A 121,896-nucleotide genomic window follows, 5' to 3' on the forward strand; every position below is an offset into this window, starting at 1 on the left:
AAGCCAAGAGTCCTGTAAGTAACTTTTTTTTTTTCTTTCGTTGAATCATTGTTGCCATGTGCAAAAGATGCCATGTTCAGTGTATTGTTCTTCATGACTGAAGTTGCTACAGACCCACAGGGGTTTTCATTAGAGAAGGGCTGTCAGCTTTGTTAGGATACTCACTTGAATAATTACTTTCTGTTTAGCTGAAATTCCATTCACAATTTCTCTACCTTTTCTTTCCTCTTCAGGCTCTTACTTAACATTAAGGAAGAAAAATGTTTCAGTAGTTAATCTAGTAAACCCGTTTCTGGAAATACCTCTCTCAGTCAAATGTTATAGAATGAAATGCACGAATACAATCTGAGATCTCTGTCATGGTATTTTGATGCTTCTGCATGGGAGTCATTGTTGGATTGTATTTTTCTCTCCCAGATCAAATTTTAGGAGGGCCTGTAGGAACTCAGCAGCAGGTAGTTCCTAGACAGGCAGTAACTCCCAGCTCCTGCTGAATTCAAATTAAAATTCAGTGGGTATCAAGAGTGTGCTGCTGCTGTCTCCTGCAGTATGCAGTGGCTCATTACATGCTAGTCAAAGTCTCTGGCACTCAGGCCATAACTGCGTGAGTGCAGATGCCTGTAGTACTTTTCAGCAAGGAGGATTCTTGCTCCTCGGCAAGGAGCTTCTCTACAAGGAGGATTTATATAACTTGGATGGTAAAGCTAGCAAGCCAGAGGTTTCTGTCCCAAGAACAGAAAGGAGAAGGTGAACTCCAATGGGGTTCTAAAGTTCTCCTCCTCCCACCTGCTCCTGTCCCCCAGCTGACCGCAGTGCCCAGCAGCCTGGTTCGCATAAGGAGTCTGTTCTCCCTGGTGCAAGCAGGGAAGGGGAAGCAGAGGCTCCAGAGCTCTGAAGTTCTCTGTCGGTCCTGCTACTAGCCAAACCCAAGGCTAGGGGGCAAAGTGGCGCATGCAAGGCAGTGAATGTACAAATACAGTCACTTAAAAACTCACCTTGTAGTAAACAAATACTGACTATTACTATCTGTATATTTAGATACAGAGTCCTCAGAGTGATAGCAAGGACTCATATTCTGCTGCAGCTTGGTGTTTGCTAGCCCAGGAATTGCTAGCTGCCTGTAACTGCCTGCACGTCATTCCTCAGGAGCAGGAGGGAGAACTGGCCATAGATAAAGGCAGCAGTTTTCACCTCCTCAATTGGAAAGTTTTGTTTACAAAGTCTGAGAACCGTTATACTGAAATACACACTTTACTAGAGAGCCATACAAGCTGAAAAAAGAACCGCTTCCAGTCACCCGCGCAAGTTCAAGTCAGTAATAAAGGACATGGAAAGTTGCATTTTTAAAGAACAGCAACTAGAGGAACATAACAGAAATCAATGTCCTTCTTTTCAAAAAGGTGGGGAGCTGGGATTTGCCAAAGGGATATTTGATACCATATGACATCATGCTAAGTGTATAAAGTGGGCATAGAGCAGGCTGGGCATTGGGTTCCAGGCCGTGAGCAAACGTGCTGTGAATGACGTGCTTAGTGTATGCTACTATTGTTATTATTTTGGTTTTTTTTCGTGTTTTCTCTTCCTTTGATGTCTTCTGTTTTTTTTTATCCCAAACCACAAGTTTTGCCTTTCTTTTTCCCTATTCTTCTCCCCACTGTGGTAGGGGAGGAGTGAGCGAGTGGCCGCGTGTTGTTTAGTTGCTGGCTGGAGCAACTAAATCTGTGAGATTAGCATACTGCTGACTGTCTTCTGTCAAAAATGAGTCAATGTGTTCCTCATCCTAAAAATATATATATAAATTAAAATACTGAAAGAACATAAAAATCCACAGTAGGATAGCTTGCTTTTGTTTATTTTCAAAGAGAAGAGCTTCCTCTGTTTTGGTTTACTTTATGGCCTCAGCAAGAATTAGGCCAAATCCACATGGTGATGTACTCCATCACTGTTCCTGTCCACTGCCCAAAGGCGACAAGAAAGAGGTTGTTCAGTAGGGCCTGTTGTGATAGGATGAGGGGTAATGGTTTTAAAATAGAGGGAGGTAGATTTAGATTGGATATTAGGAAAAAAATGTTTTACAATGCGAATTGTAGAACACTGGAACAGGTTGCCCAGAGAGGTGGTGGATGCCCCATCTGTGGAAACGTTCAAGGCCAGGCTGGGAGGCTCTGAGCAACCTGATCTAGTCGGGGATGTCACTGCTCCTTGCAGGGGGGTTGGACTAGATGACCTTTGAAGGTCCCTTCCAACCCTAGCCATTCTATGATTCTATGATTCTATGACATGCTTCCACTTGTCCTCTTTTTTTTTCCCCAGTGCCTCTCCTGTGCAGCATTAGTATTCTTACCGCTGTGTGAAAAGCTAGAGCAGAAAACTGCTACAAGAAAAAAATGTTTGGTTTTCAGCTGCATTAATTAGCCCTCTGATCCCACTCATCAAACAAGCCTACTGACGTAAGAGCAGGAGAGGCAATGAAAACCAGTTGCTAGGACAGCCCTTCTGGTGGCAGCCCAGATATATGCCACAATTATCCCAAAGCAATAATGACTAGGACAGGGAGGTGAGGAATTTGATACTGGGGAACTAAGGTATAATACCCGGCAAAAATTTTAAAAAGCATGACTCTGCAGCCAAAGTGCACGTGGGCCACGAAAAGCAGCCAACTACCTTGGGTTAAATTTCGAGCACATTGGCAAGGTAGCACAGAGACAACAGAGCTTGTCACCTTCACTGTGCTTAACATAGAACATTTATTTCCTGGATTTTCAATCTAATCCCCTTTCGTTAACATCATATTCAATTACAACGAACATCATATTAAATTAAAACCTGAATTTCCTTCATGAAATATGAATAAATGTTGATAACATCAATTGCATTTCACAGCTGGTAAAAATAATCTTTATCTAAAAATAAGCTTTATCTACTGCTCCTATTTAAATTTGCCACATTTGCAAACATAATACAAGGCTTCTAAAAACCTGCTAGTCCAGTAGCTGATCGGAAGCTTTGTTTTTACAGGTCAAGAACTGAAAACAGTTCACAGACTAAAGCATCTATAAAATCATTATATAGAGGAGGTAGGAGATTTTACTTCACTCACTAACAAAGAGCCGTACTGCTCTCAATAATGTGGACAGGGCTAGGGATGACCTCTCAGGACGTGTGATATTTGGCATGGTCCCAAAATTCAGTTTATGGACAAACGTGTTCTGTGATGCATTGTGGGTGCCCATAGAAATTATTTGTTACTGGGGCTGCTTACAGATTTTCTTATGCGAACAAGAAGCAGTTTCTTCTAATGAATAACAGCTGAGCTCCTCCTCATCTGGGACCACTTCAGATGGGGAGCAGGCACCGAGAGGACTTGCTGAGCAGCCTTTCTCCCTGACAGTGACCTCTCCCCACACCGTCCCTCTGCCTGGGTAATGGGAAAGGGCATCCCGAAGCAGCAGCACCACCATGATCACAGCCTCTGGGGGGCTGCTGCCAACATCTGCTGCACCCGAGAGGGGAATCCCCAGGCTGCCACGCAACCGCCCCCACTCCCACGCTCTACTCTGGCGAGAATTTGGTGTGGGCCTCACCCGCTGCTGTTGGGGCAGTTGAGTGTGGGCTGGGCAGTGGGGCCTGTTGGGGCAGTTGAGCAGGGATGTGGGTGGTGGGGCACACCCTGTGTCATCACGGCCCAAGGCCACAGCAACCAGGATGTGAGTTGGGAGCGATCCCCGCGGACCCGCTTTCACTCCTGTTGCTGGCCAGCTGGGCAGCACGGGCCAAGTCACAGGTTTGTGGCTCAGTGTCCCTGCCGAGCAAGCGCTGGGAGGGGTATGGCCGTCCTGAAGAGGTGAGGTGCAGCAGTGCAGAAGCCATGCAGTGGCTTCCCTGCACCTGCTCGTGCTTCTGCCGGCTTGGGCTATGCAGGGGAAACAGAAGTTTTCCTTCTGTTACATGCAAACCCTCATCCTGTAAGTCAGGGAATGCAAGCAGCATAAAACATTACAATAAAGTAAATGCAGTGTTTACAAATCCTACACATTTACATCAACAAGGCAACACCTTCTTTCCTAATTCCTATTAACTGCAGTGCCTACAACCTGTTCTTGTAAAAGAGTAGCCACTTCTGGTTAATGCTCATCCTCCTGTACAGTTGAGGCAGGGTGCAGAGCACAAGCACGTGCCCCCAGTGTACCCCAACACTTGCTCTTCACAGTCCATGCTGCGGTAAGATGGCAATCAGCCAGTTGCTCGGCTGGCTTAGACCTCCCAAGTGTCCTTAAGTGTCAGACGGGACCAAAGGCACCCGTGTTTTGACTTCAGAAGCTGCAAATGTGTGGCAGGTTGGTCAGGCTGCTGCATGCCTGTGTAGGGCTTGATGAGTGTGCACGCTGAGCTGATACTGCAAGTGGGCTTCCCCTGTGTGTGTGCCACGTATTTGTTTGTGCTTGCACCGTGTCTTATGCTTCCCAGTCATCCCGTGCAGTAAATCCAGCCTCTCTGGAAAACTCATAGGCATGTGTCTCTCTGTCTGGGAAACTTGTCTGGGCAGGAATTGGGAAACCAGCGCCTGCTGAATTGCTATGACCTACTTGCAGAACTCAAACAACAACCTGTGATTTGATTGAATTTGACCCTTGCCCACAGCTCCTTCAAAATTTCCAAGTACAGTTTGAGGAGGCATAAGCAGGTAGCTCTGATGGGCCATGACCTAGCAGACACACGATGGGGTGCATCTACTCTGTGTGCTCTGTGCCTGAGAGACAGAAGGAGACATTTCCCAGTCTTTCCATTCTTATTGTCGTGTAACATAGGTGCCTTCTGTAGAGTTCTACTAGGCCTTTCATGGACAGAAATTATTCTCAGTAATGTGTTTTCTAGGTGCTTGTTACATTCTGGCAATTACCCAATCACTTCAGTCTGATGGCTACAATAATTAGATTTCCTGTTTTTTCACAGCATTCGTCTTGTCTAAAATAAGTAGAAGGGGATGCAGGAGGTTGCCTGAGCTTTAGGTATCATTGCCAGCACCGTATTGGGACTGCAAACACCACAATTCACATATAGTGTGAATCCTTCTTCCTTGGCGTCATCTCTAAGAGGAAGCTGCCCCCTTAATTTCTAGCTTCTTTGCCATAGTTTTCTCCCCTTTGCAGTGCCTGGATGGCTGACTACCAAATGAGCTAGCTTCCAGTGGCATGCCTCTGCACAAGGCCCAGAGAAGTGCCCAGAGTCCAGAGCCTGGGCAGAGACCACCTAGAGCCCAGGGAAGGGAGGGTTAATCCCTTTGCTAATCAGTGCCAAATTTATTTTGGAGCCCTGCAGTTTGATTACTGGTGCCAGTTGCAGCTCCTGATGACCAGCCCGGTTTTGGCACCAATGGTTCACCATCCCTGGCTGATGGGATCAGAGAGCGAAGGAGGGAGAGTGAAGAAGAGCAGACCTATGCATTACTTTCCTAGAACAAATATCAATGTCTGAAGACAGGAACGAAGGCCCAGCAGAAACAGGAATTTAGACAGGAGCTCAGGAATAACTGTGATATTAGAGGTTGCATTTGCCTAAGCAAACTAGCTGGACTTCCTCAGCTTCCTCTGTTGCCCATGAAGGCAAATTCTTCCAAAGAACCATCCAGAACAGTAAATTTTGGATTTACTTATGTTTGCTCTCTGTAAGATCTGCATTTCCTCCATCAGTTATAGAGGGTCCAGTGCAGAGTTCCTTGGCTAAAATAGGACTCCAAGCTGGTTGAGTGTGAATATCCATCCCCAGGATTTCTGTGACTTACGGGCTGGTGTGACTGCCCAGCGATCACAGAAGGGACTGTAGGTAGTAAGCACACTCTTTTACTGAGCAGAAGAGAGAGAATGCCTCTTAGAGTAGTGACATGTTAGTATGCACTGTTGAGCTGTAAATCATGGAACACCTAATAGAATCATAGAATCATAGAATGGGACCTTCAAAGGTCATCTAGTCCAACACCCCTGCAAGGAGCAGGGACATCCCCAACTAGATCAGGTTGCTCAGAGCCCCATCCAACCTGGCCTTGAACGTTTCCATGGATGGGGCATCCACCACCTCTCTGGGCAACCTGTTCCAGTGTTCTACAACTTGCATTGTAAAAAAAATTTTTCTTAATATCTAATCTAAATCTACCTCCCTCTATTTTAAAACCATTACTCCTCATCCTGTCACAACAGGCCCTACTGAACAGTCTCTCCCCATCTTTCTTGTAGGCCCCCTTGAAGTACTGGAAGACCGCTATAAGGTCTCTGTGGAGCCTTCTCTTCTCCAGGCTGAACAGCCCCGACTCTTTCAGCCTGTCCTCATAGGAAAGGTGCTCCAGCCCTCTGATCATCTTTTTGGCCCTCCTCTGGACCCCCTGAAACTGGTCCATGTCGTTCCCATGTTGGGGGCTCCACTAATAGTCTCCAGGACTAAAGACTCATAGGAGTTTTTCTGTTTGATGCCCCAAGGCAAATGCTGTGACCTCTATATCAGCAGTATGTGCTTCAGTTGTACCAATTTGTATATGAAATGGGCTGTCACTGCTTAACATAAGTAGCAAAGTTACCTCCTCCCTGCAAAAATCACATTCTACATATGATTACACAACCCCCTCTAGAGGCAGACCCTGCATCTTCAGCACTGGAAAACGGTGCATGTATTTCTCTCTGTAGTGAAGATGGTACTGAGATGCATGCAAGTGTGGAATATCTGTCCCATGCTATTAAAATGTTTGAAAGAAATTAAGTCTCTGAAAAAAGAGATTTGAACCATAGTGTTTCCCTACTTATGATAAGTGAAAATTGCGCATTTAATGTAATCATATTTACGGTACAACTGTGTGCCGCAAGAAAAATCTTCGTAATATGAGCAAATAGTGAGAAAACTCCTGAAACAGGCCTTAAAAATTATTATGTTTCTTAGGCTGAAAGCAAGTATTAACTGATCGATATCTTGATATTTCCAGAATTGCTTTTTTGGTTTCCCAAAATGCCAGTTGAATGATCAGATTTGCTTCGCTTTCATAAACAATAGTCTCTGTAATCTAATCACAAAACAAATAAAATCAATCATCTGCTTTTATTTCAATTATTCACTTTTATTTCTGTCATCACAGTACTTAAAAATCATCGTCTCAATCAGAATCATGTTGCATTAGGTGCTGGGTTTTGCTAAGCATCCACTCCTCCTTTAGAGAGGTGAACAGGAGAGGCAGGGGGAGGGCAGGGATAGGAGGCAGGCGTGACTTTGCCTGGAGAATGGAGTGGCCGAACTGAGGATGGAAACCGCGTCATAAATCTGTCCTGCCCACTGGGCAGCTTTGTCCCTTACAGGAGCTCAAAAGTGAGTGGCTGAGCTGGCAGAGGGGAATCTCACAGCCTAAAGTTTAGTTTGGGGTGTCCAGGAACCTTCGGGTACCTCTGGTGGGAAGTTATATATTGCTGTATTCTTTCTTGGGAAAAAAAACTTTTGTGTTGGTATTAGCTTGATTTAAAATGTTTTCTTTAAACTTTATATTACAAACTGTTTCTCTGCTTCAGTCTTAATTTGTTCCTGAATGAATCAAGGATGACAGGATTTCAGGATGAGTTCACTAAAAGTTTGTTTGATTTTAGAGAAAACATTCTTCACACACTATTCATTTGTTTTTAAAGTATCTGTGCTATCTTTCCTTAAAATACTTTTATTTGCATTTGCAAAATGCAGTGATAGGTGCTATTTTGAGATCCTTGTGTAAAGTTTACAAAAAAAAAAGGTTTTTGACATGTTTTTCTTTAATGTTACTTTTTCTACAGTGACACAGTTGTCCCCCCATAGTGCTTTGAGTTTGCCACTTCTTTCCCTGGAAACCATTTCTCTCCAGTGGAACAGCTAAGAGAATAGGGGAAATAAGAATTAACTTTTAAAGGTTTCTGCTGCTGTTGTCAATCCAGGGAAAAGGATGGCCACGAGGTGGTAGCAGTCTGTAAGGGAGGAGCAGGAGGTGGCTCTGAGCTTTTCCTATTGATCCAAGGAGGCAAATACTGCCTGTGCCCCTTATGCCATACAATGGAGCATTTGCAGTGTTCAAGCAGAGTTATTTTAGGTCTATTTTCTGTTAACTTGAGTAATTTCACTTTGAAGTAATCTTGTGTGAAGCAGCACAATGGGGGATAACAACATAGCATCTGTCAGCTGTAAGGCCCCGTGGGCTGGCACGTGACTTGGCCAAGGATGCCCAATGCAAATGCGTTTTAAAACTGCCAGTGTAACCTAGCATCTGGGTTTGTGCACTGCCATACCTGAGGCTCTGGCTGGCTGGTACAGTCCATCTGCTTTTCGGGCTCTTCTAACAGCATCCAGAATGGCATGGCCCCGGGTTGCAAAGCACTGACCTCCTGCTTACCCCTTCTGCCAGCTTGGGTTGGCTCAGAGTAGGGTAAGGGGTTAACTTCATACTGCCTGGCTTTGTGAGAGATCAGATGTCATCCACCCTCCCCGGGCTGAGTTTGTGTTAATAGAAAAAGACAGTGAAAACTCCATCATGTGCTCTGTCTGATTTGACAGAAATACAGTCATATGCCCACATGTGATCAAGATTAAATTTGTGCTGCTGAGTGATCTGGCAGTGCACAAACCCCTATAAAACCATAGTTTTGGGCAAAAATATGTTTTTACTTCTGCTGCTCCTGCTATTGGAGAAAAGAAGAGAAAGGGGAGCCTCTGACAGATAACTGGGGCAGACAGCTGGAGGGATCATTTTCCTCTAGGTTACAATTACAGAAAATATATTGGAGATTGTACTGTAAACTGTTTCACTGTGAATTCTGGGAGAATTTAATCCTTTCTTGATACATGGGAATTATGGGAAGTTGTGTGAGGACTGGCAGCACTAACCTTACGTCTGCTCTGCATCATGCTGAGTGAAGTTTTTGTCTTAATATAAAGATAACACTCAATTTACAACATTATAAGGTTAATTTAATTCTGCAATCAGGATAAGCCCTGCATTTCTTGCTGCATTTCTATGTATAAATGCTAGTTGTGCCGTGAATAGCAACAGTTTCATTTACATGTGATGCTCAGGTGTGAATGCTCAGACCCTTAGCAGCACGCAGTTTAAATCTCTTAAAGCAAAAAAAAAAGGGTGTCAGTGCTAGTATGGACACAACATTCATTGTCATTTGCTTACTGAGAGCCATAGCCAAAAATCTAAACTGTTATTTCCTCCACGGAGTCCACCTTTACTCTTGTGCAAGTTTTTCTCCTCTGTGCTAATGATTTAAACACCTATTTATTGCTCAGTAAGACTCTGTCCCTGGAGGGACAAAATGAAGTCATTATTTGTATTATGTCCCTCTCACCCAGTGCTGCAAACATGTACTCATGTTTGTACATGTACACACATTTCTCTCGATTTCTATGGGACTGTTCTTAGTGGTATTGTGAATTGTGCTTATGTTAAACATGCTACAGAGGAGTTTCAAAATAAATTAGGTCCTGAATTGACCTTATTCCCTTCATTGTTGTTTTCCTTTGGCTGTAATATAGTTTATAGAGTGATAAAATGAAGCACTGAAGCTAACGGTCTAGGTTGTGTCTCTCTGATACAATTGTTGATACATTTTTCTGTTTCTAATTTATTTTCTTAGAATCACAGAATCATAGAACAGTATGGGTTGGAAGGGTCTTTAAAGAACACCTAGTTCTAGCCCCCCTGCCATGGGCAGGGACACGTTCCACTACATCAAGTCACTCAAAGGCCCATCCAACCTGGCCTTGAACACTTTCAAGGATGGGGCATCCACAACTTCCCTGAGCAACCTGTTCCTGTACCTCACCAGCAACCTCACCACCCTCACAGTAAATAATTTCTTCCTTATGTCTAATCTAAATCTACTGTCTTCCAGTTTAAAGCCATTACCCCTTGTCCTATCATCACATGCCCTTGTCAAAAGTCCCTCTCAACCTTTCTTGTAGACCCCCTTTAGGTACTGGAAGGCTTCTATAAGGTGTCCCCAGAGCCTTCTCTTTGCCAGGCTGAACAACCCCAACTCTCTCAGCCTGACCTTATTAGGTGAGGTGTTCCAGGCCTCTGATAATCTTCGTAGCCCTCCTCTGGATTCACTCCAACTGGTCCATGTCCTTCTTATGTTGGGGGCTCCAGAGCTGGACCCAGTACTCCAGGTGGGGTCTCAGGAGAGCAGAGTAGAGGGGCAGAATCGCCTCCCTCGACCTGCTGGCCCCACTTCTTTTGATGCAGACCAGGATGTGGTTGGCTTTCTGGCCTGCAAGCGTGCATTGCTGGCTCATGTTGAGCTTCTCATCAACCAATACCTCCAAGTCCTTCTCCTCAGGATTGCTCTCAATCCATTGTTCACTCAGCCTGTATTTGTGCTTGGGACTGACCTGACCCATGTGCAATGTGCAGGACCTTGCCGTTTTCAGTGTCTTCCTTTGATTCCACAGTTCTCAAAGCTGCATCCTCAATTTTACAGAAAGTAAACTGTTTAAGAATGTATATTCCAGCTACTTTTAGCTAAGTAAAAATAATATACTGTCTGGATACTTTTGCAACTGGATCAGTTATGGGATTTAGTAAATCTCTGAATTTTTACAGGTATTTGAGAAGTTCTTAGTCAAGCAAGCTCCTTTAAAGCCAGTTATTTCTACTTTGTTCTTTTCTGTTCTTTCCAGATAATTTTATTCTCTCAGGCCATCTCATGAGAGTCACATTTCTAGCTGCCAATACTGATTTTTGTGTCCATGTCTGGGTTTCTTTTTTTTTTTTTTCCTTTTCCAGACTCCAACTTTAATAATCCTCCTCGGCTTTCTTTGAAGATTTCTTCTGCAACTGCAAATAAACCCTTGTGTATCTCTGTTCCATCTATTTGGATTAAAAAGCCAAGTGACCTTGTTTTAAAAACTGAATGAAGAGCTCTTGAAGATACATGGAGACAGGTGCTCGACAAATACCTGAACTCAAACTTGGAGTACAAGAAAAGTAAACACATTTTAAATTTTTTTTCTACCTTCATTAACAAATTGCTCTGAGCCTGTTGTAATGTTTAAGTTCCTTCCTGTGTTTGTTTGGTAAAAAAGGAGTTATGTAATTTTTTTAATTACAGGGAGTATGTTTCTTTCCCATTTCTCCACATGCTTGAGTTCCTGTATACAAAAAAAAAGAATTTTCCCACATAGTTGGGGAATGTTTCTAACATTTTTCTTTATTATTCCATTCTGTTTTAAAGCCTTGGCTGAAGTTCTTGAAACATGTTGAAACAATCTGAGATCACCCAAAAGGAAACCTGAAATGTCATGGTACAAGCTTGGCCTTGCAATATCATAAAGTTTGCAAGCAACAATATATGCCCTGTCCTGAGGTAAACTTGCTTTAAAACAAGTGCTTGCCAAAATCATGATACTGCCTTCCAGCACAAGCCCTTCAGAGAAATGGGGGATGGTGAGACACTCCTGGAAATGGCTGAAGAAAAAAAAAGTCAGAGAAAACAGGTGGTGACCAGGCACAGATCTTATAGCTCCTGCACGTGTTCTCCAGGGATAGGGAGTGTCTTTTTATTGTATAGTTGTACAGTGTTTAGCACAGCAAAATTTCAAACCCTGCTAAGGGCTTTTGGATATTTTTGGGAGTGCCAGTCAAAATTGTGCTATTTAACCAATGGTTATTGTAGTGCTCTGAGAATTTGGTTTGTTCCCACAGGTTTTACTTTTATTCACATTCACCAGCTACATATTGGTGGGAGTATCACTCTCACTGTCATGCCATGATTGGTCCTCACTGCATTCTGGACTACTTTATTTTTAAATTCCAAATATGACACTGACCTCTTATCACATGCAAATGTCTACATCTGAGCTAGGCACCTTAGGTGTTCTCCCTTGTCCATAGATGTTTTAGTCAATGTAGCTGAGTCCAGGGTATGACTCATCTCATACCAAAGCAGATACCAGTGTTTGGTTAGATGAATATCTCCTTCAACTCCAATGGTTTTATTGAGTAGATGACCCTTGGCAACCGTGCTATTGATACATAAAGTTAAGAGAGATGAATCCCATCCTTAGAGACCTCTACTCTGCGGCTGATATATCTAAGCATAGAAAGCTGATGTGTAGATGGTGCCTAACGCGATCCCAGTCAGAGGGCTGGGAACTGCAGGGGCTGTGTCCCTGGCCCAGCAAAGGGGTTTTCCCTATTCTGTGAATCTGTCATAAGCAAGTTGCAGAGTCGGCCACATCTGGGGCAGAGCATGAACTCCAGATAATATTTTTTCTCTCTTTTCCCCTCAGCCGTATCTTAGCTGGTCTCTTCTCCCAAGTAACCAGTGATAGGATGAAAGGAAATGGCCTCAAGTTGAGTCAGGGGAGATTTAGATGGGATGTCAGGAAAAAAATATACACTGAAAGAGTGGTCAAGAATTGGAACAGGCTGCCCAGGGAAGTGGAGGAGTCACCATCTTTGGAGGTGTTCAGAAATCTTGTAAACGTGGCACTTCGGGATGTGGTTTTGTAGGCATGGTAGTGTTGCACTGACGGTTGGACTTGAGGATCTTAGAGGTCTTTTCCAACTGTGATGATTCTATGATTTCCTCCCTGTCTGCCCTGTCCTGCCCTTCCCTTAGGCTAATCTCTGCTGCTATTCCTAGGACTTACACTGCCTTCTACCCAATCTGCCAGTTTTTCACAGATTTCATTGTTTTTACACTGGGTATTTTTCACTAGTGTCTTTCTAATTACAGGGACAGCAGAAGTAAGAGAAATTTCTTCCTCAGCTTTTGAAATAGCTTGAGATGTAAGACAAGATGTGCTGGGCCGGTCCCAGGGTTCACACATCCGCTGTCGTGTTTCTGATGGCTGCCAGTAATGAACGCTGGGGGAAATGCAGGGCAAGCTCATAATGGTACTTCCAGCCTGCAGAGATCTGGCTTAAAGGTTTTTTAGATCAGAGACTTTATCTTTGAATGAACTTGCATAAACAAGGTAGCAAAGTGGCAGTAGGTCTAAGGTTGATATGTCTAACCTCTCCTCTCCCCTCCTCACTCTCAACTACGCATTGCTGGCTCAGGCATGTGTGGCTGTTTTGTAAACATGAAGTTTACTTACATGAACCAACTCAATTATTTTTTCTCATTTTTTAAAATGAAATAATAATTACTTTTTCCTTAGCTATAAACTCCATAAAACTTGGCTATAGTCAGACAGCACAGAAACAGTTAATGAAAGCACTGCCGTCTGGGATGATAAGGGCTAGCGGTAACAGGGCTGATGCATCTCAATGCCAGTATAGTCAGTGACTTTGAGGCTTGCAGAAGATTGTCTCTGATTTAAAACTTAGTCATCCAGGACATCGACCTGCTGGGATAACCAGTCTCTGAAGAGCCTTGTGACTTAGGAAGACCTCTGTAAGGAGCAGTCCATCCAGAAGTCTTCTTTAGATCAGAGGGTCCACCAAACACCTCCAAACTGTAAAAATAAAAGCTGATCATAAGCAACATTGTGATACCAGTGCTGGGAGGAATAGTGACCAGCTTTCCAAAATGGCACAGAAATAGGGGAGGCAATGGAAAAGGCTGATGGAGGAAGATGCTCTGAGGAGGGAAAAGTTGAGACCTGTTTTATGAAAGGGAAGATAAGCAGACAGTATATGCTTACTGATGGCATGATCTGATCCTACAGCACTGCATCAATAAACCAGAGCATTTAAAGAATAGCTATCCAAAACGAGTACACTGTTAAGGAGCATGAGCTTGAATTTACATTTCCACAGCATGCACTGATAGCCTAAAGCCAAACCGACCTGAAGCTAACCCAGTGGTTTGCAGTCTGCTTTCCCGCTTAGCTCAATCTGGGAATGACACCAAACGATGCCCTGGTGGAATCACAAATAGATTATTTTGCTATGGCTTCTTATACCTGCTACATTTCTAAAGTACTACCCTTAACATGGGCTGGTTTATGCTGCTGCACAAGAGCATGGAAAGTATTTTTTTTTTTTATTTGCTCATTTATTTCTTTATGCAAACTTGTGATCTGGGTAAAATACTCAACATCCCTCCAGTGATTTCTGGACTAGCATATAGGTGGCATGCCTGTACTTCATAGCTCTGACGTCCTGGAGCCAGCTCCGGTTACAGCTGGAATATCTGAGCAGTGCTGTGCTGAGATAGCAGTTTGGAGCTAGAGAACAGCACAGCAGTTTCACTAGTGACTCAGTTTCTCTGCAAGGAAAATTAGCTGGCCAGGCTGCTGTGCTGAGGTGTTAGGCTGTTTCCCAATCCAGAGCTATTTTGGTGGACATTAATTCTGCGACCTTTTCACCAGACTCTGTCTCACAATGCAGGTATGCTCTGTTGCCTGTTTCTGTACCAAACGGATCCATGGTATAGCAGACAACATGACAAATATTAACCCAGCAGAGGTTATTTTTGTCTGTCTGTTGCAAGATAGCTGTACCCAGATTAGGAAAATATGGAATAGATTTGGTGATGCTTAATGAGTCAAGAAGATTCAGAGTGTCTGGGTAAGTCAACAAAGCAGACCTATAATGCAGAAAACACGCAGTTCATAATGTTCCTACTTTTAAGATGGAAGCAAAGCCTCTTGACTCAGTGTGATAACAACAGCTCAGATAAAGTAGCACTAGAAAGGTGATGAAACCACTGCACTAGCTTTAAGCTATCTGACATGGATGCTGCTGAGGAAGTTGGTGCAGCAGCAAGAATTCTTCATGAGCTGCAAAATGCTGCAGAGAAGCTCTATAAAAACACCATCATTTCATGCTTCAGCCAGTGGAAACATTTATAATCCAGAAAGTGGTATGTATTAAGCAGGTTTTTGCTCTTTAGGTGGGTTCTTGGACTTTCCTAGACCACCTCCAACCTTGGATGATGTCTTTTATCTTTTTCCAGTATGTTTCCAAACATTTTCTAATGGAGTATAAACTCTTACCCATCAAATTAAAGTGTAGTGACAAGCATGTTGCTTGCCTTGGTTGTTTTTCCTGGACCCTTTAGAAATAGTTCATAAAGTCCCTAGGGACTGTAGAACACAGACTGAAAATCACTTAAAAATGCGCTTTCCTGGTGCCTTGCAGATTCCTGGGACACAGCATCTCTTTTAGCAGAAAGACCAGGGTGATGCATCCACAAATGCAGTAATAACTTATTTGAGACAGAAAGTGTGGGGGTTTTTTTTGGCTCAGGACAGTGGGGTATGCATGGCAAAAAGAACACAATAGAGAACAAAAGGGCTAAATGATATTTAGTGTATGACATGAATTATTTTCTTCATTTCTTTTTGCACTTGAAACTTTTCTTTGGGAGGTGAGAGGTAAGTGAGTTTATAGGGTAGAAAACATTGGTTAGACTTACCCTGCTGTAGCTAGGTTTTTTGTTTCTTTTTTTTTTTTTTCATTTTCCCTTGGGGTTAGGAACAGTCTGTGGCTGTTTCTTTCTTCTTCAATTGTATTTTTAACTTTTGGCAAAGTCACAGAGTCTTGAAGATGCTTATTTTTATAGATTTCAGAAAACAAAATAAATAAAAACAAGCTATTTGTATCTCTGTGCTTGTGTCATTCAAAGTCGTAACTATGGCTTTCACTGGTCAAAACAGGACTCAGCAGCTGTTTTTCTACAGCTGTGGAGATATTGAATAATACTTGATAGCCCTAAAAGTACAATAGATTTTCCCAAAAGCCCCCTATTTTTGCTTTTGGTAAGAGAAAATTCTTATTTACGGGACAGTTGCCAAAAGATGAAACTCATGTATAAGATTGCTTTTTTTTCCAAGTAAGTCTGTACCAGCAACTGTCATTTCCTAGCGTAGAAATCACTGCTCCCATGTAGGGGGAATTTATCCTGACATACACACACATCATTGTGGATAAGTATCCTGCCCCCTCTGTGCTGCTTCTGGCCCCAGACACTATGGTATTGCTCCCCTCCCACATGACAGGGTCCATCATAGGAGGTGGAGGGCTCCCTATAATTATAGAATCGTAGAATCATAGAATGGTTTGGGTTGGAAAGGACCTTTAAAGGTCATCTAGTCCAATCTCCCTGCAAGGAACAGGGACATCTTCATTCCTAATTACTGATCCCATGGTTCCTCTTCTGTCAGCTTCTGAAAACTGTCTAAATGTTTCTATGGATGAGGAACTTCCCTGTGTTCCAGTGCCAGTAGTGGGAAGCTCTGTTTGAGGATGAAGCATGCTGCCACGTGTCAGCCATAGTTTTGCAAGCCAACTGTCGTGCTGTTGGGCACGATGCTGGCAGTGCATTTTGGAAGGCAAAAGCTACTGCAGCTCTCCTTTTCCCACTTTCAGCTGGACAACAAGAAAGTAGATAAATGCTGAAAGATGGCAAAGGGCAGCGGAATGGGACAGTGATGCTGTGTCAAGATGATTTTGTAGAATGATTTTGCAGCAAGGCCTGACAAGCATAGGCTGGTAGGGCAGAGATTTTAGGGGTCTGTTTTTACAGTCTTTTTAAAGAATGCAATTATCATAAAAGGAGCTTTCTGGTATTTTTGGATCCAAAAAGTCCAATAAAAGTTTAAGTGGGAAAACATACCAAAGGCACCCTTATTTTTTATATTTAGAGCTCCAGTTCTCACAAAACACCATAGACATTACTGTCTAACCATACAAGGCTGTGTCCTCAATAAGAACATCTCTGTATTAAGGAAAATCCCCTTGAATTTGGCATGACCAGGAGCTGAGTGCCCAGCACTATGTGCGGAGGGGGAGCGGAGCACAGTAACCCTTGAATGAACAGCAGGCAGAACCAATGCAGGCACGTGGGAGCCCCAGGAGAACAGGACACGTTTACCAGCCACGGTCATCATCCTCCAAAAGGAGCTTAAAGGATGCAGTTGCATACAGGAGGTGGGGAGCAAGAACTGGAGAGGGTGCCCGCTCACACGCCTGCAGCCTAGGCACCTCCAGTCCTAGAACAAAAGCAATGCCAGGTCAGTCCCAACCTGTGCTTACTGGTACTAAAAGCAAATCCAAGGGGTGGTCTTGCTTCCACAGCTGCACTTTGTTCTGAGGGAATATGGATGTTCTAGATGCCTTCTTGTTAATTAAACTTTTTTTTTTCCCTACAAATAAATTATTAGCATCTCTCTGTTTTGATCTCCACAGGGATCTGCAGTTCTCCCTCTGATTCAGCTATGCCAGATGTGGACCCTGCCTGCTGGACACACCCAATCTGAACATTAAGCAACCAGTTTCTGTCCTAAGTGTGTCTTGCCAGCAGTTCTAAGGCAGTAATTCTCCACCATAGCCTTGGTTTTCATAACCCGTAAAATGTAATATCCTAGGTTAAGATATTAGTGAGCATGAGGTCTTCTGGTTTACCGTAGCTGGCTAAAGTATTAAACCAACAAACTACTTGTTGTCTCTAAAATGATCCTACTTGCTAGTTACCTCATGAAGGCTAGGAACTTTGCATCTCCTTTCATAGTAAAGCCCTCAGCCCAATTGTTTCAATGAACTTAGCTGGATTTTAGAGCTTAGCTGCCAACCATTGGAGGAGTCCAAGGTTGACATTGTGAATGGTGGTGCCTCAAAAAACAAATGTGGAAGAAGACTGCTTGCTGGCAGAAGACACAGTTTCTTTAAACAGAGCACACAAGAACACTCTGAGCTTCTCCTAAGGACCTGGAAAACTCATCTTGTGAGCACTTGCAGTAAGCATATGGTGACTTATGGGAGCAAGGTCAATTTCCAGCGTCAGAGGTTCTGACCCTGTGCGTAGGGGAAGGCCATGAAGTGTATTTTTTATCTGGTGATGCTTAAACTACTGGGAGAATGCAGTAATTGTAAAGATTATTTTATCTGCCCACAGGAACTTTACTAACCCAACTTCCAGTAATTTCTAATCTCCACTAAGTCCTATCTAAATTCTCAAAATGCTGCTCTTAAGTAACACTGACTTAAAAGAAAAATCAGCCTCCCATGATCACTTATTACAGTGTATTGTACCTATACTTAAAGGCATCTCAACACTCTAGATGAGGAAGAATTTAGAGCTTTTAACAATGGTCAGGAAATGATGTTCTAACCTGGAACCCATCATTTGCTGTTGATTACAGCTGGCCAGACATTGAATGACCACGGCATTCTCTGCTTTGGAGCACCAAGAGAAGTAGGAAAGCTTTATTTTTGTCAGTATAATATTACTGTTTCTTCCAAGGCAAGTATTGGGGAAACTTGCAGATGACATCAAGCAACGAGAAGTGTTTTTCTCTGTGTTCTGAGATAAGCAAAAGGTGACACTTCTATTTATTTCTCTATTAGGTATGAATGGGTTTATTGTGTGAACTGCTTGCCTAAGGGTAGCATGGATAGCAAAATGTTCAGAAAGTGTCTGGATTGAGTAATGAAGGAAAAAATTCAAAAAGGTGTGAAATACAAAGACATCAGCTCTGCCTCAGGATGTCCTCAAGTGAAAATTTCTGGGAACTACTAGGTTACATACCATTACATATTGCCACCTTCTTGTGTCTTCTTTGCATCCATTATGGCCACAGCTGGTGACAGAGTACTGAGTTTGAGGGACCTTTTGTCTGATTGGTAGAGACACTTCTACCTCCTTTGGTTTGGTTTTTTTTGAGTGTTTCTGATTTAAACTAGACATGCAGAAGACAGAAGTGAAGCCCTATTTTCTCTGTCTCATAGCAACAGGCTAGAAATTTTGCAGTGTCTGTTCAACTCAGTGGCATTGGTATAATGTACATGTAAATCTCAATTTTTTCGAAGACTTATGTACGAGTATAAAGGCTATCATATTTAAATACAGCTCTTGCTCATGGGTTCCTACCTGTGCACCAGTGGGTAAGGATGGGTGACAGACTGTCAGAACCAGCTGTGACCATCCTAGTGACATCCTGTGTATCTCTGACTTGAAAATTTCTCCAGCAGTCCTGCATGAGAGTTCTGGACTGCCTGAGCCACAGATGCTGGCCACAGCATATCTGTCCTCCATCCTGTCTCACAGTCTTGGTTTGAAGACCTACAGGGCCCAGATCACGTGGAAAGATCACATTTCTGAGGTTCATTATTTCCTCTGTCAGAAATGAGTGATGTGGTTCTTATCTGAATACGTCAAACACTAGTTTCCAGCCACCAAATCTGATTTTACTTTTGTTACTTGGAAGAAAGACTCATCTCCTATCATAAATCCATTCCCATGAAGACATTGCTAGGTCTGGTCAAATAGCCTTTTGACCATCTTTTTAGTAAACCAAACAGGGGTTATGGATCCCCGATGGAAAGTAATGAAGCTATTTTGGGTTACTGAGCTGAAGCAATGGGTTGTGCTTGCCCTCTGAGCTTGCTGCAAGCAGAAAGGATACATGTAAGCATACGCAACTGTGAACTGCATTTTATTTGGCAATTAGAGTAGCCAAAGAGGTAATCTTCTCTAACTCAGTCAATGAGCAGTAACTTTTAAAGCTGTGGCAACACTCTTGCTTTGAACGTGTGTCTAAGTCCTGAGCTAATTTACCCCCTCTGTGCACATTCAGTATCTCATCACAAAGCTCAAGGGACTGAAGGGGCCGTGGAGACAGATTTTTCTTCTTGTTCTTAAGTAGTGTCAAAGTGAAGACACATGAAGGGCAGTGAATGGTTTGCACACTGTTGTGCAGCTCCTGGCCACAATTCCAGTTTGAAAGCAAGCCAGAAGAGTTGTACTATTGGGACCACTTGGGACCTTTATTTGGGGCTTAGAAAGAAATTGCAGACAATCCCCACAGTATGACTTTCCTCAGTCCTTCAAAAGAGGTGATTTAAAATTTGCTCTGTAATTAATGTTTTATAACTAGCAGCAATTTCCTCCTGCTTACAATTTAGTTCATATTAATATTCCTTCCTGTGGAGTTTATCAAGAGCATCTTGGGATCAGGGTTGCTAGTTATTCAGTCTAAACACTGCTTGAAGTTCTCGTGAATGCAGATTTTATATACATAGAAAAGCTACATGTTAGAAGGATATAAAACTATCATTTTTACAGTCAGGTAGTTCACTGTTTTGCAATGGGTTGGGTTTTTTTGGTTTTGTTTTGTTTTGTTTTTTTTTTATCTGACCTGATCCAAAGCTTGTGGAAGTCAGTGGAAAAACTCCAAAGAGACTCCTGGCTTTAAGTCAAGGAATTAAGTTGTATGTCTCAAGTGCCATAGGATATTATTGCACTAAAGAGCTTATTAAGATTAAAAATGGGATTAGGCATTACCATCAATGCATGCAAAGAGGTTACATGGTTGGGATAAAGCTGCAAAGATTTATTCTGCCTTTCAAGGAAACAGACTCAGACTGGAGCCAAGAAAAGAATGACTTATCGTAGCATTACATGGCATGAGGGGCATCTTGTATCTTCCAAAGTGGATGTGCTGGTTTTGGCTGGGACAGAGTTAATTTTCTTCATAATAGCTAGTATGAGGCTATGTTTTGGATTTGTGCTAGAAACAGTGTTGATAATACAGGGATGTTGTAGTCGCTGCTTAGCGGTGCTTACACAGAGTTAAGGCCTTTTCTGCTTCTCACACCACCCCATCAGTGAGTAGGCTGAGGGTGCACAAGAAGCCTGGAGGGGATATAGCTGGGGCACCTGACCCCAGCTGACCAAAAAGATATTCCATATCATATGACATCATGCTCAACACATAAAGCTGGGAGAATAAGAAGAAAGTGGGGGGACATTTGGCGTGGTAGCATTTTCTCCTCCCAAGTAGCTGTTACGTGTGATGGAGCCCTGCTTTCCTGGAGATGGTTGAATACCTGCCTGCCGATGGGAGGTGGTGAAAGAATTCCTTGTTTTACTTTGCTTGCATGGATGGCTTTTGCTTTACCTATTAAACTGTTTTTATCTCAACACAAAACTTTTCTCACTTTTACTCTCCCATTTCTCTCCTCCATCCCACTGGGGGCTGTGAGTGAGTGGCTGTGTGGTGCTTAGTTGCTGGCTGGAGTTAAACCACAACAGTGGAGAAAACTGGCACTAGAGGTAGGATGTGGAACTAACATCTTACTGGTTTTTTTTCCAAGAAGCAATTCTTGCTGATGGGTGAAACAAAGATGTCTCATGTACTTCCATGCTGTTTCTTTTGAGCCTTAGATTTTTGCATTTTGTTAGTATTTATTTTTCCCAATGAGCTTTTGGTTGCAGTTCCTCCCTTAGCCTCTAGCATATCAGCAAAAGACCCCCAGTGCTGCAGGGAAGAAGGCTGCAGAGGAGAGGGAATGTGAGGAGAACCGGGCCGGCTGCTGTCAGTGGGAGCAGATGGAGACAGTAAAAGGCTTTCCTAAAGTGCATTGTCTGGCAGAAAATAAAGGCAAAGCACATGGGAGGGAGGAGGCAGAAATGGGAGGAAAAAGGGGCAGGGAGGATGACGGAGAGGGGGAGCAGACAGTGTAGTGCCAGAGACCATGATGGGAGTAGATGATGTCTGGGGATCAGCTCCCCATGCCTCAGCTTGACAAAGGGTTGCTGAGGACTGCCATTTACTACATACATATCCTCAGTGAGCTTTCGTAGTGCACAGCGAGTGAGAGGCTGTTGCTACTGACTTTACTCTTTGATAGTGAAGCAGTCCTGTGGCAGCAGGAGGTTGCTTGGCCTGCCTGACACTTGCTGACAGTGAAGGACAGGTACAGATGCCTTTCCCAGAGGGCTTACTGGGTCCTAATGGGGATGTGGGTCTGAGCCAGTGGTCCCTACTCTTCATCGTTTTTTTCTTTTTCCTTCAATTTCCACAAAGAAATAATAATTCCTGACAGGTAACAGGGAGCAGGAGTCAACTTAGACTTTTTTCTTCCGTTATATGAATGTATTTCTATTTCTTCACTGGTTTGTTTATGTCTTGTTATCAGAAACTTACAGATGGCTGCCAAACAGAGCTACTTGTGTATTTAACTTTGATATTGTAATGATTGAGCATAAATTTCATATGAAAAGCAAGCTTACTTTCTATGCATCACTACTGTATAGCTTGAGAGAAAACAGTGATGGCGATGGCCTAGTGTGACTGCCCTGCCTCCTGCATAACTATGCCTAATCCATACCAGATGTTCTCTGCAGGGGATTCTTGGATGCTTTGTACACTCCAGTCACAAATGTCCTAAGTAACAGAGCCTTCCCACTTCCCATGGGACAAGAAGCCAGCTTTCCCAAGGAAGGCATTTTTTAGGATTTCTCGATAAGAGCCACTTAAAATTTCGCTGTCTTGTTTTGTTCAGATAAATTTTCCTTGTGTCAACCTAGCTAGTGTTTGTCCTCCTTTGTTATCTATACCCTTACATCTACCTCCAGATGGGAATCACAACTCCACTTGGCTGTCTGAGTGGGCTGTGCATGCTGGAGCACACTCCCTGCTGCCTGTGGAGTCTTTACTCCTCCTTTCTTCATCTTTCTACCTGTATGTTTGTTTCCTCTCCCCTCTGCTCCTACATTAGCTCAAAATGCTTAACAGTTTATCAGCCTCTGTCCTCAAAATGCCTAGAACTGAATGTGGCTTTCTGGATGGGAATGTAACAGTGTTAAGTTCCACTCAGGTTTCTTATAATATAGTTCCTTGTGGTACTATTTCTGTACAGGTAGCTTTAGTCCAGAATGGCTTCATTTGCTCACCATATTTAATTCCAATTTCATTGCTGATTTGCTTTCCCCTTGCTCTTGTCCCAGACTGGTGCTTGCCAGATCTTCTCCTACCTTAAGATTTGTGTTTGAGAGGATCATTCCCTGATGCTTCCATCTACGTGTTCCTCATCCTAATTGTCTCTATGTGACCCGGCCACGTACTGACATTTTCAAGGCTGTTTGTACTGCATCTCCACTGTCCCTGCCCCCCTCCTTGTTATTGAAGTTCAATATCCACAGGCTGGAATAACACACTGGAGATCAGGATTATTACTAATTCATTAGTTCCCAGTGATGTATTCACAAAGTGCCTAGCATGGAAAGATCTCAATCTCAGTGAGGGTTTCTGGTAACACTGCAGTTGTTAAAGCCAGATCTAACACTACTTGTTGTTTCCCATGTGGTTGGCCTTCTGTTATTTCTTTTCCTTTACTTTCTGACTTGCAGCCAGCTCCCCCAGTGCAGGCAGATGCAAGCTTGCTACGATTGTGACAGCAGCTGCCTGGATGGTAAGGTGGGTGGCTGGCTGTTGTACGGGTTGAAGCTGACTCGTATCCAGCTAACTTGTGAGATGAGTAGATGAGCTTGCTTTCTCCTTGTGCCTAGAGAAACCAATGTGGGGTTTTGATAAAGCAGTGTGAGTTTCTGCCTCAGGTCATTTGTGGGGCAGAAACCTCTGTATGGCTGAGGAACTGCCCTGCCTTCCATTTGTTTATAACTTGCTGTGTCTCTCTTCACCCTCTGTAAGCCTGCTTAGATCACACTTCCAAGGGATGTGTACTAACAGCCTACTTTGGAGGAGGTATTAACAGTCCTGGGATTTCCATCTTTTACTCCCTTTGATGTCCTAACCAGATGTGAGGGAAAACAAACCACAGGTTATTGAGTTGTTCTTATAGGTCTTCTCCTACTGACACAAGCTACAGATTCTCCCACTGACTTTGTTCCTGGTTACTCACTCTGTCACCTGTGGTTACATAGTCATTGTGGCGGTAGCCTGGAGCAACGCTCCAGACATTTTTGTCTATTTCTTTACAAGCTCACTTTCCTCCTGGATGGTTGTGCTCTTTCAGCCTCTGTCTCCCACATGGAGCAAGGCCTCTTGTAAGGGAAAAAGTTCAGCTTGCTCAGTGGATGCCCCTTGCAGATGGTTTGTGTCTTATGTGGATGCTTTTCTTCAGTACCGTGACAGCTTGCAGCTCCTGCAAGTACTTGGCCATCTGTCATACCCTGCCTGGCATGGTCAGCAGGGCAGAGCCAGGTGTACTGCTTTGAAGAACCCAATTTACACTGAAGATTTTTGTTTTTAAATTGGGATTCCTGAGATGATTTAGATATACTGGGGGAGGAAAGGCAAGACAACTGCTTCTCACTTTTCTCAAGGTTCATTCTTTTTTTTTTTCTTGCAGAGATTTAGGTTTATTTCCCTTTCTCACTACAGCCAGAAACTGAGGTCAGTGAGGATGAGACTTATCTTTGAGGGCACCATGGGCATGATATAGAATTTTCCAGGCATCAGCTAAACCCAGCTTTAAAGTTGGTGCTGTTCAATAGCAGTAACAATGCGAAAGGATGTTTCTCTGGCTTTCAAAGTGCTGTTAGAAAAGGATTTGTAAAAAACTCCCCAAAATGACTCCCATCTAACTCATATTTGTGTCTCTCAGGATAGAGACCGTTCAAAGACAAAAGACTTACAACTAGACACTCAGTGATGAGGTGCAAGAGAAAACCTCTGAAGATGGCACAAAAGAAAACACTTTCTCAGGCTGAGACCTGGCAGCATACCCCAGTGGGCAATTGAACCTGACCAACTTGAAACCCATATGAGTGTTTAGGAAGTTCAGCAACAGGAGGCAAAAGGACATGAGCATTTGCAGCTCTATCTTGCAGTCATAGCAATGAAAATGAACTAAGTGGCATTCACATCTCAGTCATTTATCGCTAGGCAGTAGAAACATGCTGGCAGTCAGTTGTATAAAAAGTCCCAAAAGACAAAACTCACCAAAAGATTTCATAGAATCATAGAATCATAGAATGGTTAGGGTTGGAAGGGACCTTCAAAGGTCATCTAGTCCAACCCCCCTGCAAGGAGCAGGGACATCCCTGACTAGGTCAGGTTGCTCAGAGCCTCATCCAGCCTGGCCTTGAACGTTTCCAGAGATGGGGCCACCACCACCTTTCTGGGCAACCTGTTCCAGTGTTCTACAACTCGCATCGTAAAAAATTTTTTCCTAATATCTAATCTAAATCTACCCCCCTCTATTTTAAAACCATTACCTCTCGTCCTATCGCCATAAGGAAATCATGTGCACCAGGCGTGGGAGAATACACCAGTCATCACTCAGGGAAAAAGTCCTTCTCAGATGATATAACCGTTAGTCTTTATTGCTTGGTTTTTTTTTGGAGATAAGTACCTAGTTTTCTCTCATGAGGAGAGGGACTTTCAGAGCTTTCCTAAGGAACGGATTTTAGAATTAAAAGATAAGTCATCTGCCTTTCTTTGGATATATTTTGTAAGCCAGTCAGACTACATTCTTAGAATTTTTAAAACAATTTTTATTAATTTTTATTGTTTTTGACTTGTTTTTATAGTAAAAGAACAAACATTAACATATTACAATGTGTATAGACTGAAGTCCTTCAACAAGCTACTTTAACACATTTGCTTTCTTGCACCACAATCAACTCTTACTGTTTGAAAAATTGTAGTTTCGGGGTTATAGCTCATTAGAAAAAACTCAGAACCTTGGACAAAGCGACTGTGAGGATGTTTTAAGACGCCTCTTCTAATTCTCAAAACTCGTTACAAGTAAAGGGATGAATATAATCCCTATTAATTCATAGAAATTGTTTTAAAAATAACTGACAAACTGTGTTGACTCAAAACATCTTCTGACACAGCTCATCAGCCAGGCATGAGAGCTGGGGTATGTGTGCATTCCTGTTGGACTCCTCTAGAAAGGAGAATGGAGTAGCTCTCCAATGGGAGCTGGGGTTATGGCAGCCAGGTGTGAAACTACACCAGGACCCTCCCATTTTCTGAAATGCTTCAGTCCCTGGACTAAGGAGAACTTTGCTTTTACCTCAGTATTTTCTGTCAGAGGATCTCACTATCTTTGGACTCCTTTCCCAAGGCCTGGGATGAAAAGGAAGCAAAAGAAGTAATTCAAAGATTCTTCTCTTGTTGTTCTCCTGATTAAAATAGGGAAAACTCAATGATAATAGAGGCAGCCAGCTTGCAGGATCCAAAATTTTTCTCAGATAGAAAAGGACAAACTGAGAAGGTGGAATAAGAATCACATGCTACAGGACAGTGTAATGTGAGGGAAAGCACAAGAGCATTGACATAGGAACATTCACATTTAGCCACAGAAGGCGAGAGCTAGCTCATGAGCTTGAAAAAAAAAAATGAAATCAGTCCCCTACAGTAAAAGCTAAATAAACCAGCATTTCCATAAAGAACACTTAGGGAAAGAAGCAAAGCCTTAAAAGGTGAGAAAGGCAGGAGAAATTAGGAGTAAGTGGGAGGGATAGACTGCCTCTGCCCAAGGAAATAGCTGTGTGCTGCAATTAGCTAAATGGTACATGACTCCTGCGCTGTGATTGTGTGGCAGTTCTGAACTGCGTGTTGGTTTACTGCTGTTTCTAATGGCAGGAGTGCTGAATAATAAAAGCTGTACTCTGGTCTGCCAACAGGAATTGCTTTTAGCTTTCGGTGCTGAAGCTATATTTAAAATGAAAACTGCTAGCTTTTGTTTCTGAAATAACAGTAGCGGGTAACTATAGCACAGCCATGGATTTATAGCAACGCTTTATGCATGGGGATCGATCTTTTAGGCAAGATTTGCTCTCCTCCCTACAACCACTCCTTGCTCCCATGAATGTGTTCAGTATAGGAAAGACAAGCTGGCGGGAGGCAGCTCTTATGCAATGAGGCTCATCAAGCTGAAGGCAATGATTAAAAATGGCCTCTTCTCTTATGAATATTATACAGCTACAACAAAGCTTGCTCCTTGCCTCCAAACAAAACAAAAGCCTTTCCTTAATGCAAGGGCAGCAGTGAAGCTCAGAGTCTTCCCTGAGCGTTTGAGTGGCTATGAGTGCCTTACCACTCACCGGCATGCAGGCTGCCAGAGACCAGGAGACACAAATCGATAGGGTTAAGTGGATTTGCTCCGTGCTTGCCTGCATATACATATCCTAACCTCCCCCTGCCTCCCCACCATTTGCCTGCTTGCCCATACAAGCTCCAGAGCTTGAAGGTGCTGGAGGGGGGGGAAGAGAAAAGCCTTTCTGCTGATGGCAGGGGGCTGTGAAGGGAGACTTGCCTCATGCTAAATACGGGGAAGAGGGAGCGACTAATGCAACACCATCTTCTGCTAGCTGAGGCGGGACTACCAGCATTGTCTGATGACAGATCGTAATGATTCTCTGTCTTCTTAATCAGCAGCGGACATGTCCTGGGGAGCTAGTGCCTCGTGTAAATATGCATGGGCCTGGAGACAGTGCAAGTATCACACAGGTCCTCCCATTGGAGAAGAGGAAACAAAATGTCATTTGGAGTGCTGCTTCTTAGGAATTACAACCACTCAGGGCCATAAAAGGGATGAATAGTAGGATTAATTCACTTAACTATTGATCTCAGACACACACATTTTCATTTAACATTATTAGAACAGCCGGAGTCTCATGGCTCATAGCTGGTGGGCAGCACAGCAGATACAACATTTGCAAGTATTTTTCCCCTCTTGCTAATGAGGTAAACCTTAGCAGCAGATTCCTTATGGTGAACCCCTGGGGAAGGGTCTCCTCCTACATTAAAATAGCCTAATGTCTGGGCTGGTGACTCTGATCCTGTTCTCTACAGATACAGTCTCAGCAACTAATTGGTGGCCCAGATAACATGCGGACATACCCACAGAAATCCTATATAGAAAGATATCAGAGAGGGAAGGAAGAAAAAAGAATGGGCTTAATGGAATTATGTCTGGACATACATGCACAGACATGCACACAGTATCTCAGCTAACCAGGGAAAAGTTCAAATACAGCCTTAGCTGCATACACACGAAGATCTACAACAGTGGGAGAAGACAGCATATGGTGCAGGGAGGCATTAAGACATTTTTCAGTAGTTTCATCATATAGAGCATGAGGTCTATTCAGGGTCCTGAATAACTTCTTTGCCAAATTAATCTGCAAAAGACTTTCTCATAACTAGCTCTTACAAAACGGTCCTGCCAATGAGCAGGTGGATGTAAGGGCCAAAAATAAGTGTCAAAGGTGATGAAAACCGTGCTGGGATCTGTGGAGTCATCAAGTGACACCAAAGAGATGCTGGCACCTTAGATGATCCCAAACTGGGCCAGCTCATGTAGTTCCAGATGGCTGAAAGCTTCCCATGGGCAAATCACTGTGATATCTGCAAAAGAGAGAGAATGAGAAATAGATTGTCATCACTGCACTTCTTGTATTTCTTTTGTATTGACAGAAAGGTTGATTTACTCAGGAGACATTAGAGATGGGAAGACCAAGAAGAATGAGACTTCACTTGAAGGTTAAATGAGCAGATGAGCTCTTCAAATCTGGTACTACCTACCAGACCGAACAAGATTGGTGTATATTCTCCTGGGCCATCTTTCCATGTGAGCAAAAGCAAACCAACATTTCCTATAGCCTCTTCAGTGACTGAGACTGTGACTGCTGTGAAAATTCATTCTAGTTATGTGGTTTCTCCTGTTCTTATAAACTGCCTGTAGCCAAATTGTGATCTCCTTGAAGACATGTGCAATCTTAAATCAGATGCTGCATAATTTGGTCTACAACATTCAGGATCTGTAAATCATCAATAGGTGCAGTTGTTATTGACACCGAAGAAGTCCTGATTGGCTACAGCTCATTCAGTGCTTGTTTCTCGATTCCAGATGGGTGCCTAAAATTCTTAAAATTAGGATTCTGGTGACAACACAAATACTTAACCGGCTGGGATTTAGTTCTTGTGATTTTTGGTATTACTAGCTTAGCATTTGGCATTTCTTTGGAAAACAAAGACAAATAAGCACATTTGCAGCCAAATGAAAGTATTCAGAAATTGAAGCATGCCGAAATAGCCTTTCTGTCTTGTAGTGTATGAAAGCATAAGCATGACTGTGGTAGCTCATGGAGGGAATACTAGCCTTCTCTCGGCAACCCCGAGAGCTGCAGAGAGGCCAGGGAGACAGAGAGGCCACCCCAGACAATCCTCTCCCATGCTGAAGCATGACTGCACTTGTGTTAAAGCGGGGCATGACAACAACATCCTGCACTGCTTACCTGTGCCCAGTCCCTCCATGCCCGGGATGTCATCTCCAAACCTAAGAGAGAAAAGAACAAGTGAGGGATGAGTTTGGGCCAACAGCACCCAGGAAAGGGGAAATGCCCTGCACCTCCAGCCAGGGAAGGAGAAGTGTGAGCAGCCAGCAGATGAGGAGCAGCTCCAGGAAGGAGAGCTGGTGGCACCAGGGAGCAGGGGGAAGCCTCCTGGCTCCTTGCCCGAGAGGAGATGGTACCGCAGGAGCGCAGCTTAGCAGTGGGAAGCCACCCAACTAGCACGGTTTTCTTTTCAAAATTCCCTTACCCTTTTACTCCTTTTTTAGGAGGCTTGCTCTTGAACTGCCTTGTCTGTCGCTGCTTGAACTTGGGAGGCCCCTTGCGTGGTGTAGTGGGACCAGTTGGAGCATCTCCAGTGCTGAGGTTGGTAGCTGGGTTCTCACTCATCGCTGTGCTGCTGTGTGTGGCAGGTGCACACCTCTCTCAGATCCCTCTGTCTGCAAGATAATGGCAAGGACTGATGCAACACTCTGCTTATAATTTCTAGGTATCAGTAGTCAGGTGACAGAATTACAGAAAATATAGTTGTGACAGGATTAAAGATAAAGATATTAAACATAAAGAATTATAGTAATGCATACAAAGTAAGCAGGATAACACAGGCTTTTGTCTGGTATGCTTGAATTAAGATGCCAAAAATAGGACACTGGAGCTAAAGACTACTAGGAGCCACAAAGACAGACTCAGGGCTTAGAGAAATGTCCTGTCCTTGGGAATCATCATGATGTACTTCACCTATTCTTACACTTGTGTGTAAGCAGTACCTTTTGGACACTGGTGGAGATGGGATGCTGAGCTAGATGGGCCCTTAGTCTGGGTGTAGCTGCAATTAGGGCCTCATGTTTGTCAATATCAGCCTTAAAGGAAATAGTACAGGATCTTTAACAGATTGTAAAGAAGGCTAAGGCAAAGCATTAGAGACTGTCTTTCAGACAGACGTTAATTTTTCAGGATTTAGGAGAGCAAAGCCCTTAACTTTCCCTGGGGTATGTCCATTTTGGGATTTTTGAGCATTATATTACATGCACTGACTTCTGCACCAGACTGCACATGAGCCAAGCTCCACTTCACAGGGGCTATGTAGTTATCAGGGAGCAATTCTTGTGTGGGAGACATCTCTCCTGCTTTGGAGAAGAACGGCTTTGCAGAATGGCTGCACTCAGAGCCCTTTGCTTCCTCCACAGAGAAGACAGCAATGAATCTCACCAGTGCCTGTGGGGGAGCTTCCAGCTCTTCATCAAATTTTGTGCTAATTAATAGGCTAGAATGGTCTGACCAAGTGCACTTATGGAACCTAAATAATTGCCAACTTTTTCTCCCCTCCTTGAAGTCACATTCATCCCCATGACCATTACATAACTCCTATCTCCAGGTGTTCCTCCTGGTGCAGCCAGGCTGATGGAATCACTGATGGAATTAACTTCAGGATTTAGTACTAAAGGCTAATCCCATTATGTCACCATAGTGCTCTGGCCTAATCCCCAACATCACCTACAGTGACACTCTGGACTTTCAATCTCAGAACTATAAATGACATCAAAGATTTTTTTCTTCTTAGTCTAAAGACAATTCATGTCTTTGACAGTCCTGAAACAGCCAGAGTGCCAGAAAGCAAAGCCTGAGATGCAAGGAGAAATACCGTCCAAGCAATCCTCCCGTGTCACTTCCATATCAGTGTAAGGAGAAAAACTATGTTTCTGTATCTGTGGCAGCCTGGGAATACTTCACCCCTGACATCTTTCCATCTGTGCTGGAAGTAGGATGGATCCTAATGATAGCACCTAGAGCCATGCTAGTTCTTCTGTTGCTTGCGGTCGGGCTCCTGTCTCAGCTGTAATAAACTGAGCAGGAGACTGGATGGGTTCCAGCAACCCCAAATGGAGCAGCAGATGGTTGTGTCTGCAGCTGAAGTATGCACAGATGCTATTCCCCCGCCTGTACCACAACGCTTCCTAAGCACACACTGTGCCCACAAACACAGGGATCAGCTCAAACCTTAGAAGTTACTTATTTGTCTGCCTTCGCTGCAGCATCTGGACAATCACCCAGTATTTACCTGGACAATCAATTTATCCTCACAGCATGGTGGCAAGACAGGCAAACACTGCCACCTTAATCTTTTACAGAATGGGAGTGGACGTGCAGTGATCAGTATGATCTGGACTGCACAGCTGTGAGGAGTGGCAAAATCTTTTGACTCACAGTTTTTTAGGGCCAAACTGAGAGGTGAAGGCAATTTGGCTCCAAACCAAAAAGAGAATTCAGTGCCTCACTGTTACTCAGGACCGGTGAGGAATTCAGATGGCACTGTCCCACAACAAAATGTTTTGCATGGCAAAACTGCTTCATGGCATGTCTGCTAATGCCCCAAAGTATAGTATTATACCTCTGCCTCAGGTGCAGTTGTCATCAGCAGGGTGTCTATCTCAGTGCTAGATACACCTCCTGAACTACAAGAGACACACATTCACTTATAAGCACCACGTTAATCTGACATGCCAAGCTACTTGGCATCCCTTTCAAGGGCTGCTCCCAAAAGTACAACAAAAGAAACAAACCAGATAACAGATTTCCAACGTTTTGGACTGACATCCAAAACTTGTAAGATACATTTGAGGTCCATCTCCAAGTGAGTTCCTGCCCTGCTTCACCAGCCCCTGCTGTCTATCAGCATGGTACCTTAGCCACAAAAATGTCTTTGAGAGTCAACTCCTCTTAGTTCCTTGAGTCCATGCCATGCCCTTGGCCTTCACTCAATAGAGAAATACCTAATAGGAATATTCAGTCCTTGCAGTTTCCTTTTTCCCCAATCTGAAGAAGTTGTATCCACCTACCAGCTAGTCAATAACTCAGGATTTGGCAGGAAAAAAGAATCTGCCCAAATTGCACTCCATCCTCTCACTTGCATGAATTCAAGAAAGAGCACTCAATGAAACTAAAAGGAACAATTCTAACTTCTTCCTTACCAGCCTCTCTCTACCTATTCTCTCCATGCATCACCAGAAGAAATGGCAGAGGATGAAAAGCAACCTTAATGCCATATAACAACCTCCATTTTGCAGCAGTGATCAAGCTACCCTACCACTATTGAGCCAGTGGGACTCACTTGCCATCACACGCAGGCAAAGACTTCTCCATTCATGCTGCAGAGGGCCTTGCCCCAAAGCACAGGAGCTGCCTGAGTTCCCACACCTCAAGAACCAGCTGCTCCCAGACACAGCTAGACATGGGTGGGCAGGCACGTCAGGATAACAGATGCGAAAGAAACACCCCCAGCAACTTCCCAGGGGAATTTCCCAGCCTTTCGCCTCCCCGTACCTGGGTATTGGATAGTCCTCGATCCCACACCAAACAGATGGCTTGACAAACGTTTGACGAGACTGAGTCTCCTTCTCTAGATCTTCGCAAGTGCTATGCTGCCTCCTCGCAGTGCTTTCTGGGCTGCCAGAGCTCTTCAGCTGCTGCCGGCACTGAGATGCCGCTCCTGGGAGAGAGCTGATGGCTGGGGATGCAAAGGCTGTTCAGGAGCAAGATGTTCTTCCACGCACTTCCTCTGCCTCCTCCTCTGACAAGGCATTACCTAATCACCCCTGACAGCATTTCTGCTCAGTCCAGGGTTTAATCCAATGGGTAAGAGCTTTGCTTGCGTCCGAATGCTAATTATACCTAATACATGGTAATGGGCTTATCTCAATTGCGTCAGATATCCCACCTCTGGGTTGCTGGCCAGGTTAATCATCCTTCTTTTAGTTTTCTTTGAACTTAAAGAGGCTTGAATACTACTGATAAATGCTGAATCTTTAATCTGCCTTCTCCTTAATCTCTGATTCTCTATGGAAAATTGCCCTGACAGATAATGCAGATGCCTCACTTGACCTTCTTCAGACAAATTCAGTGTAAGATCTTATCTTCCCCTGTCTGAATCTTTCAAAAATAGACATCTCCATGTGCACTTGCCTTCATGGTGCTTCAGACACAGACACAGAACCCCCATGGGCTGTGGCTGTGGCCCTCCATGCCACAATATACTGGGGGAAGATGGCATCCAGGAGGAAATATCCTCATTTTTACATTCCTTTTGATGGAGTTCTTGCATGCTCAGCTCTTGACCTCACTAGCATCATCCTTGCAGCCAGGATTCCCTTTCATCAGGGAATAGTGTATCCAGTGTAAGATGTCTGTGAGGAGTTAGGAGTCTCACAGCTCCTGTCTTGAGCTGGCTAATCATACCAATGGAAAAAGTTCATGAAGTTCAGCCCTTTGTGATCCTGTATTTTACACAAGATCTCAGACCCTTTGTTCTAGCCACAGTTTTAAGACCAAGAACAAATGAAAGAGGATGCACTCTAAAAGACAGAAACTCATTTCAAGTACAGCTGTATTCCCACAACTGCTTCCCAGATGGACATCGTTGAAAGACTATCCCAGTTGAAAGAAGGGATTCAGTAACACCAGAGGTACAGCATCGCACGGTATAAACTCCCCACTGATGGCCTCTGTACGTATGGATAGGCACTGGGGCAGGAAACACCAACTGACTGTCCTGACCGCTCCTCAGGAGCCACCCCGGCACTGCTCACATGCAGGCTCAGCCAGCTGAGGACACAAGCGAAGGGGATGCCAGGGAGTCCCAGTCGAGGGGTGTCTGGCTTAAGAAACCGAGTGGCCCTGCAAAGGGCAGAGCTGCTCACATAGCCGGGGAGCTTTGAGACAAACCACTGCTGCAGCACTTGATCTGATGTTAGAGGAAACAGAAAACGACCATTCAAGAACCACAACTCCCTCTCTTAGCTACTGGATCTGTTCACGCGCTCCGAGTACAAACATTCAAATTTTTCCCCAGTGAGGTTTTATCAGAACTTTTCTCTCCTCTGAGTTTTGCAGACAGTTCCCCTGTCATCCCCCTGCCACCCTCCTTATTGCTTTGAGCTCCTGGGAATTACTTACAGTGCTAAGGGCTCCTCTTGCAAATCATTCAACTCTCGTCCTCCAGCCTGCGTAGAAAGGGTCTCGAGGTGCCCTTTCTCCTCCAGATATACCCTGCCAGCAGGTGACTTCAAGGCGTCAATCATGGGCGGGCCCCTGCGCAGGGGTGAGGGAGGAGGGCGGGACGTGTGGGGAGCGCCGTGACCTGGGTGCTCTGAGGGCAGAGCTCCAGAGAGGTCAGGAGGAGCAGCAGAGCCTCCACACGCTCCTGAGGGGAGACGTGCCCCTTTCTGCAAGAAGAGGTTGTGGCTTCTCTGGAGCTCCTGTGGGGAGATCTGTGGAAAAGCAAAGAGAAAGAAAGAAATTACCTGTCGTTTGAGTGATGTTGCTGCTTGTGAACACACACACATGCCTGCACATGCAGGGAAGGAAGGAATTGGTCCTAATCAACCCAGGTCCCTCCCCTGCGCTGATGAATACATGGAGAGGCTTCCAGCAACCTTCAGCAAGTATCTGACAGGGCAGTACATGCGGTCAGCCCATTGCTGAGAGGGCTAAGTCCACTCAAAGGAGCCGTAAGTAATGCTGCTAAGATGCTGCACAGGGCCTTGGTGAATTTTTAGCTGCGTCCAGCAAACAGGACAGCAAGGGAAGAAGGGGAAATCTTTGTGTTGCATGTGAGTGGCCAGCCAGTGGGGTGGCCTGTCACCTTTGAGACCCAAGGCTGAGGGTCACAGCTAGGTCACATCTGGGTACCGGTAGCATCGCTACTGCGAGGGGCTGAGAAAAGAACAAGCTTTCCTTTCTGATAAAGGAAAGACCTGATACCTCAGCCCAATCTCCAACGCAACAGAACTCCATGGATGGTAATGCACACTGTTTTACCAGGCGCTTTCTATCTCCAATGCATTTTAATAGCCCATTGTGACTGCCTGGGAGATTGGTGTCAGAGATGTGGAAAAAGTGAGAGGAGTCTGGGAACAAAAAGAGAAGGTCCAGGGCCCTGGTAGAAGGTGCTGGAAGATCATCCTCATCCTCAGCTGCAGTAGCATCTCGGTCATGGACTGTAGCAGTCTGGCTTGAGGCATAACCACAGGGTTAACTGTCCTCTGGGGTCCGTTGGCTCTGGTGGAGCACCACTCACTTATCCTTGGTGAGCATCCAGCTCATAACAGAAGATCAGGCCTGGCAGGGCCAAAAATGCTCCCAGAGGAAGGAGCTGCACTAGGAGCACCAGAGCAGCACAGGGGCAGAAGGAAACCAAGGTGTGGGTTTGTTTAGTGATGGATGGCTTCATCTTTGGGTGAGGCCGGAGGAAGGGACTTTGGAGCAGTCATGCCAACCAAGGGTGTGACTGTGTGTGACTGAGAAAGGACAGGCTCTCTCTGACATGACAGATCCTGGCAGCGGGGACCAGTCCAGTACTGCTCTAGTGCTGAGCAAGAGCTCCACAGTCAAGGCCTCTGGTGTTTCAGATGGCTGAAGTTAGATGAGATAAATCCCTCAGCGAGGCTCTTAGCTTACATTTAAAAAGTCAATAAGGTTCTAGCCCTTCGGTGGGCACAGAGAATCTGGGAAGTAAATTCTAGATGCTGCCAAGGGGCTTTCAATCTGGCAGAGAAACAGCAAACACACTTAGTGTTCCCTTAGCTGTGTGAGGACGATCACGCAGCTTTCAGAGGCTTGTGCGATACCAATCACGCAGCTTTCAGAGGCTTGTGCGATAATTTCTGGGCACAGGAAAGAGGATGGGGGCAGCATCGTATTGACATTGTCTTTTCCCTGTGACGGTACACAAATGCGCAGAGATTGATTGCGCTCAGCAGCTCCTGACAGCAGAAGTGATTACTGTGGGCAGAGACCTGCTTGTGTGGATATAAAGAGGTGCAGTCTGCTGGCAGCAGACTCGGCTCCCATCCCCGCTGCTCATTCCCATGCCTCCATCTGCTGCAGACAGGTTTCTGGGGGCTCCTCCTCCTCTTCTGCTTTCTCCTATGTAGGTAGAGTCGCTGGGGAAATCAGCTGTACAGCCACCTACTCCTCTTTTCTGAACCTTAAAAATTTACTTTTTTTTTCAGCCTGTTTGTTTTCAAAACACCTCTTCTGTTTTCCTGTTTTTCCAATGAAATCTTCTCTTTAACAACAGTGCACATGTGGGAGAAAAAATTCCATGGTGTCACATGAAGCTATTTTTTGGTCACTGACAAAATGTGGCAGAAACTCCCTAAATGGCCCTGTTTATTGTTTTCTTTCTTATCTCCCATGATTATCAGGCCATTTCCTCCTCTCTCTCCATCTATCCTCTCTCTCTTCCTTCCCCTTACAAAGCAGGGGGCATTTGCTTAGCTGGGTTGTGGGTGTGCAGCTCCTTTGTGGAGCAACAGGTGCCAACTTTGTGTCGGTGCCTGGCTGCTGCCCTGGATGGATGATGAGTTCTGCCCAGTGAACGAGTATCTGATCCCTGTCCCTCCCTGCTTCAGGTCAGACTCTTCCTCTGGTGGTGCCAGGAAAGCCAGAGCCAGCCTTTTGGGCTGCATCAGTTTCCACCCGATCCAGACCACAGCTTCACCAGAAGCCATGGGGACCAAGCGGTAGCAGAAGCGCAGTCCTGGTGGCCCCAAAGGAGCACCCATGAGTTTCATTACCTCTGGTCAGATTATTCCCTATTCCAAGGAATCACTTAAAAACATCTCCAAGGTTTCTGACCCTATTTATGAGCTGGTGTAGCCATGGTAACTGCAGTTATACCAGAAATAGCAGCTCACTTGAATGACAAAGAAAGCACAAGTTTACAAGACAGTGACTTTTCCAAGGGGCTGGCTGAGCTCATGGGACTGTGGGACGAAATCCCAGCACAGGCGCAGACTCTGGGATGCAGCAGATGAGGGCTGTGGCTGATATGGGCCACAGTAACTCTTTTGAAACATATCTTTGCAAGGTTGTGCCAGGTGCTTGGGACAGTTTGTGCCTTATTGATAAAGCTTAATCACTTGCCACACAGACATACCTGACTGGAAATGAGCAGGGAATTTGCCAGGCATCTGCAGTTAAACCTCCATTTCCCTCCTGCAGACAGGCAGCCTAGCAAGTGCCTCTGAATTCCTGGTGAGAGGAGGAGAGTGGTAGGACCTGGATTTGTAATGAGATTTTCTGTTTGTCTCATAGAAGATCAGTGAGGTTGTCATGTCAACAGTATTTTGGTGAGAAACTCGGTGTACCAAGGTGCCTGCAAAAGAAGATTCATTTGCTGTAGCCCTCCTTCCCCAATGCCCTTCATGTTTCCAAGCAGTCTGTCGTTTGTGCTAGTGAAAAAAGGGAAATGAATATGGAGGATTGGGCTTTGCCTGGGGCAGATATTTAGTGGTGAATACACGCAAATCCGTCCATCAAAGATGCAGAGAAGGCGGCATCCTCATGGAGTTTTATTGCTTTTCTTCAAGAAATCATTCACCACTACTGTGGTGTCAGGGTTAGGCATCTATAACAACCTGCAACAAACTGAGTGTGCTGACTTTGGGAATCTGTGCCTGCTGCTGGATACAACAGTTATGTTGTATCAGAGCTCAGCTTACAAAAGAGCCTGGTCTTGATTCTCATTTCCACTCATGCCCTGGAGGCTGCTCTGCCAATGGGGCAGAAATTAAAGAGGCTGAGGTCTGTTTTTTCACTGCCAGAGGTCTGGAGAGAGATGTCCAGGTCAGCGTGGTGAAAAGGGTCTTTTGAGGAAACATAAATCAAGCCATAAGGTTTAGCTGAACTATTAGCAATGGCCCTGCCTATGTTAGAAACTAGGCGGCACTGAGGATGTGACTAAGTCTGCAAGCCAAATGGCCATTGCCAAGGCTTCTTCGGGGAAAAATGAAGTCCCTGCTTTTCTCATTCGGTCAATGGTGCTCAATTTGTGCATGTCAGAACATCATTACAGGCCCCAGGCTTTCAGGTACCAATGCTTTAGGACATGCTGGGGCTTTTTATAGCGGATAATATAAAACTTGTGTAGCCTGTCATACACTTCATTAGTTACCAGAGAGTTACATTTGCTTCTGAGCAGTGAGTCTGGCTTTTCTTGGAACCATCTAAACAAATCTTATCATCTAATACTCCCGAGACTGCTACATTGGTACGATTTTATTTACTTACACAAACTTTTCCCTGATTCGCATAAATAAAAGGAAAACCAGAGAGAGCCCTCTCTTTTTTAGATAGCACTTTTCACCCACAGATCTCAAAGTACAGAGCTAAATTTTCATCATCCCTATTTGTAAATATGGAAACTGATGTACAGAAAGTCCATAGAGCTGCAGATGAGACCCAGCCACCAGAAACCTGCTGTGGGGACTGATGTGCTTGGCCATACAGCACAAAAAACTCAGTACTTTGTAACTGCTTTGTGATTCATTGTTAAAGAGCACCCCCCTGCTCACTGCAGAGTTGTCCCATGAGAAAGCAGTAACATTAATGAGTGTCCTTTTCCTGCTAAGCTAACTTTGCTTAATGTCTGCATCCAGGCTGCTAGTAGTGTTGCAATGGGATTGAGCTTGTTCGATCATTTTAAAAAGCTTCCTCTCTTTCCCATTTTCATACTGCCCACAGTTAAAATATCTGTTTTTTCTTTTATAATATTATTTTTCTCCTGAATGCCATTTACAGAACATGCCTAACATTAATACAGTGAACCACGACCTAACATTTTTTTTTCACGTTTTTGGATCAAATTCAAGCAGTTAATCTTGTTATCTATATAACTGCCAGAAAGCAGACCAGGTGATTGCTCTTTAAAATGTACCTGAATATCACAGTTTTCACAATATTGTCTCAAGGGTCTTCCTTAGATTTGTCTTTTTCCATAATTGATTCCTTCTCTATGAATTACATGCCAGATACCTGTGAGCAGTTGTTAAGTGATACACTAGTACTCACTAAAATGATCACAAACAGAGCAGTAATACTTTTTTTTTAAAAAGAAAAAAAAAAGAGAGACTGCAAGACAGTGTTTTTATTTAAATGGAAATCAGATAATTCCAGAGCTTTATTCAGTTTAAAACAGTGAAGCAAATGATTCAGTGTCACTGGGCTAAGAAGAAGAAACTGCACACAAGTCAGATCCAGATGTCTTCTTTCCTAACATCTCCTTTTCTCATCTTTTTTTTTCTGAACGATCAATTCTTTCTCCTTGGCAACCAGCAGCTCAATAAAGAAAGGCTCTTCTAAAACATTTTGGAAAAATGTTTCTTTCTTCTTCTTAAGGGGACACATGTCTTCCTATGGCTTTCACACCATGCTACAGACAAACTCATCTTTCCTCCTCCTACCAGATAAAACCACCACTGTGCAATATCTCATTCATTTCAGCTCTTTGCCACCATTATCATGATTTTTTTTTTTTCATGTAACAGCTGAGGCTTTCAAACAGAAATGATTGCTACTGGGGAGCATCTTGCACTCTCCTTGGGAACATTCAACTAATGGGCAGAGGAGGCAGCTCTTCCTGCTCCATTATCTTGTCTCTTGGGTGGCTGTTCACCTCCCAGACACATGGATGCTAAATACTCTTGCTGCCATGCAACAGCAGATACCTGGGGGAAATAACTGTGGCAGGGGAAAAGCCAGGGGATGAAAATGTGATTTTTTTTTTAATTTTATTTTCTCTTTTTATTGATCAGGTGTATTTCCAGGTACTAAGTCTTCTGTTCTTTCCTCAAATTCATGCAAATGTGTGGGTTTTAATGTTCTAATCTTTTTTGGTTGGTTGGTTGGTTGGTTTTTTTGGGGTTTTTTTTTTTTGTTTTGTTTTTTTTTTTTTTTATGGTATTTCACTGGCAGATTCCAAGCTTTCTTTGAATTTATAGACTCTATACTCTTGCTTGCCAGTGGAGGCACACATCTCTATAAAGTGAATTAAAGCCTCTTACTGGGAGGCCCCTAAGGATATTTCCATGCCAAGAACCTGGAAGTGCAGCCCACTTCTGGGGTCCAGTCAAGCATCATAAATACATCATAGACTAAGCGAACTCTTTAGTAGTCATCATTGCATGCTGGGCAAACACATGTTGCACAAAGGATGTTCTGACAGCTTCATATACACAAAGATTTATTTGTGGGGTCCATAGCTGGTGGTATACTTTGACTGTAATGGTGTAAGTTATTTCTAGAGAAAAAATGAAAATAAAGGAAGAGGAGTGAGAGAAAAAAAGTGAAAACTTTCCCCAGTAGCCAGCTAGGAAGGGCAATGATGGGGTCCCATAGGAGCATTCTCCTCTGAGGGCTCTCTCCAGTGCAGCAGGTGATGACAACAAAAATGATGAGGATGATGATTTCTTGCCGTGCTTTCCTTTAGAATTATATACATCAGGAATTATATGCATCACTTAAACTCCATATTGGTTATTTCTGGTTGTGATTCTATCAGGTCCAGGAGGAGAATGCTCATTGTGTGCAAATGTTGCACATTCATTGCTTGTTAAGCTTATGTGAATATACATTACTGGATAATATTACTGAGAATTTAAATAGCTGTTACATGCTTTGTTGAACACCACATTTGTTTTTCTCTTTTACATACTAAAGTCTACAAAACAAGAGATAAATAAGAAGAGGGAGGAGGGGCAACTCTCACAGTGGTGCTTTCTATGAGAATCCACCACAGTAATGCTGTGGGGGTTTGCAGAGGCAGGGCTGTGAGAGCAATTATATGCGAAGAGCACAAGTGCAATAAAGGAAAAATGTTGCCACAGAGACTGATAATTACTGCCTCATGGCTTCAGGAAGAGGTTATGTAGCTGCAAGCAGTAGGGCTACAGTATCAAGGCACATACGGCACCTAAGAGCTATTGGGAGCTGACACTGAGCCATGAATTCCAGTATAAAATCAAGGCTTCTGTCAAGAGGAGTGTTTAGCACAGGCAAGGCAGGGTGTAGCTGGCGAGGGAGATTTTCTAAGGCCGGCAGAGGAGGAGAGGATGGCACAGCTCTCCTCCTAATTTAGTCTCAGCTTCAGCTCTGGCTGTTTTGGAGGAAAGTCACAACCCAAGGAGGAGTGCTTGAATAAATACTTCCTAACACCCTGCCTGATGATCAGCTTAGGACTGAGATTTGATTACACTTGCTGAGATTTCACCTTACATAACCACCTGTTTTCGGAAAGGTCCTAAAATAATCCAGTCCTCTTTCAAGTCCAGCTCCAGTGGGTGACTTCTCTAGGACACAACCCCCTGCAAGACGCCATAACAGCCAGAGGGATGGAGGGCAGAAGTTGCTTTCCTCCATGCTGGTCTCCAGAGCACAGGGGATACAAAGAAGACACTCCTCCTTCATGATGTCAGGGACCTTCTTCCCCACACCTAGTCTTGTCCTTTCACTGTTGGCCTTCCGCCCACTTAGCTTTCCCTCTCCTTTACTGGGCTGCTCTGTTCATCCTCAGCCTTTCTCAGGCTACCCTCTGGAAGAAACTGGCTCCGTTTGGCCCCTACTCTCTCATCGCCAACCAAGTCCTTTTCCTTTCTCCTTCTCGCTGCTCCCCTCACTCCCTAAGGGAAGTTGAGTCATCCAGAAGTGACATGTGAAGTCTTTGCGCACCTTCAGGCTGGAGATGAGAGTTATAGGATTAGCATGTTAACCAGCCTGAAAGCTGCTTAGACAAGCATTAAATCTTCAATCTTCTCTCCATCTTTCAAGGAAATCTCTTCTGGAAGCGCTGGAGAGATGGAGCACCCAGTCACGTTTTCTGGGGTCAGCTTCTTGCCCAGCTGAGAGCCCCCAAGTTCTTTGGCTCAGCAGTTTGAAGGGATTACCATGGGATCAGAAGGTGGGAAATCCAGCTAAATGCTTACTGGGGACTGTGTGGCTGCACCTCAAAGTGCCTTCTTCCTCCTTTATCTCCATGCTGAATATTGACTCCCTTGCCCAGCACAGTGTCTAGCCCCTATCCCTTTCCTCCCTTCCCACATCCCTTGAAGCACTTTAGGAGGAGTGAGTGGCACCGAGTAGGAAGAAGATGGGTACCACCTGTGCAAGGCACAGCAAGACAAACCTTAGGATGCTGCCTTTTAAAGCAAAATCCTGGGACTCCTTGTGCTTGTGTTTTATTCACGTGCAATCTATTCATGCTTCACATGCTGCGTCCCCCTGTTTATCCTGCTTAATTGGGAGGCGGAGGAGGCAGTGCTGGGTTTACCGAGGAGTTGGGTGGTGCCTCGTGATGCAGTGAGTGCTCCTTCATACGGTAGAGAAAGGCATCATGTCTGAGCTCCCTGACCTGTCACCTTCCCCTATGCACATCACCTCGTGACTGCCCTCAGGCCTGGATTACCTCCTCTCATCTCCGGAGCAGAAAGGATCTCTGCACGTAGTGAGGGACACCACCTGGGGACATCCACCTGGGGGACACCCACGGCAAAAACTGACACTTAGTTGTTGACACGAATTTGCTGCATCACGAGGGTGTCTTCCCAGTGTATCACTTGTAGTCTTCCCAGGAGCTGCAAAAAGCTTGAGGGGGAGGCAAAACTCATGACAGTGACAGGACTCGGCAACATTATTTATTAGAGAGTAATGTGAGCTATTAACAGTATGTATGGAGTTCAGCGCAAGTCAAACAAGTAGCTCCAAAACAAAGCACTTTACAAGAGCAGTAGAAAAAAATATTACACTATTGGGCCTCTTACAATTACAAAAGTGGATTCCTAGTATAGACTAAAATCTCTCTTTGTTTTCCCCTCCCAGAGCTTCAAGTCTGGAAAATTTGAGCTCCAAATTGGAAAGTTTTGGAATTAAAGACTAGGTGAACATAAAGGATCCTAATAGGTGATGCTTTCCTGAATTAGTGGCTTCTAAAGGCCATAAAATAGTTATTTTCCTCAAATGCCACCTCTTCTGCAGAACATGGAGATGACATTCTGCAACATTCAGCAGCGATGTACCACCAATCTAGAAAGTTCAAACCCAGAAATGCTAGACACCTTATGGCAGCAATCCAAAAAAATAAATACCATGTTTATTTTTTTCTCAATCTTACAATTTTTAAGACATCTCAAGATTTGTTGGGTCCAATAAAGTGCTACAGAAGACATGCAACTGTTGAGAGTAAAGGTTGTGTGGTTGAAGAATATGCATTTAAAAATTTGCATGAGCTTTTGGCTATTTACTTGAAATAAGTTTAGACACTAGTCATTGAGTACATGTATTAATCTAGTCAACTAATTGTACAACTAATTGTGATCAGTGGGGACAAAGTGTATAAAATCTAATAATAATTATATTTTAAGTAGAATTTGAAGTACAAAAAGCTGTTTTCCAACTACGGATACCTTTCAAATATTACCATTTCCTTTACAATAAAGGAGGTACACTCTAGCTGCTGCTCTTGCCTCCTTCTGCCATAGATATAAAAATTGGCTGGGGTTGGACAACGTCTGCCAAGAGATGGTCTTCATTGCATGGGTCTGTTTATCAGAGATTAAATACTCATCGGTAGGGATTTGCCTTCAGTGATGTTCTGCTCCAACACAGTTCAAAACCTGCCTTTCTTCCAGCAGATCAGTGACGTAGTTCCCCAGCAGGATGTTGGATATGCTGACCCGAAGGATGATGCCTGGTTTCTAAGCTCCCATCTGCTCATCATGGTGCATATCCAACTTCTGTAGCTCCTTCTCATCTCTTATGAACAGGAAGATGAACCTTAGAGCAATGACACGATTTGCCCATGATTACATACTGGGTAATGTCTAATCTAGGAGTAAAATCTGTTTCTCCTGTGTGCTAGGCAGACGTGCCAATAGCGGCTGCGTGTACATACCCATGGTGGCGCACAGCTATACACCCCTATACCTCTATGCACATTTGTGGATATACTGGTCTTGATGTATGATCACATACATTTAGAAATAGCTACACAAAGAGACAGACAGTCTGGTGTTTATCTCCAACTTTAAAAAAAAAAAAAAAAAAAAAAAGGAGAGAAAGCTAAACCCTACTATCCTCCAGCCAAAATGATCATAATAATGCTAGAGTTATGATTGCACTGGTGTCTCTGTACACAGCCGCTAAAACCAGGGAAATCTCAAGCCAAGTCGTGAGCAAACGGTAACCTCAAACGACACACTCTCAGCCAAAAGGGTGTTATGGTCTCCCAGTACAAATTATGAAGTCTACTGAAATCAGAGAGTTAGAACAAGAAGTTGATGTACACAAGATGCAGGGGCTACTTAACAAGACCATTTCCTCAAAGCTCCACATAATTAACACATCCAAACTCTTCACACCTTTCCCAGGCCAGGACTGTTCTCATCAACAGTTTGAGCCACCATAACGTGGCACCGGCACCGACGGGATTTGCTCTGTCCTTTCCCCATCTTTATCTCACACAGCTCCTTTCCTTGTGCTGACACAAGGGTTTAGCGACATTTTGCCATCGTGAAACCTATCTAGGTTTAAAACTCACTGGTATATATACTTATGCATTTGCTTATGTATTTTTGCCAGACGTGTTTTAAACTCAGCTCAGTGCTGTATTCAGCTCAATTCTCTTGTGCTGGCCCACGAGAAGGGTTAGCGTAGGAGCATAAAAGAGCAGCAGAGAATAAAGTAATTTATTTTGGTGGTGAGGCTAATTCATGGAGGCTTAAAATGTTCTGGAGGCTACAGCCTCCCAGCTAAATGGAAATCCGCTGCCAACCAGACGTATGCTCTGTCTGTCTCTTGAAATGCATGCGATCGGAATCAAAGTGCCACCCGTAGCCTAAAAGGTAGGCTGGGAAAATCAGTCCCCCTTGTCTGTGCTCTGTCCATCCCTGAAGAAGAGGCTTCTTACTCAGTTGTTTGCAGCCTTTAAAAATCTGTGTATGATAAATGTTTTCTAATGGACAGGTGGATCCGAGGCAGTGAATTAAACCCCGTTGACAACAGATTTGCTTTGCTTATTTTGCTTCTGCAGATGTATTAAGAGCAGTTTATCAGTCATTGCAGATCCAGGTTTGCTGGTTGCAAACCGATGATCTAATTTGTTCTTAAATTCTGCACTGAGGATTGTGTTTGTGAAGGATTTACGTGACTGAAGAACTAAGTGTGCACTCCGTGAGTGGAAAAGAAAGAAAATCTGCTGATATTTCAGAGAGGAAGTGGTGTAAAATCTTTCTTACCATTTAAGCATTCCTGGGAAATGAGAGTTTTTTGTTCCTGAGAGAGGTGATCTTTGAAACTGCTGGTATGCAAATGGCTGGGAGTTGGGAATAATTAGCTGGTTAAGAGCAGCAGGTAGCATATGTTAACTAGGAAAAACGACGTTTATCGCTAATGACCCCCATTTGTACACCTCCATATCACCCCACCTTCCACGTGTGCAAGAAGACACTCAACTCGGTTCTCCATTTATTTTAATCGGTATAAATCAGGGCTAGCTTTTGAAATCCACCTTAGTTACATCAGGAAAATAAACAGCATAAAAGCCAGGGCTGAAAAACAAAGATCCCCCCCCTCCGCCACCCCGCTCCCAGGGGCAGCAGCACGAACCGAGAGCCCGGAGCCGCGCACGGGGAGCACTCCCGCGCCGCAGACAAAGCCCCGCGCACCTCTGCGCAGAAAAAAAAAAAAAAAAAAAAAAAAAAAAGAGCGCAGCGTCGAGCGAGCGGGCGCGCAGACAAAGCGGCGGAGCGCTGCGGCATGCGGGCCGCGCAGGGCTTCCTCTGCCAGCAGGCTGCTGGTGGCGGCGGCTGGTTGTGTTTTTTTTTTTTTAGCGTGTGAGTGTTTTTTTTTTTTTTTTTTTTTCCTCTCTCTCTCTCTCTTCACCAACTTCCTTCCTGCTCCAACTGCCAAAGCTCAAAGCTGAGCGCTGAGAGCGCAGGAGGACCCCCGGCCGCAGGAGCCGCTCAGCCGGTGAGTACCATCCCCGGCGAGGGGAGGACGGGGGCGGGGGGAGCCGGGCAGGGGAAGAGGAGCGGGCTCATCCCCGGCTCGCTCTCCCTCGGCGCTGCGCAACTTTGCGCCTTTGTTCCCGGGGGCTTGCTCCGTTGCTCAGCCTTGCCCGGGGGAGACAGGCAGGGCCCTGCCCGTATCCGAGGGGGAAGTCGGGCTCCCCGCTGTGATGGGGCGGAGGGGCAGAGGAAGGGGAGACAGCCCCCGCACCCCCGGGGTGGCGGGGGAGGGGGTGACAGCGGGTGTGGCTGACTGCGGGGTGGCACCCGGCGGTCCCCGGGGGTGGATGGGAGATGGACTTGCTTTTTGCCTTCGCACCCCAGAGGGGTGGGATGAGGAGGTCAGGGCCGGGGGCGCCGATGGGGCCAGTGTGCTACTCCTGCATCGCGGAAAATTGCTTCCTCCCTGCCAAACCCGCTTCCTGGAGATAAGCCCTCGATCCCCCGGTGGTTTGGGGGTATGATGCACAGAGGGAGGTCAAGTAAAATGCTGCCCCTGTGACACCCTTCTTTGTGCCCCGTGGTGGCATGGGATGGGGAAGCGCGAGGAGATTCTTACCATCCACCCTGTCTGCTGCCCCCCTGCCCCCTCCTGCTGCAGGTGCGAGGGCAGCCACCCACCCGCGGCACAGGCAGAGCCCAGCTGAAAGATGCTTGCACCCCTTTCCAGGGCATGATGGCTCCTTTGCCTCCTGCAGCCATCTCTCCTCTGGTATGGGGTCCCTGGTGCTGTCCCTGCCCCTTTCTTTGCTGCTTTGTGGGTGCTGCCAGGCCTCAGAGGTGCAGGTTGGGGCTGCAGGAAAGCAAGGAAAATGTGGCAGGGCACAAATCAGCCAGATTTCTCCTTGCATAAAGCGTTTATAGGGTTAATTTCCTCATTTTTAATGAGGCTCTGTCCGTAGGGTGTCTCCATCTTAGTCCAGCCCTTGGCCTAGGCAGTGACACAGGAGCACAGGGACCTGGACAGTTGGACAATGACATGCTCACTCGCCTGAGCCCAGTAACACATCTCAGCCTGCAGAGCGGACCAGTCCCAGGGTTGGAATGAGTAGAGGCAGGGGCAGCTGAGATGTGAGCTTTCCTCTTGGTCATCTGCCTGGGATTGTGACAGGAAGGCAGGGTTAGGTCCACAGCTTGCGGAGAAATGGCAGAATTGGATCTGATCGGTGCCATGCTGAGATGTGTGTGAACCAGGGATTGTACAGCCCAGACAGCCTGGCTGGTCCTGCTCCCCTCAGGCTCTTGCTGTTGGCATGGCAAGCTGCCTGTCCACCTCTCTGGGAGGTTTTCAGAGCCTAAAAGCATCCCCCCCCACCCCCTACCTCAAGTGAGCCATCCCCATAGGCTGGCAGGGAAAATCTCTGTGGCATGTCTGATGCAAAGGGAGGGTCTGAGGGATGGGAAACGACCTGCTGGTCCAGCCCTGACTCTCTGCCTTTTCTCTGCCTGTGGCCAGAGATCTCTTTCTCCATCACCCAGGTCTCTCCCCCTCCTATGATAAACCATAAAACCCCCTGTGGAGGACAGGGACACACTGGCAGCTCTGCTCAGTGGTTATAGCGGTGGCAGATGCAACCTAGTATCACGAGACAGAGCTTCGGAGAGTGGAAAGGAGTCAGATCTGCAGCTGGAGCCCAAGTGGAAGGCAAGACCTGGTGGTGGCTGCCACAGCTCACCATGTCCTCTGCCTGTGCTGAGTGTGGTGTGGCACTGAGGGAATGGCGACTCTTTGTAAGGTGACTGGGCTGGGACTGCAGAGCAGTGGGGCATGAGCAATCATTGCTTTCATGAGGGAGCTTCTCATTTCCTTCCTCATGGGGACAAGCTCAAGGGCCTTTCCTGTGATACTTAGGTCCTTCACACTTCTGGGGCTGGGCATGAACTCAGCCAAGGTTATTCAGCTGCTGGGATGTGCTTTCTTTCCTGTCCATTTGAGTTGAGATTCCCTTTTATTTCCCAGTCGCCTGCTCTGTACTAGTTTCTGACTCACCACAAAATTGAAAAGTAGTCTTGCATCAGGGCCATTGCCCATTAGCATGCCTGACCGAGTCGTCTTGTTCCTGTACTGCTGAGTCCTTCTCTGTCCCTTTGTAACACGCCAATATAGCCCTCCTTGATTTTTTTTTCCCCACTGGAATTGCACTGGGAGGTCTGCATATTACTCATTGCTGCCTGATTCCACTTGGTGATTCACCCTGAACTGTTGCATATATATATATTTTTTTTGTATTTCCTTTCTGTTTTAATGAATGAGAAAACTATTCCGCTAGCTCCCAATTTAACTTTTGGGAGCAGGAGCAAATGTTAAGGCCACAGCTGCAGAGAGGGATAAAGGGCTTGCTGGGGAAGTTGCAAATAAGCAGGCAAAAGGGGAATTTTTAGTAAAGACAGCCTTGAAGAAGGAGTTAATATAAGGATAAGTGGAAGTGAACTGAACTATCTGTGTAGCTCGACTAGATCCTTTTGCTGCCAAACAGTGAGGAATGGCTTGGCCATTTGCGACAACCGCCGCTGCACAAGGGCACTGCTCTATTTTTCAGCCTTTCTCTGAAGAGTAGGAAGGTGGGTAGGACCACGCGGCTGGCTCGGCAAGGCAGGCAGCTGCCTAAGGGGGACCTGGCCTGGCACTGCTCACCTCGTCCTGCCGCTCTCCTGTTCCCCCATCCCATGCCCTGTCTGCCCATCAGTTCATCTCTCCCTGCTCTGGCTCCCATTTGGGATACCACCCAAGCAGCTTTGCTGCCCTCCTGCATTCATCGGCGTTGTCTCCCAGCCATGCTGGCTGCGTGGCGGCGGGCTCCAGCCACCCTGCCTCTCCTTTCTGAGAAGCCTCGCTGATGCAGCGCAGGTACGCATGGCTGCTCTGCAGCCAGGCTGGATGCGGTCACCATCACGCTTCCTTCCTCAGCGGGAAGGAGACCTGGTCAGTGCCTGAAGTGAGCTGTTTCTGGGAGCAAGCACCGGGAACGCCAGCAGATAGACTGTGGCTGGTGAGTTTCCTTGAGGGCTTCAGCTAACTTGCTAATATAAGGGAGTTGCTGTCAGGTATTTGGGCTTTGTATGAAATGCTGCCTGTGGCTTTTAACTCGTTATGAGAGGATGAATGAAACCTCTGGCCTTGGCTTTATTCGTGTCTGTGTGTGGCAGTGGCTCTTTGTGCAAGATAGCTGGTGAGTGCTGAAACCTCGTACAGTAGCTTATAATTGCAGGGTTGCCGGCCAGCAACCGTGCTGCAGAGTGGCTGTAAATCACTCTGGTTTCAGCCTCCGCTCCCGCACCTCCTCCCTGGGAGGGAAGAATGGTGTAGGTCTGCGTGTGCGCGTGGTGCCTGCAGGGAGAGGAGCGGGGGCAGAGGGGGATTGTGTTCGAGCCAGAATATCAGCACGGCAGCGTTGGGATTGCAGCTGATCACTGTCGCCATTTGCCTGTAACAATCCTGCTGCGTTCAGCACTGGGCAGGTGCCTGCCTGCCCAGGGGACTGAGCCACATCCAGAGCCAGCACCCCTGGGGACACTACCCCTCTCCAGAGCAATCCCATTGACTGTTCCCTCCTCTGTTACCCAGACCAAGCGACCATGACTGAGAAGACCCAAGAACCTCATGTGGAGGAAGATGATGATGAACTGGATGGGAAACTCAACTACAAACCTCCTCCCCAGAAAACACTTCAGGAGCTGCAAGAGTTGGACAAGGATGATGAAAGCCTCGCTAAGTACAAGAAGTCCCTGCTGGGAGATGGACCGGTGGTAGTAGGTAGGCTGGGGCATGCTGATAGGAAGGAACTGGGGGGATGTATTGCAACAGTGTGCTGTGGGAATGGGACAAGGTGGCCCCATTACGTGCACTGCATCTGCTGGGGGACTGGGGATGGACAGGGGGAGAGATGCATGTAAAGGAAGCAGGGAAGATGCTCTGAACATCTCTTTGATGATCAGAGGGCTGGAGCACCTCTTCTATGAGGACAGGCTGAGAGAGTTGGGACTGTTCAGCCTGGGGAAGAGGAGGCTCTGGGGAGACCTTTTAGCAGCCTTCCAGTACCTAAAGGGGGCTTGTAGGAAAGACGAGGAGAAACTCTTTAGCAGGGCCTGTTGTGATAGGACTAGGGGTAATGGTTTTAAAATAGAAGGAAGCAGATTCAGATTGGACATAAGGAAAAAAAAAATACTGTGAAGGCAGTGGAACACTGGAACAGGTTGCCCAGAGAGGTGGTAGATGCCCCATCCCTGGAAACATTCAAGGCCAGGTTGGACGGGGCTCTGAGTAACTTGGAAGATGTCCCTGCTCCCTGCAGGGCGGTTGGACTAAATGACCTTTAAAGGTTCCTTCCAACCCAAACTATTCTATGATTATATGATTAGGTGTAAGGTTACTGGGGAGTGCTGGCATTGGAAAGGGACTTGTGGTGGGAGGTATGTGGGTCTTGGAGGACTCCTGAGGGGTTAGAAACATGAGGGGATTGGCCTACGCTGAAAGGCGGTCTTGCTCAGAATGATCTTAAGAGGGGAGTCTCCTGTAGTGGAAAGACCTCCTAGGTATTGGGATGGAGGCTGAAGAGATCCATGTTGAAGGACTGGGGTAAATGCGTGGTTCTATTGTGCTAAGAGAAGCCTGGCGTTACTGGGTGTTTCATGAAGTGCAGCTTCTGTGTGGGAAAGCAACCCCATTTCTTCAGTATCATTCCTTTCCCCCTGTATTTAATTTTGCAAGCTGATAGCTTCCCCCTGACTTTCCTACCTGCAGACCCAACAGCTCCCAATGTGGTGGTCACCCGACTCACCCTGGTATGTGACTCTGCTCCAGGACCGATCACTATGGACCTTACAGGTAGGCACAGAGTCTGTCCTTGGGCATGAAGAGAAACAAGCAAAGGCTCTGGCATGCTTCAAGTTGAAAGGGAGTTTGTCCCTGGGGTGCTGCAGTGAGTTCCGTTCCAGCCCAAACTATTTGATGATTCTATAACTCTGAGGGCATCTTAGCTTTGTTTCTTGTTTTAAGGTATACATGTATGAAAATGAAAAGGAGATGTAACAGAGAAAAATGTCGAGAGTATTTTTCTTCATCTAAACTGTTCTAGGAGCTTCTAGGTTTCTTCTGCCTTCTCTTCTTACTTCCTTTCAATGAGACCTCACAAGCAGAAGGGATGTGCATGTGTTCGGGTAATGGGCTGTTTTGAAACTTCAGAATCAAGCAATACTGCAGTTCCGGCTCCTGGGGACATGGGGAGAGAACCAGGCTTCACCTTATATGGGCTTTTCTGCAGAGAGAGGAAGCTGGGCCCAGAGGAGGGAAGAGGCTTCCTGTTCAACCGAAACCACGCAGAGCCCTGCAGAGCCTGGGCAGCCTCGCAAGCCAGGCAGAAGCTGCGAAACGTGCTCCGGTCACCCAAGCCAGGGCTGAGCGTGGATGAAGCATGCACACACTCCTGCAAATGCCCAACGAGTCTGTGCATAAATGTCTTTATATAAATGTGCCCAGACCTGTGTTTGCTTAGGAATTGTCTTCATAGATGTGGACACAGACACATACATACACCAGGCATTTCTGTGTATGTGCTCTCTCAGTGCAAGTGGTTGTACAGACCTCTGCATGCTCATTTTGCGGGCGTGCTGGTCTTTGAAGGGATGCTCACCTCCGACACCAGTCCCAGCCCTATCCCCCTGTGCGTGGTCTCTTCTCGCTGTGACAGATCTAGCTAACGGCTTGATCCTCTCCTTGCAGGTGACCTTGAAGCACTGAAGAAAGAGACCTTCGTATTAAAGGAAGGAGTGGAATACAGAGTTAAGATCCACTTCAAAGTGAGTTGTTTTCCCTCCTGTTGCTTCTCATTAGTTGCTGAGGCCAGTCAGTGGTAGTCTATCAGATAACTAGAGCTAGGCAGCACGCCTGCCCAAAAGCTGGGCCCTTCTAAAGCTCCCCTAGTTTCAGGTGTTGTTCTACCCATCAAGGGACTGGGCATTTCCACAGAATTGCTTCTGCTTACTTGCCCCTAGAAGTTTCTTTCTGTCCACTCACAATGGTGAATAACAGGTGGCTGGGAAGCCAGGTGGGAAGTTTTGGCTGAGTTTGGCTTGGCTTTTTAGCCACCAGAAAATCTTTACTTCACACAAAGTGGGAATAGACAGGGAGAAGAAGATAAGAGATAATGGCTTTCCATGAAGTACTGGTTCAGTCGGCATTGCTGGGCTTCATGTATGCGTAAAAAAAGATTTAGTACTGTAACATTTGGCTGAAGATACCCAAGTTCCTCTGTGTCACAGTTTACCCAAACGGGCTCATTTCTCCCCCTCTCCCATTAACCAGTGTGTCAGCCATTTCTTCTGCTTCCAGCTGAAAGTGAAACTTGGCCACTCTGCAGTGTGGCATCCAGCGCTGAAGTGGTCATTTCCATAAACATTTGCTGCAGACAAAGCTGGGCTTGGCAAAGAAGGTGAAAAGGGAAGGAGGATAGTTCTCCTGAAACAGACGAGGGAAAGTGTTAACGTTGTAGGTTCTATGGGAAAGATTTCCCTTCTACTCAGAGGCTTGCTCTCTCAGAGATGACTTTGTCCCCAGAGATACCCCCAGCTCTCCTTTGTGCTATGAAATATTTCCATCTGTATCTGAGTCCTGTTGGCAAGAGATGCCTGGAGCCAGACAAGTCATTCTAACTCCCTCCCTCAGTCCCAAGGCTGGTAAGAGCTGGCACCATGTGAATTCACACCTGTGATGTAAAAGGATCTGCCCGTCTTGTTTCCAGATTGAGTAGTGCTGAAGGGAGGCAGTGTGTGCCGGTGAGGGACAGCAGGGATACATCCAAGCTATCCATGGGAGATCTGAGGAGAGATTATGAACAAAACTGTGTCCCTCTGTCTCTTGAGGAGAAACTTGCCAGCTCCCCACAAAGCTTAGAGAGCATCTGGGAGTGCTGAGCTAATCTTGCCCACCCTTTTGTGCTGGAGGAGTGACTCTAGTCACCCATCTCTGTTTTTCAGTATGGAAACTATTAACTGACAACTCCCTGCTTAACTTTTCTTTGTCTTTATCAGCCTGTCCTGGGAAGCTGATTGATGTGCTCCAGTCAGTCTCAAAGTTAGGAAAGGATGGGGAAGGGCAGGAGATGCACAGAGGATGATGTAAGTCTCCAGGTGCCTATGGAGAAGTCATGTTAGGACTCACCGCAATGTGTCCTGTGCTGAGCCCTTGAGAGCAGTGGTGTAGGGAGCCAAAATGGATATGTCTCTAAGGAGAGAAAAACAGCAGATACAGAACAAAAAGTGTTCCTGTGACACTTACTTCTGGTCACTTCTTGCAGGTAAACAGGGACATTGTGTCGGGACTGAAATACGTGCAGCACACCTACCGGACAGGGGTGAAGGGTGAGTAAGAGACCTTTATGCCCTGCACCTACTCCTGCTCCTACCACTCTGTTCCCTTTGCTCAAAGAAGCCTTCCTGCAGCTCTGGGCTAGGACAGAGCCTCCCTTGGCCCTGAGGACCCCCCCTACGCCACCACACAGGAGGCATGGCTTCTCAGTAGAGTGCATTAGCTTGCAGTCTGCATCACCCAGGCCAACTGTTTCCTGTGCCTGTGTGAACTCAATATGAGCCAGCTCTGGTATCTGTATGCTACAAAACTGTCTGCAAGAGCAAAGTCCCCAGAGACACTGCTTAGACAGGGCTTGCCACAGATTTCCTCTCTGTACAAGCTCTTCACTTCCCCCCTCACCCTCTGTAGAGTGGCTCAACCCATGTGGAGCTTCTCGTTCTCTGAAAGCCCTTCCAGATGCACTAGGTAAAATTCAGAGCTTCTCTACAAAGCTTCCTGCTGTCTGTGAAGACCTGTGTTTGCCTGTGGCCTCTCCTCTTTGTGCAGTACTGCCTTGCCTGGACAAGGCAGAGGAAAGTCTGATTTTGCACAAACGCATCCCACGTGTGCAAATTTGCATGCAACCACCTCTAAGTCTCCAGCATCCCATTCAGCACATCTAAGTAGCATCTTCTCACCAAAAAAGAGAAGTAGCAGGGGATTGAGAGAGGTCTTTAGACATATATTGGGTGAACCCACTCTCTTCCAGCAGCACATACATATGAGAGGGTACAGACTGAGTTGCCTGTCCATCTGCTCGTCCATCCGTTTATCCTTCCAGCTGTCCTTGTGCTTCATGAACCTGCTTTTTCCACTGATTCTCTTCCCCTTGCTAACATGGGCCATCTCTCTCTTCCTGCTGCTTTCTTTCTGTCTGTGATCTGTGCTTGGTTTTTTCTCTCCTTTATCATTCCCCACCTGAGGGGCTCATCCCTTGTGGATTGTTTTCTCCTAGTGGACAAAGCCACATTCATGGTTGGCAGCTATGGGCCACGGCCAGAAGAATACGAGTTCCTGACACCTGTTGAGGAGGCTCCTAAGGGTATGCTTGCTCGAGGCACCTATCACAACAAGTCCTTCTTCACGGATGATGACAAGCACGACCATCTCACCTGGGAGTGGAACCTGTCCATCAAGAAGGAATGGACAGAATGAGTTCACCCAGTTTGCCTTCCCCCTTCCCATCCCCTTGCCTCCTGCACCAGTCTCCAGGTGGGCCATGCCCACCACGCTGCTCCTTCCCGCCACCGCAGCTGGCCACAGCCCAGGCAGCCCTTTCTGTGGGCGCTGGGGCTCTGTGCCAGCCTTGGCTGATGCACAGGCCTGCAGGTGGCCTTTGCTGCTTCTTCTGATACACTGATAATAACCTGCCGTGCCCGTTTTCACCACCGCTCCATCATGGCACATAATGGCTTCAATTGGGAAGCATCTTCCTCTCTCTCTCCTAGTACTTCCTCCATGTCGCCTGTACCAACTCCGGTCCCGGAAGTGCCTTTTCTAGGAAAGAAGATCACCTGGCAGGGCGGACTGGTCCCTGGAAAATCCCTATCTGAGTTAAACTTGCCATGGGCTCTGACTCATTGTAAATGGTTTCTTACCTCCCGTGATGGTCTCCTGGTCTGTATCTGGTGCCCTACCCCGTTAAAATCCATCCTTGTGCAGGCAAAACCAGTCAGGGGGAATGCAGCTAGATGCTGTAACAAGACTTCAGTGTCCCAAGAATAAAATCAGTTTCTTTCTTCTTTTTTGCATGAGTGTCATTTCCTTTTCTAGAGTTTATTTTTCAGTGATGCGTATGTCGAAAATGCGTTATAGGATGGCTTGAGAGCATGTTTCAGCAGGGAAATATCTCTCCTCCTTCAAAACATCAGCCTAGCTCTATAGGCAAACTATTCCAGAGCTATTTCCTTCAGGGATTTCATGAATCCTTTGAAGCCCAAAGTCTGACCCGTGATGGGGGCAGGCTCCATGAGTAGACAGCCCCCACCTCTCATCCCAGGTGGCAACTGAATCAGCCAGGAAGCTGTAACATGGCCTTCTCATGTTAAACCCTTACCACGGCAGCTGTTCCCCATAGCTAGAGACAATGCAAAAGCTGCGTGTTCCGGTGGCTGTCCTGCTGGCCAAGCACAATGCAAAATTAGCCTGTCTGGGACCCAGCACTTGGAGCAGTGCAGTGGCTCCTTCTGCATGGAAGGGTGTTCTTACTGAGCTGGGGTGCACCCTGTGGGGATGGGGTAGCTGAAACGTCCAGTGCTGTGGGTGAGGATGCACTGGTGGCAGTGGTGGTGAGGCTCTCCAAGGCTGGTGCCTGCATAGGGAGGAAGGGCTCTCCCCCAGCCAGGCTGTTATCTCAGGAGGTGAAGGCTTCGCCCCAGGCCAGCTGCTCCCTTCCCACCACCTCGGGAATGACTGCAGGCCCCTGCAGTGGCTGACGTGTCTCTTGTCGAGGAGAGGACCGGAGCAGGGTGGCATGGCAAGGAAAGCGCAAGGTGGCACCATGGGCATCTCTGTCTTCCCATGCATCTTCGTTATCCTGCTCACCAGGGGCTCCCCAGCAGTGAGTGCTGGAGACAGTGGCTCTGCATTCCACAGTAAGTGAGATTTCCTCCTGGCTCGGGGAAAGGCTGGGTCTCCTGTGGGGAGTCCTCCTTGCGCAGGGTGTGCTGCATAAGCACATCAAGCTTGCAGGAGATGTGTGTGGGTGAGCTTGTAATGGGTAGGGCACTTGCATGCATGTTGGGGGAAGCCTCTTTGAGGTGCTCTTTGTGTACCCTCTGTCCAACCCTGACGTCTCCTTTCCAGGCACAGGCAGCACTGCAGAGAAAATGGTCCTGTTGAACGACATTGCAGATGCTGAAGCCTTCATCAGCAATGCGGAGGTGGCGGTCATTGGATTCTTCCAGGTGTGTTCACAGCACCTCCCCTTCACTAGCTGTGAGCCCCATCCCACCCTGACAGGACCGTGCAGCTCCTGTCCCGAAAGGTGCTGGGGCTGTGTGAGGCACGTGGAGGGATTAGATGACAGGCCTCAATGAGAATGCAGGGAATTCGGTCTGTATGTGGAAAGGGAGATGGAGAAGGGAAGGAAGCTGAAGGAGGTCATAGGAGCTCTGGAGCAGGAGAGGGAAATGCCACAGGGAAAGCAAAATAGGAACGAGGGTGGCAGAAAAATAGTGCTGCTAAGGGGTGAGTGGGAACGTCAGTGATTTGCTTTAGTCAGTGAAGACAGAGCAAGGCACTGCCTGCATGACGGGGCCAAAGAAGCCAGGTCTCAGGGAGGCCTCTTTGACAGGTTCCTCATTACTTTTAAGGTGCCCAGGTTCCACCTTTTCCCCCTTTTTCTTTGAGCTATGCCCTGGGTTTCTGCTGCCCAGGGCTTCTGTCAGAGGAGACTTCATCTTTTCAAAACCAACTCCTTCCCGCAAGCTCCTTCCTCCTGCCCTGTGCCTGGGGTTGGATGGCAGCCTAGGGAAGGCATCATGCCCTTTCTGTAGGACAATGGTACCTCCCAGCCACCACAGAGCGAGGACCAGTGGTGCTGCCTGTGTGAGGGCTGGAGGCTTACGCCCCAGGGCCCTTGCTGAGCACTGGTCACAGAGCATCAGCCTTCAGCGCCTGCAGGCATTTGGAACTCCTCCGGGATTGCTCTTGCAGGGCTACGGTTCTGCAAACCAGCGAGGCAATCTGCTCACGCAAGAATGAAAGTGCACAGCTGCTTCCTTCCCCCGGGGCAGCCAGCTGGGGTTGCGGCAGGCCTGCATCCGGGGTGTACAGCCTCCCATCAAGCTGCCGCAGGGACCGCGGCTTCTTGCTGGGTGAAGCAGCGCGGGGGCATAACCACTGGTGTCTTGTACCACTTGAGGCCTCCCTCCTGCTGCAGGATTTCATTCATTGGAGCTGACAGGAGGCTGCTTCCATGCAGCACGCAGGGTCCCCAGAGCAGGGACGGACGGTTGTGCTGTCCTGTGGCGTGGGGAGAGCCTCGGCTGCCAGGCGCGCGGGGCAGCAGCCAGCGACGTGTCATGCATTCGATTCCTGAAGCACAACAGGGCTGCATTTAAACGGTAGATAAAGACGTATGTGTGCCACGAGGGCTTGTCTTGGCCCTCTGCCTGAGAGTATATTCATCCAAATAATGCCCATGGTCTCTGTTCACCATAAATTATTTCTCTGCTGCAGCCGCTCCATTCACTGCAGTACGCAGCTCAGCAAGCTCCATGCATAATGAGCAGGGCCTCCCTGACTGGGAACAGCATGCCATGAGAGAAAAACAGCACGCTGCTCCAGAAACCCTGCGTGTCTGCGAGGAAGGGCCATGCTTGGGCTGATTAAACCCCAGCTTTCCCAGGAATGCTCCAAAACTCCGTGAGGTTATTCCCACCCCAGGCTTTAGCGCTCTCACCGGAGCCATGTTGATGTGCTGGCATTTCCAAAACAAGCCACGAGAGTTGCTTTTCTTTGAATAAAGAAAGAATTTTGTTTTCCATTCTCTCTGGGCTCACAAACAGCTGAGCTGATGGTTCAAACCAAAAGAAAAACAAACCAATTTCCAAGCAGGGACTGTGTCTTCAGAATTTAAATCCAATAAGTAGAAATATCAAAAATACATCACTCAAAAGAAAAGTTGGGAATGGGAATAGCAGGGGAGGCTTTAGTGCAGGCTAAGGCTGTGGCTAATGCTCTCTCTTTAAGAAAGAGAATGGACCTCAAATTACTGAGAAATCGCACATTTCTGTCCGTCGATGTTACTTTTAAAGGGTATATTTAAGACACCGTTGGATATTGCTAAAACAAGGTATTCCAAAATTGTAAACCCCTGACTCTAGAATCAAGGTTATGTTAAAAATTGTATTTTTATATTTTTATTTTATATATGTGTGTGCACACACACATATATATACATACAGATACATAGATACACACACACATTTATATACACATACATAGGTGTGTGCGTATATGTACACATATTTAAGTGTGCTGCCTTCAGATTCTGGCTTTCTCCCCTCCGTTTTATGAGCCCTATGGCTTCGCATCATCGCCACGTTACCTGTGAGCGTGGGGGGTAAGAAGTGAGGTTTCAGAGAAACGGGAGGCGAGACTGGGGCACTGCAGCAGGTACCTGCCGGCTGCGGCTCTCAGACCGACGGCGCGCTTGGCATCGCTGCCTGGTGACTTCCCCGATTTTGGGATGGGAGGTGGTCGGCGGGGCCAGTAGCGGGGTGGGGGTCTCTGCAGCATCCTGGGCAGGCAAGCAAGGCGACCAGGGGAGAGAACGATGCTTACTCAGTCTGGCTGCACCCACCTCCCGGCCCTCTCCTCCCCCCCCCACCCCCGCGGCCCCCGCTGGGGCGGAGGCAGCGGGCGGGGGGGCCGCGGGGGCGGGGGGGCTCTGCCGGGCGGCCGGTAGGTGTCGCTCTCGCACCACCTCCGCGCGCCGGCGTGGGGCGGGGGGGGTGTCACCCCGGGGGAGGCTCCGCTCCTCACCAGCTCCCTCCATTGCCCCCCCCCCCCCCCCCCCTCTCCGCAGGAACCGGAGAGTCCCGACGCGTCCCAGTTTCGCCTGGCGGCCAGCCGGATCCCGGAGGTGCCCTTCGGCCTCAGCACCAGCGCCACGCTCCTGTCCCACTACGGCGTCGCGGCCAACACTGTCACGCTCTTCCGCAGAGTGCGTGGGCCCGCGGCGCGGCGTGGGGCGGGGGTGCGAGGGGTGGGCACGGATGGCTCCGGCGGTGCCATGGCCGGAGGAGGCGGGGAGCTACGCGGGGCGAGCAGGGGCTGCTCCCCAACAGCTCCCTCCCGGGGAAACACGATGCCGTGCCAGAGGCTGCACCTGCAAAATGAACGCTCTGGTCCAGGAGTTCCCCTGCCCGCTGGTTTTGGTGAGAGGGGCTCCTAGGGCGAGGCCTTAAAAAATGCCCACCTAAAAGCACATCTGTAGAGCTTCCAGCCCCAAAGAGGTCTTTCACTTTTCACTTGCAGAGTGCTCATCACTGAGACATGCAACATTTGTAAAACCTGATTAGATTCTCCATTTTAACATTTCCTGTGGATCTGGTCCAGCACCCAGTTCTTTGCAAAGAATGATGTCTGTGCTTCTGAGTGACTTGCCTGGAGCTCAGTGTTACTTGGACAGGGTTTCCACGGTTTTGGATGGACTCCTGAGACACACAAAAAGCATCTAGGGGCCATGTTACAATGGATCGACACAGCAGGCTTGACATCAAATCTTGCCAAGTGTCGCTTCAGGCAGGCAAAGCTGTCTCCCTGGGTGCACAACTTTTCTATTATGACTGAAACCAGATACAGACTGAGTCTCTGCAGTCACAGATGCTCTGCCACCAAAAGAAATCCCAAACACTTTTCTGTCTCCTACACTGTGGTTTGCAGAGTTATTCCCTAAATACGCTTTGGGCATGGGCCCACTAAAAATGTTACTTTGCAGTTTCTTAGGGGTGGATGCTGTGCAAGTTCAAATATTTGTTGACTCCAGCAGTAAGTGCTGGTGCCTTACTGAATTTGAAGCTATGTTTGCTGAAATTTAAGCAGGTGATATTGTGAAGGACCATGTACCTTCAAGAGTACCGACAAAAGCTAAGAGCAAGTATTCTACTTGTTATACCGATTTCCTCGTGTTGCCCCTTCTCACACAAGTGTGGCTGTTGAAAACTGGAGAGAGAGGTATATCTGAGGAAGGGAGGGGCCCTAGGTGGCAAAAGATGTCCTAAAAAACCCGTGAAGTGTTATGTCACCAGAGCTCTGGGCATACAGGGTGGGAGGGGGCAGACAGGGACCCACTATGTGTGCTAGGGAAACTACATGTGGCAGCTTGGCCCGGTTCTAGATCCAGGTGGCATGAAGATTGAACAAAGCCAGTTTGTTCCCCTTTCTTTCTCATAATTTCCTGCACCATGTTTACCACTGGCATTATCCAAATAATTCAAAGAGAATGATCTAAGAGTGAGCAATAGGTAGGTGGGTCTTTTTATTTAACCTTTTATTTGCTATGGGCAGATGTTGCAATTGGAAGCAACACCCATCTCAGTTTTGGTTCTTAGTCATGGTGGTTTTCTTCCAAAAATATTGAAAAGATCATTTGTTTTTGCAATGTGGCAGATAGTGAGGATGACTGCATTAGGAGGGCGTATGATAAAAGAAACTGTGTGGATTTTTGGAATTTGGATTATATTGAGTACTCTTTGTTCACAGTCCATTTTTTTTTTTTGGCAGATGAGCTCTTGTTTAACAGGAAAGAAAAAAATAACCAAGAAACGAATACAATAGTCAGGTTCAAATGTGGTTGACAATTCACTTGTCTAATTGTTAGTTTTTCTTAAATTAAGTTATTCAGACACATTATTTTTCCTCTTATTCTGTGCTGAATACTGTGTAGGAGTACGGGTCAGAGATAAGAAAGGAAAAGAAAAAAGAACAGAGATAGGAACTTGGAATCAATTGCCCATTTGAAGAATACAAAGATGCATAACCAGGATAGCGGTGAATCAGAAGCATACACTCATTTTTCCTTTGCTTTTGCAGAGTATGAAACACTTATAATGCTGAGAAGTTTAAATTATAACTACAGTAGTAGGAGGGACTGCTGTCAACTGGTGAGACTTCTTTGTATATAGTGGAGGGAAACTGATTTATTCTAGTGAGGAATCTGGCCTCATAGACCTAAAAAGAACATAAGTAACAGATGCTAACAAACTAATTATATGAAGTTATAAAGATATTTTGACTAGAGCTTCAACTATTAGATGCAGGCTATTTTCCATCCTTATTTTCTTAAAATAATAAATGTTGAGTGCAGATTTAATATGTTATTATCCGAAAATGGAAATCAGGTGTTTCCAGAAGCCCATGAAAGTCAACAGAAGACTTTCTGTGGAGTCTGGGCTGCTTTAGATTGGTTCCCAAGGCCTGTCTGATCTCTCTTACCCAGGTGTTGCACTGGCCTGATCACATTTGCTTGAGTAGAGCAGCCCTTTCATTTCATGCAGGAGGAAAATCTGAGAGGAATCAGGCCGCACAGTCTGAAAAGCACCAGTTTGGGTTGCCAGACAGGGCGCTGTGGCCCCCTACCAGATCAAAGACCTTGCCAATGACCACAGAACAGTGAAAAGGACTTCAGGTGTCTGCACACCACTGGAAAAATTAACATAAGCACTTTCAGAGGTTGTACAGATGCAGAGAATAAAATCTGGTGTGTGCGTGTGGAACTTTTCTCAGCCCCATGAACCTCATTCAATATGTGTATCAAAGGCCTTCAGTTTCCAGACTTTAATCCTATTGCGTGTCAGAGCCCAGCATCCCCCTGTCTCAATTCAGTCACGTCCTGTGGTGTTGACATGGACAACATGCACAGCAGCTCTGCCCCTTTGGGTGGTTTAGCTATCATTCAATGGTTGCCTGCTTTTTTTTTTTTCTGTTTATCAGGTCACAAAAGCCACAATAAAATCGCATTGTTTGAGTGGGGGGCTGGAATGTGGGGAGATGTGTCGGGATGGATTTTCTTCTAAAGCTAAAATGTGCTGTGCTTGATTTTTTTTCCTTTTTTTTTTTTCTGCTGCACTGGAAAAAAATCCTCTTTTTATTGGAGAGATTTCCTGCTTGCACAATGTTTCCAGGAAATCCATACAGGCCCATGCCAATGTTTATTACTTGTAGAAGAAATAGAATAAGCAGATGAAGATTTTAAAATGGGATGTGAAGCCAAAATCGATGCAAGGAGTTAGGCTATTTAATGATCTCTCCCCACAATGCCTAGAATAGTTTATCAGCTAATCCTCCCTGTCTCCAGTGCATCAGAAGCTGACGCTGTAGGGATGTCTGGAGTCCTCAGTGATTTCTGTTATGTTATGAGTTTACCTTGTCCTTGGGAGGCTGAAGGAGAGTGGAAGATCCTTATCACGAAGCTCAGGCTGGTCACTGTAGGTTCCAGACCTCCAGAAGTGGGGATTACGTGGTGGGGGGAGAGGATGGCGGTGTTCCAGGGGTGGGTATCTCTGTGAGTGAGTGCCATCAGTGCCTCTGGAGGGGCTGCTGAGAGGAGAGGACAGGTGTGACTGTAGGTGTCTTTGCATGTCTTCAGGTAGACAATGACCGGAGGGATCTGGATATGAACAGCAAAGATGTTGATGCTGAGAAGATAACTCGTTTCATTCGGATGAATGAGCTCCGCCTGGTGACAGAGTACAACCCTGTGGTAATTACCAGCTCCCTGCAGCCCTCACCCTGGCACTTGACCTCCTTCTCACGGGCGTCCTCTGGCCCAAGAGTTTGCATGCCCAGATGCATACAAGGGTTGTGACAATGGTGTTGATGGGGTTGGGGAAGCCACACAAGATATTTACTGCTACTCCATATAGGGAATGGAAGCAGATGCTGCACTGAAGCATGCAAGTTGAGTGGGGAGAGGAACAGAGGCATGGTGCTTCCTTTACACTTCCAGTAAATTTGGGGTGTTGGTAGGCAGAGCGCTCTATTTCTTAACACTCCTGCTGGCAGTGCTGCTTCCTCCCATGGGCATTTGCCATGTTCTGCTATGCTTGCAGACCCTGCTCGGCCATTATCCCCTCTCTTTGGCTGAGAAGCCTTGAGATACATGGAAACTTGAGTGACCTACTCCCAGAAGACAGGCCTTTCTTCATCACCCAGCACACAGGGCTTGACAGTAAGCTGGCTATTTGAAAGCATATCCAAGAGCCAGCTGGAAACTTCCCAAGCAAAAATTTTCGTATCTCCTCCATCCCTTACTCCAGAATACATCAGTTCCACAAAAAAAAAAAAAAAAACCAAACAAAACAAACCAACCCAAAAACCAACAGCAAAAAATCAGACATGAGATGCTTCCATGTTGACCGTCTTCATTAGCTCACCTATCTGACTGGCAGTCACTGGGTCCCAATGACTCTCCTCTGTAGAGGATAACCAAGGATTTAGACTCCTCTGAAATCTCAGCAGTTCGCTGGGCTCATTGCTGTGGAGCCAATAGGTCTTAGAAGCTCAGATGGCTGCAAGGCTGAAACTTTATCATTGCTGATGGTATCTTTTGTGGAATTCTGAATAGCTGCAGCGGTGCTGACCAGGCTCAATTTAATCAGGAGAATGGCCCAGCCTGTTTCAAAGCTATACCTTTTCAAACCAATGCCAAGGATCAGCTAGGAGGGCTGACACATTCCCCAGCTCAGGTACAGCCTACCAGTAGAGAGATCATCTTGTTTTGGAAGCACAACATTTTGCTTCTAGAATGAAATACTGTAGAAGTTCTGTTTATTTTCTTTAAAATAAAAACAAACCAAACCCAACTGGATTTTTTTTTTTTTAATCTTGATAAAGGATGTGGAGAAAACATTTCAAAATCATGGACTATCTCCAGGGACAGAAAAGCTATATCCTGCCCTGCTGTCTTTATAGCCCTTTGAGAACACCCAAGTCACGTCAGTGGGGATGTCCTTGTTATCTTCATAAATGCACAGTGCTTTTGAACCGTTGGAGCCTCCACTGCATCTTTTGGCAATTTACTAGATCGTGGCTCTTTCTTCATGTGTTTCTGCTGATGCTTTGGGCTCTCACCCCATGGTGTCCTGTTCAGCACCCAGGCTGCCTCCCTGAATGAGAAAGTCCTGAGCCGTTCAGCTGGTCCTCTCCACCCTGAGTGGCAGTAGACATGTTGTTCCAGTTGTTTTCCCTGATGCTGTGCAATTAACAGTGGCTCCTGCACTCCTCGGCCCAAAGCCCTCCCAGTTCCTCAAATATAGCTTGTTTTTGAATAAATATTTTTTCTTAGTGCATATGCTGTTTACATCTAGGAATACTGCAGATGCTAGGGTCACACAGATGACACAGACCGCTGCCAAGTTTCTCTCCCCATCCTGGGACCATTACTCTTTTCGCTTACATACTTCAGGCATTTTTAGGCAATGCTTACCCTGTATGCTTTCCAGGAGAGTCAGATGTGGCCCGACCATATTGCTGAGCTCTGCTGATTGCTCTTGCACCAGGTTGTGTGGAGCAGCACCTTTGTGTTGAGCTGCTCCAGGAACTGCAGCTCCAGTCCTGACCACCCTCACCCCTGTAGTGGCCCTTGGTGCTGGCTGGCTTCACCCGCACCGGCTTCACCCTCACCTTCAGCCCCATCCTCTCCCATGAGGTCTTCTAATGCTTTCCAGCCTTGGTCAACACCCCCTCTACTCTCCCCTGCCCTGTCTGCACGCCACCGGAGACAGGAAGGGATACAAAATGTCTGATAAACATTAGGTTAATGGGAGAGTCGGGGCTGCCAAAAACAGGATGCTTTGCAATGCACGGCCCTTGCCAGCATGCACTCCCTGACCCCTTCCTTATTACTCCTGGAACGTGTGGAAATTTTCTTCTCCTTGCTGGCAGGGAGCTGCAGACTCTGGGCCTCTGTGGTTTCAGTGGCACGGGGGAGGCAGCAGGTCTGGCCCGGCTGCTGTTTAGTTTGAGGGAGAGGCTGCAGGGCTGCGGGAAACAGGGGGATGGAGAATCGAGATGACGCGTGAATGAGTGAGTGCCTGGAGATGGTGTGGTGGCTTCTTGGGCAGTGCCAGCCCTGTCTCCTCACAGAGGGCCAGTGTGTGCTGCCCACCTGGCCCTTGCTCAGGGGACGAGGGACAGTTGGCTTCAGGTCTTCTCCCACTACGGGACTCGGAGACAATTTTAACCCTCAGCACTCTGGGCTTCGCGGGCCATGGAGCTGCTGAAATGGGGCTCTGGACTTTTCTCCATCCTACACACAGCTAATGCTAAAGGAAGGAAATAAGGAGAGATACCAAGCCCGACACCACAAATCCTTCCCGCTTTTTTGCTCCCATTTTGGCTGGGTGCTGGACCTCAGCGACTCAGGGGACCCTTATGTTCAGTATTTGTTGGCCTTTCCTCTCCATTTCCTTGTCCCTCTAGACTTCAGCTTGCTGTCCTGCCTAGTCACGGACTCTCCTGAGGCAAGTGATGAACCCTTGTAGTCTTCAGACTCTCGTCTCAGGAATAAGCAAAGCCAGGAGATTAAGTGCTTCCACAAAGAACCTTGGTTGGATCCCTCCAGCTTTAAAGAAAGCTGTCCTGCTTGTGAGGCTGATTTGCAAAGAAATCTCAGATGAGACATGAGGACTGATGTCCTTCTGGCACTGCATCCAATGCGAATTGCATGTTCTCAATCTCCTAATCTGTGTGTGTTTATCTCTCTGTCTGTGGTGGCTGTGCTTTTGGCAGACATCAATAGGTGTGATGCAGAGTTCGCTCCAGCTTCATCTCCTCCTGATCACAGACAAAATGTCCCCGAAGCACCCGGAGCGAATGCGCAGATACCGGGCGGCAGCAGAGCTCTTCAAGGGGAAGGTAAGTCCAAACAGAGAGGAAATGGGGCCATTAGGGAGAAAAAAAAAGAGAACAGTGATTTCTTCTGTGGATGGTGAGGGCATAATCTCCTTCTCTGTGCATTAGGGGAGCAAAGGCCAAGTGGCAGGAAAAGAGGATTAACTAGATAATTAAGTGAAGGGGTTGGATCTGTTCACCTTTTGCCCATTTGCCTCCTTGTGGGAAAAATATCCTCTATATCCTGCTCCTCTGCTCCCTCAGTGGGACATTGTGTACTTCCTTGCTTCTGGTCCAGTTTTGTTCTCTTGTACTGGGAGATGACAAACAGCTGCTACGCTTCAGTCTGGCAATGGTTGCGTTCCATTGGCGTGAGAGGTGATTTTGTATATACAGCCTGTAAGATGCCAAGGAGCATTATATAAGTGACCAGATAGCAATTAATGTTGCGGTGCTTCTTAACCCTTAGCCTTCTGCTTGGATCCTGGGGAAACGGCTATTTAAAAGGAGTTGCAGATGGGTTTGTCAGATTTCCCACATTAAGGTGATGGAATGGATGGGGTCTTTCAGAGAAATTTCTCCTGGTTCCCACCCCTCTGTGGGCAGAGCTTCCCAAGTAATAAAACATCTCATGGCTGATTCTCTGCCAGCAACTGGTTTACAGGGGAATTTGTGACCAGGGAACAGAAGGAACTAGCAAGGGAAGGAGGACTGGGAGCAACAGGAAGGCATTTGAGGCAAGCGAGAACAGCAGATGGGAGGGGGGAGAAGACCACAGCAGTGGGGAAAGCTGATCTGAGAGGTGGTGGAAAAGATCTTCCTGGGAGAAGGGCGGAGCTGGAACGAGTTTAGGTTTGAGAACAAGAACATCTGCATGCATCTGTTTGTGATACTGAAGGGGCAGATTAAAAATCAAGTATGTCCTCATCTTCAAATGGATCAGCCATCTCAGAACCATGCACCCTCAAAAGTCTTGAGACTTGTTTATGGCAAGACTACTTTGGGCCTTGCCGTCTGTCCCACCCATTGGCAAGAGACCAGGCAGAAACCATGCATCAAAGTCAAAAGGTCTCTTCAAAAGTGTTTTGCTTTGATGTGTACATAGTGATAAATGAAAACTCATTTATCTGAAAAATTCCAGCCATCTCATGTGAGGTGTGTGTTATAGTGACATCATTATCCCTGTCCTCCATAAGAAGCAGAGACTGATACAGATCTCCTCCAGGCATCTAATTCCTGTAACACAGTGCGTTACTATTTAGCATCACTGTCCTTTGCTGATGTGAGTGCAGCCAGTTTTCTTGTCGTGTGACATAGCCAGCTCTGAGCAAATGTGAATAATTTTCCTAGAAATACTTCACAAAATATTGGATAAAATGTTGTACTAAAGTCCAGAAAATTTATGAATTGCCACCAAGCCAAATCTAATTTTTTTTTTTTTATTCATGCAGGCAAGTTTCCCACCAAATCAATCTTGAAGAAGTTTACCAGAGTAAAATATAGAAATTAAAGATGTGGGGATTGGACTGATTATTTCTACTTTATTGCAGTGGCACTGCAGGACACATAGATGAAGGGACTTAGAGTCTAATAAGTTATTTTTCTCAAAGGAGTAGCACTCTAAGGAGTAAATTGCCATTTGGACTGCCCTCTTACAAAACAGTAGGAGAGAGCTAGAATCCTGCTGCTTGGGTCTTAGATCTGGATGCTAAGGAGTAAGCAGAGTGATATGCCCACTTAGGTTTATCTCCATTGCTCTATCATGTAGAAAGACATTAATTAGTTTGAGTATGAGAAGCAGTCACTGCACAATATCATAGAAATCTCTGCTGGTTGATTTTCCTAAGTGGAGTTTTCTGTTGTCAGGACTACCAAGTTAACTCAGGTTTACTTCAAAATAAGTAAAGTATTAAGTAGATTTTGCCTTTCTGCTGCTCGTAGATTGTCTGTGAATAAATGCAAGATTCTTGAGTTGTATTTTATTCAGGATTACCAGTGGATAATTCATAGCCTGTGGGCTGGTGGTGAAAGGCTTGTTTATCCTGTGGGGTTGGTGCTGTCAGCGGTTCGAGCAAGGAATCATGGCTGTGCAGTGCAGAGGTGTTCAGGCTCCCTGTGAGCATGGACCACTGCATGCAGCAGTGCTTTACGGTGATTGCAGAGTGCCAGAACAGACTGAGGAGACTCAGTGTGTGTTGCAACTTCTCTACAATCCAGTGCAGAACACAAACAGAGCCTTGAGAGGGTTCCCAAGCAGAAGAAGGCGTACCAATCCTTTCACAAATCTCTGCTGTGCTTTGAGGGAAGAGGAGTCCTTGTCATCGTCATCACCAGCTGGAGGGAGAAGAGAAACTTGTTGCTTGCATTGATGGAGAGATGAAGAGGAACTACTGCTGCTGAGTGTCTGGCTCCAAAGAGTGAAAAAAAATCATAGAATCATTTAGGCTGGAAAAGACCCTTAAGATCATTGAGTCCAACTATTAATGGACCATGAGGAAGTGATTCACCTACCAGTTCCTGAATTATGGTCCCTTAATCTCTGATTTATGATGTTTTCATTTTTGTCTGAGAGGAAGCTGAGCTTTTTAGCTGGAAGATCCATAAGGCTATATGGTGAGGAGTGTTATTTGAAAACAGCCTGAACTGCACCCTGAGCAGCAGTGAGTGTCTGAAGGCAGTCTAGATTCCTCTAGATTTTATTCTGGAACCTGGGGGCTATAAAATGCTGGAGAGGAAAGTGCAAATGCCAAGCCAGCAAAAGCAGACAAGAATAAGAAGAAACATGGTACTTTTCTAGCAGACTTTGCGAAACAATTGTGGGTGGGTAACAGTGAACAGACAGAGCTCAGAGCGCTGCAGCTGCAGGATTGAATCCACCAGCCTTCTTGGAAGGATCCCACTGCAATCAAATATGTGCTTATTTGAGAAAGCACTGCCAAGAGGCCAGGCTTTCTGCTGGAAGGGAGATGTCAGGGTTTGCATTGCTGAGCCAAGCTAATATAAGCATCTTCAGTTTTCTTCCTGCAGTATTAGAGTATAACATGATAATCACAGCTGGTGTACCTCATGGGTGTTGGCAGAAATTTCAATAAGGTGATGCTGGGAATAACAAAAGAAGCTTTTGCTGTAACTGGCTTACAATGTTAAAATGATTTGGGTAGAAATGCTTGCAAAGTCCCTTTTAATTTGTAAGGAGGTCCATTTAGAAATGGGTTCTGAGAAATTCATGGGACTCCTCCAGTTCTTCCATGTAAATGAAAGGATGGTGCCCTTTCTGTTGCAGCCATTCATACACTTTTTATTTTTCTTGTCAAATGTTAATGGCTTCAGAACTGAAAGAGATATTGAGAGATGTCTCTTTTAGCTATTAACAAGGAAACCTGTAAATATGGATTGTCTATGTCACTTAACAGATAGCTGCAGTAAAGTTGGTTTTATAGCTTGCTTTTAAAAAAAAAAAATAATGACTGATGTTTTCATTTTACTTTGATGTACTGTGTAAGCTATGTAAGAAATTACTCAGACTTCAGAATTTGATCCTTTTGCTCATGCAGTCTGCTCAAAGAATGAAGATTGCAGCTCCATGAATGTCAAAGTCAAACATTGGCTATGAAGCTTGATCATCCTTCCTGTTTGTCTTTGTTAGAGGAAAAACTAGGCAACATCAAATTGGTTTCTACCATTGCAGTGCTATTTTTAATTAACTTTAATTCCTTGGGCAATAACATCATTCCATGTCTTGGTGTTCAGCAGGAACTCAGTGTTCTAAAAGCACTGGGCTAGGAATCATATTGTCAAGACACCAAGACAGCACTAGTGTCCGAAATTTTCTGAAAGAGAGCTTATTGCAGAGGTCAGTGCATAGGTAGTATCATGTGCAGAGGGGAGAATTTGTGTCAGGAGTTCCTCATCCATGCAGGAGATTCTTCAGTGGTCTAGCAGCAATCCTCTGAACTCAGGCAAGAAGATTGCTACAAAATGAAACAATTTCATGAAAATAATTTCAGAACAAAAAAAAAGACAGTTCTTGTACAAGACGGTATGAAATAGAACATGTACTTTCTGTCTGGGATGGAACTACTCGATTTCTAGCAGTGATTTGAGAGTTGGCATCATAAATGGGATTTGTTTTGGTGAATTATAGCTTTGGTAAGTTGTCTTAGCAAAGGATTTAGCCTCTTTTCAGCACTGGTAGAGAAGGACAAGTATATCCTTCCTTCCCTTCTAAAATAGGTGGAATAAAGTGCCTGTCACCGTTTCTTGCAGAGGTTACCTAGATGACTGGCTGAGACAAGACTAAGATCTAGATGGCAGAAGTTAGGCAGGGTAAATCTTATCTCATGGTCAGTATGATTTTCCATGGTGACTGCATTCATTCTTTATGATTAGAGCTGGCTGGGAGTCTCTGGAAAAAATAAATTCCTCATGAGAAATTGCCAGTTCCACCAGGTGGCATCTATTGTGGAAATGTCCCCACTGAGAAACCTGCCTGGTTTCCAGCTGCTGAGGAGACCAGGCTTCCAGGGCTTGTGGCCTCAGTACCAGTGCACCTTGCAGACTGCCTCTCGTGTGACTTTGAGGCCACACAGGCCTTGGTAGGACCCCTGGTGCACATCCAGCATAGGATGCATGGCCTGATCTTTTTCTGAAGGAGGATCCATGCTCCGTCACAGCACCTATGGGGAATACGTCATTCTAAAATGCATGTGATAGGCACTAAGGTGTCTTCTAAAATGCATGTGATAGGCATTAAGGTGTCTTCTTTTGAGCAACAGTGGACAAATGCAATTGCTGTCTCTCCTCTATTTTTGGAATATAAGAGGGGAAGTAAACTTTTGCTGTACTTTGGCACCCTGTAACTCTGTGAGCCAAATGTCAGTCATTAGAGAGATCCAAGTCAAGAGCTATGAATGGTGATATCTGGCCTTTCTAGATGAGGGGCCAGTTGTTTGTGTGTTTTTGTTTTCTTCTGTAAGGAAGAAGGTGTTTGGAGCTCTAAACCCCAGTCTTTTATTATTTTATTCTTACTCTGTTATTTTTATTAATGAATAAAATATGTACAGCTTTTTCACTTTGGGATTTTTAACAAAGAGCAGAAGCTTGGTAAAGTGAAGAATGTTGACTAACATTTATTTATATTACCATTTTCAATTGCTATTCATCTGTTTAAAAGGTGGAGGAGATTTTGTATGGAAAGTGACAACATTTAACAACCTAGATATTCTAAATGCTTTTTTTTTATTAACTTCTTGTTTAACATTTAATTAAATAAACATTGTTATCTAGTGAATCTTTTATAGAGTAAACCAAAAGCTGGTAAATGAACTGGTGAAAATGTGATAGCACATTCTGTAACAACCCTCTGAAAGTTCTTCGTTCCAACCGCAGCCTCTGTTTCCAACTTCATAGCTGGAAGGAAAGCCCTAAACCAAAAGTATTGCTGCTCCAGCTGAAAGTCTCTTAGATCAGGTCCTTAGACCTGTGACTCTTAGATTTCTAACCCTTCTTTATCTTGATGTTTTATCCTGCAAAAGGATTAATTTAGCACTCTGGGAGAAGTTCCCCACAACCTATCTGCCTACTAGCTTGTTGCCCTTGGGGCACAGTTGACTTTTGAAGGAGAAATTGCAAGTGGTAAATATCACATACCCAGTGAAAATGTTGTGCCTGTTTCTGCATTGCAGTGATGAACTGCAGTTAAACTTCACAACAGCCTAACTATCCCTGCTTCCCATAGATTGTTGCTTAGGAAAGTTTCCAAACATATTTGGTTTTTTATAGAACAAAAATTTAATGAAGTAAAGAATTTGAGATTTACTAAGTTTATTTTCAGAGAAGAAAAAAAGTTTTGAACTAACTTGAGTGTTCTTGGTTGAAAAGAAAGAAAAACATGAGTCACAGCCTGGGAACTGAGCACACCATCATCACGTTGCATTACTTTTCTCTTTTGAAATTCTTCTGTTTTTCTTATGTAAGTTAAGTCATATCCATGTCAATAGCTACATTGAACATGCTAGGCCCACTAGACTGCACAGGATAAAGAGAAGATAAAATGACATGTGTTAGCTGGATGTTTGTTTCATTGGCTTGGATGTCACCTGCCAAGGGATCCTATTTATTAAGTCACTGATTAAATTGTTCAATTGCTGTATTTATTTTCTTTTATAAAATTTAGACATTATGTTTGTAACTAGTATTAACAGATAATTTAACAAATATTTTTGAGATAGCTGTATATTTTATTGGTAATCTTTCAGATTCCAAATTTTAAAATTTGTACCAATTCCTATTGCACTTGTAAGATCTCAGTTGAAATTTACTCTTAAAATAATATCATGGAGATGATCACAAATTCTGATTACACTATTGAATCATCCCAGTAGAATCCTAATCCTTGGATTGATCTTGCTCTGTAAGGCATTTTGTTTTGTAGTGTAAGCCTGGACTTGATGAAATACAGAAAAATGCACTACATGGAGCACTTAGTGTCAGAGGAAAGTATTGTCCTAACAGAGCATGGTAGGTTTTCTGTAGTTCTTTATAAAAATATCACTGTTAATCTTCATGTGATCACTGCCTAGGGATCTTTTCTCTCCCTCAGTCTCTATTTTGCTCACGTTTCCTCTCCTATTTCCATCACAGATTCTTTTTATCCTGGTAGACAGCAATTTGAAGAGCAATGAACAAACAGTGTCATTCTTCAAACTGAAGAAGTCCCAGCTGCCAGCTCTGGCTATATTCCACACACCAGATGAGGAGTGGGATGTGTTAACTCTGGATGAAGTCTCTGTTGAGCGTGTACAGGACTTCTGTAATCGTTTCTTACAAAGAATGCAGAAGGTAAAGGGGGACTCCTGTACAGTCTACAGGAAGCTGGGATCTTGTAGGACAATGCTCTGTCTCGCAAGGCTCTTGAAGAAGATTACTTCAGTTCCTTGAACTCCTCCTCACCTCTGCCACTTCGTCTTTCATTTTCATTTGCACCCTAATACCAGAAAAGCATTAGATCTAGAGCAGAGGAGAGATGGATGTCTTTGCAGAGCCTGTTTCTTCATTGACCTTTACCTTCTAGTCTACAGCAAGATGTCACTGACCTCTGCAACTGTATGAAGGTGTCAGTGAAGTATCTATTTTCTGGGAACAGCAGCTAGCGAGACAGAGTGAAGGGTGCTTTTGGATGCTGAGAATGGCAGTGGTGGCTGGCAGCCCATAGGAGAGGATCAGACAGTGGCATGGATAGGAAGGAAATCTATCAGGAAGGCCACAGAACAGAGTATACAGACAAGGGCTCAGAACTCTGCCAGACATCTCTGCTGGGAGAGGGACGATTTAACCTCTATGTTCATTCAGTGTTAAGAGTTAGCTCTTTGTCAAAGCTCATCTTCCTATATCACAGAGGCTTTGTATGTCAGGACCTTGTGTTATGCAGTTGACATGGGATAGGCAGGGCAGTGGCACAGACAGCAGAGAGAGGCATTCAAGTTGGTTTGTTTCCTTTTATCACTATGCTGAGAAACCGAACAACATCAAAACTGATTTAATGCCTCTAATGTGTTTTAGAAAGAAGATGAAACTGAAGAGAAGGCCCTCAATGAGGAACTCTGATTCTTTCTCAGCCAACAAGATGACTGCCCAGAGGCACCTGTTCCTGGTGTATGAAGAGTTTACTAAGCTCTGCAGCTCATGAATTCCTGGAATAGTACGATTAAGGGGCCAAGTTAGTCATGGATTGCCATCTCCATGCAATGTACATATATGCTGTCTGTCTTCTCTAGGAGTCTCTTCTCCCTTCTTATTAGTCAGCCCCAGCTCTCTTTTCTCAGCACTCAAGGAGCTCTGGTATTGCCCTATGCTGTGTCTTTCCATGCCACCTCTGTTGGAGCAAAGGGTAATATGACAATATGGCAATATCAGAGATAAAGCTTGTAGTTCCCAGAGATATCTGTTTCCCTCATTCTCTTTGCCTTTGTTGCTGTACTGGGATCCACTGTCAGCCTGTTGGACACTAGGAACAGATTGATTGCTTGATATCACATGAACATTTGCATTTATTTTACTAAATAAAGCAGAAAATTAGTAGCTTGAATTTTTATGCAAATATGTGATTTCCTACTCACCGTATCTTTCACTTAAGGACAAAACCTGTGTATTTCTGAGTGACTAAGCTCAAAAATCTCCTTTCTCTGAATTTAACCAGGCTTGCAATGCCTAACCCGTCAGGTTGGTTGCTAAGAATCATTCCCTATGGAATTGGACCGATCAGCAGCAGATATTTCCACAAGGATAAGAAATTTCTGTGAAGGTTTGGGATCAGAACAGCACTGGGTACAGCAGGTCTGAACTGGTGCGGCATAAATGAATGAGCCTAAGATGCAGATTGAGACTAAGAGGAATGGGAGCTGCGGCAGAAGGGCAGTAGAAAGTTGCATTGCAAGATGGACAGTATCTCCACACTGTGTCAGAGGGAAAGGCTAATATCTGTGTGTTGACCTTGAATATCCCTCAGAGGTCCCAGTGCTGGCATACAGGGGATGGGGACTTTTTAGGTGGGGTGCATTAGCCATCCCTGGTCTGCTGTACTAGATGCATGCAGTAGACTTGCCTCATACTTGGCTCAGCATCGTTTGGCATGGATTACGGATGCTCCTATCAAACAGTGATTGCATTGTCTCTCAGGGTTTAAGAGACTTGGCTTGGGACAGGGAGCCTAAGAGGCGTAGAGCTGAGAAACCTCAGCCCTTTCTCAGAGGTTAGTTAAAGGCAAAGAACCGGGAACAGAAAGAAGTTGTTCTTGCAGATGAGGCAAATAGCTTCTCACCACAGAGGGAGAAGTCTGGAGCTGGAAGGGATGCAAAGCAACTGCCAGTCATGATGATGAGGGCCACAGCAGGGAGGCTCTCAGTACAATAGAGAGGCAGGTGCCAGCCCTGTGTTAGCCCTTGCCTCTTCCATGTGGATCAAACTGATGTCTTTCATTTCCCTAAGGCTCTGTCTCCCATGCAGCTGGACTTAACTCATTTAGTGCTCTACTCTCCCTTCTCCTCTGCTTACATAAAGCAAGCCCAATGTTGTAATATTTGGTGTGGAAAATCAAAGTGATATGACCAAAATAGTATTCAGGATTGTGCCTTGTGTTGACAAGGTCAGGAAACTATCTCCCTGCACAGGAAGCTCTCCCCTAAAAGGCAGGGCAGTAGGCAATATGAGGTCCCAGAAGCTCCATGGTCAACGCAATAGCCAAGAATTGTTTCCTAAATGAGGCAGTTCAGAAAAGAGCAGGAAAAGAGAGGAGAGAGAGGCAAATCACCTTTGTTCATTTCTTCCCTTGTCACAGTTGAGTGCTCCCTAACTTCTGGTCTGCACGGGGCCTGTGAGAATCTGTGGTATTGCTTCTGAACAAAGCTAGATAATAACACTGGAGAGGTGAGAGGGAGAGGTGAGTTTGGGGCATTATGTGCTGTATATTTCTTTCTTCTAGGCTGGTAAAAGGGGAGGCACTTCCCTTCAGCCCATAAAACTCTTTCACTCTAGTGTGTCTCTTTTTGAGCACCCATTTCACAGTGACCTTCTGGCACTAGCCTGGGGTCCCAGAAGTGGAGATGTCACCATAATAAGCTGAAGCCTACAAGGCCATGAGGTTTGGTCCATGGGTGAAATGTTCATATAACAGCTGGCGTGAGCCGTTTCGCAGACCTCTTAAGTGTCTTTTTCTCTGAAACATGAGACTGTTCAGGGTGAGTCACATACCTGCCATAGCACTCCTTGGCATGGGGGCCCTTGCCTGGGTAGCATCACATGGCTGTGCTGCAGCCTCTCTCCTGCTTGGAGATGCTGTTGGTGAGCAGAGCAAAGCCTGACTTCACCATCCGTAGGGCCAGGGAAGAGAATTGTCTGCACCACATGACCTCTTGAATGAATGTGTGTCTAGTGGCGATATATGTGCCTGAATCCTGCTGGATGTGCTTGTGGCTTTTGCGCATTGAAGAAGGGCTGCAGAAGTATGGAAAAGATGCTGACAGCAGGAAGCTGAGCCCTAAAGAGAGGTCTAAGGTGTCAGAATGTCTCACTGCTTTTGTCTGGTGGCTCAGTCCCTGGGTGTGGGCAGAGGTTGCACTGCTGGACTGGAGAGCATGAATGAAGCTTTGACTTTGGTGTTGCAGTTCCCTGTGCAATGCATGAGGCTTGCCAGGCCTGTGTGTACCCAGTGTGAGGGGCATGGTGGGGGGAGGAGCAGTTGTCTCCGACCCTAGGGCTACGTGAAGGTGTGAGCACAGGGCTCAGCCCCTCTGAAGCACTGGGGAGCCACAGGGACTCATTCCAGACTCTGTCATACACTACGGCTTTGAGGAGCAGAGATGGCTCACCTCACACTGGCCCTGAGCCCAAGCAGAGCAAACTCACACCTCCTGCCCTGCTTGCTTTCTCTCAAGGAGAAAATTGCTCCTTTTTATGGCTATAGCTCCTTCCTCTCTAGGAAGGATTGTACTGCTTTCTCTGCAGTAAGGTAAAGTAGGAAGGTCTTTTGTGGAGACATCTGTGAGGAGCCTTGGCATTGTAGATGTTTCTAGTGTTGTGCACCTCTGTGGTCCAGACCAAACAGTGTGGGGTAACTGGGCTGCTGCACGGGTGTCTGAGGTTTATGTCTTGGCCCTGTGTGAACATAACAGCTGCAAGAATTGGACACAGCGACGTGACTCTTCCTCAGTGCTAAAAGGAAACAAAACAGGACGTGAATGAAGCTCTGGTTCTGCAAACAAGCCTGTGAGCAAAAGCAATGTCCCTGATGACTCTGTTTGCTGTGTACACAGCTAATTATAGGGACAGCTTTTCAGGAGCTTCATTATGTACACTGGGGAGTTTAATTCCCTCTTCACCTTCCAGAGCTCTGCACCTAGCCAACAACCTTGGGAGCCACAAGGCAGCCACAGGAAAAGCCTCCTCCAGCTGCTCTGCAGTTCTCTCTAGAGCTTGGGCAGCTCAGAAAGCCCTGGAGTGCTGCATTTAGGATGCCCTGGGCACAGGCAGTGGTGGCAGAGGTGCCAGGGCATCTGCCTTAATCCTTGTACTCAAAGACTTCAGCAATGCATCTTTGGTGGGCTTAGCCACTGCAATGGGGCATCAGAAGTAAAAACCAGAGGCAGGATCTTGTGGAGGAGCAATCTCATTTGTTGTTTTATTTTAGATTTTGTCCCCTGTTGCGTTTTCTCTGACTTGAATTTGTGATGTACGTGGCTCATATGTTTTGAGCTAGCTGGGGAAGGCTGGGCTTGTTTTCAAGGGGAGGAAGTGATGTATGCGAACTGACAGAGGGCAGGATGAGGGGGTTCTCTTTTCCCTAAATATTGTGGAGATACTGTGGTGTGAGAGACCCGAGCCCCTGCTCTGCAGCAGTGCCTGAACTCAAGGGACTTTCAAAATAGCTGAGATGTAGCAGCTGAGCCTGCCTGACAGCGAAGCGAGGCTGCGGAGGCGTGTGAGAGCCACTGTCTTTACCCTAGGGAACAGGGAATTGAGTTCCACTGTGGAAGATGCAACTTAGCAATCATCCTTGGTGAGAAAGGATTTGAACGCCTCTAGAAGCACAATATTACGAAGACCTGGATGTTCAACAAGGCAACTAATATTTTTGTGTTTCTCCCCACCTTGAACTACTGCTTGTAGTATAAAATAAGTAAATGTTCCTTAGAGATGAGAGCTGGGTCCAAGGAATGCTCCCCACATACCCTACCCAGGCAGAAACCAGATGCCAGGTCCTAATGGCACCATTCAACTCTCTTGGGTACTTCTCTTTGGTAACTGCAAGTGCCAGAGCTTTACGTTACAGCCCTTTCCTTGGCACTTCCTTCTGGTTGGTGGAACATTTCCCCATGCAGTATTCAGCTTTGATCAGCACCTCTCCTGGGTACACAACCCTCAGGAGTGTGACTCTGGGTTAGGGATGCCATCAGGCAGCAAGAGACCTGAGGGATGAGTTGGTGCTGAGAGTTGCTGCTCTTCTGTCCTGAGGTCCACAGAGCAAGACTGAGCTCTCTGTTGCTTTCATTCCCCTCTTTTCCAGCAGCTGATACAGTGCCATCTTCATGTAAATTATACCAAGTATCAACTTGGGCAAGACTATTTGGGGAAGTGGGAATTCAACATGATACGTGTGATGTATCAACTGTTGGGGTTGCTCACTTCTGTCCTTGAGCACATAATTTGTTTCCTCCTTTTTGTGTAGTGTGGGCCCAAAGCAAAGTCTGAGTACAAAGATGGAATGGGAGCAAGGGAATTAGACCTCTGAACTAGCCCCCATCTGCTGCAGGTTGAACCAAGACTTTGAATACGAATATCTCTGCACCTCAGCTTTGCCACTTCAGTCCCCCTGCACATGGAGTGCTGGGTCTGGCCAAGCCACAGGGAATCTGGCCAGCAGGAGAAGGACCAGAATGACCTTTGCACCTACCCTGAAGAAGAGGAGTAAGCCTTGGCCTCTGCGTGCCAGTCCGTCTGGTCAGGATTGCTCCTGCTCTCAGCAGTGATTGGGAGATGCTGAGGCCTCTGACTGCCAGCACAAAGGGCAGTGACACCTCCCAGGGCTTGCAGCCCTGGTGCCTTAGGTATGCAGAGGAGCAGGACAGTCACTAGTGCAGGGAGACTCCCTGGCTTGCTCGTTGGGCAGGACTGAACCTCCTGCCTTTCTTCTAGGGACTGTGCTAGGCACTAGATCTCTGCCAACTTTGAATAAAAAATTGAAATATCTCTCTGTTACATACCAGAATAGCTGTCACAGGATGAACTTTATGGTTGTAAGGTCAGATCCCATCTCATGCACAGAAGTTCAGCACTGAGCTGGGCCTGAGTTCCCAGGATGAGGAGGAGATAGTGAAGATTTAGTGTAAGATAGAGTAGGACCATCGTCCTCCTTAAAATAAAAGGAGGAAGGGCATGGCTGTCTGACATCTCTGTTCGTCTGGAAGGAAGCTAAATCAATTAATCCACCCAGCAATAGTAGAAGCAAACCCTCTCTTGCAGGTGGACAGACCACAAGGTTTAGTCACTCTGCACCTCCACACAGGATGGCTTCCCCTCAGTACCACTAGCAGCAGCCCATGACCTGGTGAAGAGATGGAGGCAGTTGACATAGGAGGGGAAAATATTGTCTGAAGGATGCGACTGGGGAAGTGGTTTGCAGCAGTGTGAAAGAGAAGGGCAGGGAAGAGACAGAGGCTGGTCTGGGAGGAGGAAAGGACTTGCCCAGGGGGTAATGTGGCCAGGGACAAGCAAGGGTCAGTGAGGGAAGGTGCTGGGTGGGTGCCACAGGGAACTGATAATGATGGAGAGGAGAACATAGCAGTGTTTCTTCTGGGGCTGTGAATCAAGTACTTCTTTGACCCGTTTTGGCTCAGTCACTAAGGAAACTTCAGAGGAATAGTCTTAGTGGAAAAACCTGCAAAGCCACAAGTTGCACAGTGAAGAAGAAAGTACTTGTTCTCCCCTTTGAATTTCTCCCTTCTCTGCTAATGTACCTACAAATCCAGAGAGGCAGGCTAGTCCCATGAGCTGCAAAGCAGCACATTTCTTCAGGTTAGAGGAAAGGCCCATAGATAACTGCCTCCCGGTTTGCACCAGACCTCCACGTATGGCAGCTGTGCAGAGCTGCCTTCTGTATCACAGCTGCAGCCAGCACTGTGTCCTCCTCCCTGCATGCTCACCGGGGCTCAAGGCTTTGAATACTCCATGCATCACAGCAGCCCCTGGAGCACCCCACATTCTGTCCATATACAGGGTGAAAAGCCAGACCCATCTACTTTCCAGCCTAAACTCGCTGAATGTGTGTGCTCTCCGGGTTTTTCCCTATCCTTGTGTTATGAATATTATATACTCTTCATGTCTCCCACCTCCCTCTCTTCCTAGGACAGAGTCTACATTTTATCATCTTGCTGGGGGTTTTGTGCGACTCCATGTCACTCATCTTGTGTTATTTGTATAAAGCCTACATCACCTGCGTTATTTCTTACCTTTTATCTAGCAGCTGCAGTGTTGGTGGTATTGCTACCTGTAACTTTCTTGGAAAGGACTGAGATAGCATATCATTAGGCTCTGAGCAACCTGATCTAGTTGAAGATGTCCCTGCTTCTTGCAGGGGAGTTGGACTAGATGACCTTTAAAGGTCCCTTCCAACCCTAACAATTCTATCATCTATGATTACTTCTACAGGTACCAGAAGACATAGTTAGCATTGGTGCAGTCCACTTTTTGTTCCTTGATCTGCTGGCAACTACAAAGAAATGTCAATTCCTTGGGTCTCCAAATCAGCTACCGGGGGAGTAGGATAGGATCTTGCAGTTTTCCTGGTTTTTGTTTTGTGGCTGTTAATCACTGGAATCAGTGGAATAATCACCTCAAGAAAAATGTATTATCTGTTTTCTTATCTGCTGAGTAATACAGGTCTATATGTCCAAAAGATTGTGTTTTTAATTAAAGACATATTACTTTCAGTATATATCTGTTGTGCTCTGAGTTTTCCTTGGCATTTTTGAATTCAATGTGGGTATTGACCCTAGGCTATTTCATGCATTCCCATTGTAATCCAGACTTTATTTTCCTTGGCCAATTATTTCTGTTCTTTGGCTGAGAAACAGAAGAGACAGACAGTAACTTACCCCAGATTGTTGAGGAAGCCTGTGGGCAGAGCTGGAGAGAGAACTCAGATCTCCTGCATCCGGATCTCCTGAGCCTTAGCCAGATGGGCACACTTTCTCTCCACTCTCCATCTCCCTGTGACTTTCAATAGCTATTTTCTAAGTTGAAATAGCAGTTTTTCACCATGAGTCAAAGGCTGCCTTGTTTGGTTGCTCTGGTTTGGCACAGCTGAACTGAACAGTTCTGGATCACTGCTTTCCCTTTTCATCTCTCCCTCCTTGCCAGTGAGCACTTTCCCCCTGGAGCGACTCCCTTATCCTTGTGGAGGCCAATGGGGAATGTGCTCCCTTGCTATGTGGCTTTCTCAATGCATTTGCAGTGCGCTCTCTCTCGGATACCTGAGCATCCTGAATTTCAGTCCCATCTTAGAGCAATGTTTTCAGGCTTTCTCCCCTCTTGAGATTCTGGCAATAAAGAAAATATTTTATTAAGAAGATATAGTTGCGTATTAAAAGTTTTAATATTATTTTACATAATTGATAATATTTAAATATTATTATATTTAAAATATTTTATTAAGAAGACATCTTTACATATTGAAAAAAAGATCTATGGCAGGTTAGAGGAAAAAGTGGTACATTTTAGTTTTGGCAAGACAATAGCATTGCAGAAAGGAAGGGATTGTTAAAGTGAAAGGTAAATAGATTATGGATATTTTTGATGCAATAACTAAGGTAGCAATGCTTGTATCAAAAGATTCACCATCTTTAAATGGTTGTCAGTCTTCTTTTAATGTATTTGTTCTATCATCCACAAGTCTTGATGCTGAAGCAGTTAATGGGTCTTCCAGCTGCTTCCATCTAGCAGTTCCCTAGCATGGAAACAGCAGGTCCTCAATGCCTCTCCTGTGACCGGCTAACTCAACACCATTGCATAGAGATTCGAAGCACTCTGGAAAGACGCAATCTTCCCACAGAGAAGCAGGCAGGCGTCGGGTAACCTAAGAACCATCCTGTTAGTTTTCTCCTCCTAAGCCAAGGTCTCTTCTTTCTGCCTTGCTGTCTGTTCAGCAGTGTGGAGACTTCCAAGGGTACAAAACACTCCATATGGCCCCTCTCAGATTCCAGGGTGGCGCTGGCTCTAACTACACCCTCCTCCTCCCCACTGGCTTCCTGTCTCTGTGCAAGTGACAGGCCCTCTGACCCTTGCTATGATTTTATTTCTCTTTTTTGCCCACCCCATGCTCTGGAGGCAGCTCCACCCCAAGCGTAACCCTGCTGTTCCTGAGGGAAGGTGGCTGCCACATTGCTGGTGTTCCAGGCACTCCCTTTTAAAAAGAACAAATATCCCCCACAAAGGGAGAAAAACGAGAACCCATCAGGCACCCTCCATCAGAGTGGTGATGAAGCAAGACTTAAGCAACACAAAGCAATGGATTAGCTGCCTTGCCCTGGGGCCTTGCTCACCCAAAGGTTTCTATTTGGCCTCTGAGTCTTGCAATTGGTATTTCAGTGGAATCCTTGGAAGGTCTGGCTCTGTGATCTAGGACAATAAAACCCTCCTTATTTTAATAATAAAGATAACAGTGTCCAGAATATTCAGAACTTGAGAAACTGCTTTACTAGCATTTCATATGATAAGGTGGGATTATTTCCGTGGCTGTTCCTATGGAAATTAGATGGTTTGTGTTTCTGTTTCTCTTATCTCCCCTTCCAAATGCTTAGACACACCTGGCAGCAGGGCAGTGGTCTCTAAGATACTATGGTGCTACTGTTTTTGTGGCACAGAAGGAAAGTCCCAAAAGCTGCATCATTAGGTTTGTTATGCCTAACTGTGGTCCTGCTCATAACATGCCCTCACATCCCTTCTGGGGCCCTCAATGCCCCCAAGACAAGCTGCTTGGGAGCTGCTGCTTGCTTCTTGCCTTGAATGGAACTGATGTTCTCTGACTAACCTCTGTGCCCTTTTTTTGAAAATCCAGGCAGGAATGTTTACTTTGATTTGGGCTGGGGTTAGCTGAACGTCTGTCCTTGTGCTGGGAATTCATCGAGCGTGCAAACCCAAAGTCCCTGAAGTGGTTGGCTTCTATTTCTAGCTGTGACGATCAGCCAGGGGCTTGGCGCTGTTTTGTTTATGTTTAATATATTAAATCTGTCTCTGTAAATTTCCCTGTGACAGACAGACCTGCCATGGATGGGTGGCATTTGTGGGAGGGGGCTCCGTTTCCAGACAAGCACCCTCCTCTGCTTCTCCCCCAGCCCCACCACCCACTTAGCAAATTCCCAGGGAGCCCTGTTCCCCAGGTCACTGACAAAAGCAGCAAAGGCTCCCACTAACAGGAAAGAGGAAGGGGTTGGGAGGAATGGCAAAGTTATCTGCCCCAAAACGCTCCCAAATGGAGAGTGGAGACACCAGAGTCCTGAGATGGGCCCCAGGGTATCAAGGCCCCAGTTTGCTTCCTCCTTGGTTATGCAGCTGCTATTGGAAACAGCTTTGCTCTGTCATTCGGGTGTGGTTGTGCATGCTCCCCTTGCCCCGTTCCCCAGAAGCTGGGGCTCCTCTCTGTGATGCTCCCCTGGCCATGACACCCTCCTTCAGGCTCTTCCCTGGGGCCAAACAAGGCCTGGAGCTGGTGAGAGGTGGCAGTGCCACATCTGTGGTGGAGGGGTCAGACAGCCTGGAGAAGGGGACAGGGCTCGTGCCATGGTGTGTCCCACTGGCCAAGTGAGGCAAGGATGGAGAGGAGAGGAGAGGAAGCAGAGAGGGACGGGGTGAGGTGAGGCTGGCTGTGGACTGTGTTTTATAGCTACTGTTGTTCGGCCCCACGGCTGGAGCGTGGTGGGCTGGTGCAGAGCGAGGAGACGGATCTCCCTCCTGCCCGCCGCTGCTATTCCTGTGTTACCTTGCGGTTGCCTGCAGCATTGGGAGCCCAGTCCTGAAGCAAGCACCAGTTATAGGCTCAACTTCACCACAATCATCAGCAACCCTAAAGACAGCAAAAGGCTGAGTGTCCCTCTGCCTTTTGATTCAGTTTCTGGACAACAAGGCAGGTCAGGTAAAATAAATGCATGCTCAGGAGGACAGATAGACATGCAGCTATTGTGGGAGAAGCTGGGGTGCTTGAGTGAGTGGTGACAGGGGGCGCAGGGCATCAGTGATGTGACAGATGGAGCAGCCCCCCTCACACCCTACAGCTGAATGCAAGTCATGAGCACATCGGTTCTGCAGGCTGGGGTGGGTGAGCTGGTCCCTGTGGCTGGTGTTAGTACCCTTGCCTTGTCCAGAGCTGCTGATCTGGGCATTCACCTTGTTTTGTATTTGCTGTAAACACAAGGTCACTGCTGGGTCTGTCCTTCTTCCTTCCAGCCTGGGAACACAGCTGGCCTTAGCCTGGGGAATGGCTCTGCTGCTGCGTGCAGCCCTCCAGTGTCCTGCTTGCAGCTCCTTTCCCTCTGATACCTTGGACATCTTGATGTGGGGATTTATATCTAGCTACTTAACTGGAATTCATATTTTCTGCTACCTGTTCTGGTCCACAAGGATATTTTCTTGCTTTGTTCCTATTTAACAACTTAATTTCCAAATAAAATCAAAGCCTGCTGAAGTCAAGTGGAGTTCAGACAGACACATGTGAGTTACCTTACAGTGGTCATCCCAACCTGGTGCCTGTCAAGAAAGTCCCTATGCCCCTTTTCCTCATCTCCTGAGCCACTTTTCTTCACTGCAACTGCTGGACATCGGCTGGACTGGTGGGATTTCATGTCACTGCAGGAGCAGCTGCAGGATAGCAGTATAGAAGAAATCCTTCTTGGGGCCCAGCGGCTTTTCAGGGAGCTCACACAATTCAGCAAACTGCAGGAAGGAAGGACAGCAACCACCAGGCAGGCAGGGATGGGCAGGAAGCAGTCTCAGCAGCAAGCCAGCAGGAGCCTTTTTTTCAGGAGCAGCTTAAGGTCAGCTTTGTGCCTCAGTACTAAGTGTTGCATGGAGGAGGCAGAAACCTGACCAAAGCAATCCTAGGTGCTTGCTTCCAGGCAGGAGAGAAGGAGCTAAAGCCAAGCTCTCACTTGTCACTCCAGCCTTGCAGATCTCTCTCTTCAGTGACTGTACAGAGCTCCTCGTAAGACTCCCACTGCTGTTTTACTGATGGTGCTCCTCTCTGGAAGCGTAAACTCACTGTGGCTACATTATTTTCTTATGCTCTTACTGTCTCAAGATCTCCCCAGCTAAGGTATGATGACAGCAGATTTCTGTTTAGCATCCCAGTGCCTGCAGTAGTTGCTGGTGGTCAGCAACAGATTATCATTAGAGTGATAGCACAGAGCGGGCCAGAGAGATCAGATAACACAGAAGAGCTCCAGGGGCTGAAAAAGAGGATGAACTTGACATCCAAGCCTTTGGGACGCCTGCACATCATCTGTTGTCACCAAGCCCCAGGCTTGGAGAGGCCAGGCAGTGATAAAGTGGTTCTTGGCTGAGTAAAGTGCTCCTGCCAGACAGGCCTCTTCTCCTATGGAGAAGTGAAGACAGGCACGTAACCACACGTTTCTCTCTTTTGGGGCTTGTACTGCACTTAGCACAAACAGGACCTTACTCCTAATAAGGTCCCTGGGGACTGTCATTAAATTACTCTCCTGACTGCAGTCCTTACTGGAGTTAGCTGTTAATTTCACATCTCAAAATAGACAAAGGTCTTTTTAGGATCTAGTGAATATGTTTTATTTATTAGGTACTCCAGCAGGCCAATTAGTGAAATGACCATCAAGAAATGTAGGCACCTACCTCAAGGAGTTGAAGTGTCAGGCAGATGGTTGTCCAAGTAACATGAGGGAAGGCTCATTCTACATGTGTAGATTTGCACAGATATTTCATAATATATGCACAGCAGAGATTCTCATGTAATGTCTGCTTTAGGAACATGTATGGTATTAAATAATGTCCTAATTTATCTTAGACTTAGCCAACCAGCAAGGTTGTAAACATTTGTTTACCCAACATGTGACTCATGCAGCATATTTTGCTGATAAATGTACAACAGCATTTTCCAGTGCAGGCATGGCTGTAGGTGGGAGACAGTGAGAAGAGAAATATCAAATAATCCAGCCCAATGTGAGCCAGGAAATATTGTCTATAGATTCCATTACTAGAACAGAGGTGAAAAACATCAGTTAAAGTCCAAGAAGGACAAAAGTGTCTTTGTTGTCAAGAGTCATTAAAGAAAATTCCTGCTATGCAACTTCTAGGACTGATACATGCTGTAAGTCAAGTGTAATTTCATGTGATTTTGGCACCTGTATTGAGTCTTAAAATGCCATCGTTTGTCATGTATGGAGAGAAAAAAAGGCAGATAGTTTTCAGTACAGCAGAGCCCAACCAATGTTGACCAAGCCAAGTAAGGGAGAATGTTGAATAGAAGAATATCACCTCATGCCTGCAGCACTAGTGCCTTGCTCTTTTTTTTTTTTTTTGTGCATCTGTCCCAGGTTTCTTCTCAGAGTCCTGCTACAAGGACCATGAGCCAAAGTGGAAAGAGCTCTGAAATAAGCTTCTTACCACACAGATCACTGACAAAGCTGCAGAATGATGTGAGGTGGTTTTGGATGAAGACTTTACTGTACTGAGGACATCATAAAAAGTCTTCATGTTACCCTTTGTAACCCATGTTACTACTTAATTTTGTAGTAAATACTGTTGCAATATTGGAGTAAGGGAGGTCAATGTAAGCCGCTATAGGACAGGAAGGTTATTTTGTTTTAAGCCACATTGATTTCACTCACTCAGATTAACACTCTCATAATCACACATTCATAAGCACCAAGATGTATTTGTTCATACTATTTGGTTATCTTGCAATCATAGAGAAAATTCAAGAGGCAGGCTCTGGAGTCCTCATCATTTCTCCTGGGTTTCTCTTAGTTTGAGGATCAAACACTCATTTTAGATGCATCTTTTGCATGCTTCCGGAGTTGGCAGTGACTGTGTATCTGATTTATCTTTCCTTCTCCTTTTAAAATTCTTTCTTGCTTTATAAGAACATGAAATTTCTTGATAAAAATAATCAAATTTAATACAAATAAACAATAAATCTATATTGAAAGAGCATATAATTAGTGTGTGAAATTCATTACTAAAGAAGGGCATCAAGTTGAATGACTTGGCTAGCATGTGATGTTAGAAACATTAATATAATTTGTAGCTATACACTCAAAGATAAAAGTAATCAGATTTAATGCTTCAAGGAATAAAAATGTCTTTCCTCTTGCCACAAACAGCATTTCACAATTAGCTGGATATCATACTTCCTCCCCCCCTACTCCCTAGCCTTCCTTTGAACTCCATCAGATGTTGACAACAGAGACCAAGACCAGGGGCTTGGTGTGCCACAGAAAAAGCTATTTACTACTAAAGACAAAATTTATGATACTGTAGATACTGAACAAAAGATAGGACAAAGAAACATATATAACACTACAAGGATGCTTGTAGATATTTCAGTGGCCTCCTGAATTCAAGACAGAGAACAGAAATATTTCAGTTCAATCTTGGCTTCACAAGATTGGCTTGACAGATTTTGGATCTAAGATGCTATCTAAGTTCATTGTTGAAAAAAGAGGCAGTATTATCAGTTTTTATTTACCAGATGGATGAGAAGAGTGAAACCACAGCTGCTTTCTTATCACTCTGCATGTCTGGACAGGAAATAAGGCCAGTAAATCTCATCTGATCCCAAGGAGTTAATCAGGTCAGGACATTTTTGTGCTCATGTGGTGAAGCGAGGGAGTTGAGGGTGGAAAACAAAGAGAGATTTCTGCTCCCCTTTCCCGTAAGAGTGCAACCCAGAAGCATGCTCTGTTTTTAGTCAGAGTTCAAACTTTTTGCTTGCTCAGTTTTTCACAGGATGCTTGAAGTACTAGCAATTCTAGTTACCTCTATGGATTATTTAATCCCTACACAGGAGCTTCTGCCAAATTTTTTTTCAACATCCAAATAATATTAACATGATCCTCTCTCTTCCTTACTTCCCAGACAGCAAGAAAAATAGGCTGATCAGTGCATGTGGACATGTGTGGGTGGATAGGGGTGAAGCCAAAGGAAGCAACAGAGTTAGCTCTTAGCCCTGAATGCTTTGGTTACTTTTATTCAGTGAATTAAATAACCTTGGTCTGGCTTCTGTGAAATTTTAATCTTCTGTGCTCATGAACTTCCAGTTACCAGTAATATTTTTTTCATTGTTTCTGACAAACACAGCTGTTCTCGGAAGTCCTGGCCAAGCAGAGAGAGTCAGTCTTTAAGGTAACTCAGTGATATCCCACGGAGAGTGCTGAGTATTGGAGTCAAAGGCTTGAGCAAGGCTCATTTTTTTGCAGCAAGCAAAGATGAAGAGCAATAAGTTCCCATTGAACTGTACTGCTGACCCCAAATGCTCCTGTATTTATAGCCAGACTGTGATTTTTCCAGGACAGTGGGCTTAATTCTGAAGTCTTTGAGGATCACAACTCCATAGACCATGGCTGTGAGGTTGTGTCTGGCCACTGATCTCTGAATTGCAACAGATTAGATGTTTGCCACCACTAACAGAATACAGTGGCTAAAAAAATCCCCAATTTACCAACCAACTAACCAGCCAAACAAACTCCACAGCTCTACCAATTGGAAACTTTTCCTTATGGTCACTGCTATTGTGGAGACAGGCCCAAAGTCTGTAGGACACTGGACGTGGGAGAAAAATTATCTTCTCAGCCTCTGGCTTTGGTCAGGAAGGAAGAATCAGGGCCTTTTCATGCTGTTTGATTTCAGTCCTGCTCCTAGGTACTGATTAACCAGTTGTCCTGGAGTTCAGAGTGACACCCCACAGGTTGAACATGCAGTTGTGCTCCACACACATGGGCAGGAGAAAGTCACCGAAAGCCATAATGTAGGACGGAAAAGTGAGTTTCTAAAATGTACCCTGGCCCAAAACTTTGGAGGAAACATGAAAGAAAACAGCTATTAGCTGGCATGGGAACCTGTGTCCTCCACAGGAGACTGACACTAAGCAGTAAGCTTCAGATGGTGGCTTCTACAGTATTTCTAAGACTATACATAGATTCACTTTGTTAGAAGTAGTTTTGGTTAGAACCAGTATCTATTTTCCCACTAGAAACTTCTATTTTCGCACAAAGTTGTAGTGCTGGGGGCAAAATTCTTCTTAGGGGAAAGGTGGAAACAGATTTCAAAGATATGTGTTTAAATACTTTAGGGAAAAAAGCTCCACTTATTTGTTATGAAATTACTCTTTTCTCCTCACCCCACTACTGAAATGGAAAAGAATAATTTCAGTTTTTTTGAAAGAAAATTGTATCATTGCTGTGAAACTAGATTTCTGCTGTTTATGTGCATCCCCTTTTTTAATCTTTGGATTTTTTAAAATCTAATTTTGAAACGTTTAAATTTGCATTTTTTCCCAGGTTGAACTAGCTTTTGAACTAGTTTCAGGGTTAATTTCGGGTACCTGAATGAGTTTGTTGCCAGAGCTAACACATGTTCAGATATGCATATCAAGTTCTTTAAATGTCTGAAATGTGTTCCGTTTATTTTTATTTCATAGTCTGTTGACTAGCTCCTATGTTTAAAAAACATCTCCCTTTCTAAAGCTTAGTGTCAGTATGCTAGTTTTCAGCACGATTTATTCCATGAGGTTGTTGACTTTAATTATATTGTGGATACTCAGACACTGTTACTTAGTGGCTCAATTATACTTGCTTCTTGGATCCATTCCTAGGTATTACTTAGGACTAGATGAAAAAGTAAAAATAAAGTTTTGTTTTCTCATGTGCTGTAGAACTAGTTGTTCCAAAAAGCACTTGTTTATCATGTTGAGAAATCACTTCCTGAACCATAGACCAAGTGGTGGTTGACTAACTTACATCCTGAAACACAGAGGCAAGCTTGGAAAGGTCTATCCAGATCAGTGACTCTGGTTACTTGATGCTCTGGACAACATGGGCTTGGAAATCCTGCCCTGTGACAGAGCTAACAGGGTTTATTCCCTTGCTGCAGTGCTCAGTGACTCTGCTGAAGCCTTCCTGGCATGAGCTGGGCAGTCAGTGAGGGACACATGGATATGAACTACGGCCCTGAAGACACAGAGGCTGGAAATGGGACTTCTCCTAATCATGAGAGCCGTGGACTCTGAAACAGCCCCTAGGGGAGTGCTGGAAACAAAACCTAATTGCTAGTCCATTGTCCTGCTAGAAAAGCCTTGTGGACAAGGAAAGGAAAGAGAGGCTTGGTGACTCCCACAGGCTATGGTGAAAAGGTCTGTCATTTTTGGGGTGACCGCAAATCACTTTGCCTTGTTAGTCCTCATCTACACCACTTTCCACAGGAATTTTTCCATGAATACAGGTGAGCTGGGCCATACAGAGGATTCCTGCTGAGGTCTCACTGGTATCTTGTCCAGCAGCACAAACAAGTAACTACATTCTTAGTAGACATCTCAAAATCAGTCTTCTGTGACTACCTTTGTGATCGTTGGTTCATAGTTGTTCCTTTTGGTCCCCGTTTATTTCCAGTTCATGAGCTCTTCTTCGTTTACAGCAGGATTCTTACTGCTAAACCCCATGGAAGCCCTTGCTTTTGCACTATTCCCTATTACTCTGTTTGTGTTACTCCAGCTTTCAGTCATCCTTTCCCTCCTGTATGAGCTCTCAGACCTCCTTTCCACTGATGTTGCTTTCTTACTTTGTGTTATCAACCAACTTCCTCAACAAGTATTCCCTTTTAAAGCCGGTCCTTAACGGAAGTATTCAGTAAAACTAGTCCTAAGGGAAATTCATTTAGTAATTTCTCAACAATTCTCCTTTCCAATTCTCAAGCTTCTGCCCCATTTGTCTGGTTCCTTACTATCTCACAGTTTTGGCTTTAATGCCCATTTTCTCCAACTTAACTAAAAACTTGCCAGATGGCACTGGGGCCAAAGCTCTTCCATTATCTAGGTAAATAAAGACGACCACATCTCCTGGGTCCTGATTTCTTTCAGACTTCAGCATGTCACAGTGCTGAATATTGAGCTGTCTCTGAAGAGTGATAGAAGAGGGCAAGAAAGGTCCTACTTTTTGCACTGCTTTTCAAAGGCGGCTCATGATTATGTGCCCTGTACCTTCAGGACAGCTCAAGGTTGCTGTTCTCAGGCTCTGAGGTCCAAGAGCTGCTTGCACAAGGATACACGTAACATGGTACCTTGTTGCCACAGGTAGGTCTGAACTTCTCCCAAACTCATCAAGCACTGTAGGAGCTAAAAATCCCACACTTGGACAGAAGCCCCTCACTGTTCTTTGGGAACCAGGCAAAAGTACATAGACCAAAAATGCATATGTTAGCTATAAGGTGACAAGGTATCCTGTGAAAGTGCAGCAAATCACAGTTCTGTCCCAATCATTTGGTGCTTTTTTAACTCTGTGGCTATGCTATCATTTTCATTTTACAACCAAAACTGTAATTCAGGCCATGCTTGATCTTTTCCTGGACCAGACAAGGCACACTCATTAGCTGCCTGGTTAGTGAATAGATGTGATGGGTTTTCTTTCTTAACCCCCCGAGCCACTGATTCTGCAGCTGATCATCCCCTCCATCTCACCTCTGCTAAGCTCAGTCCCTCAGGCTGTGCCTGCCCATACTGAAGGGCTGGACCTGCCAGCACCTGTCCTGACCATGTATGAGGTGTTGATCTGTGCTGAGCGAGGGAGCACTGCTGTGGATTGCTACTCACACGGGTTCAGCATCCCACTGTGGCGCGTGTGTGCTTTTGGCTTGAGTGCAGGCAGGGCCAGAAGCCCCATAGCCCAGTCCAGCAAGCACATGTCCTGGGTTGTCTGACCTGTTGTCCAGAACTGTTGGGAGTCTGGTGTGAGCAGCAAGGGTGCGTCTCATGGGCTTGGGTTTGTGTAAACCAGGTCTTTACCTCACAGGGTTTGTAACTTCTGGAGGTTTCAGAGCTGCCTCCAAAAGCAGACACCTTTGTTATGCAAGTTTTCAGCCTGACATTAGCCTGCCATTAGGAGGGCAGATCACACAGTTCCAAAAGGAGCATTAAAGGAGATGGAAGAAGGCTCTTGTCCTCCTGCTCCACATGGAAGAACAGGTGCCCTGGCCAGGGTGTGGCTCTAGTTAGAGCATGGCTCCAGGACAGAGTGGGTGGAAGGAGGGGGGAGTCTTGCTGAAAAGAGGGATACTGGAGCTTTTCCTCAGACCTTTGCTCACTCATGGCTTCTGGGCACAGAAAGGCAGCCTGGATGTGGCTGTGCCCCCACCCTGGTGCCTGCTCTGGCTGCTTCCTTTCCCTCTTGGCTCCGTTCCCTGAAGTTGTTGGTTTCCCTGCTGTGGGTAGAAGGTGTTTTTGACAGAGAAGGTGGCAGCCTGGGGGTGGATCGAGAGTGGGAGACAGAAGAGGGGAGGAGTCACTGATCAATGCTAATAAATAAAAAGTCCCTCTTCTTCAGTCCAGGGTCCAGGACGCTGGGAGAGCTGCCCCCTCAGACAAGAGCTGCAGGCTGGCGGGGAGAAGCGACGGCTCAGTGAGTATGCAGGGACTGCCTTACTTTTCCTGGACAGCTGCTCATTATTAATGCCTTACTGGTGCTTCACAGCTGCAAAATGTTAGGAGTGGTTGTGATGGTGTGTGTAACATTGTGATTCTCCGCTCCAGCAGGAGACAGGCCAAAGGGCTGTTTTTCTGCTCTCCCCTTTATTTGGGGGACTGTGGAGATTTCCTCTGCATTTGCAGGCAATTTATCTTAGCTCCTCTTTCTGTATTTCTAACCTTGGTTTTCTGCTAGAAACCAGGGGAATCAGACTCACTGTGCGGTGTGGTGTGTTACCTCTGGGGCAGCCCACTGATGCTGGAGAGGGGAGACGAGTGCTGGAGAAGTATGGAGTGCAGAAGGAGTAGAAAGGGGATGTACTTTTGCAAGGGAAAGCGATTCCCAAAGGAAATTTGTTGGTATAGGCCTGTGTAGCCAGCATGTTCATTCATCCCTTGGAAAATGCATTGCCTCTGTGGTGAAAGATGAAACATTTGGGTTAAAGTGGTGCTTGTGGCTCTTTTCCTGTGGTTGATGGCAGGGGATGCTCCAGGCATTCTGGGATCAGAGTCCTCTGAAATGGGAGCAGAGTCTTCCAGGGAGCAGAATGCTCTGCCCTGAGTGAAGACAGATAAATAAATAGGGTTTGGCTGGAAAGCTTGTTGGAGTTTCCCACCGTGCAGCCTCACCTTCGTTCCAAAGTACTCCCAGCATCTTCCTTTCTGTGCCCTGCTGCTTTCCCGCTGGGCTCTCTCCTCCAGTCTCTCCCTCAAGCCTCCCTTTCTTGGCAGCTCCCCTGAGCTCCCAGAGTGTACAAGACATTCAGGAAACCTATAAAATCCACATTCAACGCTAACTCCAAAACTGTGGGCTCTAAGAATGCAAACAATCCCAAGCAGAGTGTTCCCTTAAAGAGCCCAGAGTGGCAGGGCATGGAGGGACAGCAGAAAAGTCTCAGTTCTCCTCTGACCTTGTGTCCAGCGAGGCTTTTCCCCCAGCATTACCTCCTCATCTCAGGCTGAGCACTGAACAGGCAGGACATGGATGGTATGGTGGGCATTGATGGTGCAGGACTGAGCTGCTCTTTGCGTGGGGTGGGATGATGGGGAAGAAAAGCAATTCTTTCTCTTCGGTCTGAAATAGAAGGTCCTGCTCAGTTTCTCTCCCAGAGACCACAGGCTTCAGGCAAGGGCTGAGAGTTTGGCATGGAATGAGTAAGTTCACAGTAATCTTGTTTCACTCCCCCTTGGGGAAATGTTAGGCTCTGGCTAGCTGTCCCTGTAGTTCTTGGCTGTGTCACAGGCAGCATGGCTCCCCAGCTCAGACTTTGTAGGTGACAGCAGTGACAACACCACACTGATTTGGGGAGAATGGTTTGCACTCAGAGTCCACTCAGTCTGCATTCTCTCTGTTAGATATCTTGATACCTGCATCTACACATGGACAAAACAGGTGGTCACCACAGCTTGGATCAAACATAACAAAGGTTACTGTACCCTAGGTTCATCCCTAGGCAGTGTGTCCTAGCCCCACCATGGCCATGGGGGAGGGCTGGCAGGCACTGGGTACCCACCTTCCCTCACTGTCTTGCCTCTAGCAAACTACTCCCCTTTGCTTTTCACCCATCAGGGATGACAATCCCTGTAACTCCCTCTTTCTTCTTTCACTCCCTCATACTCTATGACAGAACTGAAGAGGGGAGCATGCCATCTTTTATCCATCACTGCTGTTCATTACATTGGTCCCAGACAAGCTCTTTGGGTGCTAGAAGGTGAGATAATGCTCTCGGAGACTGCTGCCCTGGGAGATTAATCCCAGCTGAAGAGCCTTGCATTGACATCCGACTTTGGTGGGGCAAGTACTAGACCAGAGAGGCAGCAGCCCTGAGAGATATGATTACCTCTGCCTTCACCAAGATGTTGTCCCTTGGGCTGGAAGAGCAGACTACAGTGAGGATCTGCAGAGTCAGAGTTCTGGGCGCTGCTGTCATCTCAATGCAAAAATCATGATCCCTCCAGCAGAAAAGATTCTTCTAGGTTGCTGCTTGTCTCTCCTGGAGTGGTAAAGTAGGAGAGGGGAAGGGGCAGTAGGGTTGGATTCCTCCTCTGACTACTGGCAGGCTGGGACTGCAGTGGGGGCCAGCTGGAGGGAAGGGGGCCAAGTGGGGGCAGCATGTTTGAAGCCTCATTCTCCATGTCTCTGACAAAGCTGGCAGAACAGTTTGGGCTGGATGTATCCAGACAGAGGATGGTGAGGGCAAAGAGGGCAGATCACAGGAAAAATTAGAAAGGCAAACATTTACATTTGGGATCACACATTTCTCCCTCCAGGCCCCCGGCAGCCCCTGAAATTCCTTCCACTTGCACAGGCCAGCTTTTCTGAGCATGGAGTGCTAGGGACATGCTTGCCTGCGAATTATGGCTCCCAGCCCTGAACTGGGAGAGGAAAGGGGCATGCTCCCTCCTTCCCGAAACCTGATTCAATCTGCTAATAGAGGATGTTTTGTAATGGCTCTGTAGTTTGTACCAGCCAGCTGTTGCCTTCCCCAGGCTCTTTCATGGGCCCCCTCCTGGCTCTGTTTTCATAATAAACATTCCACTGCTAATTTTGCAGGCGGCTCAGGATCTCCAGCTGCCCTCAGTGGGAAGAGAGTGAGACACAGCAAGAGAGACAGAGTTGACGGACTTCTTCCTGCACTGGCACGATGCGCACTCTCATCATCCTTATGCTTCTGGCTGTCTTGGTGATGGCTGCTACTTGCTATGGTAGGTGACTCTTTTTACTGTGTAGAGTGATAATTCTAAATCTGCAGACATCTTTGTGTTTGTTCAGATGGTTTTTATTCAACTTTGTGTCTTCTTTCCTCTTAACTTGATCTTTTGCCTACTTTTCTGCCCTTGTGTCAGGCCATCCTATTCCTGCTCTAGAGCTGTCAGCTTCAGTCATTGTCTTTTGTGGTCCAGGAAATTTCAGCCCCTTGCTCTCTGTTCTAGCTCACCTCACAGGCTGCTCCTCTTTCTGTCTCTCTGTTGTCTGCACTACAATAAGGGTTCTTATTCTTAATTCTTCCTTGTTAATGGGGAGATTTCTCTTTCTCCTTCTGTAATATCAGCCCCCTTTCCCTGTCCAGCACACAGTGCCATACTGATGGAATTAAAATGCTGTTTCATGCAAGAGTTAGGCACATCTCACTGCGCTAATCCATTCCCTAAGCATACATGCAGGATTTGAAGGTAAGCAGGTATCATGTACACTGTAGTGGCAGGAATACGAAGGTGAGGAATTATGGTTGTGAATCACACTCTGGAAGACCAAGCCTAAGCCATGAAGTCCTGGCTAAGACACCAGGTTGCTCCATTCTAAACTCCTGAACACCCCAAATTCCTTATGCCACTGATCCTTTTCCTTCTAAACAATGCTATAAAAACTGGCTTCCGATTTCTGTGTTCATGTTCTATTGATCTGTGGTATGTGAAAGACTGTGAATCCCATCAATACGATGTCTTACTGTGTGTTTTACTCTTTCTTTCCCCAGAGTCCCATGAGAGCATGGAATCCCATGAGTATCTCAGTAAGAGACTGCTTTACTATTTTCTTGAATTTGAAGTGTGCTGCAGACATCTCCATGACCATTTCCTTGTACTTTACTGTGGAGGTTAAATATGCAGAACCACTCAGCCCAGGGAAATTGAGTTTAATAGGTGATGGAGTTGCAGGATGAATAGGAAGAGAGTAAAAAAAAAACCAAACCTCCACGTGTTTGGGCACAAGTGCATAGCAATTTGTTTTGCAAAGAATACAATGAGAAGTGGGAAGCAAAGAATCATGAACTTAGATCCCTGCTACATCCGCCTAAAACAGGTTAAGTGACACTAGAAAAGGGCATTGCTCAGAATCCTCTGTGATGAGCATGGAAGGAGGTACTGCAGAAGCCGCTGACATGATTTGTTCTTCTCCAAGGACAAGGAGAGCCTTATTCTCAGCACCTTGGAAGAAGCAGGTGGGATGTGTGAGCAGGAGGTCTGGAAGAGAGTGTTAGTGTCACAGGAAAAGCATGAAAGGGTGGAGAGTCTCACCATGGAACAAGCAATAACTGGGAGAGGTTAGAGAACAGATGGTTTGAAACTAAAAATAAATTAGACCATCTGGGAGAAGAACGTCACAAAACAGCTGGTCAGAAGCACAAAGGCACATGTGGGTGCCAATGCCAAAGACATCCACAGAATCCTGAACTCTGCAATAGGACTGTGATGTTTCTCAAAAAGCACAGAAGGGACCTTCAGGCACCTCAGTCCAAAACTGCCACACAGGTTGCTCAGTGACTGCCTAACCTTGGAGACAGATAGGATTACTCAGGCTCTTCCTGTTTTTACCTAGAATTCATGATTCGTCTAATTCTACTGAGCATGTCCAGCCTTCCCATGGTCTGCACAGCTTGGTACCTACCTCTTGGCCAAGCTCCGCTTACTCATAGAGGCTGTGGCAGCAAAATCCCAGTAGCTTTACCCTGGGTGGCTTGAGTAACAGCAGAGCTAGAGCAGCATGAGCACTTTCATACAGACTGCATAAGCCAGAAGGAACTGTGTGCTAACTAGTGAGGTGGACAGCAGGGAATATTAAAAGGTCCTGGGTTTCGCTGTGCCTAGGAGGCTGTTATAAATGTGGAAGCTAGCTTTTGTTGAAATCTGGCCTTGAAAAAGTATCTGTCTACTCTGAACAACCCCTTGTCTTCTCAGATCCCTTCATCAACAGGCGAAGGGCCAATGGCTTCATACAAGCTGACACGAGACTAGAAGCCATCTCTCAGGAGAGGTATGTTATGGCCTCAGGACACTGAGGACGGGAGTGGGGGGAGGTCTCTCCTTGCCAGGCACAGGCTGGTACCAGGGGAGGAAGCCATGGTGACTTCTGAGAAGCCTCAGTCCTTATCCCAGTGTGAGGTGCCTATGAAGTCCCCACCCCAGGGAGAAGACAGAACTTAGAGCAAGTCCTTGTGTTTGAGGACATGTCATGTGCTGGGAGGGCTCTGCTTAATTTGTCTGAAGGAAACAGAAGGGGAGGGAACGTGGGAATGTGGGATGGCCAGGAAGGAAGCTCAGCTTGAGATCCTGTTCTAGTCCTCAGCTCTCATGCAGAATTTGTATGACCTTTTCTAAATCATAGGGCTATCTGGGGGCCCCTTGCCTCATCTATAAAAAACAGATATAGGCAGTTTCATGACTCATGCAGGGCTTGTAAAAAGAAAGGCTGAAGCATAGAAATCATCATCTATGGCAAACCTTGTTGCAATACCAGGTGGCCCGTTTGCAGGATGTTTCAAGTCTTTGTTCCATGCGCAGCTTTGGGGAACAGCAGAAGAGCTGAAGGCAGCAGGCTGGGGAGGCTGTGGAAGGAGGACTCTTCCTCAGGCTGAGGCAGGAGCCATCCACCTCTCCTCACCACCCTACTTAGCCCTGAAATAAAAGATTACCCAGGGAAGCAAAATGCTCCTATTGTGGTCACATTGCTCCCCGGGGTGTGGTGAACACAGAAGCTGGTATGCTAACATCTTAGTAGCTGGATGATGGAATCGGGTGATGGAACCTTAATCCTCATTCAGGATTGTGGGGCAGGAAAGGGCTGTAGACAGATATTTAAGATGTCAGCACTTACCACTCATCTCTCCTTCTTTTGCAGGATCAGGGAGCGTAGTAAGGCGCCCCAGGAACGCCAGAGGGAGATCTGTGAGGACTACTACCCCTGCGAACTGTACGCTTTTCGCCATGGCTATCCTGCTGCTTACAGGCACTATTTTGGGAGGAGGAGGACTAAGTAAAGGATAACCTTTCTCTGCCCTGGGGCCTGGAGCCCAGGGTATCCTCCCAAAAAAATGCAATGGCTCTGAAACATATTCAGTTGCTTGCATCCCTGTATGTTAACCTGCCTGCTGCTTCTCTCCCATGTAGCCATGGATTTTTACACTGTATTAATTAGCGCTGAGCTGATGTAGCAGAGATCAGAGAGTTCAGGATGTGGGTGTTTACTACACAATAAATTGCTGATTTGATACTATCTTCTCATGAGTTACAGTATTTACTGGGGGGGAGCAATCTTCCACGTAGAAGCTGAGTTTGTTTATCATAGAATCTGGTGCAGATTACAGAAAAAGTCACTACCTTACAATTACACGAGTTTGAAAGGATCCACAATGTTTTTAGTCCAGGGTCTACAAGTGGCTTCTTTTAGAGGTCACTGGCAAGTTTCAGTTCCCCATCCTAAAACATCTTAAAATGGTGTGATATTCAGAAAGAAAATTTTAGTTCCCCATTTTAAGATGTCTTAAAATGGTGTGGTGTTTAGAAAGCAGGGTGAGATGCACTTTTTGGAAATGAAATCTGTAATATCTTTCCTCAGCTGGGGAAACAAAATTCAGAAGGCACTTGTTTAATCTTAAAAGCAAAATTAGGCCAAGAGTGAGTGACAGAAAAAGCCTGTAAACTGCATCTTGTCTATCCAGCTACCCTCAGGTCCTGGTGTAGGGTGCTCCTGTAGAAAGGAGTGTGTGATATGGACTTTAATCCTATTTCCTTTTGGAATTCCCTTTCATGCCTGTACTTCCACTTCAAATTATTCTGGTAGTGATAGGAAACTGCAGAAACCAAAGATGAGGAGGGGCTTCAGGTGGTAAATGAAAAAATGAAAGAAACCCAGTGTTCGGGATTAAGTCTAACTTTGTTCACCTGGAACAATTTTATTTTACTGTCCATAACTCATTTGAAATCAGAATGTGGCCTAACCCTGTGCACAAGCTGCTGAGTACCTCCTAACCCATTGAGGTCTGAGTGTGACTGCTGTCAGGTTGTCACCAGCACCAGGGCAGCTTGCAGCCAAGAAGCTGATATGCCCAAGTGCTGATATGCCCAAGAATTCAATACTGCTCTGAACTGGTCAGCAGGCACAGCACCTCAGAGACCCTTTGATGTGGGGTGTGTAGGAGACATAACATCTTCTATCTCAGCTCAGCACAGCTGGTTTCAGTATTCACATCTCCAGGCTTCCACAGGCACCTGCAAATTATAGAAGAGGGAAAGATTAATGGCACACTATCAAAGGCTATGAGGTATAAAGTACCAAATTGTTGACTGTTCTGTGAAATTAAGCCTAGAGCCAAATCTACCTGCCACATTAGAAACACTCATCTTCTTGCAAAATTAACTTCAAGGCTTTGCTAGCTTTGAAGATGAATTTCTGGAAAGAAATGTGATTTATTTATTGAAAACATTTCTGATGGGAAACTCCTCCCTGACACCTGCTAAAGTTTTGTCCAAAGGAAAAAGTGAGAGAGAAATGAATTTAAGGAAAAAAAAGCCATACAGATTAGGTATATTTGCACACACACTTGTTCTGCGTGCTCCCAAGTAGGTGAATCTTATGTTCACAAACCAGGGCAAAATATTTGTACTCTAAAGTCAACAAATCTGCAGTGTCTGGGTTTGACTTGACATGGTGACACTACCAAAATGGAAGGCACAGAGCTGTCTGATTCTGTGTCCAAAAATATCTGTTGTTTCCAACCTCCAGTTTACCAGTATAAACAATGAATAATACCAGAGATTTCTGTGGGATTTCATTAGTGTAAGCAATAACCAAACATGTTTAAGTGACTACATGCTGATTAGAAAGCTTGGGAAAAGTTCGGAAGAGAAATAAAGCTATTTGGATTATTACAATTGTATATTTATATCCTTTTTGAAGCATAACTTTCCTAGACTACCTATTATTTTTAGATATTTATTTATTTTTAAACTGTTGCTCTTTAAGATACTTTTGCTGGAAGTTGTTAGTATATATATATTCAGTCTTTCCTGGACTGTAGAAGAGTTATTTATTTATTTATTTTATTAATTATTTTAAATCCTGGAATTTCTCTAAGCTAAAAGACAGTGTTTCAAGGGATTGGCACAATCCCTAATAGCTCTGACTGCCGTTGAGATCCTTTAGCCTTTAATTCTGTAACCCTTGGATATCTCCCTGGCATGTGGGGCTGAGGAAGACTGGATGTGAGGTGGAGGAAAACATGATCCTTGTGCTCTGTTTCAGACATGGCTTGGGAACTCGGCTAGTGGGTTTGGGGAATACGGAGTTATTGGTATATAGGCTTTAGAAGAACCTGTGCAGGGCTCTTGACATACCAAGCAACCACAGCCACTCAAGTCCTGAAGAACAGAATACTTTTGGAGTTTCAAGGGTTTTTTTTTATTTTTAGGCAAGAGAAGCCAAACTAATAGCCTCCATATCAGGAAGATTTCCAGGAAGAAAAAAAGAAAGACCCTCCCCCAAACTAACTACCAAAGATCCCAACAGTATAAAAATCTCTGAAGTGGTTTGGTGAAACTGTCTGAAGCAAAAATCTACTGTGTGTTTGCCCTATGCAAACTGTTTGATGGGTTTCTTTACCACTGGGTCAGGATGGGGTAGCTGAAAAGTGTCACCATTGGGTTCAGTCTCGTTTGATTTTCCACATGAGAGAGCTCTATCACATGAAAAGAGCTGGTCTGCTTCAGAGTGTGCTGATCTGTCCTCTGGCTTTCCGGCAAGAAACCAAATTACTTTCATGTTTATAATAAAATTTATTTTTTAATCCAGTTGTTTTTCTTCAACAATCCCATTCAAAACCTCAGATAAAATCTTCTGGAAATGCCAGGAGTCCTGTGATGGATGTCAAAATGGCTGCCAGGACCCAATAACTCCTGGCCCAAAGGACAGGCTTTGTTTTGGAGTTCAGACACGGGAACACAAGCCAGAGCCCTGATCTCTCCAGGCAATCACAGGATATAAACTGCTGCCTGAAAGCAAGCTCTGGAGAACTTCAGTAACCTCCAGGAAAGCTCTGAGATTAGGGAGACCAGTGCAGCCAAAGAAGGCATGAGGAGTCTGCTGGCACCACTGATTGTGACTCTGGCCCTGGCAGCGCTCTGCTGTTGTGAGAAAGGTAAGGGGATGTGTTCCTGGGAAGGCTCCCGGGACCGCTGCTCAACCCTGCAGCTTGCCATCAGCCTCCCATCAGTCTGGGAGAGACGCACAGCTTCGGGCGGAGGAGGTGCACCACCGGTCATTGCACAACTTCAAATCTCTGTCCCAGAGACAGAGTCATGGATAAGAAAGGGCCTGGGGACAGAGAGCCTCATCTCTCTCTTCCACTGGTCAACACCCCTCTTCTAGTTGCACGATTGAATTGCAGCAGAGAATTTGAACATTTTAATATGTTTAAGTATTAAACCAGTTTAGCACTTATATGAATTGGCAGAGGTATGCTGGATACTCACTTTTGAGTAAGAGGGTTGAGCTGCTGGCAGATTTGTGTCAACAGCAGGGAGAGGGATTTTTGTGTCTGCCAGCCCTGGCATGCTGTAGCATCACAGAGATAGGCAACAAGTCAAGCCTTCACCAGCAGGGAAACGTGGGATGTGGAGAACTTCTGGAGGAAAAAACCCATCCTGTTCGTGGTTAAAAAGAAGGGAGTTGTCCCATTGATGTAAGAGCATATGACTTTTGAAGATGATTTAGCAATGGTGACTTAATGATGAAGAGATAGTAACATCGTGGCAGCTCTATAGTTGATGAAGAGAGAGGGAAGGGGGGAAAGCTCAGAAAAACAAGTGTTTTCGCTTTACAGCAGGAAAAAAGAAGCTGAGCAGGATAAAGCTCTGCTCTATCTTTTCCTGTATTATCTAATTCAGAGTTAAATTTCATTCAGTCCTTGGTCTCAGATACTTGATACTGGCAAATACTTTTTTTTCTTTTTTTTTTTGATCAGTGTTATCCTTCTCAGTCTCTTTCTCACTTTTTCACTCTGGAGTACATATCCACTTTTTTTTTTTTTTTTTAGTCATTATTATGTTCCAAAATACTTACTAGCCTGAGTAACTTCTAAATTATTATTATTTTTTAAATCCAATGAATGTATACATTGCTTAAAAAATAGAACTACACACAACCCTTTTCACACAAAGTTTTTGTTTAAGAACAGTTGTTATTTTATTGGTCTCTAGAGTCCTCTTTCTGCCCATAAATACACTTATGCCAAATACCTGGTGACTTGAATGGAACTAACACTGTTGAAAAAAGTATGGCAAAATAGCAGAAGAAAAAAATTGTGAAATAGGACAGTGTGGGAGAGCCAAGATTAGGAGATTTCCATTTCTCTTACAGCACAATTTCCTTGGCTGTTTGCAGGGAGCATTAAGGATTAAGACTAGAACTGAACACAGAAATACAGAGTGTAAATTCTTCTTGGGAGGGCTGGTGAGCCAGGTACCTCAACCCTGAGACAGAAAGCTATGAGGACAAAGTTGCTCTGAATTTTTGGCCCTATTTCTCTTCCTAATCAATGGCTTGTGATTTCTCCCTAGAGTTAAGGAAGCCTCTCTTTCCAAAGATAGAGGAGATGCTCAGCTATCTTCAGGTTCTGTCCGAATTTGGGGTTTTGCTCAAATGGTGCCACTAGCTCTATCTGTCCCTGCTCTTAGCAAGAGTGAGGAGGGAGAAGGAGGAGCGTCTTCCGCCAGCTTCCACAATGGTTATATCTCTATTCTGTCAGTTAATCTGGGTCAGAAGAAGCTGAAATTAATCAAGTTCAGGCATAATAGATGAATTTTGCTGTGGTGGAGAAGTCTATCTCTAAATGATGGGTGTTAATAGAACCCTTTTTGCGAGGAACAGACCTGCTGGGAAAGTGGGGGGAGCTGGACACAGCCAGTAGGCAGAGGGATTCAGTTACACAGTGAAGCAGAGGAGGAGGATTCACAAGCAAACTCCTTTCTGTGTGTCTGTCTTCCAGATCCCAAAGACGCCCCAGGATCTCCCAGTGCTGACAGTGAGTATATCGTTGTGACCAACCCTCAGTTCCATTCTCCTGCATCTACTTCCTTTCTTCTCTTTGAAGGTTCAAGGAATGAACAAGAACCATGCTGAGTCCCTCATCTGATCCCTTTTTGCTCACTCAGAGGTTCAGTCCCCGAGGTGCAGGAGCACCTGCAGCAGAAGTGCTTTCACAGCCACGGGGACAGAAGACACGAGGGAGGGTCAGGCTCCGTGCACTGACAGCCTAGCATCACTCTGGATGTGCTAGTGCCATAGCCTGCATCTCCACAACCCTTCAGCAGCCCTCAGGCAAGACGTGAGTCCTGCAGGTTGTTAGCAGTGGGATGCTTCTCCCCTCTGTGAAACAGGTTGATGTAGGTGGAGAAACACAGCCAGTGTCTTGGCTTCTCTGACCTGGTGTCAGAGACCTATCCAAAGTGACTACTGTGTCCCTAGACTGTTAAGAAAGCAGAACCTGCTCTAGGGCCTCCAGGTACTGCTCTTGGATCCACTGAGCAGCATGTCTTGTTGTGCAGAGTCACAGAACAAAAAGGTTTGGTGCCACACGGCAACAGGCTGTGACATCCCTGCCAAATCCCATAAGCTGGAGAGTCTGAAAGCAAGGACCTGCCTTAGCTACTACTGAGAGCCGCAGTCCCTCCTCTTTCTGGCTGCTTGGGATGTGAGCATTTGCACATCTTGGGATGTCCACAGCTTCTGCTGCAAGCTGATCCTGGCAGAAATCTGTATGGAAAATCCCCCTTGTTCTTCCCTGTCTCTCCTTTCTCACACCTTAAAGGATAACATTGCTGCTAGGGAGTATGAAAGCTGGTATTTCTCCAGTGAGCCAATACAAACACAGATTGGGAAAGAGGAACAAAATGTGAAGAGTGTTCAGGGAAAGCTGGTGATTTCTGACAGCTCATTAATTGGCAGTTTCTGTGTAGTTGGTGTTTTGATCCAGACTAAACTTCAGGTTGCTCAAGAAGGGGCACCTGCCAAACAAAAACATGATCAAACACACCACGATGATGAGGGAAGGGCACAAAACTCACTGTCTGCCCACAGATAGAGGTCTTAGAAACTGCCTTCTCCCAGTGGCAGTGACATTTTGCCAGCTTCTCTGTAGAACCATGTGCTGGTGTTGCCGGTGTGCTGGCATCTGTGCACACCTCTGCAGGTGCAGGTCCACCCCATGGAGAGATGGGGCCTGTGCTGAGCCTTGGCTGAATCTGGGGACAGAGTGGCTCTACCTGCTGTTTGTGGAGTGCTCCACAGCACTCTGGTGTTTGCACAGCCACAAATCCAAGGAGGCAAATAAGCAACTGCACTGACCTGGTGTGTTGATGGAGACCAGGGGCCAAGCTGTCATGGCAGAAAGACCTCTCATATTCTCCAAGTCCTGAACACCAGGATCTCTGAACCTCCCGGGGGTATTTCTCCCTGTGTGATGTCTACTGTCATTATTTTATACCCTTCACCTTTCATGGAACTCTGTACATGTGAGCATTGCTATTTCCATGTGCTGCCTGTTGCTTATGGCTCACTAGAGGCATCTTTAAGGCCTGGTGGCTGGTATGCTATATCACTTTCAGTCTGAGTTAAAATACAGAAAGGAAGCTAAGACTGAAGTTAAATGGGCTATGGAGAGAGGGTGCCATTCCCTTCATTTTCTCCTTCTTTATATTTTATGCTGTCATGACTTTGCCTTCTGCACATTTGCTGTGGACTCAGATCATGTTGTGTGATAAGGGAACTGAGTTTATGACAGGCTTTTGCTCCATGTAGGTGTGCAGGCTGGAATGAGGATGAAGCCCAGCTGTTGGGCTTTGGGTGGACAGTGGGATGAGGAGAGATGAACGGGAAATTAGGATGGCTTGTGTCGGTCATTTGCTTGAGAAGAGAGTAGACTGTCCATTTTCAGAGGTTAGACTGATCTCTGTTTTTCATAGACCACAGGCCTGCATCTTTAACCTGCTGTGTTCTGTCTCGCTAGGTATCAAGATTAAAAAGGAAGTTGCCAATGCCTTTGTGAAGAGGCAGAAGAGATCCAGCCTCTATGAACGGTAACAACTCAGGAGTCAGGCTGAGAGCTGGGCTCTGGACCTGTTCTGAAGAGTGGGTGGGAAAGCAACAGGATATTACAAGGCATTAATTTGTCGTAGATCTGTGTTAGTACCTTCGTGTGTTGAAGGAAAAAGGCAGTAGGAGACACCTATTGATAAAGAAATAATTCTTTTTTTTTTCATAAATATCCTTTTGAGACCTCATAGCTGGATTCTTTATATTTGTTCCAGGGAAGAGCACAGTACTAGCTGTCTGGGCTAGCATGGGGACAGCAGAATACAAGTTAGAAGCTGCTCTAACCTGCAGGGTCATCACAGCCGGTTTCTGGGATAATGATAATCACAGAGCCTTGCCTACAAAGGAAGCACAGCTCTGTTGCAGGGATGAGTCTAGATCAGAATAGCTGTTCTTTCTGAAGCTGTGGATCCTACATATGTTTGTGCTGAAATCCTAGGCACAAAGCTTTGGAGAAATCCCTGATATAAACATTTGAAGAAATTTGAGGTCATGCAAGAATGTCTTCACAAATTTCCTGGAAGAGGTTGTTAAGCCACTGTCTCTCATGTAGGCTTGTGCAAAAAGAATTTTTATGTATACTTATTATCCCTCTTTGGATCGGAAGGAAAATGTTAGTTTTAGATAACAGGAGATTGGGAAGCTCAGTCTGTAGCGGAGAGGATCAGTGTTGTAGCAGAGGAACTGGCTGATGTTGAAACATGCAGTGATTAAAAACAGGATAAAAATCAGTATCAGCAACTGTATTATCTGTACTCACTACCCTTTTATAGGTGAGGCATTGTAAAAGTAGATTCTGCTATAAGCATTAACCAGGAACAACTGAGATAGACAGACATCCTGCCATATTATTTGATCATGAGGTAAAGTTAGTCCATAAATATGGATGCAACAAATGGCGTTCAAGGGTGCTGCAGGCTATTTTCAATACAGAAATAAAGTAACAATTCGTGGGATACTAGTGGGACTCCTGTAGCGATGTGTACAGTCTTCAGGAAAGATTAACCAAACCTAGAAGAAGAGTTGAGAAGGGCATCCAGAGCGTATAGCTGAGACTAAAAGATTTTGCTTAGCCTGGTAAAACAAAAGCTGGGTGGAGACAGTATTGCTGTCAACAACAGAACTGAGGGTGATGAGAAGAAACTGCTTAAACTAAAGGGAAATAGTGGCTAGTGGGAAAATGAGCAGCAAATGGATGCAAATAAAGGTAAACAAAAAAAATTCCCCCTCTTCCCTCCTCCCCGTCCCAGAAAAAAAAAAAAAAAATTCCTGTGTAGTTGGGAGATGGAGTTGGAGACAAAAAGACCCCTAACTATTTCTGCAGTCTCCTTTACTGATAAAACCTCAAGAATAATTGCTTTAAGTTGGGTTCAATTCCAACTTTTCCTAGAATTAATTGAGTAGTCCATTGCTGTGTCAGTAGACATTTAACTCACCATGAGAAGATCCCTGTTGGGACACTCTGGGGAATGACTTTTCTCATGCCAGCGTTGGGGTGTGAAACTTCTCCAGCTGCGTTGACTGAATCTGCAGAATGGCATCTCTCTCTTTGTCTACTCCAGGTACTTTGAGTATTACAAAAGTCCAATGGAGCAGATGCATGAACGTTGTGAAAACTACCCACCCTGTGACTATCTTTCTGACCAAATAGGATTTTCCATGGCCTACAACCGTTTCTTTGGGAGATACTAAGGATGGGATGATCACTTCATTCATTTTGCTTGGGACCACTCTGAACCCCACAGGAGAAAGAAGATTGTGGGTGCGAAGGAGGGAAGAAAAACATCTAAACTGGGGCCTTCTTCAGTAGTCTCCCTAATCAGATAGAACAACAAAGCAATAATTATTCCACTTGTTGAGCTTTGATTAGCTTTCTTCCTTTCATGAAAAATGTTTCTCTTGAGTCATCTTTTGTGGTATTTTGAGCTTCACCAGAAATGATTGAAAAGACTCTGTCTTACCTCCTTCTATTTTATTTCCCATGATGCAATAGGTGGAAAAATTGTGATTTCTCTCAAGAAAATCAATGTATGCCTTAGAAAAATAACAAGAGCTTTTTTCATCTTCTACAAAATGCAGGAGGATTATAGGAGAATGTCACAATGCATGTAAATGTGATGGATCTGACCCTGGAATAGTCACTGGGAAGCAGGTGGAACACAGTGATTAGGAAAGTTCCATATTTTCAGGTGGAATAATCACTGTAAATATGTGCCAATGTAGGCTCATTTTGTAAGGACAGAAGTGTGGAAATACTACCACATAGCCAGAAATCCAGTTCCAGTACACTCTTCTGATTATTCTGTCACAAAATTTGCCTGTTTATCAGTTACAGATACATTCCCAAAGGTGTGTTTGAGGAGTCCCTTTAGGCGAACCCTTCCATTTGTATAGTGCATTCAGTGACTTCTGTAAAAAGTAACTTGGAAATCTTTTGTTGTTTTTGTTACTGTTGGTTTCTGGTGGAACTGAATATAGCCAAGAAGAAAAAAAAAAAATCTGTTCCTCTCTGATGCTTTTGCATTTATGCTTAAACTAAAAAGGTCTAAACAGCTCAAAAAAGTGCATACAAATTAAAAAAAAAAAACAACTTTTATGAAATAAACAAAAAGAAAATTAATTCAAAAAACAGTTGAAGTTGGGTCAGCATTTGGTTTATTCAAGGCAGCTTGTGTGTCTCTGAGATATATACACAAAAATACATATGCCTGTATTTACATACATATCTTCTTTCTTCTGCACTTCTCCATTCTGTTCCCCTGTATGCATATTATACCTCAGCAACTTTCTGCACAGTCTCCCTTGATGTGCTCTGTCAGCTTTCCTTCCCTGAGAGGTAGACAGTAGATCCCATCTCCAAGGTCAGGGACTGCTGAGCCTCAGGAAATTGAGAAAGTCTGAATCTCTCTGGTTGTATATAAGCTGGTGCAGCCATCTACAGCTGCTGATTGCAATAAATACCGCTTATGTAAAGCAGGTTGGTGTGCTGCTTCTCTCTGTTCCTCTCTACAACCTTTACCTGAAGTTGAAAAGATGCCTGGAAGGCAAAGCCTGCTCCTGCAAACCCTGAGGAGCCGGATCCAGGTGCATGAGGCTTCTTTCTTCCCTCCTGTACCCCAGTGTGAATCAGAAGTGACTACATTGAAATTCAGGTCGTTATTCCAGTACATCATGACAGTGAAGGAAAGAAAGGCCAGGCTTTTCCTGATTCATCATCTCCCGAGTTCAGCATTTCTCTGAAAGACTTGGCCCTCAAGTAAGGACACGGGATAAGTCCACAGAGATGGCTGCCAGGGTGTAAGCATCTCTTGTTTGGCAAGCTGCTAAGGACTTGCACAGGCTATGCTGACCTTGGCCAAGGAGAAGAGAGTTAATAAGTACTTCTGCTTGTCTTGGTCAAACACCCAGGACTGGTTGCCTTATTGGCATAAATTGATGGAGCTGAACTGCTCACAGCAAAATTCTCCTCTGAATGGCATCTAGTAAAAATGAACAAAGTGCTCATTGAAAGCAGTGAAAATTTTCTGGGAAAAATACAAGAGAGATAAGTGAAATCCTAGTATCTGCTGTACTAGTTAGGGGTTTTGCTGTTGCATGGTTTTATGTTTCTGTTAGTTCTATACTTTTTTCTCCATTTCAGTAAATATTTTTTTTTTCTGGGAGGGTGCACACAAAGGCCTTGATCATGTCATCTGCTCTGTGTTACCAGATCTTTATATGAGCTGCAGTCGTTACGGCCTTTGGGGATCTGAGTGCACAAATCAGATTACAAATTTACTGCTGGACTGGAGGAGCTCGTTTCACCTGATCAATGCAGATTGAAGTACCATTATAAGTTCTCTGCTGCCATCTTATGGACATTGTAGAATCATAGAATCATAGAATAGTTAGATTTGGAAGGGACCTTTGAAGGTCATCTAGTCCAACCCCCCTGCAAGAAGCAGGGGGACATCTCCAACCAGATCAGGTTGCTCAGAGCCTCATCCAACCTGGCCTTGACTGTTTCCAGGGATGGGGCATCCACCACCTCTCTGGGCAACCTGTTCCAGTGTTTCACCACCCTCATTGTAAAAACTTTTTTTCCTATTGTCTAATCTGAATCTACCTCCATTTTAAAACCACTACCCCATGTCCTACCATAACAGGCCCTACTAAAGCATTTCTCCCCATCTTTCCCGTAGGCCTCCTTTAGGTAGTGGAAGACCACTAGAAGGTCCCCCTGAGGCCTTCTCTTCTCCAAGCTGATTATATTTATCACCATGCCATAATTAGCATACTACATTGCTCTAGAAGCTTTTGAAAATGCAAATTCAGTGGGCTTTCTTCCTCATTTGCTTCATACTGCAACACATGGTAAGAGGCCAGAGGTAAAAATAGGGACATAATCTGCACCTGGATTATATACAGCTGAATTTACATTCTAGTGGGGCTGTTTATCCTGATTGTCAAGTTCCCGCCGGAGCCTGTCACAGTTTAGCTCCTTTTTTTTTATCTCTACATACACAGAAGAGGAGATGCCTCTGAATAAATTCACAACCTCTTCTCTGGACTCAATTTAGTAGTCGAAATACAGTCCAAGATGATAGAGCAATTCCAAGAAGGAATTCCAAGCAGCTGCACAAATGTCTCTTTTCCCAGGGAATCACACCATGACTGCAAGTGCCCCCCACACCCAGCTTATCACTAGCAGGGAGTGGAAAATGGACTTCATGTCTCTGTAGTTAGAACAAAGCCTTGCCATCTCCTTTTGGCTCTTTTTCCATGCAGAAGGGTTGTCAGAGGCCATGGGGCATCGCAGGTGAGTAACTCACTGCCCTATTGGGAAGGATGACTGCAAAGCACCTACTAAAGAGGGGTTAGCCTTAGTATAGAATCTGTATTTACTCACTCATTCTGAGTGGTTTTAATGTAAACAGTTCAACAAGGTGCCACTCTGCAGTGGTGCATTGGTAGGATTGGCAGCACGTGATTAGAAACGAGGGGGAGAGGGACAGTTATGTTATCTTTGCTTCCAGATGGGATTCCAACCTACCCTGCATTTCTGTGTTGGCTTTATCAGAGCTCTGCACTTCTTTAAAGGGGCTTTTTAAGCTCTTGACCAAGAAGTGCTCTCCACCTCATTCTGACTTACAGTCTACATTAGACTTCTTTAAGCTGGAGGTTTTTTTTTTCATTTTTTGCAAGAACAAGAACACCAGATACCTTGGAATCAAGAGAATTATCAGGGTGAAGGACATCCACACCAGCTGGAGTTGGTGCAACCAGACCCTTCCTTATGGATTGTGGGCACACTTCTATCAGTAAATAGTCTGTTTGGTTTGATTACTGACTTCTGAATTGCTGTAGGAATCTGGTGCCTCTTTGGTTGAAGAACCATCAACAAAACCTGAGCGCAAAGTACAAACTGCAGAATTTTCCAGTTCCAGAAAAAAAGGGAAAGAAACAGATGTAAACGACCTCTACTCAAGCTCAAACTTTACAGTGTCTTGAGTAGACTCCATGATGCCAGTGCTGCTGGCCAGCCTTCTGTTGCTGATCTCCTTGCAAAGGCTGGTAAGAGGGGGTAAACTTTATTTGAAATAGTGAAATTACTCACTGAAATAATACTTCTTTTTTTTTTTTTTTTTTTCATTTGAAACATGTTCTTTAAGAAGCTTTGGGTTCAGCTTAAACTCTTCTGCTTTCAATTACTCTATTCCATTTCTTACCTGTCCTAATTCCTTTTAATTACTTGGTTGGAAATTTCCTCTCGTTTGGAGCCAGATGGTTTCCCAGGTTGTGTCTGTGATTAGATCTCATGTTGCTCTCCTTTTCCAGCCTGCCTCAGCCAAGGTTCTGGCAAAAGCAGTGTGTTGTTGGATGCGACAGTGACAATATTGCTCTATTTCCTGTGACTGCATTTTAGCTTTCCTTTAAAACAGTTACGGTATCATGGAGAAATAAACTGAATCCTTGTATAGTTTATAGTTTATGGGCCAGTATAACTTCAGAGGCTAAGAAAGGTATCGATTTGGTAAGGTGTCTAGGATGAATATTTGAGATGAAGTGAATATGTATTTGTAGAACTCAAGTGTCAGCTGATTACAGTACTTGACTAGTCTACTAGGACATCAAAAAGCAAAAAGAATAATGTCATAACTCACAGTATTTAGGTCTTACTACACAAGGTTTTTATTAATTAGGAATGCTAGAAACAGATAATTGGTGTGACATTTTATAGACAGTATATATTAGAGGTTATTTTCCTGTTACAGCACCCAGTTGTGTATTTCTGTGTTTAATGTTTATTTATGTGACAGCTCCAGCTGACCTCACTAAGACAAACTGGACAAATAAAAGTTGGCACAGTGCTGTTATGTTGTCCTTTACAACATCGCGTACTGGAGCTGAAACATATCTGAGAGGTATTACAAAACAGGACAAAGAAATTCACCCCTCAGATGTGTTCAGACTGCACTGCACAGAGCACATAGTTTTGGTTATTCTTTCCCTCCTCAAAACCACTTACTAATCATGAGCAGAATATTGAAATAAATGGACCATGGGTCTGTCCTGAAGGCCTTTGGAGGGTGAGAGTATAGAGCTCTCCTGAAGTTTTTAATGCCACTGATCTTATTTCATAAAATAAGAACTCTGGTATCCTGGCTGGTATTGGCCTGAGCAGAAACTTGGTCAATAACCTAAGGTTGCTCAGGAAGGTCTTGCCAAAGATGCCTACCTGCTGTGCTTGCTCTGCTAATAATGACAAAAAGGCAGGAAGAGGGTAGGGAAAACCCTGGCTTGCATCCATAGAGATACACAAAAAGTGCACACTTCTGATGCTAATTTTCTTTTTTTTTTTTTTTTTTTTTTTTTTGCAGTCTATGTCCTGCCTCATGATGGATATGGCTCTGCATTCCTTTGATGACCAGTATCTGGGGTGCAGAGAGCAGGTGATGGAAGAACTGGAGCGAGGAGGATATTTCCAAAAGGAAGTAGCTGCTAACAAGGACTATTTGAGTCTCTGGAAGAAGGCTCAGGAGGCTTTTTTAAAGAGCCCTGTAGGTCTCCTGAGAGAAATGCATGAGAGCCATGCCATAGTCCTCATGGCTTACACCATGAACTCTTCCCTGCACTCTCAGCTGAACTGGGCTACATCTACAGCAGGAAGCTCTCTAGAGCACTACAGACACAACTTTAATTTCAAGTATTTTCACTTTTACCTAACAACTGCTATCCAGATAATGAAGCAATGGCAGAGCAACAAGGAGAGTATGGGAAAACGTAAGTGCTACCGGGTGCACAGGGGTGTCAAAGACTTATATATCGAGGCCATGGTAGGCAGCAGGGTGCGATTTGGCCGTTTTACCTCCACCTCTCGCCTCTGGAACGAAGCCCAGAAGTTTGGGAATGAAACTTTGTTCACAGTGACCACTTGCCTGGGAGCAGCTGTGCAAGGCTTTTCTTACCACACATCTGAGAAGGAAGTCCTGATTCCCCCTTACGAGATATTCCTTGTCAAAAATTTCTTTCGGACACAGCGCGGTAACCGGCTGCATCTGCACTCTGTGGGGAACTACAGCAAGTACCACTGTCAGCTCGTGGAAGGTATTGTATATAGTACTTCATGCAGCGGGGACGTAAGACAGTCTGGTCTCAAGTACCCCAAGTAGCCCTTACCAGCTGCACCTACATGAGGCCACGCTCAAGGTCAAATCTGTAGCTTGCTCACTGTGTTTGCCTACAAGAGCCTGGACCTAAGCTAAAGTAGTAGGTAGACTTCAGAAAATGGCTCATTGGGGTAAAGGCTGTGTTAGCAAGTGTAGGAAGCTTTAGGCAGCCAAAAGAGGTCTGCATGACTGCTCTTGACTTTCTTTCAGCTTCAAGAAGCAAGAACAGCGCTTCCACTCCTCTCGCCTCTGCCGTTCTTCCTAGTGTAGTTGGAGTTTTCTTGTACTTGGCCCACAGTGACTAATTCTCTAGCTGCATCCAGATACATACACTTGAATAGCAGGCAAGAAGAATTCACAGGAAATCAGTCTCTACAGTTCCTGTTGCTACAGAAGGTTTAACCCTCCCTTCGCTTTCAGCTGCAGGTCTCCAGCTGAGACTGGAACATTCAACCTAGTTCATCAAAACCCAGTGTAGCTAAAGTCAGAGAGATTATCTCACTGCTCCAAGGAGACTAGTCATGGTGATTTAACTTTGCAGTGGAGTCATTGAATAATTGAACTGAAACTCATTGACACATTTCAGAAATGACCCCAGCTTTCAGACACTGCTGATCTTGGCAGGAAGCTGGAGTTCTGTATTCACCATCCGCTGTCCAAAACAATAAGTAACAACTCAGGTATCCAAACAAGGTGTGGATATAAGCGGACTGTACAAGTTGCCAGTCAGCTGGTTAGTCAAAAGTGAGAACAGCCAAAAGGACCTGTGTGAACTGCTTGACACTTGGAGTAACTCCATATGAGCTTGGTGCTGACATTCCCTTGGAAATCCTGTGGCAAGGAATATGGAAATGTGGCACATCAGAAATGTTAGCATTAAAAATGTAGGCACTTAAGGAACTTGGGTGTCTTCAGGTTTTGCAGATTAAATGGAGGAGTTTGACACTCAGCATCTTGTATATCAAATTTAGGTGTCTGTCATGGCAGAGGCCTTCATCTAATCATCTAAAACCTAGTAACATGTTCTGTGAAACTGAGCTGCTGCCCCTGAAATCCTGAGACATGTTTGCCCAAGCAGTAAAAACAGATTTAATAGAGAACTATTTTACTACTATCTTAACTTCTGTATATATTTCACATTACTTTGTTCTTGCTTTTGGTTTACCAGTGATTTCAAATAATAAGTTGTCAGAATTTGATTTTGACCTCTACTCAAAGATACTAAGCCCAGATTTCAAAAAATAATGAAAAGATTAGAAGCAGCTGCTGCAGATACCTTTTTTATGTGTGTTTAAACATGCTTAAACTCTTTCCTATGTGAGAATTACAGGAATCAGGATGGATTTCTGACACTTCAGCACATCTATGTTTCTTGCTGCTTATCTGCTATCGCTGGAATGCAGGCTTCAACCATTTTAACAAAGGTTTGTAATCCTTCACAAGGTGGCTTCAGCACCCTGAAAGCCTCCTCTAAGTAGTCAGCTGCTATTTTCAGGCTTTTATTTGCGGGTCTGTATCCTCCAAGGATAGCCTGTAGGAAAAAAAGAAGTGAAGATGAGGAGAGTAGAGAGAGCTGTTGTGACGTTTCACTTGAGGAGGAGCTGTCTTCTGTGGTACTTGGTGTCTCATTTTGTTGCAGTATCTTCATAATATCAGCATAGTCCATGAGAAGTTCGGATACTTGGAGGGATAAGGCAGGCGAACTGATTAACTGATGAATAGCAGACTCTACTGTGCCAGGGCAATTGTCATGCTTCAACAACACTGCAACAAGTGCACCCATGATGTTTTTTACAACCCCCTTGTAATTCTCAGAAAGTTCCTTTACTGCAGTGATCTTTTCCTTCAGGGAGGTGATGGGACCAGCAATCTTAGCATGCAAACTGTGCCTGATGATTTCCTGTACATCTCTGTCTTTTGTCTCCATTATGGCTTGCATCTCTTTCAAAGCACTGACCAGGAGCTGCAGATTCTCTTTAATGCTGAAGTTTTCTTTTACTGACATGATGGGAAAGTTGGTGCCAAGATGCGCATTGAGGAGTCGGAATATTTTATTGGTTGAAGACACATAGATGTACACTAAGTCATGCAGATTCTGGCAGGCTGTAACCAGCCTGTCTTTATCGCTCTTAAAACCAAGGCGGGCTAACATTTCTGGAGTGAGGTCTGGCTCTGAAAAGCAAACGGAGGAAATCCAGAAGATACAGAGGAATAAAACTGGATATATTTTTAGCTAGAATGTTACATTTCTGAAACCAGTATTACAAATTATCAAGCTACCTGACCCACCCTTCCCCAAGACATGATAGAAGAAAACACAGAAAAAGCTCTTTGTCAGCCTTTGCAGACCAGCAAAATATGGTGTAAACAGTTGCAAGCATTCTTACTCTTAAGGCTGCAGAAAGTATGACTCTGACCTTCAACGTGCAATCTGACAAGCAGTGAAAGTGGTGTAAGTGAATTTTTCTTGCCTTTTGGTGTTCATTGGTAAATTTATGGGAGTCCTAGCAAGCAATCTAATTTACATCATCCTTAGAACTATAATCCTTCAGTTTGTATATATTAGTGGGTCTACATAGAATTAAACTCATATTCTGGGGAGAGGGAAAGAGACAGAGCAAAGTCAAATGCATCAGAGTTCTACATTCAAGAGACAAAGGAACTGAAGACTGAGTAACGCAGTGTTTTGTCAGGCTACATTTTCCTGTGAAGTAGCCCATATCTATCAGTTCATACAGTGGCTAGATGTTGCAAGTATCCCATGGTAGGTGGAAGCACAAAACATTCTCCTGATCGGGGCTGAACTACGACACTTGGGCTCCCATCCTGCTACCGTTTTGACTGCTAAGGAAATTGTATCTTTCTGCTTACACCAAAGAGTTCTCCCCAGGCCAACTGCAGGCACAGTCCTGGGACAGCACACAGCTGAGGGACTGCTCTTAATTTTGCCTTTGCTTGTGCCAGAGCCCTGGAGAGCTAGAATGGTTGCAGCAGACGTGTCATCAGCTATTGCTGTGGTTAGATGCAGAGTTAGATGTGTCCAAACAGTCGTGACTGCCCATCCCACTGCATACTTTTAAAGACTTTTCTCTCACTGCTCAGCTCAGCCCTCTGCATCTTCCTCCTTTCCCTTCCTATAGCAAAAGTGATCTGAAAATGTGTGAACTGGAAAAATTGATTTTAGGCTCCACTGCTGTTCAACCAGAGCTGGCTCTGGGGCTCCACACCACTTCTTCCACTCTCACGGAATCAGAGAAGAGGATCTGGGAAACTGCAGCAAAGAAAGGTGACAGGCACTCCAGAAGAAGTCCTTCCCTCAAACTTAATAGGTCTGAAACAATAGCTATTCATCTTCCCTAAAGAACTGGAGTAAAGCAGGAACAAAATTGCTTGTTTATTGTTTAAATAATTTGCTGTCATTTTCCTAAACAATAGAGACTCTAGAAGAGAAGAATTTGCATCCACTGCAGACCTTGAGGACCTGAAATCAGTTTCCAAACTACAGAATGTGACACAGAGGGAATTTCCAGCCTGATTAATTCAATTCAGTCCAACTTTGGAAGAAGTATTTCAGGACTACATGGCATGCCCTGTTAATAATAGGAGTCACTAACTGACCATTGCAGAAAGGTAATAGTTAAAGCATTAGTGTTCTTTCTCAGCTCATTTTCTCATGCTTACGGCTCTGAAAACAAGGGGAGTTTGTCACTCTGGCACTGAGTTGAATACAACAGCTCAGCTTTCAGTGTAAAACAAGCTGGCAATTGCAGATTACTCATTTTATGCTTGATCTTGCACTTTCATCTGAAAACTCAACCATTCTCTGCTGGGGAGGCAGGACTGATGATCAGATCCTAGTGAGCGGCAGGGCCATCTTTCTAAGGAACGGAGCATGGAAGATGTCTAACTTGGATGAAGGCAGAAGTATAAGCTTGTCTTGCTGAGACAGACAAAGCCTGTTTTCACTGTCTGTGGAATCTGTTTTTCTATTCATCTGGGATTGTTCAACATTTCTTCCATAATTCACAGGTGTACAAAACCAGTCATGGCAACAATTCATTGTATCAAGGAAAAGCTGCAAGCATTAGTGTTTATTGTTTATAAACAATAGAAATGTATAAATTCCAATTAAAAAATTCATCCTGTATCTGGATGAATGAAAAGCATTGTCCTACATGTTTTATGTTCTGAGAACTGCAAGTAATACCATCCTCCTTCAGCCATGGCTGTAGGTACCTGTGATGGTACCTTTGTCATAGGCAGAGGGATTCATGCATTACCTATTCTCTCAAGGAACAGAAGGCCTTTGGAGGGCATTACAATTGGAAACTAGCATTAAATAAACTGAAACGTGTTAAAATTGGAAGTGGAAAGGAGGAATAAAATGAAACTAATCTGAGTAAACATCACACAATAGAATTAGTGACAAGTGGGCAGGCAACAGGACCCAGCTGAAGCTCAGGCTCTGGATCCCTAACTCATCACATGTTGCTGGAAAGCGCTAGAGGAATGCAGCAGAAAGCAGATGAAGTCACTGTCCCGTACACTGATTGCAGCTGATTGCAGGAGCACTCAGACAAAATCAGGTAGGCAGTCTAAATGTTTAATAAGAGCAACTTCTGGAGAAAATCTCCCTGGAGCTGGAGAAATAGTCAGACATATGGAAATATATGTGGCCTGCCTAACTCTAGAAAGCAAATGTAAAAACTAGCAAAATTGTTAATGTGAAGAGTAGAGGGTAATTTTAGCATTGAGACAGAATCTAGAGCAGTTACAGGAAGCTGAAATAATCATGCATAAAGAATAGATGCTAAAAGTCTCCTCCACATCTACGTGAAATGTTTATTGGAGTACTATTCCTCTAAGAACACAGTTTCTACAAATAAGGAAAAACAAATGACCCTTCAACAAAATGTCACTGGAGCAGAAAGGATCTAATATCACACTAAGTCAGAGAACAGGCCAGCAGCATCCCTGAGGCAGAACTGATAAGAATTGACATCTTGTATTGACATGAATTTATGTTTCCTGAAAATCACAAGCTTTTACTGTTTATGTACTTCGCTCCTTCCAGCTAGAAGAAGAAGAAAGATGTGTTAAAGGTAAGTGGCTGGAAGAAATGTACAGTGCTGTGCAAAATATTGTTGAAAAACTTCTCTTCAGACTGGCTTTTATTTCAAGATTGAGATTGTAAGATGACTAGGGGACTCTTGAAATAATTTTGTTTTTCTACAGTGATCTTGTGGGGGAGGGTGTGTTTAGTAAAATACAGCTGGGTCAGTGTCAGATGATTTGCAGTTAGCAGATAATGCAAGGAATACAAAGGACCAAAATAACACAAAGGTATCATTTAAGAAGAAAAATCTAGCCAGGCTCCTACACAAAACTATTTGTACCTATAACTGTGATATGTAAGCACCAACAGCAAGAAGAGGTTTATCTTGAAAAAATGTGAAGCATTGCAAAAAACGTGGCCCAGATTTGCAATAAGAGGGTTGAGAATGCAAAAATACCAATAAAGAAATGAGTCATCCTACTCATTCATGGTTTGCCCCTGTTGCAAAGTAAGATACATGCATTTAAGTGAAATTTATGCTACAGCATTTTTACTTTGCAGCTGGTGATGGGTTAAAAGCAAGTGGCACAGAGTTGGTTACAGAAGCTCAGTAACGAGGAGTAACTCCATGATCACTGGTAACTCAGTTACTTTGGACTCTACATATTGACATGCAGGTGATGAAGAAAAATGTATGAAATAAGCTTTTTTCTTGGCAAACTAGTGATGGCTCAGAGAAGTACAGTGACTATAAGGATTAGACGTAAGTGTTAAGGGGGGTTAAAAATGGAAGAAGTTAAATTTTGTGGTCAGGTCTGTATATCAATAAGGGAGGACCAGATTCTGCCCAGCCATGTCCTAGGAGCTTGCTGAACACCCGTTGATATTAGCTCCACACAGGACATTCTGGGTACAGAGGGAGTGTGGCTGCGCAAGCAGGACTCTCCCTGCAAGCTGGTGTGTGCTGCTCCAAGGCAGTCTGCCGTCACAGACGTCCAGCTGGAGTAGGTGCACCTCACGGTGCTTATGTGGCACGCTGAACATCATAGGGCTGTCTGCAGTTGTTTGATGTTCAACAATTAAAAAAAAAAAAATTGGGAATCCATTCCAGTATTAGGGAGGTGAATAAACAATGAGGGAACAGGGGCTAAAGGGAAGGAAAGGGAAAAAAAAAACACAGTGGGAGATGTGTCTAAGGTGATATACGTTAGCATGGGTTTATTATAAATAATTTTACTACTCTCTGTGAATTCCCAAGTGTGAGTTTATTTGTATAAGCACAGAGTGCTTGTGTAGTAACATTTTCTCTTGAATGTGAGGAGAAATAAGCTACACTGGCATAAAACACCCTTGTGATACAGACTGTGCTTACTCTACCAGCCATCGTAGTTGTTTAAAAATCAAATGCCACCAACTGAAAAAATTAGACTGATACAAAAGTGTGTCTAGAATAGGCCTTTCATTTCCACAGCTTATTTTAGATTTTGCTGATTAGATGAGATTGTTCCATTTTTTAGTGAACTAGTTCAGCTTCATTTTACCGATCTGCTGATTACGTATTTGTTAGCTATTTTTGTTGCTCTATTTTTGCATGTCTCATAATGTCCTTTTCCAATAATTTGGCTAAAAATCCCAAACAAGAATTAAGATGTCTACATTTGCAAGCTATGCCTTGGGATTTGCCTTGTGACTATAAAAAGAACTGGTGAGGCACAGACAAAGAAATCTACTTTTCATTGCTCTTTAAGGGCCAGGGTTGTTGGTGTTGGGCAGTGTAACGGATTTATTTTCTCTCTTGAAGTAGCCTATATCTGAAGAATGGCGCTGAGTGACCTCCTTTACCCAGATAACCCTAAGAGAAGGCAAGAATTGATCGATCTGCACCAGGAATTGCTCAATTGCATGTCTATAAATTTCCGTGCAACAAATGAGCTGGCTGGAGTGCTGAATGAACACCTGGGCTGTACCATTGGTCACATTCAAATGAGACCGAGCAGTACTGTCAAGGAAAACTGTGACATTATCATTCAAGCAATGAGCGAGATTCAACATCAGGTACAGAAGATTGATAGTGACATGAAGGAAAAGCTTGAACCTGTGCTGTACCAGAAGCTGTATGACATCAAAGAGCCTGAGTTGGAGAAAATTGCAATAGCTCATAAAGTTTTTTCCATTGTTCTTGGAGAAGCGACTTCAACAGCTGGAATGGTAGCTGTCAAACTACTTAGCTCTAATCTCATAACTCTCACTGTGAGCAACCTTGTCAGTCTTCTTGCGCAGATTGGGGCATCTGTTCTTGGAGGAATCACCATCACCATTCTTGGGCTTGGCATTGAAATGATCCTGCATGCCATCCTGGGAGCTGTGGAAAGGACTCAGCTTCTGGCAGCTGTGAAAAGCTATGAGAAGCACCTGGCTGAGTTTAAAGCAGCCTCAGAAAAGTACCAGCGTGCCATACGTGAGGTGACTTCTTTGGTGAGACAGCAAGTTCAGTGAATGAAGCTGGAGTACTCTCTCCTGCTGTGACAGTGGCTGTAGCAGCTATGCCTACAGAATCTTTCTTTATTCATTATGGCAAATGAACAACTGATGGCTTTTTTTTTTTCCTTGTTAGTGGCAACAGAGCAAGAGATGTGACAAATCAGGGAATCGGCCCTAACATGTATTAATAGGGAACTGGCTTATAGGTACTTCCGGGAGGCAATGCTTCAAATACTTCGCTCCTTTCCTTCAGCTATTTTCTGGAACACATTGTAGAAAACCTTGACCTGTAATTCATACTAGTGAAAATAATACTGCTGGAGCAGTAGCGGTGAGAAGATGTGATTTTTCTCTTAATATGTTTCTATTCTATATCAATTATGACAACACGATGGGAGAAAACAATTTCAACAATGTCATCACCTGGAGGGCTCATCAGGACAGCTGTGCTTGCTAAACTCTTAGTGTGGATTAGTGCTAAATCTGAAATGCTGAATTCCCTGCTCATAGAAGTGCTTACAAGGACTAGCTGAAGCATATTTAACTGCTATTTCCTGTCCCATCCCTGCCTAAGGAGCCAGCCAGAGACCTTCTTTAAATAAACTCTAATCCCAATAGATGAGCAAGTAAGAGAAGCATGGGCCTACAGGCAAACACACACAACCTTGCCCCACAACTGAGAGAAACCAGCTGTAGTATTCCAGGCATGCCTGGCTGTGAATAACCTCTTATGCTCAGTAACGCCCTGCTCCTGCCAACGCACAGGTCAATATTTCTCTGCACAGTTGCTGCTTTGTTGATTGAAATGAGATTATACACACGTACAAGCCTGTAGGATGACAGCCCTATTAATGCACTAACTTTATTTTCAAGTGCTTTACCCAGTCCCACCAATGGTGGACTGCCAAGAGCGTGCTCAGATTCTGCATTTCACAATATGCTCCCAAATGTCTTTATTTGTCAGATTTTAAAAACAAAACTGGAAGCAAGAACATGATTTGCAGTCCCTTGCCCTGATTTGCTATGGTTTGCTTTTTTTTTTCTTTTTTTTTGCTTTGACCTTTGGAAAAAAAAAAAAAAGGCAATTTAAGAATTAATAAAAATGTACCTGAATATTATAACACCACTCTTTCCTGTATTTGGTTTGGGTTTCTTTTTGTTCTGTTTGAAAACTCAATCTTAAAACAAATAGTGAAAAAAGAATAAAATCTTCCTTATAGATGAAATTTGTAAATTGTGTTTTATATCCACGATAGTGGATCTAGTAGGATTGTGCACAGGTTCCTTTTTCAGTACTAGCTTCCCCCATACTAAATGCATACTCAAACTCATACTTATTTATTAATATTCAACATTAGCATTAGATGATTACACCAATAACTAGATCGGGCCTGTGAAAGCAAAGAGATGGGTAAGATCAGAACAGAGAAGCTCCCAATTGGCTCAATAACCCTTCCGTTCTGGGTTTTAGTGTTCCTGCTTTTTTTTTTTTTTGTGTTCAAAAGCCACTAGATGGCAATGCAGCTGCTGGCTCTCAAGCAGCTCTGCCAGCCATCAGGCAGAAAGCCAAGGGTTCAGGAGCATGGATGGGTGTCAGGGACTGACAAACTGGGACCAGCACAAACCACAGACTGGGCGATGTGGGTCAGAAGAGGCAACTCGGAGGAGGCAAAAAGCATTGCCATGCCTCATACGAGGTATTGTGGTGGGTGACATGGTGACCTGAAGCATCATTTCTCCAAGATGTGACATCTCCCACCTCCTGACACAAGTGGCACTCGGTTTAGAGGCAAGAGACTTGTCAATCAGCAGAACAGCAATATTTGAGTGTTGGAGAGGCAGCAGTTCCTGGCTCCTGCTGACTTGCTTTGTGCAAATGTACATTCTAATTTAGGAAGAAAAAAAACATCAGCTCAGCACATATTCTTGTGAGATTGCCAATCACTGCTGTAATGAGAACAGCAGAGTCAAATAAAAACAAATCTGTTGTACTTTTCAGGCAGTTTGTCCACATTTTCTTGAAAGAAAATTCTAAGCAGTGTCAGAGGAAGTGGGATACACAATGAGCAATATAA

At 45.2% G+C, this 121,896-nt stretch overlaps 7 protein-coding genes across 10 annotated transcripts; 6 read left to right on the forward strand and 1 right to left on the reverse strand.

Moving 5' to 3' along the window:
• Nucleotides 1-27,982: 27,982 nt before the first annotated feature.
• Nucleotides 27,983-33,972, reverse strand: PDE6H (phosphodiesterase 6H). Its single transcript, XM_010116080.2, has 4 exons — nt 33,954-33,972; nt 29,254-29,443; nt 28,950-28,990; nt 27,983-28,059 (listed from the first exon to the last, which is right to left on the reverse strand). The coding sequence occupies exons 2-4, from the start codon at nt 29,391-29,393 to the stop codon at nt 27,983-27,985; spliced, it is 258 nt and encodes an 85-aa protein (XP_010114382.1). The 5' UTR covers nt 29,394-29,443; nt 33,954-33,972.
• An 11,525-nt stretch (nt 33,973-45,497) lies between these two features.
• Nucleotides 45,498-54,925, forward strand: ARHGDIB (Rho GDP dissociation inhibitor beta). 2 transcript variants are annotated; one of them, XM_086751116.1, is made up of 6 exons: nt 45,498-45,800; nt 49,404-49,592; nt 50,580-50,663; nt 51,558-51,634; nt 53,131-53,194; nt 54,139-54,925. In XM_086751116.1, the coding sequence occupies exons 2-6, from the start codon at nt 49,415-49,417 to the stop codon at nt 54,336-54,338; spliced, it is 603 nt and encodes a 200-aa protein (XP_086607242.1). In that variant the 5' UTR covers nt 45,498-45,800; nt 49,404-49,414; the 3' UTR covers nt 54,339-54,925. The 2 variants fall into 2 exon arrangements, with proteins under 2 accessions (XP_086607242.1, XP_086607233.1); XM_086751107.1 differs by lacking the exon at nt 45,498-45,800 and adding an exon at nt 47,465-47,483.
• A 758-nt stretch (nt 54,926-55,683) lies between these two features.
• ERP27 (endoplasmic reticulum protein 27) lies at nt 55,684-73,611 on the forward strand. The gene is made up of 7 exons (XM_086740079.1): nt 55,684-55,777; nt 55,989-56,089; nt 58,717-58,854; nt 62,281-62,394; nt 65,424-65,549; nt 72,168-72,365; nt 73,086-73,611. The coding sequence occupies exons 1-7, from the start codon at nt 55,684-55,686 to the stop codon at nt 73,128-73,130; spliced, it is 816 nt and encodes a 271-aa protein (XP_086596205.1). The 3' UTR covers nt 73,131-73,611.
• A 20,687-nt stretch (nt 73,612-94,298) lies between these two features.
• Nucleotides 94,299-97,762, forward strand: MGP (matrix Gla protein). Its single transcript, XM_010119251.2, has 4 exons — nt 94,299-94,476; nt 95,247-95,282; nt 96,448-96,523; nt 97,388-97,762. The coding sequence occupies exons 1-4, from the start codon at nt 94,416-94,418 to the stop codon at nt 97,524-97,526; spliced, it is 312 nt and encodes a 103-aa protein (XP_010117553.1). The 5' UTR covers nt 94,299-94,415; the 3' UTR covers nt 97,527-97,762.
• Nucleotides 97,763-100,541: 2,779 nt separating this feature from the next.
• On the forward strand, nt 100,542-107,611 carry LOC104478794 (osteocalcin). The gene is made up of 4 exons (XM_010119250.2): nt 100,542-100,682; nt 102,531-102,566; nt 104,550-104,619; nt 106,198-107,611. The coding sequence occupies exons 1-4, from the start codon at nt 100,616-100,618 to the stop codon at nt 106,325-106,327; spliced, it is 303 nt and encodes a 100-aa protein (XP_010117552.1). The 5' UTR covers nt 100,542-100,615; the 3' UTR covers nt 106,328-107,611.
• A 2,096-nt stretch (nt 107,612-109,707) lies between these two features.
• ART4 (ADP-ribosyltransferase 4 (inactive) (Dombrock blood group)) lies at nt 109,708-119,254 on the forward strand. 3 transcript variants are annotated; one of them, XM_086751164.1, is made up of 3 exons: nt 109,708-110,188; nt 111,496-112,222; nt 119,142-119,254. In XM_086751164.1, the coding sequence occupies exons 1-3, from the start codon at nt 110,135-110,137 to the stop codon at nt 119,153-119,155; spliced, it is 795 nt and encodes a 264-aa protein (XP_086607290.1). In that variant the 5' UTR covers nt 109,708-110,134; the 3' UTR covers nt 119,156-119,254. The 3 variants fall into 3 exon arrangements, with proteins under 3 accessions (XP_086607290.1, XP_086607281.1, XP_010117551.2); XM_086751155.1 differs by lacking the exon at nt 119,142-119,254 and adding an exon at nt 115,425-115,536; XM_010119249.2 differs by lacking the exon at nt 119,142-119,254 and adding an exon at nt 112,495-113,637 and having other exon boundaries at nt 109,710-110,188.
• On the forward strand, nt 119,159-121,047 carry SMCO3 (single-pass membrane protein with coiled-coil domains 3). Its single transcript, XM_010119246.2, has one exon. It carries the CDS (start codon nt 119,159-119,161, stop codon nt 119,834-119,836), a length of 678 nt encoding a protein of 225 aa, XP_010117548.2. The 3' UTR covers nt 119,837-121,047.
• Nucleotides 121,048-121,896: the final 849 nt, after the last annotated feature.

This window comes from Chlamydotis macqueenii, chromosome 1, assembly GCF_036417535.1.
Source record: "Chlamydotis macqueenii isolate bChlMac1 chromosome 1, bChlMac1.mat, whole genome shotgun sequence".
NCBI lineage: Eukaryota > Metazoa > Chordata > Aves > Otidiformes > Otididae > Chlamydotis > Chlamydotis macqueenii.

Coding starts and splice junctions, on each gene's coding strand:
- PDE6H (XM_010116080.2), bottom strand. CDS start 29,393: ATGAGTGAGAACCCAGCTACCAACCTCAGCACTGGAGATGCTCCAACT. Junction 28,991..29,253: donor CCTAAAAAAGGAGTAAAAGG/GTAAGGGAATTT, acceptor TTTCTCTCTTAG/GTTTGGAGATGACATCCCGG. Junction 28,060..28,949: donor CATGGAGGGACTGGGCACAG/GTAAGCAGTGCA, acceptor TCTCTTTTGCAG/ATATCACAGTGATTTGCCCA.
- ARHGDIB (XM_086751116.1), top strand. CDS start 49,415: ATGACTGAGAAGACCCAAGAACCTCATGTGGAGGAAGATGATGATGAA. Junction 50,664..51,557: donor GATCACTATGGACCTTACAG/GTAGGCACAGAG, acceptor CTCTCCTTGCAG/GTGACCTTGAAGCACTGAAG. Junction 51,635..53,130: donor GAGTTAAGATCCACTTCAAA/GTGAGTTGTTTT, acceptor CACTTCTTGCAG/GTAAACAGGGACATTGTGTC.
- ERP27 (XM_086740079.1), top strand. CDS start 55,684: ATGGGCATCTCTGTCTTCCCATGCATCTTCGTTATCCTGCTCACCAGG. Junction 58,855..62,280: donor CTGTCACGCTCTTCCGCAGA/GTGCGTGGGCCC, acceptor GCATGTCTTCAG/GTAGACAATGACCGGAGGGA. Junction 62,395..65,423: donor TGACAGAGTACAACCCTGTG/GTAATTACCAGC, acceptor TGCTTTTGGCAG/ACATCAATAGGTGTGATGCA.
- MGP (XM_010119251.2), top strand. CDS start 94,416: ATGCGCACTCTCATCATCCTTATGCTTCTGGCTGTCTTGGTGATGGCT. Junction 94,477..95,246: donor GATGGCTGCTACTTGCTATG/GTAGGTGACTCT, acceptor TTCTTTCCCCAG/AGTCCCATGAGAGCATGGAA. Junction 96,524..97,387: donor GAAGCCATCTCTCAGGAGAG/GTATGTTATGGC, acceptor CTTCTTTTGCAG/GATCAGGGAGCGTAGTAAGG.
- LOC104478794 (XM_010119250.2), top strand. CDS start 100,616: ATGAGGAGTCTGCTGGCACCACTGATTGTGACTCTGGCCCTGGCAGCG. Junction 102,567..104,549: donor AGGATCTCCCAGTGCTGACA/GTGAGTATATCG, acceptor CTGTCTCGCTAG/GTATCAAGATTAAAAAGGAA. Junction 104,620..106,197: donor AGATCCAGCCTCTATGAACG/GTAACAACTCAG, acceptor TGTCTACTCCAG/GTACTTTGAGTATTACAAAA.
- ART4 (XM_010119249.2), top strand. CDS start 110,135: ATGATGCCAGTGCTGCTGGCCAGCCTTCTGTTGCTGATCTCCTTGCAA. Junction 110,189..111,495: donor TGATCTCCTTGCAAAGGCTG/GTAAGAGGGGGT, acceptor TTTTTTTTGCAG/TCTATGTCCTGCCTCATGAT. Junction 112,223..112,494: donor CCACTGTCAGCTCGTGGAAG/GTATTGTATATA, acceptor ACTTTCTTTCAG/CTTCAAGAAGCAAGAACAGC.
- SMCO3 (XM_010119246.2), top strand. CDS start 119,159: ATGGCGCTGAGTGACCTCCTTTACCCAGATAACCCTAAGAGAAGGCAA.